Raw genomic sequence first — 140218 nt, forward strand, 5'->3', positions numbered from 1 at the left:
TAAAGATTAACATATATAATCCTCTTTCTTACCAACAATTAACTTAATTAGTTAGTCTAGCAAGTTATTTCACTTCAATAACACTAAGGCAACACATATTATTAACAACAATATATAATTTTAGCAAATCTATTCTTAGGCTTATTATAAGCAATGAACAATAAATTTGACCAAGCTTAACCCATAAGTTTTATATTGGCTTCATATCATCACTCAATGTATCTGGGCCTTGTTTACTTATTGAGCTAACTATAAATGACTTGTGGGCTTGTAAAAACATGGTGGGCTGGACCATTGTAAGCCAACCAAAAGTAAAACAAGGGCACATGAAACTGAAGCAATGCAGGGGTCGTCTGGTTCAGAGTCGAGTGACAGACGTGTGCTTACCTCAAATCTCGCTGGAACTTTCACTGTGGTGCGAAGAGGGTGGAATTAGATGGATCTTAACTTCATCTTCATCTGAAGAGATATTAACTATGCAATTTCTTTCAATTCCCTTCTCATTTTTCTATCTTAGTTGTAACTACTCAATTTCATTCAATTCCCTTGTCACATATTTAATTTGCAGGTTGGGAAGAACTTGGAACACTTGAAGATTCCTCTCACTCATATTCAATCAGCTACCCATGATTTCTCAAACGAATACAGAATTGCATATTTCTCAAATGGCTATGCTTTCTACAGAGCAGAACTCGAGCATTATGATAATGAGAATCCATCATCCAAGAGACACAACACTGTACTTATCAAACGCTACCCCCCTTCTGGAAATGAGTTGTTTGGAGAAAAAGAGTTTCTCACAGAAATAGAAATTCTTTCCGGTGGAGTTAAGCATCCCAACATAGTCAATCTTCTTGGATTTTGTTTTGAAGAGTCTGAGATAATCCTTGTCATTGACAATTTTTCTAATGGATTTCTTGGTCTGTATTTGGGAAACTTCAAAGACAAGCGTGTTTTGACTTGGGAGAAACGTTTGAAAATTTGCATTGATGTTGCACACGCATTAAGGTACATTCACTATGAGATGGAAGACCAAAAGACGATAATAAACCGTGATATAAGCTGCTTCAACATTGGATTGGACGACAATTTTGGGGCAAAGATTATTGACTTTTGGTGGTCCGTATTGCTGTCTCCGGATCAAGAAAACAAAGATCACCATCTCATCGGTGGTGTTGGGAGAACGTACTACAGAGATCCAGAATATGAGAAGACCCATAAATTAAAAAAAGAATCAGATGTTTATGGTTTTGGAGTAGTCTTGTTTGAGATTCTTTGTGGGAGGTTAGCCAATGACCCAATTTACCTTAAGGAGAGTGCGAGAGGGCTGGACCCTGTAGCAAGACGAAGCTTCAGCACAGGATCACTAGAAGAGTTGATAGATCCTATAATAAAGGAAGAAGTTGGTGAAAACGGTTTTGTTCTACATAGAGGACCCAACAAGGATTCTTTGCACACGTTTATTACAATTGCACAGCAATGTGTGGCGGAAACTCAAGACCAACGCCCAACAATGAAAGTCATAGTCAAGGAACTTGAAAAAGCATTATTCCTTCAAGTAAGTTACTGTTTTAAATTCAGTTTACAACGCCTAGAAGTAATATGTGTGATGGTTCCCTGTTATATAGAAAACAAAAATTAGAATGCTTTACGAGGTTGGGTTCAAATTTTATAAAATTCATTGTTAAAAATCCTTTCCACATTATAATGTCTAGCATGAACTTATCAAGTTTACTTTTTAGGCATTGTAGGAATTTATCAATCCTACCTTTTAGACTATCAAGTTTGGACTTTGCTAGAATTGCTTATACGAAAATATAACAATAAATAAAAATTCAATCCATAAGGGACATTTATCATCATATTAAAATTAAAATCATGTTGTTCAATGTTTGTGGTCAATGATATGACCCAATTATCAATTTACTCATCATTTATAGTTTTTCATAATATTTAGAAAAACATGATACCAATTTAGTTTTCTATTACCACTTTATTATAGTTATCAATGTATTTATTTTATTTGGTGTGTCATGTTTAACAGAACAACAACAAGGACAACCCCAAAATGTTACTTGAAGACATAAAACAGGCGACACAAAACTTTCATAATGACAATTGGATCGGGAGAGGAGGATTTGGTAAAGTTTATAAAGGAAATCTTCAAGATGGTGATGGATTTAAAACCATTGTTGCCAAGCGATTGGATACGAGGTTTGGTCAAGGGGAACAACAATTCTTGTGTGAGCTACAAATTCTTTTGGAATATAAGCACGAGAATGTGATTGGTCTTGTAGGCTACTGTGATGAAAATGATGAAAAAGTCATTGTTTATGAGTATGCGTCCAGAGGAAGTCTTGATAGGTATTTGAATGATTTTTCTCTTACATGGGTGAAGCGACTTAATATATGTATTGATGTTGCAAGGGCGTTAGATTTCCTACACGGAGGAGGTGGAAAACAAGCAAAGGTTATACACAGAGACATCAAATCTGATAACATATTACTAAACCATGATTGGAAAGCAAAACTTGCTGATTTTGGGCTTTCTTTAATAAGTCCATTAACTCATGAAACAGACTATGTCATCGATCATGCATGTGGCACACTAGGATACTTGGACCCGGGTTACAGAAAATCAGGATTCTTAACTATAGAATCTGATATTTATTCATTTGGTGTGGTATTATTTGAGATGTTGTGCGGGAGATCAACGTTTATAACCCACAAGCATGAGGGTCACTATCTATCATATTTCATTAGAAACAAATTTGATAAAGGAAAGCAAGATGAGGTAGTGTTCCAGCAAATAAGGGAACAGATGGAGCCAAAATCATTAATTACATTCCAAAAGATTGCCTACCGGTGCCTACATCATGAAAGAGAAGAACGACCGACAACAAAAGAAGTTTTAATGCAACTTAAGAAAGCATTGGCATTACAAGTAAGTTATCTCAATTATAGGGGTGAGCAAAATACCGAAATAACCGAACCGTAACGGAAATAACCGAGAAAACCAAACCAAAAAAAAAAATCGACGGTTCGGTTTTCGAATTTTTAATAACCGACAGTTTTCGGATAACTATTCTCAAAAACTAGAAAAATGGAACCGATAAGTTACAATAGTAGGCCTAGTCCATATATTTTTATCTTTAAGTTTAAGTGTTTAACCCATGCTAGTAGAAATTATTAATTTATTTTTGAATGTTAAGTATTTAATATAAAAACTAAATGATATTCGAAGTATTATAAAATAAAATGTCTTAATAAAAACTTTGAAGAAACATAAAAATAGATTAGAAGGTTAGGTTTATGTGAATAATATTAATTAAATATGTTAAATGTAATAACTTAAATGTAAACATATAAGAAAGATTCTTAAATTTTAAATTATACTTTTTATTTTTTGAATCTTACATAATTTTGTTTCAAAAACTGAAATAACCGAAAAAATGAACTGAACTGGTGAAGAAAACCGAAACTGAACGGTTTAAGAAACAGAAAAACCGACATCTCGGTTTTGGTTTTGCCCAAAAACCGAACCAAACGGAAGTGTGCACACCCCTGCAGTGCTCAATTATATGAAACAGGTTCCTTTAAATACATTAGTGTAAACCATAATTTTAACTCTTGTTTATTATAAAAGCTTATCAATGGTAAATTCTAATACTATTAATCTTTTAACGACAAAAACAACACACATTAAAAATTGTATTTGTCTGGATATTTTAGTTCATTGTTTTTGCATTTTATATATGTTTTAGTTTTTTATATCATTATGGTAAAATACTTGAATATTATGTCATATTTAAGTACTTATAAAACAACTGATGACCTAATCAATATGATATGAAGATGCATATATACCAGATGTATTAAATTTACCGAGTTTTATATATTATGTGAACCTTTTACATCGTAGGTACCACAAAATTCATTCATATTTATTTAGTTAATTAAGGTTACTAATAGAAAGTCATGGATAGAGGCTGCTAGATCGTATATATATATTTATGTATGTGTTGTTGCTCTTACATCTTATAAGATCTTACCTTCTCATTCATTTGTAACCTGTTGTTTTTACACTAACTTATACTTGATAACAGAACATGACATCAACAATGACCATGTTCGCTTCCTTACGAATCCCACTTGAAGATGTAGTACAGGCCACAAACAACTTTCATGAGGATTACATTATCCAACACGATGGAATTAGTACCACATATAAAGGACGACTCTTGTGGTCTGGAAAGGAGGTGAAGATTGCTGCACGGAGGTTTGATTGTAAGCATGCGGAAGGAGACCTCAAGTTCTTGAATGAAATTTCAGTGCTTTCTGATTTCAAGCATACAAATCTGGTCTCTATCATTGGGTTCTCTGACCAGAAGGATGAGAAGATCATCATTACCACGTATGAGGCCACTGGAAGTCTCGGGCAGCATATAAACAACCCGAACCTTACATGGAAGCAAAGATTGAGGATATGTGTAGGTCTGGCTCAGGCATTGAGTTACCTCCATTACGACGAGGGATGTGATTATGGTATCATACATTGTAACATCACTAGCGACACAATTCTATTGGACGAGAATGGGGAAGCCAAGTTATCTAGTTTTGAATTTTCCATCAAACAATCTGTAAACTATAAGGACCAGGTGTGCCCTTGTGAACACACTGGCACAATAGGGTGTGTGGACCCAGCAATTGAAAAGACGGGAGGTGTGACCCACAAGTCAGACATCTACTCATTCGGTGTTGTTTTATTTGAAACATTGTGCGGGAGGAAAGCATTAAGTCAGAACGAGGCTGAGATGTCTCTAGCTCAGTTGGCCAAGTATCATTATGAAAAAGGAACACTGCATGATATAATCCATCCTCATCTATTAAATCAAATATTGTCTCCGCAATCACTCCTCATATACTCAAAGGTAGCATATTCTTGCTTAAATGATGATCGAGCACACCGCCCAGATATGCACCATATTGTGGCTAAACTTGAGAAAGCATTGAAACTTCAGTTGCGTCGTGAAAATATTGTAAGACCCTTTTTCTATTTTATTATCTAATTTTGGCATTCATCATTCTTGGATGGTAATTGTCCAACTTGAAAGTAAGTCAAAATAGGATGGCAAAAGAATCCAACTTGAACGAAAAAACCAAAACATCTAGGATGGGTAGCATAGTTCTATGTTTTGTGGGTTTGGACATGTATGGTATTAGGTGATATCGTCCAATTACGTCATAGATTATGATATATGAATTTAAGAAATATAGTAAATAATATCTTTAAGTTACAAACTGAAAATTACTAAAAAATATAAATTTTGTTAGAAGTTTGTGTGAGTATTCAATACTTTAATTCGATATTTGGTGAGTTTATGATTGGATTTTAGGTAATGGGTGTCCTAACAGGTAATTTTTACCACATGACCATACGAGGTATACTCGATTTGTGCGGGTATACCTTGTAGCCGACGGGTAATGTATACATGTATGATACCAAATATTAGACACAATTTATGTTCGGTTATGAAATTGAGATTACCAAAACCGACCCTCTACCATTCATAGTGAATGAGATGGAGTAGTTGGGTTGACGCATTGGTTTTAAACTTTTTATGTATTGATCACCATGGTAATAATAATTTATACTTTAAAATTAACCTTTTTTTATGCTTAACTTTTTTGACTTGCAATCTATTTAAACATGTTATTTTTAATTACTTAATAGGGGAATTGGCATGTAATAATCCCACCTAGACCTTATTGGCCATTAATAATCCCACCTCGGAATATTCACCCCGCCAGTCCCACCTTTCACATATTTTTCCTACAATGGTCCCCCGTTAAAAAAAACTTAACGGAGTTAAGTTTTTTTCCAAATTACAAACATATTTTTAGGGCTTTTGATCAGAACGATGATACGAGTCCATTAATGTAAAACTTACTTCGAAATGGTGCTCCAAGTGATTTGATTTTGGTTAATTGGAAATTTAAACACCCGAATTGAAGCGCCGTTTTCATCGTTTTGAGCATGGTTACGAGGCAAGTTTTACATCAATGGACTCGTATCGTCGTTCTAATCAAAAGCCCTAAAAATCTGTTTGTAATTTGGAAAAAAGCTTAACTTCGTTAAGTTTTTTTAACGGGGGACCATTGTAGGAAAAATAGGTGAAAGGTGGGACTGGTGGAGGGAATATTCTGAGGTGGGATTATTAATGACCAATAAGGTCTAGGTGAGATTATTACAGGCCAATTTCCCTAATTTATTAATAGTTTACTTCGATAATTATTTTTTTTTTATTTTTTATAGCACTTCTATTATTATTAGAGTCACTAACAGGTGTGGTTAAATTTTAGTTTTAGTCTTCTATCTATACTCGGCTGTAACCTTTGAATGTTTCTGGTGTAATTTTTCTTTTGGTTATCATTTCTTTTTGTTTGAATTAGAAAAACAAAAAAAATATATTCAATGTTTTGGTGTTCTTAAAAAGCGCATGTTGCATATGGATGCCTGTTGTTGGAGAAAACCTAACACCAAGATTCTTAAATATCTAAGCAAATCACGGTTGGGTTTATGAAGAGCACCATTTTTTATTATTATTCGAGAGGAGACAAAAATATCCAGGTCAGTTGTTTAAGGGTGAGGGGATCTGGAGGGTACTCAGTGATGATGCATGGTGTTATTTACAATATGCATGGTGTTATTTACAAAGTGGGTAACTATAAAACACAGGATTCAGATCCTTTTTACATATCCTGCTATACATAATTTTAATTTGTGTTTGGGTGTTATTTACAAACTGGGTAACTATAAAAAGTTTATGGGTTAGGTAAAACGAGTTGGGCCATCTGCTAAGGCTCAGCTGTGATGTCTTGATAGAAAAATAGGGCACCGGAAACATAGGGGAAAAGGGAATCAGGGGTCGGCGCCAGACTCACAACAATTTAATCAAATAGTAGCACTGGGTTGCAACAATTTGCCTTGTATAATTGTAGTATTTCTAAACTGTCAATGGATTCAAATGTCCTCTTTAATATTTCTAAAAGGAACATAATTTCTTCTCTATTCATATTCAGTTTTGTAACTCTCTTTTTCCCTTTGTCACATATTTGCAGGAAACGAAGTTGGGGCACTTGAAGATTCGTCTTGGTGATATTAAATTAGCAACAAATAATTTCTCAGAGACACACACAATTGCATCTTGGGATGGCGAATGTACTTTGTACAGAGCAGAGCTCCACTGTTTTGATAAAGTAAATCCTTCATCTGAAAAGGGGAAGAATAAAGGAGATCATCCCAAGGGACACAACATTGTGGTTATAAAACGGTACCCTTCTAGAAGTGATTGCTATGGAGTAGAAGAGTTTTTTACAGAAATTGAGATGCTTTCGAGTGTTGAGCATCCGAACATAGTCACTTTAATTGGATTCTGTATTGAAGATTCTGAGATGATCCTTGTCACTGAGAATGTTTCTAATGGATACCTTGATGGTTATTTGAGAAACGACTATGATATGCGTATTTTGATATGGGAGAAGCGTCTGAAAATCTGCATTGAAGTTGCAAACGCATTGGAGCACCTTCACTTTGAGATGGAAGACCAAAAGATGATAATACACCGTGATATATGTCCCTACAACATTGGGTTGGACGAGAACTGGAGGGCAAAGATTGATGGGTTTGGAGACTGTGTATTCTTGCCTCCAAATCAAGAAGACGAAGCTGTCTATATCAACTCGCGTGGCAGATCGTCCTACATAGATCTAGAGTATGAGAAGACTGGTAAGTTAAAAAGAGAATCAGATGTATATAGTTTTGGAGTTGTATTGTTTGAAATTCTATGTGGGAGGACAGCCTTCGACCCAATTTACAAGAAGGAGAATGTGAGAGGGTTGGGCCCTGTGGCAAGACAAAGCTGCTACATGGGAACACTAGAGGACATGATAGATCCTATATTAAAGGATGAAATCGGTGAAAACAATTTCGTTCTAAGTAAAGGACCCAACAAGGATTCTTTGCACACATTTATGAATATTGCATATCAGTGTGTGGCAGAAACTCAAGACCAACGTCCAACAATGAAAGTCGTTGTCAAGGAACTTGAGAAAGCACTATCATTTCAAGTAAGTCAATTTTCCAAAACATTAACCTTTTAATACACATGCAAAATGCTTGTTAATAGTAGACTAAATTAATAAAGCACAAACTGATTTTAATATGTACTATAGTATTTGTAGTCAAATCATTACGTTTATATTGAAACAACACTAACTTTTAACTTTTAGTGTTCCAGTCCTAAGCCCATTCTTAACTATTGATGAAGTTATTAAAGTTTCTTTTTATTAATCAAACTTACTATTTTTCTTTAACTATTGGTGAAGTTATTAATGCCCTGACTTAGTATCCCCCTGGGGCTGCTATTCTCTAATCATGATTTTAATATTCATTTGGCTTTCTTATTGTCCCAGTTGAATTCTAAGGTTAAATCTGATTATGTGGAGGAGAAGAGTCATGCTTCCGTAATTGAGACACAAGTAGTTGAGCTTTCCAATGAATTGAACAGTATGAACATGACGGACAAATCTGAAAATTTTGAAATTCATAACAAGGAAAATATGTTACATGACCAAACGGATGTCCCAGCTGAACCTGATTGTTGTAAGTTTGCTATGTTTTAAATTTTTAAAATTGATTATCAATAGGAGTCTTAAGCTGGTGATATGTGGGTACAGGAAAGTCAGACTCTCAGGAAGGCTGCTACACGTTCCTGGCTAAATATGTCAGAAACAAGTGCACAGATATGAAAAGGAGGCTAAGTTGCAGGTTCTTTTGGTTGTTGTATTAGGGTGTCCGGAGTGGTAATCGGTAAAGGGTGGCATGCCGAATCAGTGAGGGGAGGAAGGAGAGAGAGAGGGGGTGTGTGGGTGGGGTCCATTCCATCTCTCAACCAATCACACTTTTCCCCTTTTTTTTTTAAGTTTAGCACTTTATCAAATGTCTAAATCATTGCCTAACACTTTTCACCAAAGTTTAAACACTTTTCACTGATTGACATGGCGCGCTCTGATTGGTCGGTTTTTTGATTTGCCACTCCAAAGTGTTTAACCACTCCCCACACCCTTAGGTGGGGTTGGTTGGACAGCGGTTCGCATTGAAACTAGTCATGTTTATATAGGTTAAGTTGAAACAGGCTGGGTGGATTGTGTTGGACTTTTTTGCATTTAAGTTTATTTGTTTGTATAAGTGAATGTCATGTTGATGCTTCTCTAGTTCTTTATGTACATGTTTATATTTATAATTAACTTTCATATAGTTTTTTTTTTTGAACAGGCAACAACTTCATATTTTTGTTGTAGGAATTTATTTGTGCAATTCAAACAACCCAGTTAATGAATTTCATGACCTCCCCGTTAATATTATCACCTGTTTTATTTGGGTCATGTGTAGTCGTACTGATGATTTCTTAGGAGGTACTGGTCATGACTTAAACTTGAGCATAATTATGTAGCAAATAAAGCTTCTTTTAATTTGAGGTTTTATCCTACTAAACGATTGATCTTTACTAAGTTGGGATCTTCTTTTGTGGTTTTGTTTTTAACCTAAATCCCATGCCTCCTTTTATATTATCCTTTTAGGATGATATATATGAAATGCATAGAAACTAATTTGTATAAATAATTAATTAATGTGTAGTATACAATTATAAAGTTAATTTGTTTTGGGTATAATGATTTTTTTTTTTGGTTTTATACATTAAAATACACACAATTGGATCTGACTTATCGTCTTGTTCTCTTGTTAGCTAATTTTTACATTTTACATTTTTTAACCCATAGCGAAAAAGAATTTGAAACACTCTTTTAGTCTTTAACTTTGTAAAATGAGTTGAAATTGCCACCTCATACGGAAATCTTCCTATTAAACTCAGTTAGCTCATCTACTCTTTAAGGTAGACAATAAGTCAAAACCGGTTTTGGTTTCAAACCGGTTCGAGTTCATTCAGTTGTGTGAACTGTCATATGGTAATAATACAATTTTTTTTTTACAGATTATATAATTATATCGTTTATATTATAAAAGTACGTGTAATACATGGGTGTATTATGGGCTCTTTACAGAATTTGCAAATTTCCCTTAAATAAAGTCTGAATAATATCCATATAGTGCAGGACCATTGCAATTCACACAACACTAGCAAAAATCAGGCTTAAGGTCTAGTAGAAAAAAAAATTTCCACTTAATCCGATTATTACAAGCCCTAAGGTTTATCACTCCCTGCTGCATTAAAATTGTCTTCCAGCCAGTTAAGTGTGACTTCTGTTGACTTTTTGGTCAACAATGACCAAAAAAGTCAACACTATTTTTCCCAGCTTCCAAAGAAACATAATTTTTAAGCCCAGGTATACTGTATAAAGTTTGGACTTTTGACTTCTCATGCTTCAAGTATTGTTGACTTTTGACTGCATGACTTCTAGTTGACTGTGGCCCACCTTTTAGAAGCTTTTGACCAAATCCAGACCATCAAAATCCAGTATGTTCTACATTAACTGCTATGATCAGGTGCTTCATCCCTTGTCAATATTTTACTTTCAGATAACTAATTAACATGCTCCTCCTTTTACCATATTTATAGCAAACTTTGACCCAATAACTCCCATAAACTTGACCACTGACCACAAGCATTTGACTTCTAATTTATTTTTACCCTTAACTTCAGTTGACCTGCAGAATAGGAATATGACCCACGATATTCAAGATACGTTCCTAATAACAATTTAATAAAATTTCAAGTCTTCCACAATAAACTGCTAATTTGACTTGTACCCGTTAACCCGTCATTCGTGACCCGCTAACCTGCCCGTGTGACCAATGAATAGACCGATTAGCCCAACGGTTCAAATTACAAATCAAGAATTTTTCTATGACTTAAAAGAACCTAGTTTGATCAAACTTGTATACAAAAATATGCAAATACAAAACTAGTGACAGTTTGATTGCTCCTGTGATGTAGGCTAGAAAATGTCAGATGTTGCTGCATTTGACTTCCCAGAGTTGACTTTTGACTTTTCAGCCGACTGTAAAGTTTCTGCATCAGTTGAAGCTTTAGCGAGCACTGAAACAAACATATAGATAGAAACAAATTAATTTGAAAATGGGTTTTCATGTTATGTTTTATTTTTAACTGTTTTAAGTGCTAATATCATCAACAAGATGATTATGGCCATTGTTGACTTTTTGTTGTATAACTTGATGTTTTGAGCATTTTTTCCATCTTGTATGCACCAAGATCCTCCTTTTCAATCAAAACTGAAACAGTTTCTTCAACGATGGATTCGGATGCACTATGAATACCCTACAAGTCCTCTGCACTATTTAGCGTTATCTGATTAACCTTTTAGAAATAGGTTGATTAACAAGTAATTTATAGGAACATATGGATAGTAAGAGTGGTCATATCATAATATATCCAGTTGACTAAATATGCATTTGGTTTTCATGAGCATTGGAACAACCTCTGCTCATTTAGCAAGAGCCAAAACAATATATTGCTAAGACACTCAAAACGTACACCTAATTAGTTATGTTATCAAAACAACTTCAAACATGGAAGCATATAGAGAATATTTGTTCTAAATCCAGTTGTCGTACCTCTACTGTTGTTAGTAAATAGCACATAATTAATCCTATTGATAACAAACACCCCTCTATATATAAATAGATACTAGTACTAGTTTAATAAATATTTGATGAAACATAAAAGCACAACTTTGGAGAAAAACTTGCGTTAGCAAGATAAAAGGTATGAATGTTAGTAAAGTTATTTTGAACTAATATATATTGAGAAAAACATGTTGCAGATTCTATAACATACTTAACGGCCACTGTTTTGTGCATGTTCTATGTTTGACACAAATCAGACAGATCCCGATGCTGCAACAAGTGACTGCACAAGTCGAAGACATTAAAAATACAAGAAAAGCAACTATACATACAGGAATATAGAAATCAAAGAATTCCTTCAAACCGGACTGAGCAGCGTATCCGAATGAAAAAAGTTGAGAGCATATCCAAAAGCAATATATAGAATACTTAGCCTACAAGCTTTTGGTTCTTACAGAACAGATTAGCTAACAACCAGTTAGGGTGCACAAAACACTATCTTGTACAGTCACTATCACATTGTCACTTCGGTTCCCCGGGAGTAAGCACTATCTTGCATACATAAACATCCCACACATTTTTTTTCATTGCGAATTATGTTTTAAGAGGCACCACACTATCGGTTCCACAGGGATAAGCACTAAAGCACAGATGAATTAATATAAGAAACTGCAAAAACTACTGTTCCAATGAAACATAGAGCTAGGAATCAATGGGTGGAGGTCAAAGGCAACAGCAGTTGGAATAGTCAAAATCAGATTGCTGCTAGCCAACATCTGATCTATATGGCAGGAAACCTTAATATTGATATGGTAAATTCAGGTTATAAGCAAAAGTGAAGTAGGAAATCAAATTGGGCTTATCATTTGATTCACAAAAGTCTGGGTTATTCTTTTGTTAGACAAAATGCAAGGCATTGTGTCACCTGCCAGGTTGGCAATCCGGATTATAGGATGTTAATCCACCTCAGTGATCCATGTGATGCATTATGCTGTGGCGATCTATGTGCTGTTAAAGCAAAAAGAGTCATCTATCAGTCGTCATCGGTGCCCGCCAACACGACCATCGCCACTAACCTCCATATAAACAAACATAGCATGCGAACCCGCTCTGACCCAACCTGTTTTGACCTGAATCCATTTGACACGTTTTTCTAAGAGCTGCCCATTCAGAGACGAACCCAATTTGATACTTTACACAACTATACCTAGGGATGTTCATTGGTTCGGATATCATTTTATTGGGTTTAGAAACTTTTTGGGGCCTAACTGATGAACTAGAAATGTGTCCAACCGAACCGAATTCAATTTCAACCGATCAAACCGGTTATTATTTGTTGTACTCGATTGGATAAGCAAGATTTGTGGAGCTGATAAACAAACCAGAAACCGAATAAACCGCATTATAAACCGCATTATAAAGCCCCTTATGTGTTAATATCAGAGACAGCATATATACTATGTTTACATACCATATGACTCCTATAACATGTCAGAATCGTTCCCATAAAAATAATTGTTCAAAAGTTGACCAAAACAACACAAAACAACAATCATTAGTGTCTAACAATTAAACAAATCTAGAACTTACATTAACCCATTCACTGAAGAGAAATACAAATACGAATTTTCTTTTGAGGCAAATTGGAAAATAATAATCCCACCATTGTGAAATTGGCCAATAATAATCTCACCATTGTGAAATTGGCCAATAATAATCCCAAGTCAGGAATTAGCCAATAATAATCCCACCTCGTCCATTTTTGTAAAAATAATACTCCAAATGCTGACGTGGCACTTTTGTCGTTTAGTGACTGTGGATTATTATTTTCCAAAAATGGACGAGGTGGGATTATTATTGGCTAATTCCTGACTTGGGATTATTATTGGCCAATTTCACAATGATGGGATTATTATTTTCCAATTTGCCTTCTTTTGATCTCAGATTTAAAGCAAACATTAATTAACACAAATTAAAATCAGTAGGATGGATCATCTAGCTAATATTCATCATCATCATCATCATCCTCCACATAGTATGCCTCCGGGTTAACCGGCTTGAACTTCTTTCCAACCATACTCACTCCGACAAACTCCTGTTGTTCATTATCATTATCCGCCTCAGCTTCATCCGATTCTCCCTTGTTACTCTGATCTCGTTCAACGATAGGGGTGAATGTGGGCGCTTTTGCTTCACCAGCAACTTTTCCGGTGACTTCATTTGCAGACATGATATTGTGCACTTCACCTGAACGCCCCGGTGCTTGACCAAAACTGGTTGAATTCAACCCACTGTCGCTAATTTGATTAGCTGACTTCATTATTGGACGGACATCTGCTTGTACCGGAGGCACCAAGCTCTGACTAGTTGCGGTTAACTGAGGATCGGAGTGTCCATTATGAATAGATGAGGCGGTCGGAGCTGTTGGCTCGGATACGTAGCTGACGTGCTTCGTGGGATCGATGCTGGGCGAGCGTTCGAATGTAGCCGAGGGAGCTGGAGAGTAGCCGCTGTAACTCATTTTTAGCTGGAGAGGAAGGTTTTCCGGTGATGTGGATTGTGATGAGTTTAGAGAAGTATGTGTGTGTATTCATGGGAGTAAAGCAACTATGAGAAGTCAAGGTCAACTTAACGTGAAGTCCTTTTGTATTATTATTATTATTATTATTATTATTATTATTATTATTATTATTATTATTATTTTATTATTAGTATACAAAAGGAATTTCAGGGAATAGTGTCAGGCAGGTGGCCTAACACTTCTTTATTGGACCAAATCAATTTTTAATTTAATTTTATTTCTAACTTAAAATTACGATTTCGTCCTTTGTTTAAAATTACGTTTTCACCCCTAATTCAAAATAAAATTATATTTTTGCCCTAACTAAAAATTTACGCTTTTACCCTCAGTTCAAAACCCATTTCTAAGTCTATTCCCAATTTAAATTTACGGTTTCGCCCTCCGACTAAAATTACGCTTTTGCCCTCCGTTCAAAATAAAAATATGTTTTTGCCCCTAGCTCAAAATTACGATTTTGCCCCCCACCTCAAATTTACGTTTTCGCCCACAGTTCAAAATAAAATTATGTTTTCCCCATAGCTCAAAATTATGATTTTACCTTAGGTTATACAAAAAGGAGTTGAGGGAATAGTGCCAGACAAATTGTCTGGCACTCCCCTGTTGGACCAACAAATTTTTAATTTAATTTTATTCATAGCTTAAAATTACGGTTTCGTTGTTTGTTTAAAATTACGTTTTCGCCCTTAATTCAAAATAAAATTATATTTTTGCCCTGGCTCAAAATTTACGATTTTGCCCTCTGTTCAAAAACTCATTTCTAATTCTATTCCCAGTTTAAATTTATGGTTTCGCCCCCCCGTCTAAAATTACGCTTTCGCCCCCGTTCAAATAAAAATATGTTTTTGCTCCTAACTCAAAATTACGATTTTGCCCCCAACTCAAATTTACGTTTTTGCCCACAGTTCAAAATAAAATTATGTTTTTCCCCATAGATCAAAATTATGATTTTGCCCTCAGTTTAAAATTATGATTTCGCCCCCAGTTCAAAATATTTTTACGATTTTGCCCACTGTTCAAAATTATGATTTCGCTCCCATTTCAAAAATTACGATTTGTCCCCAGTTAAAAATTATAATCTTGACATCGTTTTACTTTTTTTTTTTTTTTTGCAAAACTATAGTACTGTTTTATTTTGCTTGGTTGATTTAATGTAACTTTTATTGTGTCATGCAGTTGTCTAACACTCGCTCATTTGTCCTGACAAATTAATATTTTACCCCCAACTCAAAATTACAGACCTGTTATTGTTTTATTTTTTTAGCAAAACTATGGTACTGTGTTGTTTAATTGGTTATCTCGATATATTTTTTTAGATCGTGTTATATGTAGTATGTAAAAGTAACCTAAATACATTCATATATGTTATGAAACTAAGAAATATTTGATTTAACGCCCCGCAACACGGGCGGGCATAGGTGTAATTTTATTCGTCCAGACATGCCTGGTACATGTTCATTTGTTCTGAAAAATTACAACTTTGCTACCAGATTAAAATTATAGTTTTTCCATCGTTTTAGTTATTTTTTAGTAAAAGTATAGTAGTGTTTTTATTTTAATTGGTTGACTCGATATATTTTTTTTTTTTTGAGATCGTGTTATGAATGATATGTACAAGTAACTGAAACACATACAAACATGTTATGAGAGAGAAATTTTCGGCTTATTGCCCCGCAACGCAGGCGGGGCAAAAACTAGTTCTCTACATATACAAAACACAATGAGGGGAATAGTGCCAAGCAGCTGCCTGACACCCCCTCATTGGTTGTTACTTTTCTATTCGACTTTTAAACCTTAATCTTCGTTAATATGCGTGTTTAGCCCCTATGTTTTTAAAAAAGTTTCTTTTATTGGTTAGCTTTGTTTGTATGTGTGTTTAGTCCCTCTACTTTAACTTTACCAGTGTGCATGTTTAGTCCCTCTACTTTTATAATTTTTAGTAATTGATCTTCGCTTTTTGTATTCTCCTTTTAAACCTTTAACTTTGCTAATATACGTGTTTAGCCCCTGTGTTTTTTGAAGAAAAAAACTCTTTTTGTTGGTTAACTTTTTTTATATACGCGTTTAAACTATATGGCGGGGAATAGTGCCAGGCAGCTGCCTGGCATTTCACATTGGTCTACCCAAATTACGATTTTGCCTCATTCAAATTTATAGTTTTGCCATTGGTTTTGTTTTTTTTTCTCCTAGCCAAACTACGATTTTGCCACCAATGTAGAATTGCAATCATGCCATCTTTTTTTATGACAAAACTATAATAGTGTTTTGTTTGACTAGGTGTAATTTTTATTTGTGCCAGGTGACTGTCTGGCACACACTCATTTTTTCGAAAAATTACAATTTTGCCAACAGTTTAAAATTATAGTATTTCCATCGTTTTAGTTTTTTTAGCAAAAATATGGTAGTGTTTTGTTTTAATTTATTGACTCAATGTAAATTTTTTTAAGATCGTGTTATAAGTAGTATATACAAAAGTAAACGAAACATAGACGTACATATTATAATAGAGAATGTTCGGTTTAGTGCCCCGCAACACGGGCGGGGCAAAAACTAGTTTTCCTATATAATTTAACGCGTATTCTTTTTTATATTTGAACACTTGAAGTATTTATTACAACAAACTTCATAGTTCCTACATATTTATATAATCGTTTTATGATAAATAATAATAAGAGAAAGGGAAAAGATCAAATAGGAAATTTATTTTGCCTAGGAAGTGTAGGAAGCAATAGCATTAGGACATGTGGCAACACTTAAAACAAAGAAAAAGGGTATTTTAGTCAATCCAACCATTTCTTCTTCCTTTTCAAAACCCAATAACTTCAAAACCCACCATTTTCAAAACCCACCATCTTCAATCATTTCTTCACTTTCTATCTCAATAATCACTACATTATAGTGCGATTTTCGTCACCAATCAATGATTCAAACACCCGATCAACGTGTTCTTCAGCTTTTTTTGAAGAAAACCCGGTTTAATTTCATACAAAATCTCGTTTTTTTCCGGTGAATTTGAAGATAATCACTCGATCCGTTCGATTCGATTCGAGCTGATAAATGTTTCAATCATTCAAAATTCGTCAATTGTTGAAGAAATCACTTCGATCCATGTAAGAAATTCTTTAATTTCATTTTTTAGATCTGGGTTTTTGATTTAGTCATTGCGTTTTACGATCTTCGCGGGGGTCCGGGGGCAGCGTCCCTGGTAGCGGGGTCCAAAGGGCAGAGCCCCTGGCTGAGGTTGAGCTGTAATAAAAATGCATCAGAAAAATTAATTTTCTGTAAATCGCCTCTGGAAACTGCATTCGTAAATTGCATTGGTTCAGACAGTTCACAGCACAGTTCTGCATTGGCCATTGTGTTTTAGAAAAACACATTCTTGAAGTGTTTTTGGTGCATTGCTGATGCGGGCCCAAGTGTGGAGGAGCGGGCCATCTTGTATTTGGAGGTCCAAGATCGCGTGATAAAAGGGGCTTCACTAAAATGGCTCTAACTTGGGCTACAGGTGTCCGTTTTGGGCGTGCGACCAGGCGAAACAATCGTGAGTTTCGTGGACTTTTATTTGGTTCTAGCTTTTGGCCCAAGTGTGTTTTAAGGCCCGTTTTGAATTTACGTTGTTATTTATATGAATGTAATGGGAGGAAGATAATCAGTTTTGAAGTTTATGAAAAGTCATTTTTCTCTCCCAATTAACTGTGAGTGTTTTGAGTGTGAAACCCTCAATTTTCGGTATTCTACGAGAATCAACGAATTTTGGAAGAATTGTTCCTGGTATTCTGCGTGAATCAACAGGTCCGATTTCATATCCCATTTTCCAGTCTCCATCAGTTGGTATCAGAGCCGAATTCCTGGCTCAAAATGCCTCCGAGGAGAAACAACAACAGGCCTCTCGATGAAGTGTATGAACGGGAATTAGAGCAGTGACTTATGGCAAGAATGGATCAACGTTTGGATCAAGTGGTCAATCACGATTTTATTTTTTAAGTTTTCTCTTATTGTTGCTATAGCGATTTTCGATACTATAACGGAACGAACCGATACCGACCAAGTTTCCACCGCGTAGCGTAGAGAAATACAACTAGTATTAAACAATTAGTGTCACTGCTGGTTCAATTCAATCATATTTTAATTTAATTTAATGTAGTTTGTAAGTTAAAAAGGTTACAAGTCCTAACGCATTATTTACAACCATATAATTGATCAACTGAATAGGCAAAAGAAAAAGCATGGTATCTTTGAAAAAAAAACAGTGAAATCTCCTTTTTAGATCTCATTGTCGGATTTAAACCCAATCATTCATCATATACTTTTTCTCACTATCCACTTTCCTCTTTCACCATCTACCTAACATCCCATTGTCGGCAGGATTTGCGATGTTTCTTTCTCGGTCGCTATAGAAAGCAAGAAATGAGAAAGTTTTCTCATTTCAATTTCAATAATGAGAGTAGTGTAGTTGAAAATATAGTAAAAAGAGTGTACTACATACATGTAGAGGGAATGTATCTTTTGGTGTAGAAAAAAATAAAGTATGTGGTATTTATAATTTTTAAAAAAATAAAATCATTACTTTTAGATAGAAACGGTCATATGACAGTTACCTCTTCAACGGTTAAACACACACTATAAATTAAATATCTACTTCTCATCATCGTTGAAGTGTGTAATATCCATCAAAGTTACCAATATAAGTATGTGTCAAAGCCCCTAACAAGATAAAAATATACTTAACTTTGAAACCAATTCAGATTTTAATAAAGTTTTATCAAAATGTTCATAAAAACACAATTTAACAACGTGTATTTAGATTTTTCTAAAGAGTTAAAAAGAGCACAAATTATTAAAGAAAAATCAAATAAACTAACGAATAAAATATTACTAAAAAAATTAAAGAAAAACATTCACAATTGTTTTTTACGTAATTGCACACATGCCAATGGGCCATGATGTCCACCTCATGTCTGCGTTGCCACATTATTTCACGTGGGTGCTTTGGGACCAATAGGTCCTGGGTTTGATTTCTACAATGGGGTTTTCCCATGTTTATTCGGTTTCCTCTTGAATTTGTTTATAGGCATTATGCCTAGTGGAGATGAATATGATCGGGTGGTTCCGCTTGTGGCACAATAATACTCTAGTGGTCCGTGAGTGATCCAAATTTGTCATTCAAAAAAATAATATAATAACCTAAAGGAAAACAAAAACATCAACTATGAGTGATGATAATGAATTTTCAACCATCATGCACCGAAAACACGTATTGCATTTTAGGGTAGATGATATGGCTTCGGTGAGTTTGATCGGGGAGGTGGGTTGTCGCACGGGGTATGATTGTCGGTGGTGGATCGGTGAGTGGGGAGTAGGAGAGAAGGGGTGTGATCGGTGAGTATTTACCGAAGGTGAAGAAGAGTGATAGAGGAGAGAAGGGGTGTGGGTGGTGAGTATCAATCAATCAATTTTTTTTTTTAAATTGAGTGGGTGTTTGAACCATTGCCAGTAATTTAGTTCAAAATGGGGAGTAAAATGAGGACTTAACATGGCATGAAATTATTGGCTAGAAAATAACTCAAACACACCAAGTGATTCAACCATACCCTCTACCCTTAGTTTCAAGAAAAAAAGAGTGAATTGCAAGTTTTGTCCTTTATCTTTAGGCCATTTTGCAAGTTTTGTCCTTTATGTTTAAATTTGACGAGTTTTGTCCTTTATGTTTAAAAATCAAGCACGTTTTACCCTTTGGCCTTAAAAATCAAGCACGTTTTGTCCTTTATGTTTAAAAATCAAGCACGTTTTGTCCTTTATGTTTAAAAAATCAAGCACGTTTTGTCCTTAAAAATCAAGCACGTTTTGCCCCAAAGGGTAAAACGTGCTTGATTTTCAAACATAAAGGACAAAACTCGTCAAATTTAAACATAAAGGACAAAACTTGCAAAATGGCCTAAAAATAAAGGACAAAACTTGCAATTCACACAGAAAAAAATGAAATTATGTTTTTCAATGGAGGATTTAAATCTACCCAACCATCACTAACAATCATTCATTTTTTTTAAGTTTTATCGCATCTCACTCCTCTTCTATCTAAGGTTGTTTAGAATTTAGGACCAAATAGGGATGATGATGTGAAGGTTGGGTAGTGAGTGCAACAAGAAAATTACATACTCTTCACTTTTGAGCGAAAAGTTCGGGGTTGGTCGTCCTCTCCCGTCCACTAAAAGTTGCGCCCCTGCTAATAGGCGATGGGGCCCCATAATTTTTTTTTCATAGAGGCGGAAAATTTTAAGGACCATTTAGCTATCACTATATATATATATATATATATATACAAGTTCGGTCGGGTCTGGTTAGGTCATCTTCTCTTATGACGAAAACGTAAATTTTAATATGGAGAGTTGCAGTAGACTATTTTATCTTCATTCGCATACATCAATTAAAAACTATACCAGTAGTCTTTTTTATCTTCATTCGTACAGTAGAAACTCTATAAAATAATACACTTGGGAACACCAAAATTTATTAATTAAAAGAGTTATTAATTCATCGATAAATTAATAATTATTAATTTATATATTAATTAATATTTTATTAATATATAGTATAATACTTAGTTTACAAACACCTTTCAAGCTTCCACTTAATTATTGTATACAATGCATGTATATCAAATTAACGGCCCAATTTGAAAGAAACTTTCAATCTCGCACCTTATTATGCTTTTTGTGTTCAATGTATCACTTTATGGACATTAAAAATATTTTCTATATAAATACAAGATCAAAATAGGTTAACACAAACAAATCATACACACAACATGGCTTCCCATCTTAAAGATGTGAAAAAAACAACAATGACAGACGAGATTCGAAAAGCATTATGCAAACACAACAAGGATAGTCCAAGTCTCACTCAAAAGCAATTGCAAGAATGGGTTCATAGTAAATATGGGGAAATTGATTTCAACAAAAAACAAAAGACAATTGAGTCATTTTTCAAGGAACCTTCATAAATCATTCATGTAATATGCTATATATAAGGAATTATTAATTTTTATTTTATATGGGGTCTAAAGAAATTATCAAAAATGTATTATTTTATAATTTTAGCGAATTATTAATTTAGCACCCTATCCCTGAGTCGGGACCCGCAAAAAAAATATTATCTTAGAGAGTTTATTAAATAATCGAGTATTAATTTATCGAGTTTCTACTGTATACATCAATTAAAAACTATACCGACCATTGTACATGAAGTAAGAACGACTCTAATCTTGTAATTATAATATTAAAGATGGCATATTTAAGAAAAAAAATATCTCCATTAGCGTGTATCAATAAAATAAGTTTAATAACAAGTTTAACAACCATGTACATGAATTAAAAACGACTATAATCTCGTAGTTGTAATACTAAAGATGACATATTTAAGTTACTTTAACACTCTTAAAATATATTTTGAAAAGAAAAAAAAAATTAAAAAGAAGTTTCTAGTATTAATCAAATAAAGTAACGAATGTTAAGAACGAAAATGCAAGTTAAAGAAAAATATCTGTGCATATAGTAATAATGAATAGGAAGTAACTTAATATACAAAAAATAAAATACTATAAAAAGTTGAAATTAACTTAATATAAAAACCATTCATTTTTTTAGATTTATTTTCATTTTTATTTTCAATACATACATTTTCAATAAGGGGGAATATTAATTAATTTTGTTTATACGCATGTTTAGTCTATCTGCTTCGACTTTGGTATTCTATATGTTTAATTCCTTTACTTATATTCTTTTAAGTGATTGATTGTCGCTTTTTATATTTTATTTTTTAAATCTTCAACTTCGCTAATATAAGTGTTTAGCCCTTTTGTTTTTAGAAAAAAATTCTTTTTTATTGGTTAACTTTGTTTATATGCATGTAAAGCCCCTCTACTTTAACATTTGGTAGTGTACATGTTTAATCCTTCTGCTTTTATTCATTTTAGTATTTCATCTTTCAGCCTTTTTCCCTTTTCTACTGTAACGAATCAATCAACCTGGGGGATTAGTGACCGCTAACTATTGGTGGACAACCGCTACTACTCTTGAGCTTTAATAAAGTTGCTTTATAATTCCTAAACTTTATTACAACAAAAATTCTTTGACACGCTTGTTTTTATTTATGTCTAATTATTATTGAGATCGTGTTGTGAGTAGTATGTACAAGTAACCGAAAATATGCATGCATGTTATTAAACTGAAAAATATTGTGTTTAACGCCACGCAACGCGGGCGTTGCATAAACTAGTATAATAACAAATGATAAAAGGTCTTGTGAATAGTGATTTTTTTTGTCTTTATGGTTTTAAAGAAAGATCTTATAAATAGTTTTTTCATTGGTATATTGGAGATTTTCGCTTTTATGGTTTTTGATGAGTAGAGCCTCTAACAACCAAAGTTACGCCGCGTACCACAAGGATAAATTATCAAACTCCTGCAGTGTTGCATGGTGGGAAAACTTATTTTATTTTTTTAATCGGTGGGAAAAACCTTTCATGGTTTTCCAATTTAGCCGATAACGACCAAAGCCATGCGTCCTAACATGAGGAAAAACCGATCATACTCCTGTCGTGTAACGTGGGGAAAAACCTTGTATCGATATTTGCTTTTATGGTTTTCTAGGAGTCGAACCGATAACCACCAAAGTCATGTTATGCTATACGGGAAAAATGATCAAACTCCTGCTACATAGCGTGAGGAAAAACCTTTTTATTAATAAAATTAAAGTACCATGAATAGTATTTAAACTTTTGATATTATTGTAGTTTGTACATACAATATTTTTTAATAATATTTCATTTATTATTTAATTTGTATTTTCTAATAGCTTGCATTTGTTAACTTTAAAAAAAAATCTAAATACGCAGTTAAATTTAATTTTATTTTTACGTTTCGTGAACACGAATAGACTTAATATGCGGCCATGTTTTTCCGGCATAAATTTGAAATCATAGTTGAATACAAAATAAATATTTTTTGGTATCTAAGAGTCAGTAGCGTACCGGTATCGTGATAAACCTAACCCATTCCCAGAGAACAAAATTGATACCACTACGGTCTTATCGAACCAGTATTCGTTTTGTGATTTTTGATTTCCAATCCATAGAAATCCATGATGATATCCTTTTGGGCGTATTACGACTTTAGTTTTATTGCTATTGCAAGTATAGATACCATACCGACTCCTATCGAACTCCCGCCACATAACGCGTTATGCGACAAGTGGCGAAAAGTGTAAGAATGGGGCTTTATATCACAAGAGGGTGTAGTAGTAAGGGGTTATATAACCCCTTCAATTATACATACATATGTATGTATATATATGTGTGTGAGTGGGGGATAAAGGGCAACGGTCAAAAATTTGAAATCGCAAAACTCTCACGCCGCTATCAATATCACGGGAGTTGAAAAGAACCACCCCATAGCGCCGCTGTAGTGGTGTTGACGGCACTATGGGGGCGCTATATATCATTTTGGCGTTATACAACGGCCCGCTACAGATGGCCTGAGATTTCCGATGCATCATACTCCATTTTAGTACACATACCATAGCACTTTTTCTCATTTTCTAGTTTCTCCATCTTTCTTCTCGGTATTCTTCTTTTCAATTTTTAACATCTTCAACCTCCACTAAAATACAACTTCAAATTGCAACTGGTTCATGTATTTGGTGGATCTTATTTCACTTTTCTTTCCTTGCTTCAACTCAAGGGGTGCAAAACCAAAATTTTATGACCGGCAATCCAGATTTAAACGCGCCTATTCATATAAATAAATTATTTAAGTGAGGTCCGTCCCTGGTAACAGGTCGACCTTTTTTAAAAGTCCTTTTAAAAAATAAACATACCGTAATTATAATAAATCATTAAAAATCAGAATTATAAGAAAATAGAGAACATAAAATATAAAATCGTATTAAAATTAAATTCAGAAAATTGCAGGAAGGTGCACGACCCTTTCGTATTGTCATATTTATTTACCATTATTTCCACTGCTTTTTCATAGAGCATCTTTGCCTTTTCCCATCATCCTTTCCCCTCCAATTTCCTCTCACACCCATCCGACTCCCATTAGATCACTTACTTATACATCCGGCTGTTGCTTGCTTTGCTTTGCTGCTGCTACTATATATTATCTACATCTCTTTCACCACCGCTCGCTCGCTGCTACTCTTCATATCCGTTTCTACTCATCACCAGGTTCGACCTTTCAATCCATTTCAACAAAATGTCTTGAGGTGGTTTTGGTAAATCAACGAGACCAGAACCAGGGATTACTAACCCTGTTACAATATATACTTTTGAAATCATAAAGAGAATGACTTCAACTTTAATAGTGTTTTTTATTTTCTTAAAACAAATTGTTTCAAAAGATTTCATATATAGTCTGGTTGCTCATATGTATAAGTTACATTCTCTCATTCATTTGTATAAGTTGTAGTAACCCACTCACTGATTTTTCACTCTTTTTTTTTTTTAATTTATAAACAGAAACATGACAACAACAATCGCCAAGTTTGCTCACTTACAGATCCCACTTGAAGACGTAGTAAAGGCCACCAACAACTTTCATCATGATAACATCATCGGACGCGGTGGATTGGGACATGTATACAAAGGACAACTCCAGCGGTCCGGGGAGTTGATCAAGATATCTGCGCTGAGGTTAGATCGTAAGCACGGTGGAGGAGTCGTCGAGTTCTGGACAGAAGTTTCAATGCTTTCTGATCTCAAGCATCCAAATATAGTCTCTATTGTTGGATATTGTGATGAGAAAGATGAGAAAATCGTCGTAACCATGTATGAGGCCAAAAATGGAAGTCTCAAAGAGCATCTAAACAGCTCGAACCTCACATGGACACAGAGATTGAAGATATGTGTAGGCGTGGCTCGTGCGTTGAGTTACCTCCATTATGACGAGGGACGTGGCTATGGTGTTATACATCTTAACATCAACAACACAACAATTTTATTAGACGAGAACTGGGAACCCAAGTTATCTGGTTTTAAAGTTTCCATCAAACAATCACTTAATCGAATGGACCAGGTCGTTCTTTCTGAACCTATTGGCACAATAGGGTATATGGACCCTGAAATTGGAAAGACCAAAGGTGTGACCTGCAAGTCGGATATCTACGCATTCGGTGTTGTTTTATTCGAGATATTGTGTGGGAGGAGAGCATATATTAGGAGCGATGCTAATAGGTTACTAGCTCCATTGGTCATGCAACATTATGAAAACGAAACGTTGCCCGATATGATCCATCCCGATTTGAAGAATCAAATGTCTAGATACCAAATATCTGTAAGATCACTCAGAATATACTCAGAAACGGCATATTCTTGCCTTAAGGAAGAGCGAGCACATCGCCCACATATGCTCAATATTGTTAGCGGACTTGAGAAAGCATTGGAGAAAGCATTGAAGTTTCAACCACGACCTGAAAATTTTGTAAGATCCTTTTTAGCTTTTTCGTTTTTCTTTACGCCTTTAAGTTAATTTTCCTTTGTTGTTAATTTGTTTACTTCAAAGATTATCACTTTAAGAGGAAAAAAACTGATATTGCCGTATAATATTTGTTAATTTTTAACAATGTAATAGTGTTAATTATACTTTAAAAGGTTAAGTTATTCTACAAAGTCTCATAATTGTAAGAAGTGTAAGAAGTTTTTATAGAGTGAAAAGTGTCCAAGAACCTAAAACCTAAATGGCTAAACCTACTACACCACCACAAAAAACCTAAACATCCACCACCACCCAAAAACCTAAACACTCGCCACCACCCAAAACCTAACCCACCCCACTCCACCCCACCCCCAAAAAACCTAAAAAAACCTACCCCCCCCCCCCCCCCCCCCCGCAAAAAAAAAAAAAAAAAAGTGAATTGCAAGTTTTGTCCTTTATCTTTAGGCCATTTTGCAAGTTTTGTCCTTTATGTTTAAATTTGACGAGTTTTGTCCTTTATGTTTGAAAATCAAGCACGTTTTACCCTTTGGGGCAAAAGTGCTTGATTTTTAAGGACAAAACGTGCTTGATTTTTTAAACATAAAGGACAAAACGTGCTTGATTTTTATACATAAACGACAAAACGTGCTTGATTTTTAAGGCCCAAAGGGTAAAACGTGCTTGATTTTTAAACATAAAGGACAAAACTCGTCAAATTTAAACATAAAGGACAAAACATGCAAAATGGCCTAAAGATAAAGGACAAAACTTGCAATTCACTCAAAAAAAAATTGGGTGGGTGATTTGGGGGGGGGGGGTAGGTTTTTTGGTAGTAATGGGTGTTTAGGTTATTTTTATAGTGGGTTTATTTTTAATAGCCTTTGTACACTTCTTATTTTTAGAATCCTTTTTATTTGATCCTAATCCATACTTTAAAATCCATTGTAAGTTACAACTAAAATAAAATTAATTAAAGATTAAATTACAAGTTTTGTTCTTTATGTTTACATCAAAGTTCAGGCGCTGTCCTTTTGGCCAAAAGTTGACAGGCGTCGTCCTTTACCTTTCAAAATCTTGCACTTTTTGTCCTTTAGGCCAAACCCAGTTAGAATAGTTAGAATATTTGGTTAAATCTGGTCATGTACCTTGCACATGAGGGCATTGTTGCCATTTCATCTCTTCAGAGACTATTGTGTAAAAAACTAAAGTTTAGGGACTAGTTTGTAAAAAACTCTATTTATAATTAATCATTAAAACCTTTTTTTTTACTCTTATCCCTTTCTCCCTCAACCTCTTCTATCACCTACCAGCACCCTACCAACTAATCTGAAGACAACCAACCACCATCAACCATACAATCACCACCTACCACCACCGCCAATACCCTACCCACTAATCTGAAGACCATGTACCCGGGCTTTGCGACCCCATGTACATGGCGGCTGCTAGAAACCAGGATTGGTAAAGATCCGTCCCGGGTGGACCTCCGGGTAAGCGGGTCGGGCTGGCGATCTGTTCTGTGAAGCCTCCGATGCAATCTGGGCACGATAAAGATGAATCTTGGAGGTGGGTTTGGATGATAACGGAGCGGTTGCATCTGTAGCACCAGTATGATGATGTTGAAGATCCAACCGTTGACATCTATGATGATCCGAATTTGATTTCAATATATGGTTTCAATTCAAAGAAATTGTAAAAACCAAATCTTGATTGTTGAAATTGTTGAAATGATTGAAAAATTGGAGAAGAGGGGAAAAAGAATCTTCAATCAAGAAGATTGATGGGGATAATAATGGATGTGAAAGGCTATAATTAACTTTTATAAAACATATATAAACAAATAATTAAGTGTTTTAATTTATAAACTAGTCTCTAAACATAAGTTTTTTACATAATAGTCCCTGAAGAGATGAAATGACAACAATGCCCTCATGTGCAAGACACATGACCAGATTTAACCAAAAATTCTAACTAGGTTTGGCCTAAAGGAGAAAACGTGCAAGATTTTGAAAGGTAAAGGACATCGTCTGTCAACTTTTGCCCAAAAAGACAGCGCCTGAAATTTGATGTAAACATAAAGGACAAAAGTTGTAATTTACTCATTAATTAAAAGAATTGCTATATAGCAGTTGTTTATTAAATAAAAGTTGTTTTTATTGTATATATAAAATTATCTGTGATCTGTGATCCTGGGCGGCCTTTCCCTATAGGGGCGCCAGGTGGGGTCAGCCTATGTGGGACGTTCAAAATAATATTGTTAATATACTTTAAATTTCATTGTTGTTGGTTATACTAAATGAAAACTTTAATTAAAATTATCTCAAATATAAATTTCATTGTTGTTAGTTACACTAAGTGAAAACTTTAATTAAAATTATCTCAAAATCACTATATATCAGTTGTTTATTAAATGTTTGATATTTTCAAATCCTTGTATTGCTTCTTTGTGATAACTAGGATTGTGATCCGCCGCAATGCAGCGGAGATTCTTTAGTTATAACTAAGTCTATCTAGGACCCGTACGTTATGTTAAACCTGTCAAACAAGGAAAAATAGACGATGTAAAAACGTTCACCCACACACGCACGTTGCGTCGTGTTAACTTGCAAAATTTAGAACGAAACGTAAAAATGTTAAAACAAAGACGCACGTTGCGATGTGTTAAGTCACAAAATTTAGAACCAAGCATAAAGCGAAAAATTTGCAGAAAATGAAAACTATAAAGGATCAAAGTTGAAAGTAAAAAAAGTTATGAGGATATATTGCAAAAGATAATAAGTTTTGGGTTAAAAGTAACTAAAAAAAAACAAATAGTTTTGGGTTAAAAGTAATTTATGAAATAATTTTGGGTGAAAAGTAAAAAAAATCAATTTTTTTTTTTGGAAAACCCCCAAAGCCAACGTTACGACAACCATATGCATAACCATTTTTTCTTTGAAACCCCCCAAAGCACACCCCGCGTTGCGGCGGGGCGTAAAACGGTGTGTCAAATAGTACTAATGTCACACAAACGTCATCGACCACCAACACTGACTCGACCTAGGATATGCATGTTGCGAAGAACCTGTCAAACATGGAAAAATAGAGGGAAAAACGTTGAACCGCACATGCACGTTGCGTCGTATTAACTCGAAAAATTTAGAACTATACATAAAACGAAAATTTGCGAAAGATGAAAAGTATAAGTGACAAAAGTTGCGAAGTTAAATTGCAAATAATGAAAAGTTTTGGGTTAAAGTTAAAAAAACAAATTATGCAGTGTTAAAATTGAAAAAGGTAAAAACCTTTTGGTTAAAAGTAAAAAAATCAACTTTTTTTGAAAAACTCTTAAAGCACAATGTACAAGTGGTTATACACAAAAAAACAGGTTAAAATTAAAAAAAACAAAGAGTAAACTTCTGTTTTGCTCCCTGTGGTTTGGTCACTTTAACGCTTTTGCCCCAAACCTTTACAAATAGCCATTTTACTCCCTGATCTATGAAGCTCATCTCTATTTCACTCCCTGCTCTTAACGTCATCCAATTCCTCTGTTAAATCCTGGTCACATGCCCCTCACATGAGGGGCATTTTAGTCTTTCCCATTCTCTCTAAAAAAATATTTTATTATAATATATAATAAATTAATTATTTTCTATTATACTTAAATATGTATATACCAGATTTTTTTAGTATTTTATTTTTTTATGTTCATATCAATATCAGAAACTCCTCAAATCTCACCCTCTCTATCTTCAAACCACCCAACACCGTCACCAACCATCACTGGGCACCACATGCCGACCACCACCATCTCCAAAATTGAAGCCCTATTGGGTCACTCAAAAAGAAAGTCATCGTTCAAAAAAAAAAAAATTAACTGATCACCTCATTTTTTTCCTCCTATTTTCACTCCACCTTTCTTTTACTCAGCATTATCTAAGTGGGGGCAACAGACTAAATTGTTTTGGGCTCCAACTTATCATTCACGATTGATTATTGGCAACAATATCAATTATTTGGGCTCTAAAAAAATCAACTCACCATCATCTCGAAAATATACAGCCGTCAAGAAAGTCTTATCAAGAATGGTATCTTATCAAGAAAGTCTTACACAAAATCTTACCCAACATCAACCAAAATCCGCCGCCTCTTTGCCGGAGCCGCAACTCAACACTGTGGAGATGGCGGTTCAGATCTGCAAGTCAACTATGTGGAGATGGCCTCTTCGCCGGAGCCGACAGTTTAGATAGAGAGAGAGAGAGGGAACGTTGTGATGTGGGGATGCTGGCGGTTCAGATCTGCAATGGTGTTAGTGGGGGTTTAGAGAGAGAGATATTCAGAACTCTTATGGTGGTTATGGGGGTTTAGAGAAAGACATGGTTCAAATCTTCAAGCTTGCGACGGTGGTGGTGATGTTTGTTGGCGGTGGCGGTGCTTGCTGCCGGTGGTAGTGAGGTTTGTGGTGATCTCACTGGTCTGATTAATGGAGAGAGAACAGAGAGAGAAGAATGTGTTTGTATGTATGTTAACTTATTGTAATAATAAAATAAAATATCTTTTTAGAGAGGATAGGAAAAGACTAAAATGCCCCTCATGTGAGGGGCATGTGACTAGGATATAACAGAAGAATTAGATGGCGTTAGGGGCGGGGAGTGAAATAGAGATGAGCTTTATAGATCAGGGAGTAAAATGACTATTTTTAAAGGTTTGGGGCAAAACCGTTAACTCGACCAAACCACAGGGAGCAAAACGGAAGTTTACTCAAAAACAAATTATGTAGGGTTAAAATTGAAAAAGGTAAAAACCTTTTGGTTAAAAGTAAAAAAATCAACTTTTTTTTTTGAAAAACTCTCAAAGCATAATGTAAAAGTGATTATGCAAAAAAAAAAAAAAAAAAAAAAAAAAAAAAAAAACCTTGCAAACTTATATATGGAATATGGAATAATTATCAAGATGTCTTTGTTACCCGTATATATCACATATATCACAGCCATCTTACCACCGCCACCACTCACAAAATTATTTTTAACGAAAATAAGAAAATTGTACTTTTCTTCTATTAACTTTGACAACTACCCTTTCAGTAGATAGACTTTAGAGGGGGATGTTAAATGTAGACACGATGAAAAAAATCCGTAAGTTGCACCCATTCATAAAATAAAAAAAGGTTAAGTTGTTGGAATTTTCGTGTAACCTTTTGAAAATAATTTTTATCAATTTGTCAAACAAACTGAACGCAGCGGAAAAACATGTACACGAGGTTCGGTTCTAAACCGATTCCACCAGTGATCTCGATACAATCAAAATAGGTTAAAATAAAATAAAGAATCGTGACATCCAAGAAAGACACCTTGGTTCAACGAACGATCTCGCTAGATGACCGTTGACCACGAAATTTGATTTGTTCGTTTGAAACGATTTCAAACGAAACCTAAATCTAAAAAAAAAATAAAGTTCAAAACCTTACCTTATGCGTAATCAAAGAAACAAATGATTTGTTTGTATGAAAACAAATTAGAACTTCATGAATTGAATTGTTGCTCCTCTTCTTGTTCTTTTCGGCAGCCAATCCCAAAAACCTTTTTTTATGAACAGCAATAGTACGAAGTATATATCTCCATATATGCTTCACTTAGGAGTCATATATATTAACTAATAAGATTCCTTTTGTAAGCATACAAGCCATCTCATCTCTAATTCAAGTTCCATATATAATATATCATTGAGGGTTATATGGAGAAAATTATGGAAAGTCCCTTTTATTATTAAAAGATATACATATATTTAAATCAAGGATTAAGAATTGTAATCTAATCACAACTCCTTCATAACTATCTCATAATTAAACAATATCTCTTCTCATTATTATTAATTATCTAATAACTAACAATATGGATAGACAAATTTAATTATCTGATATTAATTATAATTAACAAATTAATTATAATATTAATCCGGCTCTCAGTAATTATTCTAAATAATTACCCGTTTCCTTTTATTACGCTTATTCTTTCGTGATCCGGTGGTTAACGATTAAAACACCGTTATATGTTCGTTGCCCAAAGTGTAACTCTTTGGGTCGTACCTTGACGGTAACGTTGAATCTTAAACGACAATTGAACATTATATCCAACAATCTCCCACTTGGTCGATTGGCCGATTAAGTTTCAATGTAGACAATAGTGGGTGCCTAGCTGCATCATATTGCCCCCAGCAAGGTATGACATATTTATGTCAACTAATTCTTTGCACTAATCAAACCTTTGGTTATGCAAATACTATAGCCCTGGTTATCGACTCATTTATCCCTCTGTATTGAACACTTGTTGAACATGAGACATGGATCGAATTCATTCTCATATATTATTCAACCATTTCTAATTTCGTTCCTGATTTGTAAGTGGTTTATCAAACTATTACTAGTTCGAGCGTGGCCACGCGTTTAACACCAGTTCAAATCAACGAAAGGCGCCAGAGTGTTCCTCTTCTAAGTATAGAAGCGCAGATCCCTTTGGCTACAAACAACTCCCACTAAACTTCAGATCATTCCCAAAACTATCCTTATTACTGCCAGTTACGTACAGCGTTAGATAGAATCAAAGAGCAACCATTCATTTAAGTTAGTTCTAGTATGTACCGCAGGTCTAAGGATACAATGATCGTACCTATTCAAAACGTCTTATGACTAAGATCCATGAAGATCATTTTGAAACGAGTTACGCCCAATATGATTCAACTAATCATATCAGTGAATATGGTTCTCAACAATTTGAGTATCCATGATATGGATTAACCATCTAATTCACAATAGTCTTTTACCAGATTGGTTCTCACGAATCTGATAGACTACGGACATTTTAGAATACAATATTCATAGATACTTAACGTACTAATATTTGAACACAGATATAATAGTTTAAAAGACATTCAACCATTAAATTCAAATAAACATAAAATACTGTTTACAGTTCAAAATGCACCAAATTACTAAATTACAAAATCAGACCCACTGTCTAGCATATCTAAGACCTATACAATCAGCATGCTTCTCGTGTCTCACTTGAGGTATAGGCTTAGTAAACGGGTCCGCTAGATTCTGATCAGTATCAATTTTCTCTACTACGATGTCTCCTCTTTCCAAAACTTCCCGTATGTAGTGGAATTTTCTGAGAATATGCTTCGTGCTGTGATGCGACCTTGGTTCCTTTGCCTGAGCAATTGCACCTGTATTGTCGCAAAATATCTCGATAGGCTTCTGTATGCTTGGTATAACTCCGAGATCAGCAATGAACTTTTTCATCCAAACAACCTCCTTAGCAGCTTCTGAAGCCGCTATATATTCTGATTCAGTGGTCGACTGGGCCACCACGCTTTGCTTAGAACTCTTCCAAGTTACAGCACCACCATTTAAAGTAAAAACATAGCCTGTCTGAGATCGTGAATCATCACGATCCGTTTGGAAGCTTGCGTCAGTGTAACACTTTACTCTCATCTCTTCTTCCAAACCGCCAAATATCAGAAACATATCCTTAGTTCTTTTTAAGTACTTAAGGATATTTTTCACAGCAATCCAGTGACTTTTACCAGGATTCTGTTGATATCTGCTAGTCAAGCTCAGAGCAAACGATACGTCCGGTCTAGTACATAACATGGCATACATGATGGAACCGATAGCAGAGGCATATGGAACCTTTTTCATATCCTCTTTATCTTTGTCCAATTTGGGACATTGATGACTATTTAGTACGGTTCCACTTGCCATTGGCAAGAGACCCTTCTTGGAATCTTGCATTGAAAAACGTCGAATGACCTTATCAATATATGTACTTTGACTAAGTCCAAGTAGCCGCTTAGATCTATCTCTATAAATCTTTATTCCTAGAATATAAGCAGCTTCTCCAAGATCCTTCATTGAGAAACATTTACCAAGCCAGGATTTAACGTCCTGCAGCATCGGAATATTGTTTCCAATGAGAAGTATGTCATCTACATACAGGATTAGAAAAGTAATAGAACTCCCACTTGCCTTCTTGTAAACACACGGCTCATCTTCATTTTTGATACAACCAAATTGTTTGATTTTCTGATCAAAACGAAGATTCCAGGTTCGAGATGCTTGTTTCAATCCATAAATGGATTTATTCAACTTGCAAACTTTCTTAGGATTCTTAGGATCTACAAAACCTTCAGGCTTCTCCATATAGACATCTTCCGTAAGATGTCCATTTAGGAACGCGGTTTTGACATCCATTTGCCATATCTCGTAGTCATAATACGCGGCTATGGCAAGTAGAATCCTAATAGATTTAAATATGGCTACTGGCGAGAAGGTTTCCTCATAATCAACTCCTTGAGTCTGAGTAAAACCTTTAGCAACCAACCGAGCCTTATAGGTTTGCACATTTCCATCCATGTATGTTTTCAACTTGAAAACCCATTTACTTCCTACAGCCCGACATTCGGGAGGAAGTTCAACCAAATCCCAGACTTGGTTGTCATACATGGATTGCATCTCGACGCCCATGGCTTCGAGCCATTTTTCAGATTCATTACCTGAAATCGCAGCTTTGTAGGTTGAGGGCTCTTCTTGATCAATTATCAAGACGTACCTATCAGGTGAATACCAATTAGGTTCATGACGATCCCTCGTACTTCTGCGGATTCCTAGTGTTACATCAGATTCCTGAATCCTATCAGGTTCAGGTCCAACAACATTTTGTTGAGAGGCAGATTCGACTATTGGTTGATCAATTTGTGGTTCTCGAATTTCCTCAAGATCCACAAGATTATCTCCAATTCCTCGCGCCATAAGCTCATCCTCTAGGAATGTTCCTCGACGCTTAGTGAAAACTCTATTTTCAGCAGGATTATAGAAATAATAACCAACCGGATATGCATATCCAATGAAAACAACTTTTTCACCGCGAGGATCAAGTTTGTCCGAAGACTCACTGGTAACATAAGCGTTACATCCCCATATACGAAGGTAAGAGACTTTAGGTGGTTTACCATGCCACATCTCATATGGTGTCTTTTCTACCTTTTTAGTAGGAGCAATATTCACAAGACGTGTAGCAGTTTCAAGAGCATAACTCCAAAAGGAATGTGGTAAGTTTGTACGACACATCATTGATCGAACCATATCTAATAAGATTCGATTTCTCCTCTCAGACACACCATTAAGTTGTGGTGTTCCAGGTGGAGTTAGTTGGGATATAATCCCACACTTCTTGAGATGTTCATCAAACTCTTGATTAATGTATTCACCACCTCGATCAGATCGAAGTGCCTTAATCGTTTTCCCTAGTTGATTTTGTACTTCATTTTGGAATTCTTTGAACTTTTCAAAGGTTTCATGTTTAAACTTCATAAGATAAACATATCCGTATCTACTATAATCATCAGTAAATGTAACGAAGTATCTTTCCCCGTTCCTTGACATAGTCCTGAATGGACCACATACATCAGTATGTATGAGTCCTAACAGGTCTTTGGCCCTTTCACTAGTTCCGGTAAAAGGGGCCTTAGTCATCTTGCCACTTAGACAACATTCGCAGAAATCATAAGTCTCCTGGCCCGTGGATTCTAGAATCCCTGCGGTTTGGAGCTTCCTCATGCGATTGCTGTTAATATGGCCAAGACGACAATGCCAACGATATGTTTGATTAAAGCTAGTTTTAACACGTTTAGAGGAAAGAGAGCATAGTATATTATTTGATCTGTTGTTAGAAGTATCTATTTCATAGACACCATTGTGAGGCTTAGCCTCAAAATAGAACATACCATTTAAAAATGCAGAAATGCTACCATTAACAATATCAAAAGCATAATTAAAACCTTGTTCTCTTAAAGCAGAAACAGAAATAATATTCTTAGTCAAACTAGGAACATAAAAAACATTGTCTAAAGTAATAAACAATCCAGAAGGTAATTCAAGAATAAATTCTCCAACTGCCTTCACAGCAACATTCTGCCCGTTCCCAACGTGCAACTCTAAGTCACCCTGCTTCAGCTTCCTAATCCTTTTTAGTCCCTGCAAATCATTACAAATGTGAAAACCACATCCAGTGTCAAACACCCAAGATTTGCTCGAAAAGGAAAATAGATCAATATCATGTATACCTGAGGATTCTCCTATCTGCAGCTTCTTAAGCTTCAACTCAGCCAGGTACTTGGGACAATTCCTCTTCCAATGCCCGATCTCATCACAGTGAAAACACTTGGCATCTTTATGAGGCTTTGCCTTCGGAGTGGCAACCTTTTTGCCTTTGCCCTTGTCTTGCTTACTCGCCTTGCCTTTTCCCTTGGATGACTTCTTCTTGGTAATTCTTCCTTCCCTGATCGCCAGCACTGGATTGCCCTTAGTTGGGATGTTTGTCTCAGGAGTTTTTAGCATCTGATGCAACTCTGGGATCGTTCTTTCCCACCCATTCATGTTATAGTTCAAAACGAACTGATGATATGAATTGGGTAGCGAGTTAAGGATCACATCCGTGGCTAACTCATTACTAAGGGGTGCGTTCAGACGCTCCAGTTGATCAACGAAAGACTTCATTTTCAGTACATGAGAACTGACCGAAGTACCTTCCTGCATGCGACATGTAATGAGAGATCTCATCACCTCAAAACGCTCATGACGAGCTTGCTGCTGAAACATGTTTTTCAGCTGCTCACTCATCTCATATGCCCCAAGTTTTCCATATTCTTCTGAAGTTCTGGAATCATCATAGCAAGCATAAGACATGTCACATCTTGGGAAACATCAACATCTTTTTCCCATGTCCTACGGGCTGCACCCGTATTAGCAGCAGGTGCTTCGGGAATTGGTCCTTCAAGGACATAAGCCTTTTTCTCCGCCCTGAGAACAATTTTCAGGTTGCGGTACCAATCCATGAAGTTAGAATTATCAAGTTTAGCATTTTCAAGGATGGACTTAAGCGAGAATTTGGTGTTATCAGAATTGTTTGTAGACATCTGTAGAATTTAGAAGAAAAATTTATTAGTAATTTCCATGCATTAACCTAATTCAATTTTGACCCAAGATATACAAAATTTTAGGAATTAGGATGAGATCCCATCTCCCCATAACTCAGTGAATGGACTTAGCACTCTTCACTGGCATAGATTGAAGGGTAGGTGACGATCACCAATTGTGTCAACTACACAATTCTCGGTTTGGGGTCGCATGACGAGTGTTGTCAAGCATTGGTACGTTAACCCCAACTACGCGCACTTTCACAACCATAGAAGACGAATGCAGGGTAAACACTAACATTCGCTCTCGTGTCGCAAAAGTGATATTTGTCCTCAAATAAGAACCGTAGCCCGGCCCATGTAAGCATGGAAATCGCGGAACTACCCCTAACCAAAACCGTAGGCCTGGATGCAGGGTAAACACTAGCACCAGGGGTTCGGATAGATCAGTTCGGGTGTTCTTAATTTAGGGTGGCGTAGAATATCGATTTTAATTTGGGTTATATTTTAAAATTACCAGTTCGGGTCGTTTTAAAATACTTGTACGGCCTATGGCATGAACATAGGCTATACAATTCCTTTGTAAAAATCAATTTTACGTTTTAATTTGTGACGATTTGAAACACCTTTCAATCACTCGACCGATTAATTTTAAATACCCTATTTAATCTAAGTTGGTCGTGTCGCAAATTTATTTTAATTAATAACTTTTATTAATTACGGTTTTCAAATTAACTTTTAATTTTTGTAAAACCAATTTTGATTTTTGTATTTTAAAATAAACTGTTTATTTTAATTACCTATCCAATACTTAATAAACCTTTTATTAAAATTGCCGTTTTAATGATCGTGTATTAATTATTAATTTTATGTACGTAACAAACATCTCATGGCAAAACGCATAATAAAATAAATAAATATGCAATTCCGGGTTCAGAATATGTTCGGTTCGTTCGAGCCCAAGAACATGAACCGAGCTCATTAAGTGTAGCACAAACCCTTTTGTGCTCCCACTTAATCTTGGATCAAATCCAAAAAAAAAACTTTAATAAAAAAAAATTTAATTTGCTTTAAATACTTTAAACGAAAAGTTAGAACAACCTTTTAATTTTATTTTCAAAATAAAGTTTTTTTTTTTTACGATTTACACTTCTTAATTTAAGTTTGATGATATTAAAATCATTATTTTAATATTCTATATTTTCTTTAATTTAACGCCCGTAGCTCCAAAAACTAATTTAGTACGCTTGTTAAAAAAATTTTCTATACCCGGATTTGCATAGTACAATCATTAAGCTAAACGAAATAGGTTAAGGCCAAAAATTATTTCAAAGAGGACTTTGACAAGCGTTATTTTTTGGCCTTAATAAAACTTGCCTATAACTATTATACATGACAGATTCCTATGCCAAATCTACTCGATTTTAAGCATGCAATTCTATAACTATTTTATAGATCTATAAACACTATAATAAAATTAGCCTACTTTGATTTGTAAGGTGGCTCTGATACCACTGTTGGAATTTTCGTGTAACCTTTTGAAAATAATTTTTATCAATTTGTCAAACAAACTGAACGCAGCGGAAAAACATGTACACGAGGTTCGGTTCTAAACCGATTCCACCAGTGATCTCGTTACAATCAAAATAGGTTAAAATAAAATAAAGAATCGTGACATCCAAGAAAGACACATTGGTTCAACGAACGATCTCGCTAGATGACCGTTGACCACGAAATTTGATTTGTTCGTTTGAAACGATTTCAAACGAAACCTAAATCTAAAAAAAAATAAAGTTCAAAACCTTATCTTATGCGTAATCAAAGAAACAAATGATTTGTTTGTATGAAAACAAATTAGAACTTCATGAATTGAATTGTTGCTCCTCTTCTTGTTCTTTTCGGCAGCCAATCCCAAAAACTTTTTTTTATGAACAGCAATAGTACGAAGTATATATCTCCATATATGCTTCACTTAAGAGTCATATATATTAACTAATAAGATTCCTTTTGTAAGCATACAAGCCATCTCATCTCTAATTCAAGTTCCATATATAATATATCATTGAGGGTTATATGGAGAAAATTATGGAAAGTCCCTTTTATTATTAAAAGATATACATATATTTAAATCAAGGATTAAGAATTGTAATCTAATCACAACTCCTTCATAACTATCTCATAATTAAACAATATCTCTTCTCATTATTATTAATTATCTAATAACTAACAATATGGATAGACAAATTTAATTATCTGATATTAATTATAATTAACAAATTAATTATAATATTAATCCGGCTCTCAGTAATTATTCTAAATAATTACCCGTTTCCTTTTATTACGCTTATTCTTTCGTGATCCGGTGGTTAACGATTAAAACACCGTTATATGTTCGTTGCCCAAAGTGTAACTCTTTGGGTCGTACCTTGACGGTAACGTTGAATCTTAAACGACAATTGAACATTATATCCAACATAAGTAACTAGAGAAACTAAAAGAATTTCACCATCCTCCCTTTAGAATTTTATACTCAATCAAAAAACCTCTCAACTCAATCCCAAATACCAAACTAAAGAAACACCATCCATGGAATCACTCAATTCATGACCTCAAATTTCTTGTTTTCATATAGCCTTCAAGATCCAAACTGGGGTTCTCTCATTACGCTTCTCATTTACATAGAGCCTTCAAGATCAATTTTATTAACCACAATTCGTTCTCATGTATCTAATAGGTATATATAATCCCATAATTTGTAATTCTCTTTTCCCTTTGTCACATGTTTGCAGGGAAATAACTTGGAACACTTGAAGATTGAGCTTGATGATATAAAGTTAGCCACCCATAATTTTTCAGACACATATAAAACTGGCTCTAGCAATTGCTATACTTTTTACACAGTAGAACTCGACCATTTTGATAAAGAAAACCCTTCCTCCATAGAAGGGATAAGTAAAAGTAAACTATTTAAGAGACACGGCGCAGTTGTTATAAAGCGCTTCCTTCCTAAAGTTGAGGACCACGAAGAAGAATTATTTTTCACAGAACTTGAAGTGCTTGCTAGTGTTAAGCATCACAACATAGTCACTCTAATAGGATTTTGTGTTGAAGGTTTTGAGAGGATACTTGTCACCGAGAAATTTTCTAACGGATTCCTTAGTGATTATTTAGGTAATGTAAAAAAAATGCATAATTTGACTTGGAAAAAACGTTTGAAAATCTGCATTGACGGTGCGCACGCACTGAATTACCTTCATTATGAGATGGATGATAAAAAAATGATGATACACAATAATATATATCCTTTTAGATTTGGGTTGGATGAGAATTGCAGGGCAAAGATCAAAGACTTTGAGTTTGCCGTATTCCTGCCTCCAAATCAAAAAGACGAAACTCTGTATAAAAGAACATATTTTAAGCCCAAGTATCATGTGGATCCAGAATATGAAAAGACCGGTAAGCTAAAAAGGGAGTCGGATGTGTATAGCTTTGGAGTAGTTATGTTTGAAATTCTATGCGGAAGAGTATCTTGGGACCAAATTTACCTTAAGCAGAGTGAGAAAGGGCTAGTTCATGTTGCAAGACAAAAGTTCTCCAATGGGACAGCAGAGGATATAATAGATCCTATACTAAAGGAAGAAACCCTTAAACGGACTCATAGTCCAATTAGAGGAGCAAACAAGGATTCTTTGTACACATTTTTAAAAGTGGCAAACCAGTGTGTGGCGGAGAGTCAAGACCAACGCCCAACAATGAATGTTGTTCTCAACGAACTTGAGCAAGCATTGGTCTTTCAAGTAAGTCAGGTATGTTTGTGTCTGTGTATAATCATAGGGTGCATATATTATCTTAATGCATAAGAAATAAGTATTATGCATATTCAATGATACAAATTCTTTTGGCTAAATTATTACATAGAAAAGGTCCTGCAAATATCCAAATAAGACACAACTAAAGAGAAGAACCCTGTCATTTAAACACAAAACCTTTCAAAGATTAAAGCCAACCTATGATAATGCTATTGAAACTTAAACTAGACTTCTTACAAAGACATCAAAGTTGATCCACAACTAAAACTGTATGTCCATAATTTTTGGTAAATTGAGTAAATTTCTACTTTATAAGAACCCAATCTCGAGGGCTTCCATTTAAAGAATTGGTTAGCGAGGCTGCCCCTTGGTTGAGGCTTATGCAAGGGCGTACCCGCCCAAAGCCGAGGGTGGGCGGGCGCACCCCTTGAAAAAAACAAATTTTTGTGTTATTTTTCGCCGGAAATATCGACCGCACCCCTTGAAATTTTCACCCGCACCCCTTGAAAATTTTCAACCACCTCACTTAGAAAAAAAATATTATAAAATTATAAAAAAATCAAACACTAATTATTATTTTATATATAAGTATATAACAACATTTATATAATTATTATGTAACCACTTATTAACTTAATTACTTAACATAATCAAAGCCCAATCTACAATCTATTTTTATTAACCAAGCCCAAACCTAACAAAAAGAAATTTGAACTAAATAAAATAACCAAAACCCATCCATCCATTCCAACTCCAACTCCCGCCTCACAAAAAACTCCAAACGACTTGACGCCACTGTTCACTGCCGGACGGCTTTTTTTGCTGGAAAAACCAAAATTCCGGCGAGACCGACCCATATTACGCCAGAATTCCGATATAGAACTAGTATGGTTTCTTTATTGATTTTTTTTGTTTTATGTGATAATTAGGAGAAAATATAGACGTATAAAGGTTTGATCTTCTTATGTTTTATTTTATATTTTTTCGGTTGTTCTAGACTTCTAGTTAAATGATTTTGCTGTTTTATTTATAGTTTTGTTTGTTTAAATGATTAGTTACAAGTAATCAACATTTAATACTAGGGTCTGAATGTTTGAAAATAAAATTGAAAATTATGGACTATGGTTGATCATGATTGTTTATTTTTTTAAGTGTTTAGTGTTATTTTATGAACTTATAGGGCGATTTATATGTGATAGTAACAATGAGTAATAATGTAATGAACTTATGGAGTGTTTAGAGTCTCTAGATGAAGTTTTGGATAGATTTCAAAAAATGAAAACCTGTAGGGCACAATTTTAAATACGTTTGTAATGACGTTGGACATGCTTTTGATGATTATATAAATTTTTGTTTAATGCTCTTTTGTCTTACATGACCCGACCCGCTATGAACCGATTTTTTATATAGCTAAGGGCCAAAAATCTTTAAAATTATTCCGCACCCTTAGCAAAAAATTCCTGGATCCACCACTGGGCTTATGGGACTTAGATGGGGACCTCCTTTGATGAAGGTCATGCCCTTGCTGATTGGCAGCCCCTTCGGGTAAATAATAATGTGTTTTTGTCACTTCCTCTCCTTTTTATTTGGATTCCAAATATTGCATGTTCCATAACATTATATGCATTGTTAAACACAAAAAAAACTAATCTTCGGTTCACATCCATATCCTAGATGAATTCTCATCGCCAATCATTTTCGTGTATAGAAGTTACAATGGAACGCCCACTTTCTTTGACATTCATTATTTTGTTACCAAATTTAACTGTTAATTTATTCTTAAATTTATTTGATGGTTTTTAAGGTATCATCTTTAGACACCAATTTCGTTGACATCTTTACATCTAATTATTTCATTGTTTTATAGTTTTTCTTAGCAAATAGCTTTCACAACCAATTTGTAGTTTATAAAAGATTTATAGTTTTGAGCATTAATTTTTTTTTTCTCAATTACTATTTCTTAAAGGAGGAGCAAGTACATGAGCCAAATAAGGACCAAGTTGTCGACGAACTTCAGATAGCAACTTTTCAAATTCGTGTAAGACCTTCCCTTTTTTTACTTCATCTTTTTTGTTAGTAAAGTTTTTATAAATGAAACTAAATTATAATTTGATAAAATAGAGATAACGAGTCATTGTAAAAACTAGTAAGGTGCAACCCGCGCTCAACCGCGGAGAAAACGTGAAAAAAGGTTTAAAGTATATAGTATATTTGGCACATGTTTTACATCAATATAAAACCATAAAACAATAAAACAATACGATGCCAAATAATATTTTCTTATAGGATCAAATACAAGGGACAAGATAAATAAAAAGTGTAAGAAGGATTCTATAATCTTAGATTTGGAGGGATGTGATTGTTTTAGAGAAAAGAAAATAATGAAAGGGCATAAAGGGAATCCTTCTCTCTCTACATGCAAAACACATGACAATTCCCCCATTAATTTAAAATGTTCAAAACTTTTCATACGATATTTGTTTTAAAAAAAAATTCACCATAATAACAACCAACGTTTTTTTATCTTTAAAATGAGTATGACCATTACTATATAAAAATAAAATAAAAAATTTCACTTTTACTAGTTTTCTTTGTATTGTGTTAAAGGTTATGGTCACTATGTCTTTCAACTGGGTTTTGGTTCTTACGTTTTTTACTATGGTTTCAATACATTGTATTATTATCAAAACTTATAACACAATGTTAATTTGGGTTATGTCCATTGCATTTTAATCAGATTCTATAAGAGAATGTATGACACAATTAAGATGATGTTATATTTAAGTTTTCTATACATTGTGTTATAGCTTTTGGTCGTTGTGTTTAAATTGCTATCCATTATGTTTTAATCCGTTGTCATTATGTTTTTATTTTGTTGTTCATTGTGTTTTAATATGTTGTTCATTGTATTTTACGTTATGTCCATTGTGTTTAGTCTGCTGTCCATTGTGTCTTTTATTTGTTGTTATCGATTGTGTTATTGGTCTACTTTCTATTGTGTTTTCAGTTTGATACTCATTGTGTTTTATGTTATGTCAATTGTGTAATACACAACTGGGTTTTCTCATTGTGTTTCACGTTATGTCCATTGTGTAATACGCAACTGGGTTTTCAATTTTTTTTTAAAGTATAACAATAGGGTACTCATATTAAAGATAAAAAGACACTCGATTATATGGTATAATTTAAAAAAAAAATAAATAAATGACGTATAAAAAAGTTACGGACGTTTCAAAAATGTGCATAATCTTTGTATTCTCTTTGACCAGATTACCCTTCCCACTTGATTCCTTCTTAGACACTTGTCACTCTATAGTGACTTTTTACACTTCTTATTTTTCAACCTCTTTGCACTATAACTCAACACATATAAACATATGTAAATAACAGTTAAAGTGAAAGTTACAAGACATATAGATACACACATGTGTGTGTGTAAGGGAATGTTCATTGGGGAACACCTAAAAAGTGGGGAACCGAGGAAACATGCATTTAACATGTTAAAAATTCAATTTAACATGTTAAAGATCAATTTTTTTAACTTTTTCTTACAAAGCTATTGCATATAAATACATGTAAAAGTCTTTTAAAAACTAAAAGAATAAAAAAAACTTAAAAAAGGTAAAAAAAATTACAAAAATGATTTTTTATTTGAAATAACTATTTCGCATCTTTATATGCAAAAGCTTTAAAAAAAATTTTAAAAAAAATAATATTTAGTATTTTAAATTGATTTTCAAAATATATTTAACATGTTAAATACACTGAGTTCCTCACTTTTTTAGTATTCTCCACTGAACCCCACACTATATATGTATATATTATAATATAACTAAATAAAATTTAAAATATATATGATACGTATATAATCCAACTTCGTTATAGACACATGTATTAGACAGGGTTGTATAATAGAAATTATATAATTGTGTAATTTGTAGATAACTGATTTGTCTTTTTTAAATATAACAAAAATAAATAAATCATTAAAATAAATGGATCAAATATACACATTTGTAAGTCCAAAACTTGGATCAAACAATGATATCACATACACACCAAGGATGGGCGGAATCCAAACTTGGTGAGATTCAAGAAAAATGAAAAACAAGAACACAAGAACACCGAATCACCTTCAATACTTGCACAAGTTCTATTACTATCAAATAGCAAAATGTCTGGTACAAGTATCCTAAGCCACCCAAATCGCCTCTCTCTGTTTCTCTAATCTAGGGTTTCTCTCTGTGAAGTGTTCTTCCTAGTTATGACAATAAAACTAGTTTATATACCCTAGACAAGCCCACTACCCTATGTGGGCTCCCCATGGGCCTACCTGGCCCACATGGCCTTAGGCATGGCCCAAATGACCTATACATGGTCCAAACCTGATATAAACTAACCCGTTAAAGCCCAGTTCGCAACCATAGCCCGTTGCGTATATTTGATGCGTTAGTCTCACATTTCTAGAGCCTAACAATCTCCCCCTAGATTGATGCATCAAATTGTCTTCATATTATTGAATTCAGCTATGTCTTCAATGGAGTTTATGGTTGTCACTATGCTATAGGTATTGTGGAAGTGCTTGACTTCTGAACTCTCAGCACTTGCACTTTGTCTTTTTCTTCTTCTCTTGCGGTTAGCTTCATATCATGATCACGATCAGCATTGCTTGAAACATCTTTGTCAAAAAGAATGCGAGAGGAGGATTCTTAACAGCTCTTTTCTTCCTCAATCTTTCTCTTTCAAGAAGGTTCACATGTACTTCTTCAAAAGTACTATCATTGTCAGATGATGACTCGTATCTGGTTCTTCTGACTCACGTACATCTAGTTGGTGTGATGTTTCATGCTTTGTTAGCAACTAACAACATCTCATTCATCATCAACCCCCTGTTTCTTGATTGAAATCAAGTTCTGCAAATGCTAAGAAATTCACAAGCAAACATTTCTATGCAACAGAGGAAAGTACCATATGAACTCTTAGTACATCCAGCTACTTGTACTCGGATTTCACAATTCGGATTTCTTTCAACTTTTAATGATCAGTCAAATATTCAAGAACGGTTAAGAATTTTTAATAAAACAAATAAAACACTCTATTTTTTTTTTATTTTTGGTTTTAAGGAAAAACAAGACACTACTTTTGAATTTTTGACTTTTCTATTTTTTTTTATAAATGAGAACATAAACAGGAACGATGAAACTAACTCAAACAGTTACAATGTACAATTACAATTGCACTGGGATCAAAATCATTCTTAGGCAGACTAAGGGACATTTTTCAGTGCGAACTTATTCAGACTGGTCTATGCGATTGCCAATATGTTTGTCCTCTTAAACTTAACACTCTTCAATTTTCAACCTCGTGATACGTTTAAGGTAATATTATACAATAATACCTGTGTGCCCATTTCATGATATACCTCTGCGATCAAGGTAAGCACAACGATTCATCATAGCAGGTGAGTATACTGAGATCATCATTTTGATTTACAACGTCAGACTATTGGAATCTATAGAAAGAGGTTGGATTCCTTGTCCGACCATCCTATCCTCAAAGACAGCCTTCTAGCTCTTACCCTTCTGCCTTTCGAATACCCCTTCCTACTTCTTCATCCTAGCTCTCCATTTTGTTGAGGCAATTCTTACTTGTTCATCGGCAACTGATCTAGCTCCTGAAATATATAACATTCTTGATCCTTCCTTTTACTAGTCTTCTCGGCTGGAATCAAAAAAGATTCTCCGCTCTGCTCCTACTCCTTCTTCTCCTTTAGGATAGGGAACAGTCCAGTACTTTCATACAGTAGAGTGACCAATATTTGTTTCCAACGAGGGTTAGGCAAATACCTTTTTGGTACGAATTTAGCTATTTAGCTAAATGGAATTCCCTCAAATTGAGTTTATCTTCCTTGAAGGATTTTGGTCTCTTTGGCTCTTTTAAGATATCCTGACTGTGCCTAATCTGGATGCAACAGAAGGACAACTAAGATATCCCCGGATGACTCAACAACATAAAGACCCGAAGCATCACATGTTGGTTATCAATCAAGGCAGGATTTAAGACCATAAAATCATACGCCGATGATATGTTACCCACATGGTGCATAGTTCGTTATGTTTATATCACTTGGTATCTTTTATCTATTTGAGCGTTAAGCCTACCGACATATCACAATAGATCTTAGTCTTTTCAGCTATAACACATTACATGTGTTAATCAAGCCCTTTAGCACGAACATTTATTTCATTTCCCATTGATGCAATAAAATCTTTTTGGATTTTTGTTTTTCAAATGTTTTTGTCTTTTTGACTTTTTCTCATTTTCTCCCCCTAAAACAATGCATATGTACATATATTACCCTCCCCCCTAAATTTGTGCATCACACTTTATGCGCAAATTTACCTAATAATGAAAACGTATGTACAATGTCATAAATGAGAAAAAGAAAATATTTTTTGTTGTTTTTGCTTAACAATTCTGTTACATCCCTTATCTTCTTCAAAGGAAACATATCATCTGTAAAGAAATAGAACTTTTTTCCAACAGTGAGATGTTATCCGTTATATCCCTGGAACAACCGCTATCAACATTCCAGAGATTGTTAATAGTTCCTCCTTGGTTATTCCTGAATAAATAAGGAGATTAGTAAGACAATGGTACCCAGGCCATCGTGAGCCTGGGTATTCCTGAAGCATCAAAATAACACATTTCCTTTAAACACATGTCCCCTTTTGTTTCATGGATTGGTGTTGCATTTGGGTTTCCAAATTTGTTTTGGCTTAACAAACGTGTTTGTTGCCTTCGATTGAGCAACTTTAGTTGTTTCAGGTTTATTAGTTTTAGAAATAGATTTTTTTTCCTGAATTGCCTTGCGTTTGTTTTTAGCAGCATTCCAATCCTCATCAGATGGTTTAACCTTGGTATTCACATTCTTCATTGTCTTAGGTGATGATACCTTCATTGGCTTGGAATGGTAGTTATCCTTTGGTGTAACCCTCTGATTTTGAGCATAAAAGGGTATATAAGGACAATGTGTACAGTTCTGAGAAATGTGACCAGGAATGCCGCAGTTGAAGCATGTTTGTCTCTTCATGTAGAATGCATTCTGATCAGCTTGTGTAGCTCTTACAGGCCCTAAAGAACGAACTGATCCTTTATGTGCTTGATTTTCTTACACATTTCTTTCAAATGAAGATGAATTTGGATGCCTATACTTGTCGTTTGTAGAGGCCTTTTGTTGTGGAGATTTCTTTTGATTCTTCTTGTATTGCTTAGACTGCATGTCTTGTTCTGAAATCTCATCTATATTTCCAAAAGCTTTGTTAGCACAATTAAATGCATATTTCTCACATTTGTCATTATTGACAGGCTTAACAAAAACATTTTTCATATCATGAGCCTTTTAAGGATGATTTCTGCCTTTAAATGATCTTGGAGAATGTGATTATCTTTGATGTTTAGACTTCTCCTTTTCTCGTTTCTGATCTGCTCATTTCGGCTCCTTTTGCTTGCTTTGATCCTTTTCATAACAAACAGAGGTTTCAAACTTTTCAGATTGTGTACTTGGAGCCTCTACATATCAGTCTTCACTGCATCTTTCATGTCACCAGCTTTGACAGAATCGAAGAGTTCTGGTTTATCAGATGAAACACCAAAAACATTAGCTGGCTCATTTAAGAGTCATCAGCACAAGATGGTTCATCATCTTCTTCTGTCCAATCCGCAATTGTCACTTCTTCTGCACATGAAGTAGGAACATTTGTATTGTTCACATAATCAGACAAGAAAACATTCTCAACCACATTAGTTTCAAAGGATATTCTGAGGCATCAGAAGATGTAACAGTCTCCTCTGGTAAAACCTCTTGATCATCATCAAAATTTGAAACCATAGAATCTAAAATATCAGTCTGAGCAACTTTTTCAGAAAAACTATCAGAAAGACCCTTTGTTTCAGTAAGCATAGATTGAACAAAGTTCCAAACATAAAGATTATGTACAACACATAAAGATTCATTCGAATCTATAGTAGCATTCAAATGCGGTTTGTCATCCACTTCGGACTGAATTTCAACTATCACTGAATCTGCACATGAACTGGAACAGTTAGAATCATTCATAGAATCACAATTTGATAAATTCTCTTTATTACCCCCTTTTGATCTCAGAACCGGTTCACTTTTAGATTTTGATCTATTGATCAATCAACTGATTCATTTGAAAACTTTTGAACTGATTCCATGGTTTTAACAAAATCTATGGGCTTTTTAGATTCAGTTAATTTGGCATGTTTTGGTTTGAAAGGTTCCCAAGAAACATAATCACTTTGTTAACCATACATCATAATTTTTTCGTTTTCTAGATCTTGCTCAGTAGTGGGCATTCTAGAATAGTTATGATTATATGGAGTTGGAACCTGTTTGTAACCCAAACCCTTCCCTTTGTTCTCTATATATGCCAGTTGCACATTACACAGATTACGAACGGTGTCGTTGGAAGTATCAAACTTCTTTATGTTTAACTCATTCTGTTGATACTTACCAGTTAAAAGTTCTAGCTCTACTCTCACAGAATCAAGTTCCATATTAAGCTTGTTTCTTATAGTCATGGACCCAGCATTGCTTTTGATTAAGATCCTTGTGGAGCTGTGCTATATAATTCTTTTGTGCTTCAACCTTTTCATAGAGTAACTTATTGTTCTCTCGAAGGCTGATGCACTTTGACATGGCATTGTTGTAATCATTGATTAAATTAAAGCTGTGTGCTCTCATTTGTGCAAGTTTATTTCTGCAATGATCTGACATAAAAGAGAGTTTACCATTTAAGAGAGCGATTTAGGTTCATCGGTCTGTGCCATCATTCCGTTTGAGTTCATCATTTATTTTAAAATTACCAAATAATTAGATGTAGAGTGAATTGCAAGTTTTGTCCTTTATCTTTAGGCCATTTTGTCCTTTATGTTTAAATTTGACGAGTTTTGTCCTTTATCTTTAAAAATCAAGCACGTTTTACCCTTTGGGCCATAAAAATCAAGCACGTTTTGTCCTTTATGTTTAAAAATCAAACACGTTTTGTCCTTTATGTTTAAAAAATCAAGCACGTTTTGTCCATAAAAATCAAGCACGTTTTGCCCCAAAGGGTAAAACGTGCTTGATTTTTAAACATAAAGGACAAAACTCGTCAAATTTAAACATAAAGGACAAAACTTGCAAAATGGCCTAAAGATAAAGGACAAAACTTGCAATTCACTCTTAGATGTATTTTAAAATAATGTGAACAATTCTAAAATTAGGTCGATTCGAAAACTCACTTCGGAACAGTCTTCTCGAAACAGTAGTTCAATTCGAAACCCTCAGCAGCAATTCGAAACAGTGTCAATCCGAAATGTCTTATCCAAAACAGTGTCAGTTTGAAATGCAATCCGAAATGTTTATCCGAAACAGTAGCAATTCAAAACAGAGTATCCGAAACTATCCGAAAAGTTGTCACTCGGAAAACTATTCGAAATGGTGTGTTCGAAATGCTGAATTCGAAACAGTGGACCCGAAATGATTCGAAACCTGCAAAACAAAATATGCCAGTAACAAACTTCCGAATTATCAGGGATTTGAAATCTCATAAACTTGGTAACTGAAATCCCGAAAAATCGTGTAACAAATTTTTCGAGATCTTTCAAGCAATCTTTTCGAATTCTTCGAAGATTATCCAAAAACAACAGCAGACACAGACAATCTTTAAGCCACTCTATCCGAAAACTCTCCTCTATTATCTGAAACTTAACAAATAATTATCCGAATTAAGCAAAGATGATCCGAAATGATGAATCTTCACAGCAGACTTTGAACACCGTATTTGGAACACTAGCAGACTCTTAGCACAACAACCCAGCAACTTCCTCCGAAAACAACCAGAATCAGTGTGATATCAATCTGAGCCTTGAAACAGATTCAACAGGCTCTGATACCAATTGTAAGTCCCAAAACTTGGATCAAACAATGATATCACATACACACCAAGGATTGGCAGAATCCAAACTTGGTGAGATTCAAGAAAAATGAAAAACAAGAACACAAGAACACCGAATCACCTTTAATACTTGCACGCGTTCTATTACTATCAAATAGCAAAATGTTTGGTACAAGTATCCTAAACCACCCAAATCGCCTCTCTTTGTGTCTCTAATCTAGGGTTTCTCTTTGTGAAGTATTATTCATAGTTATGATAATAAAACTAGTTTATATACCCTAGACAAGCCCACTTCCCTACATAGGCTCCGCATAGGCCTTCCTAGCGCACATGGCCTTAGCCAAGGCCTAAGTGACCTATACAAGGTCCAAACCTAATATAAACTAACCCGTTAAAGCCCAGTTCGCAACCATACCATGTTGCGTATATTTGATGCATCAGTCTCACACTTCTAAAGCCTAACAACATTGCTTGTTCCTTAGGTCATGTGTATTGGGGTATTATAGGGGGATTGATAACATACTTAACACCACCCCTGAGGTGTTGTAGGGGCATGAAGAGGTAGGGGCATTTCTAGTATAATGTCCAATAGAGTGAAAACAAAGCGGAAAGTAATGATTGAAAGGGCATTAAGGGGCCTTAACCATTACACATTTTAAAGGCGCGTTATGATGCTTATGTGGTGAGGAAATGCCCCTAGGGGACATTCGGACCATGAGTAATGGGCCTTATAAGGGTGTGAAGTGGCTTGATAATGCCCCAACACCACCCCCATGGCTTTATATGAGCATGAAGAGGAAGAGACTTTTCTAGTATAATGCCCACTAAGAATAACAAAATTGGAAAGTATAGAATTAGGCATTAAGGGGGGTTAACCATTAGACATTTTTAAGGAGCATTATAATGTTGATGTGGCGGAAAATGCCCCTTAGGGAACAATAACCATTACGTCTGGCCTAACCATTACGGATGGTCTTGGTAGATTACATACCCCTTTCATAAAATTACCATGAGCATTAATACATCACTAATAAACAAAAACCAAGTCTAAATTTTCTGTTGAACATGTATACACACTACTTCAAATTTAGAAACTAAACACACATCTATACACCAACTGAATCGGTCCCAACGATAAGCACGAGAACTCTTAAGCCGATTTCCAAAAGGTTAGAATCGGAACTCCCAAGCTGGTTCCATACGCTAAGCACCTCTTGAAACATCTCATGGATTAACCCTTTTTTTAAGCACAAAACCATTCATATATTAAAAGTTGTTAAAGCACCGGATCGATGACGAACATCAACATTGCACTTGATTCATGACATGAAGAACAATCATAAACAAAACAAGAAAGAAAGATGTAGAAGATGAATCTCTTTATTAATGAATCAGTCATCACATATTACAAACCGAATACATCATCTACAAGTTGGTTTAGATCACAAAGATCTAAACCAAGCTTTCTCTCACTAACACATAGTCACGCTCTCTCTAGAAATGTGCACACACTATTGAGGAATTTCTTAGGGTTTGTGAGAGGTTGCACAAAGCTGATCACCCAGATCCATTCTCACTGAGATGAATAGATTGTGATGGATGCCTAATTCTAACCTATACCCCCCATAAATATAGGCTAGGGCATAACTCTAAGTCCTGACAATGCATATCCACAAATTCGGACAATGCAGTACATAACTTTATCCGAATTTGTCAACACATAAGTTCAGACCCTTTAGACTCACTTCCATCCGAATTTAATCAATAATGTTGACATATCTTGACTTTGGACTTTGACCAGAACTGATAATGCATAGTTACTCGACAAGAGGTGCACTTACAGACTCCCCCTTAACTGTTGCTATCAGTTCTGTCTGGCATCGATAATCTTCAGTCACCGGAAACTGCACTTACAGACTCCCCCTTGACTGATGATGTTATGCCTGCTTTCTATTTTGGCTGAGACTTGATCTTTCTTGCAGAGCACAACGATCTTCAACCCTTCTAATTAAGGACTTGCTGATGATCACTTAAATGGCCGCTTTGTGAAAACTGAAGCATCTAACATCAAACACTGTAGATCCTCCCCCTCAAACTACTCCCGAATCAAGTTAACGTGAATCAGCCTACAACCAAATATAAGAATATCGCTCAAAACCATAATCTTCAAACCTAACCGGGAGCAGAAAGAGACATTGGATTTCCAATCCCCAATGATGAACACTTCAACTTCCGCAAAGATATGAAGTTCAACTCAGCTCGATAAGTTAATAACAAACTGAACCTTGTAAAAGTACGTCCACCATCTTTATCAAAATTTGCAACCCTTCATGTATGATCTCATCTCGTCACGAATCTTCATGAATCAACTCCTATTTTCACGAATCCACTGAATCCCCGATGGCTTTCATCTCTGATCTTCCCCTTATCAAGAAGCACCACATTATTTCGAGAACAGACTAGCAACCATCTCGGAAGAGGGACCAAGAAACTAATCACATCTACTCTAACAAGCAACTAATAAGGCTGAATCCTTTGTCATCCGATAGCTTAGGCTTTTGAGCGAGACTACGATATGAAGGGATATCCTTTTTCCCGCTCATTAGGCCCCCTTCTCCTCACCCTCTTCGGTCTTTAACTAGTCGTCAATCGAGAATCCAACTTCATCACGTCCATTGTTGATTAACAACACAAACACATGTGATAAAACTCCATCATACACGAGCCTTTTACGCACAGTATTTAGATTTACGAAGACAATAGGAGATTTTTACTTCCCCTATTTCTTCGTAAACTGTCAACGTTCAAGCCACGTCACCTTCGTATCTTCAAATGCCCGAAAACAGTCCCAAATTGTCTGAAACCTCTAGAACGGACCAAATCCGTACACCGAGAATCTAGAAGCCGAATATAACTCTAAAATTCTGAATATAACCCATAAATTCGGACTTTACAAGTAAAAATCAACAAATTCGGATTCGAAACATAAGTTCTGATAAAACCCTCAACAAATTCGGACAATGGAGGTAAGTACGGACAAAAGATTCATTAAATCATGACACTTTCACAAATTCTGACAAATATTCTCCTAAATTCAGACAGATGAAAAAGGAACTCTCTAATTCGGAAAATGAAAAACAAGTTCTGACAACTCTAAATTCACTCAGGGGCTGTTTGTTTACCTCTTAATGAGGCTTTTAATGGTTCAGACCCTCTTACTGGTGCAGTACTTAATGGTTTAGACCGTTTGTTTTGTGAGCAGATGTCTGAATGGTTCAAGCATTTGCCTCTGAATGTTTAAGTATTATACTGGTTCTTAATGGTTCAAACCTCTTACTGGTTGAGCACTTAACCATTCAGAAGTTGCCAAACAGCCCCTTAAATTCAGACACAAGTGAATATAAATTCTGGAACTTTAAATTCACTTCTAAATACGGACAATCCACAAACTTTAAGTCCTGATAACCTAAATTCGAACAAAAGAACAAGGAGGATAAGTTCTAATCCCCTTTTAAATTCAGACAGGAGGCAAAAGAATAAGTTCTGATAAACTTTACTGACAATTTTAAGTATTGACCAATACTTATAAATTCGGACAAAGTAGAGATAAGTTCTGACAAACTGATTCACTAAATTTTTTGAAATCTATGAATTACAAAGTCTGACTACTTCTAAATACGGACATAATTACAAGAAAGTTATAAGTGCGGACATAACTCTTGATTCTAAGTACGGACATAAACACCCAATAGTCAGATCTCTTTATAAGTTCGGACAATTGATGAAAATAAGTGCTGACACCTTCACAAACTAATGTGCGGACAACAAATCAAATGTTTAAATGCGAACAAGCCCTAAAAACTCTTAAGTGCGCACAGATCAATCCTTGATTCAACAAATACAGACAACAAACCTTTTGATCTTAAGTGCGGACAGTTGAATTTAATCTAGTAAGTGCGGACTTAAAGAGTATAAGAGCGGATATAAGCTTAAGGGTTAACTGCAGACTCAATAGTGTTTTAATGCGGACAATATGAGTCACAACTATGTGCAGACTGGATGAATATTATCACAACTGCGGACAAGGATTCATAACATATATGTGCGGACAAGAAAGAATAAATAAGTTCGAACAAGGTTTTAGATCACAAGCGCGGATGAATGACAACCTTCAAACACATTCTTTAAGTGCGGACAGATATTAAATCACAAGCACGGACAAGACTTTAATTCACAAGTGCGGACACCTATCCAAGTTTTAAGTGCGGACAGATCAAGTAAATTACAAATACTGACAAGTGTGACTACGCATTAAGTCATCATAAGTAACAAATACAGACAGTAATGCTTTTAACACAAAGTTAAATACAGACACTACCTTTTTTGGATCAAAACACATATATGAAACAAATTGGAAAAGAAGAAAACATCTCAGACGACAAACAACTTCAAAATCTTCAAGTTTTCTGTAGAATCTTCACGTCTCCATGATGTTTGGGGGAAACAAACATCAAATCAAGAGCAATGGTGATTCATAAGGCGGTTAGACCATTCTGAAACGGTAACCACGCTCTGGTACCACTGTTAAAGCACCGGATCGATGACGAACATCAACATTGCACTTGATTCATGACATAAAGAAGAATCATAAACAAAACAAGATAGAAAGATGTAGAAGATGAATCTCTTTATTAATGAATCAGTCATCACAGATTACAAACCGAAAGAGTATACATCATCTACAAGCTGGTTTAGATCACAGAGATCTAAACCGAGCTTTCTCTCACTTAGACATAGTCACGCTCTCTCTAGAAATGTGCACACACTATTGAGGAATTTCTTATGGTTTGTGAGAGGTTGCACAAAGCTGATCACCCAGATCCATTCTCACTGAGATGAATAGATTGTGATGGATGCCCAATTCTAACCTATACCCCCATAAATATAGGCTAGGGCAAAACCCTAAGTCCTGATAATGCATATCCACAAATTCCTGGTCACAATTCAAAGATCTGTGTAAAAATCCTTCTCCGGTGACTTCGAAGATCAGTCTTCGAAACCCTAGCCGCCCATCAATGATCTACCTTCAAAAAAGCCTTCTCCGGTGCCGTCGCAAGTCACCAGAACCCACCTTTCCGGCCACTCGTCGGATGTCTACTGGAGAGGAAGATATTTTAGGGATGGGGACGACGGTTGGCGTGTGTGCAACTATACATCTTTTTACATTAATTTTTACACACGATCTCGGTTTTAATATTTATAAAAAATGCTTTATACCTTAACATTAAAACACACACAAAAGGACAAGTGTATCCTGTCATATATGTAGCAAAGTATTGGTAAGAGCCAGATATCAATCCATGGAACACGTGTGGAGTAGAGTACTAAATCTTTGTCATTTATTTACCAGTAAAAGGATATGTGAATGGGTGTTTAACTAAAATTATCTAAAACTGTATTTAAGACATATTAGACTCCAAATATGAAAAATATATATTATCTTGTTTCACAAACAACCTAAACATGTTATCTATATCAGATATGTCACAAAAGCACTTGATCAACTTTCCAATTGCAAAACAGTTAGTCATCTGCTAGGTGTTTTCTAACATTTTCCGAAAGTTAACGCGATAAACACACGTTAACCACCTAAAATCATTCTTTAGCGAGCTATTGATATATATATTCATGTGAACCTTTAAAGATAGATTAGTCATCCGCTAGGAGTTTTCTAACCTCACTTTTCAAAGAAAGCAATACCGATGGTCACAATACAGCCACGACGATAAGCATTTAAGTAGATCATATAACAAAATATTTCATCTTACAAGTCTTGAACACAAATCTACCAAGATAGCAATTTCAACCAAAGCTACTAACACAAAGATCATAAACCGCGTCAAGAACATGTAACAACACGATATAATTCATTAGAACCCTTACGTGTAAGAAAGTAGTCTCAATTAAAATCCGATTTATCTTAGATAAAACAAATACCCCTCTCGAGTCTCATGGTGTAAACAAGTTTACAAACAAGTGATTAATCAAGGAATTGTTAACAATCTTCAGTAACCACATATTCATTATCCAAGACAACCAAACATAATCAAGAACTCAACATCAATGAAACATTCATCATGTAATCAAGAAGATTCAAACATGAAAAAGTACTAAAGATTCATACAAATAAGATTACAACATAAAGATCATTCATAAAACAAGTTCATTACTATTATTACATAATACTACATAAACATAAAGTAACATCAGCTCAATACTTGAATAATGATCAGAAATACATGTTAAGAACACGGAATCGAACCATAAACAAGTAAGGAATTGAGGGGTTGGATCGGTTAAGCTTCCATTCAATCTTGAGGCTTGAGATTGGTCTGATTAGGAGCGCTTCAAACCTCTAAAATCGCCCAAAAAACTTGGAGAAAAATCCAACATTTTAACCAGTAGCGAATGCTGCTATTTATAGGGAATTTTCTGATCCGTACGGCCGTGCAGTTGGCCGCACGGTCATGCACTAACACTTGTTGGGTGACGTCATTTTCCATTCAGGGTCAGACAAGTGGACTAGTGGACAAGTTGGTCTCGGTCATCAGATCCGCACGGTCGTGCATCTGTTCGCACGGTCGTGCATTCCGAGAAATCATCGGCACACTCACTTACACTGGCAGTGCTTCCGGGGTCGGAGACCATGCACGGTCGTGCATGTGGACGCACGGTCGTGCGTCATCTGGCTGTTCTCCGTAATCTTGCCAATTTATCAGAATTGTCTTTAAGTTGCCCCGTTTTAACCAGATTTGTCTTTTGCACTTTGTTTAAGACCTGAAAATAGAAAAGTACCCGATTTAGTACCTAAACGTCACAGTTTCGGTCAAAAACGCTTAAAACGGAAGTAAATTATGGGATAAAAACATGTATAATTTAACGTATATGAAACATCCCCACACTTGAACTTTGTTTGTCCTCAAGCAAACTTGAAATAAAGCAAGGAAACAAATCTAAATATTTACAAAGTTACTAATTTATTTGGTGGTCAAATTGGTTTTCCAAAAAGTCATCATCAAAGATTTTAAACCAAACAAGCTTATGTTACTATAAAAAGATAGGCAAATAAGCAATGATTTCACATTCGATTGACTTAGCATGTGAATCTTTACATTTCTCACAATGTTCACACACACTCGGTTATATTTCTGAATCATACAGGTAATGTGTATGTAAAACACTCGATGCCAAGTCAATTAATCATGAAATATCATAAGCTTATCAAAAGATCTAATCTCCACCAACTAACATGTGTAAAACATAAATCTAGAGGTCTTTGATGGTTGTAATGATAGGCTATGGTTAAGGGTATGGAATGGGTATTTGAAAGTGGCTAAAGAGGTTAAAACTCGGTGCTTATTTTTATAGGCTTCTGAATGTTGCTAAGCTACGTGTGTATGTGTTCAGAGTTTATGTTTTTTTTTTATTTTTACACTTCCACTCTCTATTTTCTTCTTTCTAATATTTTCCATGATCTCAATAAAGAGTTTAACAGTCGGGTTTTTTTCATAAAATAATTACAAACAAACTAGTTAGATAATAGCTTTGACCGAGTTTTAACACAAAAGTTTAAAAATAAAAAGGCTAAATTTGAAAAATACGGAAAATAGGCTCAACATGGCGAACTAATGGATAATGTTGGGAGTGGGATATAAACAAAGAAAAAGGCTAACACAAGAGGGTATCCTAAGTGCCTCTATCATATTTATGCAATTTTCATATGTTCATGATTTTTTGAAAAGTATACTAATGAATTGTTCTAAATTGCATAAAACATCTGGCTCACTCATTTTCCGTAAAAACAAAGAAGCATTGTCAAGAAAGCAGTATAAGCTCAAAAATATGCTCACGTAAACGGAAGGAATGGGTATGAATATAAAGATAAACATGCTAATATTTCTTTTGTTTTTCACGCTTTTATTTATCTATTTCAAAATCAGTATAACTTGTCGGTTTAACTTTGCTGTGGCTGATAACCGTACTAGTGTTGATGTTGGTGTTGCTGGTGCTCGTGCCCTGGTGGCGGGCCTAGTACATGCTGTGCCCCATGAATCTCTTCTTCATGCTCCATTTGGATGTCTTCGTCCTGTGGTGGTAGTGGATCCCATATTTCTCCATTAAGGCCCCTCAGTCTCGGGCCATTGTCCGTATCCACTACTAAACCCATTGCTTTCAAAGACCTAATGTCCACATCCCCTCCTGCATGAACTAACGTAAGACCATCGACTACCTCATCTGTCATGGTCCCTAGGGTATAGGCTAGTTGAGTCACGTATTCGCCTCCGTGGATCTCGCTGCTGGTGGTCCTCCCCGCGTTGTTCAAGAAAAACTCTGCCATTCTTGCGGCAAGGTTCACATGCACTCCATTAACTATTGAATATAAGAAAAGTACATCTGGAGTGGGCAGTTTCCAGAACTGTCCATGCATCCACAGATCGTGTGGCTCATAACGTGATGAATGGCCCTTAGAAGCGGGTCTCGTAGCCTTGATGCTTTTGCTTTCCTAGCATCATATGGTGGCCCGTCTGCCACCTGTGCCCAAAAGTCGGCCCTTTGTTGGTCACTGCTAAACTTATATATGTTGGTAAAAAGCTCAGTATTGATTTCTTCATCAGTGTAAATTCCCATCTTTCTCCCGAGTTTAGTAATGGACCATTTGTGTATGTTTGAAATCTGGGTTATCGCTTCTTGGCTTGTCATAAGTATACGAAGCGAAAAACTCTAGTGTGAGCTCAAGGTACACGAGTTGTCGAATGTTCAACAACCTAGACATTGGCTATGAGATCATGTTGGATAGTCTTTCTTCTTGGTTTAGGTATGTCATGACAGCCCAACTTAGTCTTCTTGGTTCCCCGATTGGTCCCCTTCGGTTCCATAAGACTTCCATTTTGTTAATAGATGGACGGTCCTTTGATTTGTTTTGGTCGAATTTGAGAAATCGGTGGTTCATCTGCATACAGGAATACAGTAAAATAAGAGCAAAATCAAATAATTTAAGTGCTTCCACCGGAATAGTGTTTTTACGATGTTCTGTTGTCGTTTCAGCACACGCACGGTCGTGTAGTTCACGTGCGTTGCTGTGCGGTTTCGAGATCGATGATTGGTCAGTGTTGGAAATTGACCTTGCATTACTGTGCAGATTGTTGCACTGCCATGCGTCTCGGAATCGTGCTTCTGAATCACTGATTTGGCAATGTTTTCGAATCGGCACTGCCATGCCAGTCAAGTGCATGGCCGCGCACGACAGTAAACTTTGAAAAATCAGTCCCATTCACTGATTTCGACTTTTCTAACACAAATTTCAACATTTATTCAGTGAATGGACATCAAATCAGTGTTTAGAACAAATGATTAGTACCAAACATTCAAGAACAAGGGTTTATTTGAGTTTATGAAGAAAACCCCCAAATTTTCTTGAATGAAAACCCTAAATCTAAACTAGAAACTAGATTAAAACTGAAAAACAAGTAGGAAACATACCTTGAATGAAGATTAGAGTCAATTCTTTGCAAAGAAATTGGTTAGTTTTAAGAGTGGGCGACCAAGAACGTCCGTGCGGCTGCTAGGGTATCGAGAATATGAGAGTTTTTACCTTAAAGTCCCTTTTATACCCTCAGATTTACTGTTGCTAAAATCTCGCACACGGTCGTGCGAATCAGGTGATGCACACCGGTTTGTAACATGGTGCCACTGTGCACGGTAGTGCAGTTGGTTCACATGTGAGTGCGTGTTCGACGAATACCTTGTGCACTGTCGTTTTGGTCTGGTACGATTTCGTAGTGCACGGCTGTGCGGCCAAGTGTACGGTCGTGCGGTATCTATGCTTTCTACAGACAGAACTAACAGTAAGCTTTTAATTCCGTATTTTCACCGAAATTTTCCATTTTTGCAAGGTTTTGTATGTTCTAACTGTAAACCAACTTCCAAACTTCAAAAGACATGGATCAAACTTGTTTGTACCTACTATAAACAGAAAAGGTTAACGAACTAAGAAATAAAAGTGAAAAAGTTAATATGTACAAAAATACCCTTAGCGTGTGAAAACACGCTCGCTACATTTGTATGCGAGTCGATAGCTAGAATCATCTTTCCCACACTTGTTTTAAGTGTGCGGGACGTGGAGTTCGAGTATTTCCTCCACCGAGTCAACCGGTCCGTTGATGTAAATGTTTAATCTATGACCGTTGACTTTGAAAGTCTCCCCGTTCAAGTTTTCGATGATAACGGATTCGTACGGAAATACTTCTTTAACCATGTACGGACCCATCCATCAGGATCTTAGCTTCCCGGGGAATAAACGCAGTCGTGAGGAATATAACAAGACAAGATATCCTACTCGGAAATCTTTGTGTTTTCTCAATCTCTTGTAATGAAACATCTTGACTCGTTCTTTATACCAGCTAGAACTCTCATAGGCATGGTTTCTTAGCTCCTCAAGCTCGTGGATTTGCAGAAATCGGTCTTCACCTCCGCTTTCCAAATCCATGTTTGCCGTTTTCAAGGCCCAGAATGCCTTATGTTCTATCTCGACCGGTAGATGACAGGCTTTTCCTTAAACTAACCTAAAGGGAGTGGTCCCTATAGGTGTCTTAAATGTTGTTCGAAAAGCCCACAGAGCGTCATCTAACTTTTTTGACCAATCCTTCGGTTCCGACTAACGGACCGTTCAAGGATTCTTTTTAAACCCCGATTTGTGACCTCCACTTGCCCGCTTGTTTGAGGATGGTATGGTGTAGCCAACCTATGATGAACACCATAATGAGGTAGGGCTCGTTTTAGCTGCGCATTACAAAAATGTGTTCCTCGGTCACTGATTAGTGCTTTAGGAGCACCAAATCGGTCAAACAAACTTTTCAAAAACCTCACAACCACCCTGGCATCATTTGTGGGCAAAGCTTGCACCTCGGCCCATTTTGATACATAGTCTATTGCCGCAAGGATGTACTTGTTACCGCGTGAGGCTAGAAATGGACCAATGAAGTCGATACCCCATATATCGAAAACTTCACAGACCTGCATTGGATGCTGAGGCATTTCATTGCGTGCGGAGATATTCGTTGCCCAGTGGCAACCGTCGCACGCTCTAACCCATTTATGTGCATCACGAAAGATAGTGGGCCAATAAAACCCAGAGTCTAACACTTTCTTCGCTGTGTAATTTGCTCCATGATGACCTCCGGTGGGCCCCTCGTGATAGTGGCGCAAAATGCTGGCTGCCTCCTCTCCAAATACACATCTACGGATCACCTGATCGGCTCCGACTCTAAACAAGAATGGTTCGTCCCATATATAATATTTTAAGTCCGCAAAGAACTTCCTCTTTTGTTGATACGACAATCCTTTGATATGGATTCCGCATGCGAGGTAGTTTGCGAAGTTGGCGAACCAAGGTGACTCGTCATTCACCTCGACACTCAAAAGGAATTCGTGGGGGAAATTGTCATTTGTTGGTTCCTCTAGTGAATTCTCAGAATTACCATGCTCGAGTCTTAAGAGATGGTTGGCAATAACGTTCAGAGCACCCTTTTTGTCTTTGATCTCAATGTCAAATTCCTGTAGTAATAAGATCCACCTGATAAGACGCGGTTTTGCATCCTGTTTGCTAAAAAGGTACTTGATAGCTGCGTGATCCGTGTACACAATTGTTTTGGACAACACAAGGTATGACCTGAATTTGGCAACATCATAAACTATAGCCAAAAGCTCTTTCTCTGTAGTAGTGTAATGCTCCTGAGCATCATGTAGAGTTTTGCTGGCATAATAGATAGGATGAAAATGCTTCTCCTTTCGCTTTCCTAAGACCGCTCCTATTGCGAATCACTTGCGTCGCACGTTATCTCAAATGGAAACGCCCAGTCTGGTACAACCAAAATAGGGGCTTTAATGAGCTTTTGTTTCAACTGATTGAACGCTTTCATGCACTTGTCTGCAAACACAAATGGAGCGTCTTTTTCTAACAAACGGGTCATCGGTCTTGCAATTTTTGAGAAATCTTTTATGAATCGCCTATAGAATCCGGCATGACCCAGGAAACTTCTAATCGCTCTGACCGAGGTAGGGGCCAGAAGTTTAGAAATGATATCCATCTTTGTTGGATCAACTTCCAACCCGGCTTCAGAGATTTTGTGCCCAAGAACTAGCCCTTCCTTCACCATGAAGTGGCACTTTTCCCAATTAAGCACAAGATTAGTTTCCTCACATCTTATCAACATTCTTTTCAGATTTCCAAGACATTAATGGAAAGAACTCCCGAAAATAGAAAAAATCATCCATGAATACTTCCATGGAGTCTTCAATCATATCATGGAAAATGGCTACCATGCAGCGCTGAAATGTGGCTAGTGCATTACATAGCCCAAAAGGCATACGCCGGTAGGTGAATGTACCAAAGGGATATGTGAAAGTAGTCTTCTCGTGGTCCTTGGGAGAAATAGGATTTTGAAAATAACCTGAAAACCCATCCAAAAAACAGAAAAATGACTTCCCTGATAGAGGTTCCAACATCTGATCAATGAATGGAAGCGGGAAGTGGTCCTTTCGGGTGGCATCGTTGAGCTTGCGGTAATCGATGCAAATTCGCCATCCGGTGACGGTATTAGTCGGAATAAGTTCATTCTTATCGTTCGGGACTACCGTTATACCACCTTTCTTGGGTACTACTTGCACTGGACTCACCCAAATTGAATCAGATATAGGATAAATCAGCGCTGCATCTAACAACCTAATTACTTCTTTCTTCACCACGTCTTGCATATTCGGATTCAAACGCCTTTGGTGCTGTGCATTAGGCTTGTAATCATCCTCCAACAGAATCTTATGAGTACGAAAAGAAGGATTAATGCATTTGATATCCATAATCTTCCACACCATGGCTTTCTTATGAAACTTTAAAACCTCGAGAAGCTGTCTCTTTTCCTCGTTTGTTAAAGATGCTGAAATATTGACTGGCAAGCGACACTTCTTGTCTAGAAATGCATACTCGAGATGCGGTGGGAGTTCTTTCAACTCCAATGACGGTGGATCTTCAAACCAAGGTTTTGATTTCTCTTCAACTTCACAGTCAATTTCCACAAATTGATTCGGACTTTGGGAACCATCATCACCGATTTGACAAACCGGTTGCTTAACTTTGTGGCCCTCCTGCGTAATGTCATCTAGGTTCCCACACAACACATATTTGTTCGTGTCAATTTCCTCAATCGTGTCTTGAAAATGAGAGCTTACACAAGTGACGACAATGTCAACATAGTAAAGCATGTCATCGTGACTTTGTGGATGCTGCATTGATTTTCTAATATCAAAAGTCACGTGCTCGTCATTTACTTGTAGTGTGATTTGGCCAGCTACCACATCAACAATCGTCCTCGCAGTATTGAGGAACGGGCGTCCAAGTATTAATGACACTTTTGAGTCTTCGTCCATGTTAAGAATAACAAAATCTACGGGAAACACAAATTTGTCGATTTTAACAAGCATATTTTCTACAAATCCACGCGGATACTTGATTGAACGATCTGCAAGTCGAATGCTCATTCTAGTGGGTGAAGGTTCACCCAAATATAACTTAGCAAAAACCTTATAAGGCATAAGGTTTATGCTCGCTCTTAAGTCAGCCAATGTGTGACTGACAGACATGCTGCCAATGAGGCAGGGAAGAGTAAAACTACCCGGATCTCCCATCTTTTTAGGTAAACGATTTTGGAAAAGAGCTGAACAGTTCTCATTCATCAACACATAAGACAAGCTTTCGAGTTTCTGCTTGTTTGTGAGGATGTCTTTCAAGAAATTCGCGTATTTAGGCATTTGAGCCAACACCGCAACAAATGGTATGTTTATATGTAATTGTTTAAACATTTCAAGAAACTTACCATGTTGTTTATCATTCTTCTGCTTCTTCAATCTGCTCGGATATGGAACTGGAGGATTATATTCTACAACTGGCTCCTGGAGCTGTGCTGTACTTGTTGGGACTCGCCTAGCGTTCACCTCGTATGAAGCGTCAGTATGGACCATCTCAGTGATCGGTGGTGAGTCTGATTTGTCAGGTCCTGTGGTTTTACCACTTCTCGTCATCACGGCATTAACATGCCCTCTCGGGTTTGGTTCCGTGTTACCCGGAAGACCACCCTGGGGTCTTTCAGACAACATCTTGGCCAACTTGATTCTCAATGGTTTGTATTGAAGCCTTCTGACTCTGCATTTCCCCTTCCTGCGCCATGAAACGTTTCTCATGCTACTAGTATCGTTTCTCAGATATTTGATTGGCATTATTGGAGTTGTTTAATAGCTGCGCCATCATCTCCTCTAATTTTGAATTACTATGAGAGGCTTGTGGCTGGGAAGTGCTTCCTGAGCCATGATTTTGGTAACGTGGTTGAAAGGATTGCCCTTGAGACTGAAAAGATTGTCCCTAAGACTGTTGTGGCGCGGGAGCGCGTTGAGCATATCCGAGTGGGTTTTGGTTAGTAGAATTAGATTTCCACCCAAAATTTGGGTGATTTCTCCAGCCCGGATTGTACGTGTTGTTGTAGGGGTTATTTTGGGGCCTAATTTGATTGCCCAGATAGTCCACCTCTTCGTGGCCTGTAAACATAACACCCTGCTCACAAGTACCTGGCTCGTGTGACACTCCACACTGCTCACATGATGATTCTACCTGCGAAACGTTCTGAGCTTGATCGAACCATGCTGCCAAAGCTCTAATCTGCGCAGTAGGAGCCGTGTATGTATCCGCAGCATGCACTCCAGGAATATATGATGCTTTATTTCGCACTGCACTGTTACGAGAACTCGACTTCAAAGTAGCTTTCTCTATAATTACGTAGGCTACAGTTGGTGTCTTAGTCCCAAGATCGGATCCTGCATATACGTCTATACACTCTTGTGAGTCGTAGTTGAGTCCTTGGTAGAAGTTCAGCACAAGTTGCCTTTTGGACAACCCATGATGTGGGACATCGATCCGAAGATCTTTGAACCTCTCCCAAGCTGTGTGTAGAGATTCTCCCTCGTCCTGCTTGAATGTCATTATACGGTTCTTTAGCTTAGCTGTCTTTTCCGGAGGGAAGTATTTCTGCATGAAAAGATCTGCCATCTCGTTACAAGTCATGATGGACCCTGCTGGAAGTGACAAAAGCCAAGATCGGGCTTTGTCTCGCAAAGAAAATGGAAAGAGCCGCAAACGGATTACGTCTTCAGAAACATCTCGAATTTTGAAAGTCGAGCACTCCTCGAGAAATGAAGCGATGTACCGACCCGGATCCTCGTGATCCTTTCCATCGAACTGCACATTATTTGTAACATGTTAATAATACTAGATTTTATTTCAAAACTCGGTGTTACTATTGTAGGTCGGGCGATGCTCGGTAGCAAGCCCTCTCCTCCTGGACGGCCGATCTCATTCAAAGGTTGGTCGTCTTCCGCCATGATGCTTCCTCTATCGTTTCCTGAACTCTCATTGTCTGAAAGTATCAATGGTTCGTCGATTGCTACAGCAATTCTTTGTGCAACGACAAGTGATCTTTCGCGAAGCCTCCTACTTCTCCTTAGAATTGGTTCTGGTTCGTCGGCCGGCTCAGCAACAGCGGGCACGGGGGTTGAGGACATCAACCTACAAATAAAAGGAAAGCATTATACAGAAAAAATATGCAATAATATTATGTTTTATCCATATATATATATTATACTTATCTATTTATTTATTTATTTATTTATATCCGTTTTTGTTTTGAGTAAAAGAAATAAATAAATAAACAAACGGTTCGATTCCGAACACGTAAATAAAAAAATGAACAAATAAACATAAGTAAATGAACGAATAAGCATAAATAAATATATAGACAATCAGTTCGATTCCGAACACGTAATTAAATAAATACATAAATAAATAAGTGGTTCGATCCCGAACACACATGTACATAATAAATAAATAAAAAAATGAATAAACGGTTCGATTCCAAACAGGAGCATAAATATAAATATAAACATGAATGAAATGGATGAATTAAATGAAATGAAAAGATAAACGGTTCGAATCCGAACACGTAAACAAATAACTTAATGAGCATAAAATAAATAATCGGTTCGATTCCGAACACGTGCATAATTAATTGAATAAATAATAATAAATAAATAGTTCGGAGAGACGCGACCAAAAAATTTGGTGCGTTTCCGAACACTTACTGAATTAAATAAATAAATGAAAGAAAGAAATGTTAGTCGAACAATTAAATATTAACAAGTGAGTAAATAACAAAACAAATTAATACAAAAACGTACAAGTATTCAAAGTATCTACACTGGTAAAAGAATGACTGGGATCGTTCCAAAAACTCGCCATGTTCCCCAGCAACAGCGCCAAAAACTTGGTGAGTGCGCAACTATACATCTTTTTACATTGATTTTTACACACGATCTCGGTTTTAATATTTATAAAAAATGGTTTATACCGTAACATTAAAACACACACAAAGGACAAGTGTATCCTGTCATATATGTAGCAAAATATTGGTAAGAGCCAGGTATCGATCCATGGAACATGGGCAGAGTAGAGTACTAAATCTTTGTCATTTATTTAGCAGTAAAAGGATATGTGAATGGGTGTAAACTAAAATGATCTAAAACTGTATTTAAAACATATTAGACTCCAAATATGAAAAATATATATTATCTTGTTCCACAAACAACCTAAACATGTTATCTATATCAAATATGTCACAAAAGCACTTGATCAACTTTCCAATTGCAAAACAGTTAGTAATCCGCTAGGAGTTTTCTAACATGATGATTCTTCAGAAAGTTAACGCGATAAACACACGTTAACCATCTAAAATCATTCTTTAGCGAGCTATTGGTATATATTCATGTGAACCTTTAAAGATAGATTAGTCATCCGCTAGGAGTTTTCTAACCTCACTTATCAAAGAAAGCAATACTGATGGTCACAATACAGCCGTGAGGATAAGCATTTAAGTAGATCATATAACAAAATATTTCATCTTACAAGTCTTGAACACAAATCTACCAAGATAGCAATTTCAACCAAAACTACTAAAAAAGATCATAAACCGTGTCAAGAACATGTAACAAGACCATATAATTCGTTATTACCCTTACGTGTAAGAAAGTATTCTCAATCAAAATCCGATTTATCTTAGATAAAGCCAATACCCCTCTCAAGTCTCATGGTGTAAACAAGTTTACAAACAAGTGATTAATCAAGTAATTGTTAACAATCTTCACTAACCACATATTCATTATCCAAGACAACCAAACATAATCAAGATTTCCACATCAATGAAACATTCATCATATAATCATGAAGATTCAAACAAGAAAAAGTACTAAAGATTCATACAAATAAGACTACAACATAAAGATCATTCATAAAACAAGTTCATTACTATTATTACATAACACTACATAAACATAAACTAACATCAGCTCAATACTTGAATAATGAACAGAAATATATGTTTAAGAACAAGGAATCGAACCAAAAACAAGTAAGGAATTGAGGGGTTGGATCGGTTAAGCTTCCATTCAATCTTGAGGCTTGAAATCGGTCTGATCAGGAGAGCATCGAACCTCTGAAATCACCCAGAAACTTGGAGAAAAACCCAACATTTTAACCAGTAACGAATGTTGCTATTTACAGGACATTTTCTGATCTGCACATCCGTGCAGTTGGCTGCACGGTCGTGCACTGACACTTGTCGGGTGATGTCAGTTTCCATTCAGGGTCAGACAAGTGGACGAGTGGATAAGTTGATCTCGGTCATCAGATCCGCACGGTCGTGCATCTGGCCGCATGGTCGTGCGTTCCGAGAAATCATCGGCACACTCACTTGCACTGGCAGTGCTTCCGGGGTCGGAGACCATGCACGGTCGTGCATGTGGACGACCGGTCGTGCGTCATCTGGCAGTGCACCAGAATCATGCCAATTTCATTAGACTTGTCTTTAAATTGCCCCGTTTTCACCAGATTTGTCTTTTGCACTTTGTTTAAGACCTGAAAATAGAAAATTACCTAATTTGGTACCTAAACGTCGCAGTTTCGGTCAAAAACGCTTAAAACGGAAATAAATTATGGGATAAAAACATGTATAATTTAACGTATATCAAACATCCCCACACTTGAACTTTTCTTGTCCTCAAGCAAACTTAAAATAAAGCAAGGAAACAAATCCAAATATTTACAAAGTTACTAATTTATTTGGTGGTCAAATTGGTTTTCCAAAAAGTCATCATCAAAGATTTTAAACCAAACATGCTTATGACACTATAAAAAGATAGCCAAATAAGCAATGATTTCACATTCGATTGACTTAGCATGTGAATCTTTACATTTCTCACAATATTCACACACACTCGGTTGTATTTTTGAATCATACATGTAATGTGTATGTAAAACACTCGATGCCAAGTCAATGAATCATGCAATATCATAAGCTTGTCAAAAGATCTAATCTCCACCAACTAACATGTGAAAAACATAAATCAAGAAGTCTTTGATTGTTGTAATGATAGGCTATGGTTAAGGGTATGGAATGCGTATTTGAAAGTGGCTAAAAGGGTTAAAACTCGGCGCTTATTCATATAGGCTTTTGAACGTTGCTAAGCTACTTGTGTATGTGTTCAGAGTTTATGTTTTTTTACAGTTTTTTCATGATCTCAATACAGAGTTTAACAGTCGGTTTTTTTTTTCATAAAATAATTACAAACAAACTAGTTAGATAATAACTTTGACCGAGTTTTAACACAAAGGTTTAAAAATAAAAAGGCTAAATTTGGTTAAGTAGGCTAAATAATTGGGTAAAATTTGAAAAATACGGAAAATAGGCTCAACATGGCGAACTAATAGATAATGTTGGGTGCGGGATATAAACAAAGAAAAAGGCTTACACAAGAGGGTATCGTAAGTGCCTCTATCATATTTATGCAATTTTCATATTTCATGATTTTGGAAAGTATACTAATGGCAATTTCTAAATTGCATAAAACATCTGGCTCACTCATTTTCTGCAAAAACAAAGAAGCATTGTCAGGAAAGCAGTATAAATTCAAAAATATGCTCACGTTAACGGAAGGAATGGGTATGAATATAAAGATAAACATGCTAATCTTTATTTTGTTTGTCACGCTTTTAGTTATCTATTTCAAAATCAGTATAACTTATCAGTTTTGATCGAATCTGGTGCTTTCTAAAGAACACAACTGGCCGTTTTTTGTATTTTTCAAAATAAATATATACAAAAACGAGGACAATCAAGGACAAACAAAGTTAAACCTTTAACCCCTCCCCACACTTGAACTTCACATTGTCCCCAATGTGAAACACGTATTAGTTAAGCGATTATGAAGAGCTAAACTAATAATGTGAAAAGGGATAAAGGTACTCCCTCAGAGTTGTAGTAGACTTGTATGATATAGTTTTTGAATCCATGTCTTCTCAACTCTGTGTGTGTTCCTTACAAACCTACTAAGTGCGTCACTAAATAAAACAACAAACAATACTATTGATCAAAATGTTAGATAACTAAAACCAAATCCATTATTTAAAAAAACACAAACATACTACTAAAATGGTTTAAAAAACAGACAGAAAGTTTTAAAAACCCAAAATAAAATAAACTACTAAGATAAAACTAAGATAAAACACCAGTGTCTCTGAATGGTGCGCTCCACCTCCTCCTAATTCTCCTCGTCATCATCGTCGTGGCGGTGTGCTTCAGATGAACCTGCCCCGTGATCGCCTGGGTTCCCGAACAGGAACTGTGGAGGATCTCCGAAGTAGTTCGGATAGGCGTTTTGTAGCCCTCCGAAGATGTAGGAAAAACCTGCGTGCATCTCTTCTCTCATAGTGTTTTGAGTTACCTGCATCTGTTGGAACTGCTGGTAGAACTCTGGATATGAAGGGATACCAGGAGGCTAATGAAAACAATATCAGCAAATCATGTTTCAAAACATCAGAAACATTGGGTATGTTTTCTGATGACGTCATTAGAAAGAACTTTTTGACTTTCAAAAAAGGGGAAGAATATCAGCTTCCACAAGGCATATTACTGGACCACTTGTTAAAAATGGGTCCCACAAGAGGAAAAAGGTAACACATGGCCATAAGTATTCTCCAATCACATTCATTCTCAAATCAAAAGAATGTTTGAGAAATTGAGGAATAACGTTGAGAAGACATATTAAAACCCACGATTCACGGATAATCTCCTTTAATTCACCTTGATATCCACGATCGAACGGTTACTTTTGAACCAACCTTACATCCCACGATCTAATGGTTATAAAGGTAATTAATAATGATTAACCGTCATTACACCCCACGATCTATGTCCCCTCAACTCCCATAAACACTAACCACCTCATGATCACTGCTAAACCTCCAACTATAAATAGCCAATTTTAGCAAGCTTCACTTCACTCACCTTCATCCTCACAAGCTTAAACCCTAAAAACCCTCATTTTCAAAAGCCAAAAATTCTCTCATAGAATCCCTTACTTTCAAAATCACGAATGGCCGAAGTAAACCTGAATATCCCAATTGTTGAACATGATGTTCCTTTCACTCAAGAGAATCAGTTCTTAGCAATGAAAGAAAACAATTTGCTAATGAATACCGAACACTAATAGTATGAAGAAAAATGTCAAATTTTAGTCGAGTTTCCGATGACATGTCCAATCTCTTAGGCTATGTCTAAACAAGAGAAGTACCAGAGAAGATTCTGCAACAGTTTGTCAGACCCTTCAATGAAAATGGAGCAGAGCAAGTCACTACACACTTATGGGGGAATGTCTCTGTAACAATAACTCCAACAAGAATAAGGCAATCACTTAAACTCCCTGTTTTTGATGAATACATTGAAGCCCTCAACAAGGAGGATCTGATAAACTTCTTTCTGAAGTTGGGCTACAAAAGAAAAATCACCAAGATTGGTGATTTCAGAAGAAATGAACTGCCAGCCTTCTGGCAGGTCATGATGGAGACACTAAACAAATGTCTCACCTCAAAGATTGGTGCTGCTGATCAGATTAATCAATCAATTCTCTTATTCATGTATAGACTCATTACTGGGTACAACATTGACTATGGAACTGAGATCTTTAATCTGATGATGAGATCAATTCTCACTAGAAATGGCAGAATCTCTTCACATCTTCCTTATCCAAGATTTTTATCAATCTTTGCTGCTAAAATATTTGAAGAAAGAAACATGGAGCAACCTGCTTTGGAAACAATTTGGAGATCACCAACCATGAAGCCTTAATGTGCAACCCAGTGGTGGACTTCATACAAAGAGTACCAGCTCTACTAGAAAGTATGATGAGTCTGATTGAGGCAGACTAACCATACAGGATGCAGCATGAAGAAATCCTGAGTAGATCCAAGTTACATGAAGTTTCTGATAATGTTGAAGTATACAACTGCTCTTCCTCTCCAGATGAAGAAGGTCAAAAGTCAAATCCATCAAAAACAGATGAAGCAGAAGGAGACTTGAATTTGCAGCTCAGAATCTCACCAGAAGCTGTAGAAGCAAATGTCCAAAGCCATCAGAATCCAGAAGCAGAGTTCCACCATGAAGCAGAATCCCATATAGCTAGAACAGGTCCACCCGAAAACACCACTTAAATATTTGATCCTTCTGTAGATAAAACAACAACAGAGTCCAACTCTGAAAAATCTATTTCTTCTACATATAGAATGTCATATAGAAATACTAGTGTAAATGAGGAAGTTACAAGTTCCATTTGTCTTAACTCTGAATTAGAAAATGAGGAGGAAGTTGAGACTGCAACAGATGGAGGTCAAGAAACTGACCAAAGAAATCTGGAAAAGGAAAATCTGTTTTTCCCGAGAATCATTCACTGAAATGATTCAAGGACATAAGGAAACCTAGGATTAGAATTTGTTTCACATGCTTGGTGGAGGAGCTTTTCGTAAATCCATAGATCCACCAGAAACCTCTACAACAGTAGCAGATGTGTCTGCTGCTGGTAAGTTAGCAGGAACATCTGTTGTTGCCAATGTCCAAGAAACACCAATAATATCATCTGAACAGATCAGAAATAAAGACTCTGTAAGAATCAGTGGAGCTCATCAAAAGGCAGATAGAAACAAACATTGAGACCATGAAGATTCTACAACAACAGCCATGCAAGTCATCAGAAACCAGCAATCTTGTTGCAGACTTTCAGAAAGTATTTGCAGAAATGGAAAAGATCAAGTCTTAGCTTAAGAATGTTGTGGAGTCAAGGCAATCATCTAGTTCTGACAAGGTTTTAGAGGAAATCAACATTTTAAGGGCCAGCAACAATAGCATAACAGATGCCCTTGAAAAGTTGATCAAAGATTGGGCTGCACTAAAGGAGCACAACAATGCAGAATTTGCCAGAGTGCAAGAGGAAGAAACCAGAAATGCTCAGCTGATGGGAGATGTTCAATCTCTCATGAAACGGATGCACTATAATGTTGCCATATTGGCACAAGTAGACATCCGTGAGCTTACAAATCCCATTCCCAAAGAAGCCTCTCAACTGGAAGTCCCAAGGATCGTCAGACAACAACCAAGTGCCACACCTGCAAGCCAAACAGGAACATCAACAATGGGTCCCCCTCCTGTAGTATCAAAAGAAGATATGATGAAAAGGTTTGAATCTACACCCAAAGTTATTTCTGATAAATATTGCTATCCCTTAGACAAGATCAAGACAAACTACATCAGGGGTTACAATCTTTAGTCAAAACCTAACCTTGCATGAAAACAGAAAATGGTCAAATTCAGCAACATCTTCTTCCAAAAGGCCAAATATAGTACAGAAGAAAACTCCTGAAGAAGACACAGTCCTTGTTCAAGAAATTGACAAGGATGTGATGCCATTTCCTGAACAAAATCTTAAGGAGTACTACTGGTCTGCAGAAGACAAATTGGACAGACCACTGAATCCAATAAGCAGAGACTAGATGTTGGAAAGGCTTGAGAGGGGTAGGAAAAGCATTCACAAGACTCTTGATAATCCGATGGTAAGAGTTCTTAAGGTAGATGCTGATATTACCTCAGACGGTGCTGGAGGACATTATGAACAGAATAAATACACCCTCCTAAGGAAAGATGGCACTGAAGAAAGATTAACTGATGGAGATCTAGCAGATAAGCTACATCCAATGGATATTCTTTTTCTGAAGAAAATTTATGATGAAGACAAAGGAAACACCAAAGTTATCAGAAGAGCACTCAACAACATTTCAAAAGCAGCAATCAAGCTGTTTCAAAGGATAGCTCTTTCTGATTTTGCTTTATTCATCAATTATGATTATGTTCATCAGAAGAAGGTCCATATTCCTCCACCAGATACATCCATCCCCAAAGAGCTGGAAAAGGAAGCTAGAACTGGAGTAATCCTTGAACAAGTAGGACTCTCTGTTGTGTTCAGAGATATTGAAGGAAACAAAGCCCTTTTCAGAACCAATGATATCTGCAAGTACTCTAATCAGACACTGAAATACATCAAAGAATGTATGAACAAGAAGCATATACAACTTCAAGCTAAGGGGAAACATAAAGAGTTGCTGAGAAAGGAGATTGAAGAAATCATTGTTGAATGGATAAATGCTAGAGGCTGGTACAAAGAAATGTACGATGTCTGCCACAAATTCATTCATTACAAGAAAAAGCTGAAGAAAGATGATCTCCACAAACCTGCCAAATTGTTTTAAAAACAATTAAATTTCATATTATTTCCTTTTGTAATATGTTTGTGAACAAAGGTTTTGTACTTTGCAACTTTGATTCCATTGTTGGGAATTTTGTTTGAATTATGTTCACTTGTTATAAGATAGTTTATTTTTCTTACAATACTTAGGGGGAAACTGTTAGGAAACTTTTGTGTAAGTATTGAAGAAAAAGATGATCAACCTAATCATATACCGAAAGATACAGTCAAGAAAGATCAATAAAAAGGTGCCTATAAGATAATAGGACAAGAAGAAAAGAAAGACAAATCTTCAACAAATATCAGGAAGTGGTCAAAACAAATAAGACAATCAGAAAAGACCATTCTGATAAAGTCTGATGATAAATCTTATCATCAGAATCTGGTAACTCTGATCATTAGAATTTCTGATGATCAATCTCATCAGAATTTTGGTCATCATTTCTGAAGAACCAACTTGTCTTAAAGATAAGGCGCTGACACAATTTGGAAAGTAGCAAGTTGACATCAACGGATTCAATGAATATGCCAAAAAGCTACTTTGTGCAGAGAAAGTGCATGAATAAACAAACGTTTATTCATGATCCACACTCTCTATAAATAGAGATGTCAACCCCGAAGGTTAAATGAGTTGAGCTAAGCATTTAATACACACACCACAAACTCCATTGTCCTTCACACATAATTCTTTAAGCATTCATTTGTAACAGCCAATAACTTTGTTTACCAAAGTGATCAATATACTTGAAAATTCTGTAAGTTGTTGTTTCTTGAAAGTTTGATTTCTAGTTCCGCACAATATTTTCCTATTTGTTGAAATCTATTTGCCATACTTAGTTTTTGAGCATCTTATATGGGATCAACACACTTCCCTTTCACCTTCAACCTCATCTTCATTTTCACCTTCTCCTCTCTCAACTGCCATTTCCTTGGCGTTTTCATCAACAATTTTTACATGTTCTCTAACAATGTCAGACATTGTGAGTATTTAATGTGTACGAAGAGGCTGTTTAGATGTTCAATCATTGACTGTTTTAATAATGTCCTCATTTTATTGTAACAGTCTTCTAATTCTTTGTATGCCCCCATCCAAGTTCTCAGCCATTTCCTGTTAAATAAAAAAAAGTAATTTATTAAGTATGGCGTTTTGTGTTTTTTGTTAAACTTATTATTCGAAAAACATACCTCCTTAGCTTCATTGTTTTGTTGTTCTTCACCAGCACCATGGTCTTCATACTATGTTAGTACTCTGACTAGAGCATGGTTCCCTGATGCAGAAACTTCAAACATCCTATTCTGGCTTTCTACATTTTCATCCACATCCCTTTGAATGAAAGCCTCTTCATTCTCATCATTGATTTGCATGGCGTTTTGCACTTCAGGGTCGTCTTCATTCTCATCATTGATTTGCATGGCGTTTTGTACTTCAGGGTCGAGTTCAGCATAATCATAATGATCATCATTATCAAAACCATCATCATCATCAACCTCATCATGATCATTATCAGCTTGCTCATCAACATTGTCAAAATCATCTTCATCTTCATTCTCAACATCATCACCATCAGCATCTTTTTCATCAACACCCTGCATTTTGTCTGTTGTCTTGAGTGTGGCCTCCTTAGCCTTCTTAACAATTTTCTTTTTAACTTCTTTGCCATCATGGCGTTTTGGCTCTCCACCATATTTCCTTTTAACCAGTACACTCTTAAACATGTCAAGAGTTTTCGTTGTAACCCACTTAATCGGGTATCCTTCTTTTTGTTCCAACCTTTTTCTATTGCAAGCATCATTCACCAAGGCAAGCTATAACACAAGACATTTTTAATTTTTAAATTGTTATTTTCTGCAAACTATTATATATGGAAATTGTTTTCTTACCGCAAGTATCAAGGGCCTTGTGAAATGCTTTTTTGGAGACCATGTGGTTTTGGCGTGTTGCAAGCATTGGATGAGATAACCACACCGGTTCAGTTGGTTTGTTTGAACATTTTGTTTAATGTTGTGAAAGAACTTTTGGTTGACGACCGCATTATCACTTGCATGCACAATTATATTGAAGAATGCTACATGGAAATTTAGGCAGAAGTTTCTCCCGAAGCTATCCATCTCAAGCAAGATGTTATCAAAGTAAAGCTTCACACTTGGTCTGTTAATCCAGGCAGTCCCTTTGAACTGTGCTCTCCACTTAGCCACTACTTGGTCATTACTTGTTGACCTTTTCCCCTTAATGGCCACATCTCCGTTCGGTATACTCGTTAAAGAGTTTATCAATTCTTCATTGATATGTATTGTATAGTTGCCAACATTTAGATTGTTTGTTCTTTCATTATAATTTTCAACCAACCCGTACCCAAGCATTGTGGGTATGCTGTCTATTTTCATCCTGAGGGCAGCACCAAACCCCATGTCGTGTACTTCCTGTCTTTGATTTAGATTTAGATTTATAAACCAAGCAGTCAAATTTGAGATTTTACTCTTGATAAAACTCTAGCCCCACTGAACTGATAAAATGGTTCTTCCTCAACCTCAACATCCTGGCTTAAGGCCTTCCTCTTATTGGCGTTTTGGTTCTTGCCGGTGTGCACATTTATTCTTACTCTCAACCCCTCTTCGCCTATAAAGCATGATTAATTTCCATGGGGTTTTAGTTTTCATAGCGTTCAATAAGACAACTGATACATGTCGTTTAATAACACACACAAATGATATATGTTGTTCAATAAGACAATCATAGATGATACATGGCGTTTAATAATACAAATGATATATGTAAAATGTCTTTCTCATACAGTCAAACAATATTATACAAACGATACATGTATTAGCGTTTAGTAACAAACTATCAAAGTATATTACATGATATATGGAGTTTTACAAACAAACATCATAAAAAGTAACCATCTGTACCATGTTTTGTTGTTGTCTTCTTTCGTTGCATGGTGGTTCTTTGGCGTTTTGGAGCAGGTGACCCTTCCTCTTCCACACCCATAGAAACTGCACATTTATTGATAAAATAAAACGCCAAAAACATCAGAAAACTAGCATAATGTAAATCAAAGTTAAGTCACTCTGTTTTTTGACTCTGGATCTTGTTTGATCTTTAGAAGCATAATATTTGTGGTTTCGCGTTTTCTAGGGTTTTTTCATTTTTCGTTGGAGTTGGGGAGGTTTCTCTGCGAAGTATTTATGTTTCGATCCCATTTGATGGGTTTTATAGATGCACATTTACCTTTTTGCCCTTAATGAAGCGGGTCCACTTTAGAAAGTTGATGTTATTTACGAAAACGCAACTGTGCCAATCTAACCCATAGATTGTTTTGATCCAACGGACGAGGGGCGTTCTCACTATTTTCACACTTATAGGTGTTTTCTCTAAATCATGCCCCCCATATATATATATATATATATATATATATATATATATATATATATATATATATATATATATATATAGGGAGCCGCTAGAATGAGAACCACCCCGAGTTGTAAGAACCGCGAGAACCACACCATTCGGGTCGCCGTTTACCATGATTTTTTTTACAACTAGATGTGTAAATTATAAACACATCCGTAAAAAAAAAATTTAAACGCCCCCCCCCCCCCCCGAGGGGGTAGTTTTTTACACCACAAGTTTGGTGAAAAAAAAAAGAAAAAGGAAAAAAAAATAAAAACACCAAACTTGTGGTGTAAAAAACTACCCCCTCGGGGGGGGGGGGGGCGTTTAATTTTTTTTTACGGATGTGTTTTTACACATCTAGTTGTAAAAAAAAATCGTGGTAAACGGCGACCCGGATGGTGTGGTTCTCGCGGTTCTTACAACTCGGGGTGGTTCTCATTCTAGCAGCCCCCTATATATATATATATATATATATATATATATATATATATATATATATATATATATATATATATATATATATATATATGTAGGGGATGGATCATGAGAAAACTAGTTTAAATGAGAAAACTAAAAGACTAACTAAAAAAGCCTAAAAAACATACCAATTTTTTTTTTTTTTTTGCAATTTTTAATAAAAAATCGCTATTTTTTATGAATGAAAAAAAATTTTCAAAAAAAAAAATTGTACTGCACATGTGCACTAATACGGAAAGCCTAAACCACTTCACCCACCCCCCAAAAACCTAAATTCACCCTCCCACCAAAAGCCTAAACCCCCACCCCCCACCCCCACCCCCAAAAAACCTAAACCCCCCACTCCCTCCCCCCTCTCGAAAACATAAAACTAAACCCTAAACATAAAACTGAAAAAAAACCTAACCTCCCCCCCCCCCCCCCCCCACACCCAAAAACCTAATCCTAAACCTCCAGAAAACCTAACCCTAAAAGCTAAACTAGACTCAAAAAGCTAATTTTAAGCATGTAATGCACATGTGTAGTACACATATAATGCACATGTGCAGTATAAGTTTTTTTTTTTTTGAAATTTTTTTATATATAAAAAATAGCGATTTTTTTTATAAAAATTTGCAAAAAAAAATGGTATGTTTTTTAGCTTTTTTTAGGCTTTTTTAGTTAGTTTTCTAGTTTTCTGATTTATATGTAGTTTTCTCATGATCCTCTCCCTATATATATATATATATATATATATATATATATATATATATATATATATATATATATATATATATATAGTTATAGTTATTAACCATGGAACATTGCGTTCTATATATGGCGAACAAATTGAAAGCCAGATAATATAATAAATAAAAACTTAGGGAAAATTTTTATAATAAGTAACATGTTTGGTAACTTTTTATATCACATTTGATCTTTTATCTGTTTGATTTATTAATAGGAAGATGAAGAAATATGAAACTACAACTTTACTTTGGTTGTACAATTTGCATTGATGTTCGTTGAAAAATTTTATTAATTATGTGGTTGGCTACTTGTACACAAAAAGTTTGAATTTACTTTTTTTAAGGTAAATTTCATTCACACCGACCTCCTAAAAGAAATAAGGGACAACAAAAACACGCTGAGGTAAAATACATCAAAAACTATACAATCTCAAATTTACGCCGATCATTCCCATTAGATAGACTTAAACTTCGACCTATGTTTGACTAAAAAAAAGCCAAGGCTTTTGATCTCATCGATAATCTGCTCCACTTAGACTTCCTTGTTCGAAAACCGTTTCTTCTTACTTGCTTTTCATATACACCAACATGCAACAACCATACCAAATATATATACATATATACACACATCAATAGGGGTGCGTGGAAAGTTTTAGTTATTAGTACTTTATAATTATATCAACAATTTATACTTTTAATAGCTAATTTTTTTTCTTTCATGTTATTGCTTAAAGGAGGAGCAGACAACCCAAGTTATTGCTAAACCTGAGAAAGCGTTGGAACTTGGATCAATGCATGGAATTCTAGTAAGACCTCGTGCTTTTCCTTTGATCATTCTCTTATATTAATTGAACTTATCCATATTAACACACAAGTTGGTTATAAATATATTTGAAAGATATAAAATGTTACATAATTTATTAAGGATATCGATGAAATCATAGAAGTTTATATATATGATCTATAGTAAAGTTAAGTGACGCAAAAGAATATATAATTAATAGATTGTGTGTATATGTCTAGGTTACACACAGTAAAAATCTGGCTCGTATAACCCTTTTAATCTTTTATACCACATGTATATGAAGTCCAGGAATCCATTTTTTAATCATTTAAACAATTTGTTGTTGCCCATTCATATCACCGGTTAATAATATTAAACGGGTTCTAGGATAAAACATTTTGGGTTAGACCATCACCAATGCAAGATTTTAAATGCACTTACAAACATATCTAGTTAACTGTCACATCAGATTTAAATAAATGCACAAAAACATATTTTCTCTCCAATCCTACAAACATCATTACCAATACTTACATATCCACTTCATCGCTACTTTTATATTTATTTTTAAGAATCAAATTCTTTTTTATCATTACTCCGCTCTTTTATTTTCATATTAATATATATTGAAAATTATAAAAAGAAAACATTAAACTTTAATTAAAATATATGTATATTAAATTTTGTATTAGTTATTTTATCTAAGGTAGAATTAATAAATTTATGTTTTTATATAAAAAAATTACATTTTTTTTTTTTGTTATTTTACCTAATTACTACATTTAAATTTAAAATGGAAAATAAATATAGTGTAAAAGTTAGTAAAGCTTATAGTATACAACTTATTAGTGTATCTCAAAATAAATTAAAACAAGCAAAAGAAAAAATAGATATAAAACTTACATTTGGCCCCATCATCTCACCAAATACACCATTCTTCACCAAGTGCATTCCCCTCAAATGCAAACCCCTCCAATGCATTCTCCCTCAAATGCTAGATCCACATAAGTCAAATGCAAGTTAAATGCTTTGCACTAGCCATGGTCTTATAAAGTTTTACCTCTCGTGTTGGTGACTTAGCTCGAGTTTGCCTCGATATTCCACTGCATTCACAACCGAAACTCATCACCTTAGCCTCCATTTACCGCCAACAGTATCCACCAATCATAAACTCTGCCGTTTCTCTTGTTTCTACCCACCAAAACACACGAAAATGTAGAGCTTAAAATTAGTTTTACCCATTTTTCGTATTTTTAACTTAAGTTTTCTAACAATAGCATGGCCTAAGGCAATACAAACTCTTTACGTACTCAAGGGTCGGTGATTGTACCTTGAACTCCCACATTGGTTTTGAAGATGTATTTTCTATAATAACCATGTTATCTCGGTCCATTGGTCCACTGTTAATATTTAATTGATTGCCGCTGTTAATATTCAATTGACCATTAAACTCCCACATAAATCCTTCACATTTGTACACAGAGGCAATAATAATAAAACTATTTAAAACAAAAATTATTGAATTGAACCATTGAACAGATTACCACATTTTGTTACGTCCAAAAGGTCAAAACTCAAAACGATGAAAGTATATCAGATGACAAAAACGTCCCACATTCTACGCGGCTTAATTTTTTTCTCTAGGTTTACTTTCATGAAAGCGTTTTTCTGTTTGAGTTTAAACTCAAAATAATAACGCATATAAAGCTGCATTTTAATTGGGTACAAAATAGATTAAGCTCTTTGAAAGTTTTTAGGCTGCAAGCTTTCTGTTTATTTTCGAAAATGATTTTTTTAACTTTTAACTCAAATATGCATGGAATTATTTTAAGAAATTGGTCGCGATAGATAGTGCTTTCCAAAAAGTCAAAACTTGAAGGATGAACATATAGCAGATGAGATGAAATCCGTAAAAAGAGGTGAACAATCAAATGTGATAAATGTAGGAACTAGGGTCACTTTTTATTAAAATATATTACAAAATAAATAATAAATAATAACGAGACTCTTGTTATTTGTGGGAAAATCGACTAGTACAATACCGGTTACAAAAACTAAATAAACGAATATAAAAATACAACTAAATTGTACCAATCTTGATTCGAGGCCAATGTCTTTGAAAACTTCAACCGCACTTACGAGATCAAAACTCCGCTGCAAGACAAGCAAAATTGTTGACGATTTTGGTTGAGGCACGTGTTCAACACGCTTCCCTTAAAACAGATTTCGCGCCTCCTCTCAGACGGTTCTGTCTCCCAGGATACAACAACCGGAACAGTATGTGTACTGCCGGAGATGACTCTCATGCCCGAGATAGCACCGGGTATAATTTGGTGTTCATACAATTAGGAAAATATGAAGTTGAGAAAAGAATAATTTAGAGAGTGCTCCTCTCTAAATTTCCATGGAATAAAAGACGAATTTGTTGTGTCTATTTTTCTTCTTCTTCCTCAAATGAATAAACCAAATTCATTTTATAATGAGATGCATAGACTCATTCAACCCTCTTAATGATTGTCATAAACATGATCATTAATCTTGTAATTAACAGGATAATTAATCTTGTAATAAAAAAGGATTGAGACTCTACATAAATGGACTTTAGTGGTTCTGTCAAAACTGTCATTTCTCTTAATGACTAGAATTAAACGAGTTGAAACAACTAGTTTGACCAAGTCTAACCAGCTGTTTTGTTTCCGCTGCAAACCTGCGTGCACGCCTGAACAGAGTTGCTAGTCCATGCACACGCTATATGGACCTTACTCCACGCCATATGGAGCCGCGCATCACACGGATGCCACTACGCATACCAGGACGCCACCTGGTCATGCGCCATCCATACTCGCGCGCCACACGAATGTCACTACACATACCAGGACGCCACCTGGTCATGCGCCATGCCATAGCATCCGCCTATGCCACCCAAAGGTGCGTCATCTGCGTATCCGCCATGTATCTGACCACCCGCTCATGGGCAAAAATATAATGGCGGTATGCGAAGTTTAAAGCACACCACATTAGGCTAATAGCCCATGTCACGCGCGCATGTGTGCAGGTGCGATGCACCCGTGTTTGCCTTTCAAGGAGTGCTCCTCCTTATATACCACTTTAAGTTTTGTCATTTCACCTATGTGGGACAAGATGACAAATCTCAATCCATTTTTCTCATCTTTGTTTGTTCCAAACATACAACTTCAAGCTTCGATATCTCATTCATCTTAGCTCTATTTGGACATAGTTTGAACACAAACCCATAAATAATTATTTATACAACTCATATATAAAAATTATTGATGTCCAAAATATTTAGTGAAAAACTCATTTTCACTAAATTTCCAACAATCCCCCAGATAAATGGAGATCGATTAAAACACACAAAATTCTCCGATAAAACCTCGACAGTCGAGTATTGCAGGATAGGTAGGTTTTGCCTTTGAACCTTCCTTTGTGAAGCATACTTAGTCTACTAGGGTTTTGTAGACGCGATGTCCTTGAACAACCCCCCATTTGTGTAAATGACAATATACATTCACACAATAATTTCCCTAGCCGGGCCATCCCCTCATTATCGTGTCCTATTATGGTCCTGGAACACTAGCCTGGTTCTGCGAGAGCTCTAGGATTGCGCACCCCACAATGCCATTCGAAGCGACCCTACTTCTCTCTCACATTGGTGATTCCTTCGAATCATTAAAAGCATTATGGCTTACTATGATTTCCACAAATCAATTAGCCATATATTATGCTTAGCCTCACAAAAATGTCACTGAATATTATAGGAATGGACTAGGACGTATTTAAACACCCTGATGTGCGTGAAGTGTGTTATGTTTTTTTAATATATATATTAAGCCCTTTTTACGCTTTTTAGCCAAGTTTAAATTTATAAAACACGATATTTACTAACACTAAACACACATATGGGCAAGTGCACCCATCGTGGACGTAGTATAGTGTTGGTAAGATACCGAGGTCGTCCAAGGACACAAGAGCTTTTAATACCGGTTTATCCTCAACGTCTAATCAAATCAAAATGTTAGAAAAAGATTTTTAAACTAAGAAAATAAAACTAACTAAATGCTGAAAAATAAAATAAAAATAAAAACAGATAGACAAGATGAATCACTTGGATCCGACTCGTGTATTAGTATAACCTTTGATTATTTTCGCACTTTTGCACTTGTTTAAGAGATTATCTTAGTTATTGTAGTAGGCCCCTTTTTTGAAGGCGACGTTACCCTCAACCCAGTAGTTTGAGTCAGCAAGGATACAATCCTAAAGGGTCGGATTATTGAAAGATAATGAATTAAGTTATTAATGCAAATATGGTAGGCCCCTCTTTTGGAGGTGACATTACCTTCGACTAAGTAGTCTGAGTCAGCAAGGATACAGTCCTAAATAGCCGGGTTATAGTATTAATAGTAGTTAACTTATGAGGGGATCAAAGAGTTTGGACCCCCGCCATCCAATACCTTTGGGTATTGAAGGAGGTCCTACTAAATTTGACCCAGGTCCCTTGCAAGATCTCTAAACGCTGAACAAGGGCAAGACCCTTACCAAACCGTTTCCTTAACCCCCGACCAGGTAGCCAACATACCTTCATATAGACCGTGGAGATATGAATGGTGAAAATCTTTTATTTTATATAAACAGTAAAATAATGTCAAGACACCACGGACAAACGATCAGGAAAAGTCACCTTCAACATAAGCAACTAGTTATTAAAGTCATTAATACAAAACCAAATAAAAAGTGCAAAAGATTAAAAATAAAAAGTATTATACTAAACACTTGTCTTCACCAAGTGATGTAAGAGACTTAGGTAAACATGGCCTTGATTGTCAAGAACTCTTACGATCAATCTTGGATCCCGAGACGACTCACACACTCTATGATGGACAATGGATGATGGTGGTGGATGATGGTGTCGTGATGGTGGTGGATGAAGTGTGAGAGAGGTGGTGCCAAGGGATGAGTTGCAATGAGCCAAAGCACTCCTATTTATAGGCTGAACTAAGGGCTGGGCACGGCCCCGTGTCCACTGGGCACGACCCCGTGCCCGTTTGACACTATCTCTCCTCATTAATTGTAATTCGCAATTACAATTAATGCGCCTGCAGTACTTTGGGCACGCCCCCGTGTTCACTGGGCACGGCCCCGTGGTGAGCAATAGAAGCTTCTATAGGTTTGTCTTTTCTGCTGCTTCTTGGGCACGGCCCCGTGCTCGCTGAACACGGGGCGTGTTCAGTCCTCTGCCTTCTCTGTTTTGCTTGGGAGGATGCTGTCGAGGGATCGGGCAATCCACTTTTGTTCCTTTTCTTGTATTTATGTTAGATTTAGCCGCCTTTTTGCTTCTTTTGTTAATTAGAGCTCATTTAATCCTGAAAATACAAAAGGAAGACAAAAACACACTTTTTCCAACATTAGTACTTAAAAAGGGTTAGTTTTATGCCTCATTTGATGTAATTTATATGTTGCGTTTTACACACATCAAATACCCCCACACTTGAATTTTTGCTTGTCCTCAAGCAAAACTCTTTAATGTGGCTTACACTCCCAAATGGAATGGGTAGAAGAGAAGGTTTTGGGTTTGTCATAGAGTGTCGGGATTTTCCAAGATTGTTTAGGTTTTATTTTTACTTATTTACAATCATATTCGTCATGATTTATTAAAAACTTTTCATAAGGTAAATTATTTATTAAGGCATAACATACCTTTCTAAAATTCCATTTATATACAAGTTCACATACCTCATGGGAGAAATCACTCACACTCTGCCGAAGGTGCATTTTTAGTGAATCACTCGAGAGCGGCATGGAACTTATTCCTACCATAAGCTTGCCAAGCAATCAATCCTCCTCCTTTATAACTTTATACCTTTGTAAATATCAAGAGGACTTTTTGGGTGAAGGGTTAGGCTTGGGTTAAAGGTGGGTGGTTGGGTTAGTGGTTAGTAGAAAAGGGCGAAAGTCGTAAAAAGCATCGGTTTTCGTAAAACATTTTGTTTTTGTGACCTTTTTTTTAAATGAATTATTTCTTCAAACAAGTTTTTGTTTGAGGAGCTTTGTTTGTTTATTTCTAACTTCATTGTAGATATATTTTTTTTAGTCACACGAAAACCGAGCTTGTTACTTAAAATAAAGGGTAAAAAATAAAAAAAAGGTTTTTTTGGTGGGTAAAAAGGGTTTTGGGTTAAGAAATGAAAAGGTTTAGGCTCAAAGGGGTTAACTAGGTGGAATTTTTGGGTAGGTGAAAAGAAAAATAAAAATAATGGTGTTGAAAGAAAAAGGGTTAGTCCTAATGCCTCCATCATTTACTTACTTGGGTTTAAGTTGGTAAGGACCGGGAATGAATTGTCGTGGCAAGTTCTAGAGTCGTAAGAACCAAGCGGCTATTCACACAAGAAACGAAAAATGAGCATTTAGCGTAAAGATGTATATTTATATGCTCAATAAAGGCTCAAAAACTCACTTTTGTGGGAATGGGTTTTTATGTGATCGAGTATATATAATCGAATTTTAACTAAGCTTGTCATGCCGTTTCATAATTTTCTTATGTTGGTTCTTTTTATCACGACGCTATCGGTTGTAAACTTATAAAAATATAACCTTGTTAGTCTTAGAATTCCCAACTTAAACTTAGACAAAATAAATAAAAAATTTTTGAAAAAAATTTGGGGTGATTAGCGGTTCCAATAGAGTTTTGTGTAAGGCTTGTTATTAGGACTTGCAAAATTCAAGGTTTTAGCATCCCCCCACACTTAAATTACACATTGTCCTCAATGTGTTCCAAAAATAAGTTTTTTGGTTGATTAAAATGTATAAAAGTGGGTTAAAAACAAGATTTTATGTTACTGGGTAGCTAAACACGGGGTGGTGTTGGCTGAGCACGGCCCTGTGTCCAGACTGCCAGTACCAAAAGTAAACAGAAGGCTGGGTACGTGGGCATGTTCAATGAGCACGGCCCCGTGTCCAGGTACCTGAACTGGGCATTTCTGCAGATTTTTGGGCACGGGGGCGTGTTGGGTTGAACACGACCCCGTGCTGAACTTGCTGTAATGAAGAAAAATTGTCGAGAGGCTCTGTTTTTGTGCATGGGGTGTTGGTTCAAGCTTCCCTTAGTATCCTTCACCATCCCGAGTGTGTTTTATTCCTGCAAATTAAAACTAAACTAGAAAGCATAAAAGTTAAACTAATCTAAAACTAAGGATAGTTCCGCGGAATGCCTCCGTGGTGCGACGTTTATAAGGGTCCTTGGCTAGACCCTCCTTATCGGGTGGTTCTGGCTCATTTTCAATTAGGGGGTCATTGTTGCCAAAAGGATATTTCATTGAACGCTCAAGATCTATGCTCCTTTTGAATGCCCCTAATTGAAGAGGTAGATTATTAAACTTCCGGTTTTTCAAAGCTTCGTGAGTTTTTACAAAAGGTCTTCCCAACACTAGAGGAGTGTCATCGAGGATGACAAAGTCGGTTGGAATAACCATTTGATTTGTTTGAACCAAGACGTCCTCAACTACACTGATTGATTTTATTACTCTCCGATTAGATAGAAAAATGGGTATTTGAAGTGGAGCAAAATCACTAGTACTTAATTTTTCGAAAATGTAATTAGGCATTATGTTAACACAAAGATCTTTATCAATTGTGACGTTACTAATAAATGAATTTTCAAAAAAACATGGAACCGGTGTAATGTTTATTTCAAAAGGGTCTTCTTTTATTAGCGAAGTTTGATCATTAGTTAACTTAACACTTACCATTTCTCCAATTTTAGCGTTAGTGTTTAGCTCCTTTAAAAACTTAGCATGAGTTGACACTAAACAATGGTTTTCAAAAGAAGGTGACAAGAGATTATTTTTTTCAAAATTAGACTCTTCTTGGATTTTTAACGTTATCGGTCTCACCTCTTTCGTTGTTTAACTCATGTGTCGGTTTTTCACTTGATTGCTCTTCCATTTTTAATTCCTCAATTATCGTTTCTTCCTTTTTTAATTCTTCTCTCACGCGGGACTCCTCTTCCCTTGCGCGAGATTCTTTTATGCATCTTTCGATAAATTTAAGGTTTTCTATTATCCTATCGGCTATGTCGGTGATAGAGTAAGGATCGGGATCCTCAAAGCTTGAATCCGGTTGTTCGATCCTTGGTTCCTCATAGTACCCATATGAAGTAGATGGTTCACACCATTGTCCTTCATTGTAAGCATATGATGGATAAGGGTCGTAATTTTGTTCTTCATAGTACTCATATGAGGTAGTTTGTTCACACCATGGTTCCTCATAATAAGTATATGAAGGTGGTGGCTCATATCTTGACTCCTCAAAGTATGAGTATGAAGGTTCATACCTTGGTTCATCAAAATATGAGTATGCGAGGCTAGGTTCATACCTTTGGTCTTCATAGGATGTGTATGAAGTTGATGGCTCGTACCTGGGATCCTCATAATAGTTGTATGAAGTGGATGGTTGAAATAAGTTACAACATTGTACCGAGTGCGGGTTACCACAATTAGTGCAATATTCTCTCATATAATCATCCTCCTCATAGGTGTAGTTGTAGCCTCCTGAGTATTGATCCATAAGAATCACTCAGCAGACCACAACTGAGTCTCGGGACCAGAAAACAGAAACAAAGACGGAAACAGAAGCTGGACACGGCCCCGTGTTCAGTGGACACGGCCCCGTGTTCAGGGTCTGTATCTGGGCGTTTTAATAAAAGTTACTGGTCTCGTTGAGCACGGGGGCGTGTTCAGTGAGCACGGCCCCGTGTTCAAACTCTGTATCTGGGTATCTAACTAAAAATATGCAGCACGGGGGCGTGTTCAGTGAGCACGGCCCCGTGTTCAGGCTACTGTAAATGCAAACTAAACTAAAATGCAGAAAAATGTGCGCGCGTTTTGAAAAGGTTTTAAAAACCTGATTAGGCCGTCGATTTTAAGCTTTCTTAAAATCCTTGTGTCCCCGGCAACGGTGCCAAAAACTTGATGTGCGTGAAGGGTGTTATGTTTTTTTAATATATATATTAAGCCCTTTTTACACTTTTTAGCCAAGTTTTAAATTTATAAAACACGATATTTACTAACACTAAACACACATATGGGCAAGTGCACCCATTGTGGACGTAGTATAGTGTTGGTAAGATACCGAGGTCGTCCAAGGACACAAGAGCTTTTAATACCGGTTTATCCTCAACGTCTAATCAAATCAAAATGTTAGAAAAGATTTTTAAACTAAGAAAATAAAACTAACTAAATGCTGAAAAATAAAATAAAAATAAAAACAGATAGACAAGATGAATTACTTGGATCCGACTCGTGTATTACTATAACCTTTGATTATTTTCGCACTTTTGCACTTGTTTAAGAGATTATCTTAGTTATTGTAGTAGGCCCCTCTTTTGAAGGCGACGTTACCCTCAACCCAGTAGTTTGAGTCAGCAAGGATACAATCCTAAAGGGTCGGATTATTGAAAGATAATGAATTAAGTTATTAATGCAAATTATGGTAGGCCCCTCTTTTGGAGGTGACATTACCCTCGACTAAGTAGTCTGAGTCAGCAGGGATACAGTCCTAAATAGCAGGGTTATAGTATTAATAGTAGTTAACTTTTGAGGGGATCAAAGAGTTTGGACCCCCGCCATCCAATACCTTTGGGTATTGAAGGAGGTCCTACTAAATTTGACTCAGGTCTCTTGCAGGACCTCTAAACGCTAAACAAGGGCAAGACCCTTACCAAACCGTTCGCGTAACCCCCGACCTCCCCGGTCTTGAAAACCGGTATAGTGTACTATCGAGGGTTCGAATCCCTCTCTCTCCTTTTTTGCTTGTTGAATAGATTTGTTTCTTTATTGGATTGGTTTTGACCGGACGTTTTCATTATCATAAAGAAAGGGAAGTGGCTCGGCTATCCCGCCTAGCCAAGCCAGAAAAATGGATTAAATATAAATGAGTTGAAAAAAGATTCTTTTTTTTTATGACATGATCCTATATGTATGAGGGAACCGAAGTGACTCCTATTTCAAGTCTTTGATCTCCTGTCTCAATTAACTGCCTTAATAAACTGTCTCAATTAAGAGGGGTCATGGAAAGAACAGGTTCAAAATCACGATCAATTCCTTTTTCAAATCCTGCTGCAGCTGCACGAGCTCTTCCTGCGTGCCACAAATGTCCTACGAAGAAGAACAATATGGACCGATGGACTTACCAGCCTTGACCGTTACAAAGGCCGATGCTATGGACTTGAGCCTGTTCCTGGAGAAGACAATCAATTTATTGCTTATGTAGCGTACCCATTAGACCTTTTTGAAGAAGGTTTTGTTACTAACATGTTTACTTCCATTGTAGGTAATGTATTTGGGTTCAAAGCCCTGCGTGCTCTACGTCTGGAAGATCTGCGAATCCCGACTGCGTATGTTAAAACTTTCGACGGTCCGCCTCACGGTATCCAAGTTGAAAGAGATAAATTGAACAAGTATGGTCGTCCCCTGTTGGGATGTACTATTAAACCGAAATTGGGGTTATCCGCTAAAAACTACGGTAGAGCTTGTTATGAATGTCTTCGTGGTGGCCTTGATTTTACTAAAGATGATGAGAACGTGAACTCCCAACCATTATGCGTTGGAGAGACCGTTTCTTATTTTGTGCCGAAGCTGGTAGCCAACATACCTCTATATAGACCGTGGAGATATGAATGGTGAAAATCTTTTATTTTATATAGACAGTAAAATAATGCCAAGACACCACGGACAGACGATAAGGAAAAGTCACCTTCAACATAAGCAACTTGTTATTAAAGTCATTAATACAAAACCAAATAAAAAGTGCAAAAGATTAAAAATAAAAAGTATTATACTAAACACTTGTCTTCACCAAGTGATGTAAGAGACTTAGGCAAACATGGCCTTGATTGTCAAGGACTCTTACGATCAATCTTGGATCCCGAGACGACTCACACACTCTATGATGGACAATGGATGATGGTGGTGGATGATGGTGTTGTGATGGTGGTGGGTGGTGGATGAAGTGTGAGAGAGGTGGTGCCAAGGGATGAGTTGCAATGAGCCAAAGCACTCCTATTTATAGACTGAACAGAGGGCTGGGCACGGCCCCGTGCCCGTCTGACACTATCTCTCCTCATTTATTGTAATTCGCAATTACAATTAATGCGCCTGCAGTACTTTGGGCACGTCCCCGTGTTCACTGGGCACGGCCCCGTGGTGAGCAATAGAAGCTTCTATAGGTTTGTCTTTTCTGCTGCTTCTTAGGCACGGGGCGTGTTCAGTCCTCTGCCTTCTCTGTTTTGCTTGGGAGGATGCTGTCGAGGGATCGGGCAATCCACTTTTGTTCCTTTTCCTGTATTTATGTTAGATTTAGCCGCCTTTTTTGCTTCTTTTGTTAATTAGAGCTCATTTAATCCTGAAAATACAAAAGGAAGACAAAAACACACTTTTTCCAACATTAGTACTTAAAAAGGGTTAGTTTTATGCCTCATATGATGTAATTTATATGTTGCATTTTACACACATCACACCCTTTTATAGTTTTGGGGGGATATATGAACATATACACTAGCTTATATATAAACATATATATTAGCTATGCCCCCACAGTGACTACCCTTCGGTTCATGATTAAGTTGTCCTATTGAACCTAGATCTTGGGATCTCCAGTCAACTAGGTTAGGTTTCCCTCATGTCCCTTTTCCATGGGCTTTAGTCTCATTCCACAACCTGACCTCTTATCAACCCACTGGTTGTTGGATCTAAAATTATCTTTGACTTCGCTAAGTCACCAATGATAATTTAAATTGCGATCAGTTGTTCTAACGTGTTCTTGACTCGCTCCACTTTTGCCTTTTAGTCGATTCATAAGACTTATAGCTCGTGATCTCAACCTGGATCTAGTTATGTACCTTGTCTTAGAATGACATGAAACTCAATTCATGGCTAGACACGTTTTCACCATGCCTTTGGTGTGTCAAGACTGAACTCTTACTAGATTTTGAATCTAACCAATTGGCATTCGAGTCCAATCTACTCGATTTACTCCATATAACCATTGTGTACTCCACTTGGTCATGCGTTTGCAATATATGCAAGTCACCCCCACATTTAAGTGTAATTGGATAGCATCCAAATGGGGTGATGAAAGGTTCTCCCTTTCATTTTGAGTTTGAGAAAACTTCCTAACTACCATTTCCACATTCAAATGAAAGTTACCCCCACATTTAAGTGTAATTGGATAGCATCCAAATGGGGTGATGAAAGGTTCTCCATTTCATTTCACGTTTGAGAAAAACTTCTCAACTACCATTTCTTCATACCATAAAGGGTTTGTCTCTTAAATGGTGCTCATCCCCCCACATTGCTTGCACTTTGAATAAGTTTAAGTAATCCTTTTGGACTAAAATGAAGTTATATTTATAGTTTTGTTTTAGCACAAAATTCATTCTTATCTCATCACATATTTTGAATGTTTAAAGTTAATTTAATCTCCGTCGAGCATATAAATTAACAAGTATTTGTCTAGCATTCTTTAGAACACAATACTCTAGCATGTGAACAGAAGATGCATCATTCTGATTCTTCACAGCCTTAAGAGATAACGCACTATCTCTTCCGAACATTCGTTTCTTAGTTTAGACACAATAATGAAATTTTATTTCACCGTTCCAAAACCATCTGTTTTAGGAAGGCCTCAAAACCATAGTTAACTTCATCCATTTGGATCATAACTCGTTTGCCTTTTATCTCCAAGGCTTCACCATTGACTTACTAAGGACTTAAACATAAGTCTTAATCCAAGTCACTTTGATGAAAGTTCTTTGTATAAAATCACTCGAGTCTTGAGATATAGTCAATTAGATTGACTCTCAACAACAAGGCATTCACGTATGCCTATAGTGATATATACATTTACATTGTTGTTTCATTAATACCATGTATTGGGATACTCTCCCAAATTGAGGACCAACCCTCCACATAGTTTAAACAACATTGATGGTGGTAGAAGCATCTACAAGTCCATCACTATTGTAAATTTCACTTAATAAATTTGCTAAATTTATTAAAATCATTTACAATAATAACATATATTTCTTTCATATGTTATATTCTTTGAAAACTTACATGTGCATTTCCATGTTGATGCTCTCAACATTAGATGACATATCTTGTTTTCGTGCATTTCATCTCAAACCATGTACCACGTTTCTCACGAACTCGTTATACATTTGATGTTTGATTTGTAACTTATTACATAAGTCATGATCACAACCCACTCGTTGTGTCCGTGTAAATTAGTTTTTACACTTTGTATCAAAATGTGTATCCTTTTGACAACTTATTAGTAGTCCAAAATAACGGATACACCAATGATATCTAAACATCAAATCCCAAAGTGTTATTATTTTCAACACACTTTAGAACGAAATAAACGCAATTACATCGTTCTTTCATGTTTTGAGGTACTCCCTCAATGGAACACGGAACACGTATAACTTGTTTCGTCTTGAAACTCTAAACTTGAATAATCACAAGTTGTCCAAATATAAAGTTGTTTACAATTAACTACTCGCAAGTAGTTGAGCAACTTATTATATTTATAACAACATCGTGTTGTTTTTCACAAAATAGTCTTTCCAAGACTATTATATGGTTCAAGACGTTATACTTCTCGTGGAAGTAACGAATCACTTGTAAATCGCAAAGACATGTTTTATTCGTTCAAAACATTTCTCGTTTTTGCAAGTGTTTTAAAAATAAACTATATTTTTTTATGTTTTGATTCCAAATCAATACAATAAACCTTATAATAGTTTATTTAATAAAACAGTTTGAAACTCGCTCATTTGAAAAAATAAAACGAATACACATCGTTTTAATAGTTGGTTTATCATATTCAAACCATTTCTAACCGCTGTCAGATAATAACGATTACCAATCGTTCAAATGAGTGGTTTGTATGATAACCAATTCTAATATGCTAATTAGAATTTAAATGTTTAACATACATTCAAAATATTCGGTTTTATAAAGTAAACCGCTTCTAACGCGCTCGTTAGAAATAAAACGAATACAATTATTCACTTTTGGTTTATTTAAATGAACGTTTTCTAACACGCTCGTTAGAAATAAAACGAATATAATTATTCACTTTTGGTTTATTTAAATGAACGTTTTCTAACACGCTCGTTAGAAATGAACACAAATATTTTCTAACACGCTCGTTAGAAAATATATAAAACGATTACAAATCATCTTAAATAGTTTATCATAGTTAACCCGGTTCTAACCCGCTCGTTAGAAATTAACGATTGCAAATCGTTAAAATAGTTGGTTATAAGATAAACTAATTCTAATACGCCTATTAGAAAATTAAACGATTATTTATTTCCATAAGCCGTTTTTGGTTTATATAAAATAAAAGTTTTCTAACCCGTTTGTTAGAAATAAACAATTGACAAAGTCGTTAAATCGTTTCTAACACGCTCGTTAGAAAATAAACAACTATCAAACTCTTTAAATCGTTTCTAACACGCTCGTTAGAAATAATCGATTACAAAATTTGTTTCGAAGTTTATAAAAAATATAAACTATTTCTAATACTCTCATTAGAAATAAACAAATAAAAATCGTTTAAGCGTATGTGGAAAAAATCCGTTTCTAACTCACTCCTTAGAAATTTAATAGTTTAGATGAAACTGTTACAAGGTTTATAATCCAAAATAATTTTCTCCAACACGCTCGTCGGTAATTATTTGAAATAATAATCTTTTCTATCATGCTCATTAGAAAATCTAAACGTATATTTTCTAGTACGCTTGTTAGAAAATCTAATCGTCTTTTAACAAGTTAGTTTTACACAATCATCGTATCTAACACGCTCATTAGATATAAACGATGATATTGAAACTTATTATTCTACAAAATTCTAACACGCTCGTTAGAGATATAAAAAGTTTTAATCTTGTTATTCTTTCAACATCAACATTTTTAACGCGCTCGTTAGAAAATATTAAAACTTGTTATTTTATAAAATAACTATTTTCTAATATGCTCATTAGAAAATATACATATTTCAAGACTTTTAAAACCAACATTAATATATCAATTATGGTTTCTAAAAGCTTATTATTAAGAAATTAAACGTTACAAAACATTTGTAAGAGGTTACAAAATAAAATTTTCTAATACGCTCATTAGAAAATTTAGTATTTCAAAAACCTATTGAAATACATATTATTTTGTATATGTTCAGTTTTATCTAAACACGAACAAAAACCATGAACTCCAAAACTTGAATCAAAACGTTCGTTTTTGTAACACGGTATTCGGATTAAAGATTGTACTCCAATCATAAAATTTTAATCCGACTTGTTTGTACTAAACAAATATTTCCCAAAAATTTATAAGATTTTAACAAAATCTCAATTAAAATTTTAACTTTCGTGAACCTAAGTCCTCATAGGGAAGGAATTTAAGATTGTAGCAACAATCTTCACGAAAGTCTGTTTTAAGATTGTAGGAACTAGATTCACTTTTTATTAAAATATATTACAAATAAATAATAAATAATAACGAGACCCTAGTTGTTTGCCTTTCAAGGAGTGCTCCTCCTTATATACCACTTTAAGTTTTGTCATTACACCTATGTGGGACAAGGTGACAAATCTCAATCCATTTTTCTCATCTTTGTTTGTTCCAAACATACAACTTCAAGCTTCAATATCTCATTCATCTTAGCTCTATTTGGACATAGTTTGAACACAAACCTACAAATAATTATTTATACAACTCATATATAAATATTATTGATGTCCAAAATATTTAGTGAAAAACTCATTTTCACTAAATTTCCAACAATAAATGATCAGATGCAATAAACGATTAGGTGATTGTTCTGGTGGTTCAGTCGATAAACCTTTGAAGGGCTGAGCCATTTCGGTTGCCGTCAAAGATGAGAGAACGTCTATCAAAATCAAAATAGGGTATAAACAAATCATTTAATGGAAAGATGTAGAATGGTCGCTGAGTCACAATTCATTAAAGTTGAGTGTGTGTGTATATATATATATATATGGGAAGGTTCAAATGAAAACCACTAGTTATTGTGAAAACTCGAAAACTAATTAAAAAAGCCAAAAAAACATACTAATTTTTTTTTTGCATAATAATTTTCGCTACTTTTAGTATATAAAAAAATTTCAAAAAAAAAAAAAAACTTTTTTTGTAGTGCGCATGTGTAATACTACACATGTGTAATACAATTTTTTTTTTGAAATTTTTTTTATATACAAAAACCTGGGATTTTTTATAAAAAAATTGAAAAAAAAAATTTTGGTGTGTTTTTTAGGCTTTTTTTAGTTAGTTTTCGAGTTTTCACAATAAAAGTGGTTTTCATTTGAACCATCCCCTATATATATATATGATATGTTTTGTTTTCGTTGGGTAAATATATGATATTTGTTTGGAAGTGTATATATATACACGAAATTAATCCAATGTTTCAAGCTTAATGGCCAGACATGGAGGGGAGGGTGTCACACCCCAACCGATGGTGGAAACATCAGGGCGGGACGAACAAATCGCTCACAACATCATAACGTTACTTGTGTCAATATAGATTAATCAAAATTTCATAATAAGAGCTGGATTATCATACAAACCAAAACATAGTCAAAATTGTATCATACATCATCAAAACCAAACATTGTTCAAGATATTGTTTTTCTAAGGTGTGCATCTAAAGTCACCCTAGCTTGATTCTGCAACGTCCAAACTATCAACCTGCAACATGTATTAATATAAAATCGACAAAATTGTTGGTGAGTATACAAGTTTAATACATAGCATACATAGTTTCTAGTTTAACTGCTCGTATCCAACATGAAAAACATATAACAAGTTTCAACATGCTAAGCTAACGTAATCCATGTGATAGCCCAAGTTTCGAACGCGTTAACTGTGCCTTTCCTACATCATCGCAACGAAGAGGAGGTAAAAGAATCAAACTTAACAATACCCCAAGTCTCGTGGGCGGTGCGTTACCCCTATAGCTGCTATAATTGTTAAGGCGGTACTAAACACAAGATTCAAACCTTAACATAGCATAAAAGTCTCACAAGTATCACAAGTATCATGTTTTCATGTTAAGATGGATAGAGTATGATTATAAACAAGTTTCAAGTGTCGTGTGTTTAAATATAGAATACATGTTGCATCCCAAAGTGTTTAAAGTAAAAAGGGATCGAGTATACTCACTGTGCGTACTTAGTAACTAAACACAGTCTGGTTGGATTGAAGGGAGTGCAGGATCAGCCTGCGTATGGGAACAGGGCATAAGTCCTCTAAGTGCTGACACTGTTGAATACAGAGCGTCGAATGGGGTGAAAAGTGAGTTAAGTGTTCAACAGACTATCCGAGCGGATGGCTTCCATCCGGATGGATGGTCATCCAGACGGATGGTCATTCGGACGGATGGCCATTCTGAAGGATGGCCATTCGAATGGATGGCCATTCAAACGGATGGTCACTCGACCAGTCTGTGGCTGTTTGCGAACTGTTAAAGGTTTCGAAGTTTCATTAAAAATGTGCACCAAAAGTAACAACGATTATCTTCAGGGTTAGACCATCGAGACGGATGGTCATTAGAACGGATAGTCATCCGAACGGATGGCCATTCAGTCGAATGGTCTGTGGTTGAAGTTTTTGTGAATCGTTCTAAGTAAAAGTTTTGAGTTAACGGTAACGGCGTGACGACGTGTCAAATAACAGAATACACCAAATCCAGTTTATTCGACCGGATGGGCCCAGCCCATTCAGACAGACGCGCTGTTCTTGATGAAGATTCATGTTTGACCCGTTAGTCGGTTCGTCTCTTTGGTGGAAATCAGTCTTCAAGCCGACTTTCGACTAAGGAACGAGTCGAGAGCCTGACATAGTCCTGATTCCCCAATGTTGTGCAAAACTAAAAAGAAGTTCAGAAATAAGTTGTAAAACATGAAACTCCGTTGGATCTGAGTCAAAACATGTGAAAACCTTTTAGATTTGTATAAAAAATGTGAAAATCCATTAGATCTTAGATCAATCTCGATTGAATGATGCTTCACAACAGTTTTCCTAATCAAAACGAGTGAAGACCAACTTCGAGGGGTCTAAAATCATTGTTTTTTTTTATAAAAAGTTAAGGTGTGTGTGTGATTTGATGAAAGAAGAATGGAGTAGAAGTCGAATCGAGGTGAAATATAGAAAGATTGAGGGAGAAATGCTTACAAAAGCCTTGAATCGCCGTCTAGAGCTTGAGAGCGGATGAGCAGAGGTGAAAGGTGAGAATGAAGGCTCAAGTCCACTATTTATAGGTGAAAGCGACAGGTTCAGTCATTCGGATGGCTAGGTTCGGATGGCCATGTCCGGATGGCTCTATCCGGATGGGTAAGTCCCATCCGGGCGGATGGCACATTCGGACCGTGGGTTGTGTTTTTGTTAGATTTTCCAACTTTGATTCGTTCGCGAGTGAGATTAAGTGTTGCATTGCGTTGCATATTATTGTGAGTAACCATTATTTATAATATCATTACCTCTAAACATATGATTCGCATAATCTAGAGTAAATCGTGCTTTGAATTCGAGTTAAATTAGTTTCTCGTTCATTAAGCATCAAAGCATAACAAAGAGTCAAGAATCTAGGATAATCATACCGTTCCCATATAAGAAGCATCACATAGAGTAATAGCTTGCACATAGTTTAACACAAAGAGTTAAGAATCTAGGATAACATATCGTTCTCATATAAGAAGCATCACATAGAGTAATAGTTTCCACATAGTTTAACACAATTAAGATTAAAACAGTCTCATTTTCATTATTATCAGTTGTCTCGAGTCACAGAAGATTTGATGGTAAGATACACGAGAGTAAAAGCATTAACAGATAGGAAGAACTGAAGACTTGCTATCAATAAGTTTGTATCAAAACACAGGGCGTTACAGTCTCCCCTGCTTTAGGAGATTTCGTCCCCGAAATCTAAGAGGAAGACTGAACAAAGAGCTGTGGATACTTGGTTTTCATTTTACTCTCGAGTTCCCAAGTGAATTCGGAGCCGCGCTTTCCTTCCCATCGAACCTTGACTATGGAAATTTTGCTGCGCCTTAGCCGCTTAGTACCTCGGTCCATGATTTCGACCGGTTTTTCCACAAAATGAAGAGTCTCGTTTATTTGCATGTCTTTGATGGGAACTTGAAGTTCCTCATCTGCTAAGCACTTCCTGAGATTTGAGACATGGAACTTCGGATGTACATTGCTAAGTTCCTGAGGTAAATCGAGTCGGTAAGCCACCTTGCCAATCCTTTCGAGTATCTTGAAGGGACCCACATAGCGAGGGGCAAGCTTTCCCTTTTTACCAAAACATATCACTCCTTTCTAGGGGAATACTTTGAGTAGAACGTGGTCTCCAACATTGAATTCCAGAGGTTTACGCCTTTTGTCAGCATAGTTCTTTTGTCTGCTTCTAGCCTTGAGTGAGTTGTCGTGGATTTGAAGGATCTTATCCATCGTCTCTTGGATGAGCTCAGGGCCAGTAAGTTGCTTGTCACCAATCTCATGCCAACTGATGGGAGATCGGCACTTGCGACTGTATAAAGCTTCGAAAGGAGCCATCTGAATACTGGAATGGTAGCTGTTGTTGTACGAGAACTCGATCAATGGTAAATGTACATCCCAGTTACCACCAAAGTCGATGACACAAGAACAAAGCATATCCTCTAGGGTTTGGATAGTACATTCTGTCTGTCCATCCGTTTGAGGATGAAAGGCCGTACTAAGATTCAACTGAGAACCCATAGCGGACTGGAAGGTTTGCCAAAGACGTGAAGTGAAGCGACCATCGCGGTCAGAGATGATGTCAATGGGTATGCCATGACGACATATGATTTCGTCAGTATAAACTCGAGCAAGTTTCTCCGCTTTGAAATCTTCACGAATAGGAAGTAAGTGAGTTGTCTTGGTCAAACGGTCGATGATTACCCATATACTATCGTGACCAGAAGGTATACGAGGAAGTTTGGTTATGAAGTCCATAGAAATGCTATCCCATTTCCAAATAGGGATCTCGGGTTGCTTGAGGAGGCCTGAAGGACATTGATGCTCAGCTTTTACCTTTAAGCAAGTGAGACATTTCGAAACGTAAGCGTCTATGTCCTTTTTCATACTAGGCCACCAATAGGACGTACGCAAGTCATCGTACATCTTATCAGCACCAGGATGAATAGAGTATCGGGATTTGTAAGCCTCATTCATGATGAGCTCACAAAGGTTGTCGTGATCTGGTACCCAGATGCTATTGAGATAGTATTGAAGTCCATCAGACTTTGTCGTAAGTTGGTCTATAGAAGCACCTCGTATTTCGACGATTAAACTACCTTCGTTTGCTGACGAGTATTGAGCTTCACGGATACAAGCATGAAGATCGCTAGTGATATGAAAACAGCGGATGCTACTAGCATGAGTCTTACGATTAAGAGCATCGGCCACGACATTCGCTTTGCCAGGGTGGTAGCGAATTTCGCAGTCATAGTTGTTAAGCAACTCCACCCAACGTCGCTGACACATATTTAGTTCCTTTTGGTTAAAGATGTGTTGCAGGCTCTTATGGTCAGTGAAAACCACAAACTTAGTACCATATAGGTAGTTTCGCCAAATCTTTAACGCAAAAATAACTGCGCCCAGCTCGAGGTCGTTGGTAGTATAGTTTTTCTCATGTATTTTGAGTTATCGAGAGGCATAAGTGATGACCTTGTCTCGCTGCATGAGAACACATCCAAGACCACGGTTCGAGTCATCGCAATATACCACGAAATCATCATTCCCATCAGGGAGAGCAAGTACAGGAGCATTGCAAAGTAAGTCCTTTAGGGTTTGATAGATTCCTCTTACTCAGGACCCCAAGCAAAAGGTTTCTCTTTCGGAGTTAACGAAGTGAGAGGAAAAACGATCTTTGAAAAGTTCGAGATAAATCGACGGTAGTAACCCGCCAATCCTAAGAAGGAACGAATTTCAGACGCATATTTAGGTGTGACCCAATTCTTCACTGCTTCGATTTTGGAAGGGTCAACATGGATCCCTTGTTTGCTAACAACGTTCCCAAGAAATTGTACTTCCTTGATCCAAAATTCGCACTTAGAAAACTTTGCGTATAAGCGTTCACCACGTAAAAGTTCTAGTATGAGGTGTAAATGTCGTTCATGATCAGCTTGGGTTTTGGAATAAATGAGAATATCATCAATAAAAACGATTACAAAACGATCCAGGTAAGGTTTACAAACACGATTCATTAGATCCATAAACACGGCGGGTGCGTTGGTCAAGCCAAAAGGCATAACCACGAACTCGTAGTGTCCATAGCGAGTGCGAAATGCGGTCTTGGGAATATCTTCTACGAGAACACGAAGTTGATGATAACCAGATCGATGGTCGACTTTAGAGAAACAAGTTGCGCCTTGCAGTTGGTCAAAAAAGATCGTCGATGCAAGGGAAAGGATAACGATTCTTGATAGTGAGTTTGTTAAGCTCACGGTAGTCGATGCACATGCAAAACGAACCATCTTTCTTTTTGACGAAAAGTACGGGAGCACCCCAAGGTGAGGTACTTGGGCGTATAAAACCTTTATCGAGGAGTTCTTGGAGTTGACTAGATAACTCTTGCATCTCGAAGGGTGCAAGTCGGTAAGGAGCCTTGGCAACAGGAGTTGCACCAGGTATGAGATCAATACGAAAATCAACATATCGAGGTGGAGGAAAACCAGGAAGATCCTCAGGAAAGACATTAGGGAAATCACACACTACTGGAACATCACTTACGCTTTTTCCCTTGCCCTGTTCTTCCACTATGTGGGCTAAATAGGCAAAGTACTGTTTACGTAAGCATTTATTCGCTTGAGTGCATGACATCAATTTCAGTCCTCTAGAAGGTCGGTCTCCATAGACGTGCAAAGTATCACCAGATGGGAGAGGTAAACGAACGTACTTCTCGTGGCAAGCAATTTCAGCATGGTTCTTGCGCAACCAATCCATGCCTACTATGATGTCGAAGCTACCCAGTTGCATGGGTATGAGGTCGATAGTGAAAACGTGATCGTTAAGAGTAAGGAGAGAATCGCGGAGGATAGAGTCGACTAAAATAGACTTACCATCGGCAATCTCGACTGAGAATGACTTAGGTAATTTAGAGCGTGCACGGTTTAACAAGGATTCAAATTCAACAGACACAAAGCTTTTGTCCGCACCAGTATCAATAGGATCGAAGAGTAAAGATGACGTCATTGTCATTCTGAGCTTGCTTGGCGTTGATGTTGAATGCGCGTCCTCACGGGGCTTGCTGCTGCGGCTGCTCTTGATTCAACTGAGGGCATTGAGGACGGAGATGAGTGGTATCACCACATTTGTAGCAGGCTTGCACGTTGTTTACTGGTTTGGGTTCTAGGGAGCTTGCTGAACCTGGTTGATCTAGCGGCAGTGAGAAGCTGTGTGACCATAGCGGTTGCATGAAGTACAGTGGCGATAAGTTGAGTTTGTAGGGTGATGATAGTGACAAGTGTCGCACTTGGGATGAATCCCAGTGTATGTCTTCCTTGTGTTCTCAGGAGAAGCAGGGTTTGGATACGTAGCAGGGTTTATCACATTGCAGCCAGAGTTTTGAGACTTTCGTTTCTTACCCCGACCACCACTAGATTGCTGGGTGATTTGATTAACTGATTTAGAGGGGGCAGGTGTAACAAACTGTTTATCACGAACACGGTTGTTGTTCAGACTAGCAGCAGGTTGTATAGGCCAGATTGTCATCACCAACTTGTTTCAGATGCCAAAACTCATCCTCGAGCTTTTGTTGTTCATGAGGAGGACAGAATTCGAGCATCATCAGTTCTCTAACCTTAGCCCATGGTAAAGCATAAGATTCCTCGTTGGAGCGGATGTTTCTCTCATTGGTCCACCACTCTAAAGCTCTACCTTGGAAAACACCAGTAACACTCCTAGTCTTGAGATGTTTAGGGCGTTCACTGTTGATGAAAGTAACTTCAATGTTGTCAAATCATTCCATCATTGCAGTCACCCCATCGCTGCCCGTGAAAGGCTTAGGGTTGCGGGAGACAAAGTGTTTGTAGTTGAAGCTCACAGGCTTAGGTTGGACCACTTTCGAGTCAACAGAGGAGGGAGGAGTGTTTGAACCCTGAATTTCAGTGACAATCTTGGGAACAACTCGTGTGATCTGATCGGCCATGAAGGACATCATTTTCTTCTGGGAGTTAGCCTTTGACTTCTTGTGAGAGTTGGAAAATCGGCTCGATGACATCTAAAGATTCAAACGAAGAATAGTTGAGACTCGATCATAATGTTTTTGTTAAATTGATTTGTACGATAGCGTACATCACACAGCACATAAATGTTTCAAATTGTTTCACATAGCATCACAAGTTTCCACATTGTATCACATAGGATAACATAAGCATCATAAATTTAATTGGTTCACGAGAGGTTATTATTATTGTTTTAGATTGCAAGAAACGTGCGAATTGTGTAACAGTTTTGAAATGAACGAGGTATCAAGTATAAAATTGCATATAAATTGAGATAACATAAAAGAGAGGCTCATAAAACATTGGATTGTTTCGGGTAGAGAAAGTCGACTATTCCAAGGTGAATCAAAGCCCTTTTCGAATTAAGGAAACGTGCTTTGGCCTAATAGAAAAATACTCTCATCGATAATCGACTAACGATATTTGTCCTTCCAGTTACTACACGCCCTTAATCAATTGGGGAATTCAAAACCTTGGCGAGATTGAAAATTGAAGCGTGGGACTAGTTATCAAGATGCGAGTTTCACCTATAACTTGGTAACATTGTAACCTAATATAGTTGGTACTTATCAAAAGATAAGACCCACTAGAATATGAAATGGAAATTTCCCTTCAAGGTTTGGATGTCACTCCTAACTTGAGGGTAAATTTTGTGCAAAATACAAGTATAGCTGAATGAAAGTCGTCATCAAAGGTGGGAATCACCCCTATTTTGATGAGTCGTTTCAATTGTGTTATAAGAGTGTCTTCAAAGCATCCATGTGTGTATTGTGTTAGCCTTAGGAAAGGCATGTATATTAAGAGACCAAAGAGAATAGAAGGAAACAAATAAGAGAGAATGCAAGTAGTTTTAAAGAACACATAGCGAGAACGTTCCTAAACAATAGACTAGGTAAAAGCATTCCTACTTTTCCTAATTCCCTATAGTTATGGCTCTGATACCAATCTGTCACACCCCAACCGATGGCGGAAACATCGGGGCGGGATGAACAAATCGCTCACAGCATCATAACGCTACCTGTGTCAATATAGATTAATCAAAATTTCATAATAAGAGCTGGATTATCATACAAACCAAAACATAGTCAAAATTGTATCATACATCATCAAAACCAAACATTGTTCAAGATATTGTTTTTCTAAGGTGTGTATCTAAAGTCACCCTAGCTTGATGCTGCGACGTCCAAACTATCAACCTGCAAAATGTATTAAAATAAAATCAACAAAATTGTTGGCGAGTATACAAGTTTAATACATAGCATACATAGTCTCAAGTTTAACTACTCTTATCCAACATGAAAAACATATAACAAGTTTCAACATGCTAAGCTAACGTAATCCATGTGATAGCCCAAGTTTCCAACGCGTTAACTGTGCCTTTCCTACATCGTCGCAACGAAGAGGAGGTAAAAGAATCAAACTTAACAATACCCCAAGTCTCGTGGGCGGTGCGTTACCCATGTAGCTGCTATAATTATTAAGGCGGTACTAAACACAAGATTCAAATGTTCACATAGCATAAAAGTCACACAAGTATCACAAGTATCATGTTAAGATGGATAGAGTATGATTATAACCAAATTTCAAGTGTTGTGTGTTTAAATATAGATTACATGTTGCATCCTAAAGTGTTTAAAGCAAAAAAGGGATCAAGTATACTCACTGTGCGTGCTTAGTAACTAAACACAGTCTGGTTGGATTGAAGGGATTGCGGGATCACCCTGCGTATGGGAACAGAGCATAAGTCCTCTAAGTGCTGACACGGTTGAATACGGAGCGTCGAATGGGGTGAAAAGCAAGTTAAGCGTTCAACAGACTATCCGAGCGGATGGGTTCCATCCAGACGGATGGTCATTCGTACGGATAACCATTCTGAAGGATGGCCATTCGGACAGATGGCCATTCAACTAGTCTATGGTTGTTTACGAACTGTTAAAGTTTTCGAAGTTTGATTAAAAATGTGGCAACAAAAGTAACAACGATTATCATTAGGGTCAGATCATCCGGACGGATGGCCATCCGAACGGATGGCCATTCGGTCGAATGGTCTGTGGTCGAAGTTTTTGTAAAACGTTCTAAGTAAAAGTTTTGAGTTAACGGTAACAGCGTGACAACATGTCAAACAACGGAATACACCAAATCCAGTTCATTCGGGCGAATGGGCCCAACCCATTCGGACAGATGCGTTGTTCTTGATGAAGATTCATCTTTTACCCGTTAGTCGGTCCGTCTCTTTGGTGGAAATCAGTCTTCAAGCCGACTTTCGGCTAAGGAACGAGTCGAGAGCCTGACATAGTCCTGATTCCCCAATGTTGTGTAAAACTAAAAAGATGTTCATAAATAAGTTGTAAAACGTGAAACTCCGGTGGATCAGAGTCAAAACATGTGAAAACCTTTTAGATTTGTATAAAAAATGTGAAAATCCATTGGATCTTAGATCAATCTCGATTGAATGATGCTTCACAACAGTTTGCCTAAACAAAACGAGTGAAGACCATCTTCGAGGGGTCTAAAATCAGTGTTTTCGATAAAAAGTTAAGGTGTGTGTGTGATTTGATGAAAGAAGAATGGAGTAGAAGTGGAATTGAGGTGAAATATAGAAAGATTGAGGGAGAAATGCTTACAAAAGCCTTGAATCTCCGTCTAGAGCTTGAGAGCGGATAAGGAGAGGTGAAAGGTGAGAATGAAGGCTCAAGTCCACTATTTATAAGTGACAGCGACAGGTTTAGTCGTTCGGATGGCTACGTTCGGATGGCCATGTCCGGATGGCTCCATCCGGATGGGTAAGTCCCATCCGGGTGGATGGCCCATTCGGACCGTGAGTTGTGTTTTTGCTAGATTTTCCAACTTTGATTCGTTCGCGAGTGAGGTTAAGTGTTGCGTTGCGTATTATTGTGAGTAACCATTATTTATAATATCATTACCTCTAAACATATGATTCGCATAATCTAGAGTAAATTGTGCTTCGAATTCGAGTTAAATTAGTTTCTCGTTCATTAGGCATCAAAGCATAACAAAGAGTCAAGAATCTAGGATAATCATCTCGTTCCCAAATAAGAAGCATCACATAGAGTAATAGCTTGCACATAGTTTAACACAAAGAGTCAAGAATCTAGGATAACATATCGTTCTCACATAAGAAGCATCACATAGAGTAATAGTTTCCACATAGTTTAACACAATTAAGATTAAAACAGTCTCATTTTCATTATGTTCAGTCGTCTCGAGTCACAGAAGATTTGATGGTAAGATACACGAGAGTAAAAGCATCAACGGATAGGAAGAACGGGAAGACTTGCTATCAACAAGTTAGTATCAAAACGCAGGGCGTTACAAGGGGGGCTCCAAATGGGATTTAAGGCACTTTTTTTATTGATTTGATTGGGTTATATATTATATAATATTAAACTGAATTAAAAAAAACATCAACAAGGCCCCCGTCTGCCATCCCCACCAAGCCCTTGCCCCACTCCCCTCATGGAGTCCACCTGTTGTAGTGTTTGCGCCCTTCTTGCAGCTGTTGTGATACCATTGGCACCCCCTATGGAGCCCCATAACACACAGAAGAGGTGTCTCTCTTCAAACATCCCAAGTCAACCATGAAAACAAAAAAAAATGTATATTAAACTAACCTGTAAGTTTTCTTATTCTTATTAACTTGTTTTACTAACATGCTTGTTCTTATTCGTTATCAACTAATTATTTATAACATCATCTAAATTTTTCGTTTGATTTATGAATCATTCAGTTATTCAAGTGCTACAATAGATACTTCCTCAACTTCCTTTTTTTAACGACGACTTTCTTGTATTAGGCTACCGCACTGCCCAAATTGGAGAGCCCGTTGCTCCACTCCGGCCAGACTATGTTGTCTTAACCGGGGCCACGCTGGCTTCAGAGTTTGGCTTGGGTGTTCCCCCGGGAAACCATAACGCCGGCTTACACTTGACAGACTCTCTCTATTATTGCGTAATCCACCAAAGTGACACAAGTGGGGATTGAACTTAGGTCTCCATTTGAAAACCCAAGCCTCTCTACCACTAGAGCACGAGTGGTGGATCCTCATCTTCCCTTTTACTACATATTATTTAATTTCATTTAAATTAAGTATAGATTAAGATATATAATTCTCATTTCTTACATACAATTAACTCAATTAGTTGGTCTAGCAACCTATTTCACTTTAATAACACTAACACAATACATATTATTAACAACAATTTACAATTTTAGCAAATCAATTATTAGGCCTATTCAAGCAATGAACAATTAATTTAATTAAGCTAACATAGAGGATATAGATTCGTTTCTTACAAAAAAATCTAGCAAACTTCCTTAAATTAATTTGGTTTAACTAACTATAAAGCTAACATAGAGGATATAGATTCGTTTCTTACAAAAAAAAATCTAGCAAACTATCCTTAAATTAATTTGGTTTAACTAATTATCACATTATATATTTGGGCCTTATTCACATCCTAACCATAAATGGCTTGTGGGCTTGGGAAATACATTGGGTTGGCCCTTAGTAAGCCCACCTTGATGTCATAAAGAATAATTAGGGCACATGAAAAGTAAGGGGGGAAGAAACAGGGTGGGACAAATTTTATTTTCAGTTGTTTGCAGCTGTTTGCAACTTTCACACAATTTCCTTCTTATTCTTGATTCTTCTACCTGTAACTCTCTTTTCAAACTTGAATCAGGTAAACAACTTGGAACACTTGAAGATTCCTCTCACTCATATTCTATCAGTTACCAATGATTTTTCAAATACATACAGAATTAAAACTCTCAGTGACGTTCAGTTCTACCGAGCAGAATTGGAGCATTATGATAAAAAAAATCATTCATCAAAGAGACAAAACACTGTAATTATAAAACGCTATCCTTCTTATATACGTCACCAGTACTCGTACTCTGGAGAAAAACAGTTTCTTACAGAAATTGAAATTCTTACGGGTGGAGTTAAGCATCCCAACATAGTCACTCTGCTTGGATTTTGTGTTGAAGATTCTGAGATGATCCTTGTCATTGACAATTTTTCCAATGGATTTCTTGGTGAGTATTTGGAAAACCTCAAAGACAAATGGGTTTTGACTTGGGAAAAACGTTTGAAAATCTGCATTGATGTTGCACATGGCTTACATTATATTCACTCTCAGATGGAAGACCAAAAGATGATAATAAATCGTGATATATATGGCTACAACATTGGATTGGACGAGAACTTGGGGGCAAAAATTGTTTACTTTGGCAACTCCGTATTCTTGCCTCCAAATCAAGAAGACAAAGCTCTATATCTCAACAAGGACCGTATTGGCAGAACGTGCCACATAGATCCACAATATGAGAAGACTGGTAAGTTAAAAAGAGAATCAGATGTTTACGGTTTCGGAGTAGTCTTGTTTGAAATTCTATGTGGGAGATTAGCCTATGACCCAATTTACCTTAAGGAGAGTGACAAAGGGCTAGCCCCTGTGGCAAGACAAAGCTTCAGGACAGGAACACTAGAAGAGATGATAGATCCTATAATAAAGGAAGAAACTGCTCAAAACACTTTTGTTCTAAATAGAGGACCCAACAAGGATTCTTTGCACACATTTATTTCAATTGCACGCCAATGTGTTGTGGAAACTCAAGACCAACGCCCAACAGTGAAAGTCGTGGTCAACGAACTTAAGAAAGCATTATTCTTTCAAGTAAGTCATCGTTCTAACTTCATATTATGGTTTCCTAGAAGTAAAATAGTTTGATGATTCACTATAATATCAAAAACAAATGTAGATTTCTTGATGACGTTAGATTCAATTTATTAAAGCACCTAGCGTTCAACCTTATAGACATTGTAGGGATTCCCAATCCTACCTTTTATACTATCAATTTAGGACTTTAGGACTTAGCTAAATTTCTTATATGGAATTATCAAAATAATATTAATCTAAACCTTTTTCTTTAGAAAACATAGTAATGTGCTTATTTACTTCATAAGGGAAAAACATAGTAGTAGAGAAGGAGTTGGCCAAATTTGGTATTATTATCAACCAAATCTTTTTCCAAGGCTGGGGAGGGAGAAAAGGTTAAGGTATGGATTGATGGATGGTTACCGAGGGGCCCTTTATGTGACCATTTCCGTAGCATCTTTCGATTGGCCAACGAGAAGATAAAAAGACGCTGATTAAAGATTGCTATAGATATGTTGACTCAAATGTTATTTGGGATTGGGGCAAGAAGAAACTACCCAAATCCTCAGAAGAAATGTTAGAGCTGGTTGACCTCCACAACATTCTACAACAGCAAACAATTACAAAGGAAGCTGAAATTTGGGTTTCGAAGGGTGACGGTGAAGAAGAATTCTCTATGAAGAAAGTTAGGGAACAAATGGCCATTAATAGTGTCACCCTCAACAGCAAAGTGTATTTTTTTTCTAGAACAATTGGGCAACCAAAAGTTATGTGTTTATGTGGTTTGGAGCTAGTAAATCTGGGAAATATCCTGTCTTTGCTGTGGTTTGGAGCTGGCAAATGCAGATCATATTCTTGCAACCTTCCCTATTGCTTAATCCATTTGGTGTGGTGGCAAGTTTGCGCTTGGATCAAGGTTCCTATTCCTACGAGTTTCAATACGGCCGCGGAGGCGTTGAACTTTGTCGCCCTTCTTAATGTTGGAAAGCTGAAGAAACATATTATAAATATTGCTTTATTATTGACATGTTGGAGGTTGTGGATCAATCGGAATGATTTCTGTTGCAAAATGGTGGATGACATTAAGGAGAACTCCTTTTGGTGGATGCAAAATAGAGCCAAAAGGCAGAATTTGGCTTGGGGGAAGTTTAGAATATTTTATGGTGTTGATTTGTAATTTCATGTTCTGTTCTTGTTTTCTTTTTGCTGCATTTCTTGTGATATTTTCCTGGGCTGTATTGGGCCTCCTTAGGTTCTTGCTAAGGTTTGTCCCTTGTTTCGTTTTTAATGGAATTGCTTTTCGTTGTTAAAAAAGGGAATCATAAAGGACATTTATCATCATATTAAAGTCATATTGTTTGGTGTTTAGGTCTAATATCACCAAATTATCATTGTCTCCTCATTATATACTTTTCCATAATATTTAAAAACAATATTACAAATTTAGTATTATTATCACTGATTTATAGTTATCAATATGTGTATTTTTATTTGGTGTGTCATGTTTGACAGAAAATCAACAAGGACAACCCCAAAATGTTACTTGAAGACATAAAACAGGCGACACAAAACTTCAATAATGACAATTGCATCGGGCGAGGAGGATTCGGGAGAGTCTATAAAGGAAACCTTCAAGATGGTGATGGATTTAAAACTATTGTTGCAAAACGGTTGGATTCAAGGTTTGGTCAAGGGGAACAACAATTCTTGAGTGAGCTCCAAATTCTTTTAGACTTTAAGCATGAGAGTGTCATTGGTCTTGTGGGCTTCTGTGATGAAAATGATGAAAAAATTATTATCTATGAGTATGCGTCCAAAGGAAGTCTTGATAGATATTTAAATGATGCTTCTCTTACATGGGGGAAACGACTTGATATATGCATAGATGTTGCAATAGCGTTGGATTTCCTCCATGGAGGAGTTGGAAAACAAGCGAAGGTGATACATAGGGACATTAAAACAGCTAACATTCTACTAAACGATGATTGGAAAGCGAAACTTGCTGATTTTGGGCTTTCCTTAGTAAGTCCATTAGTTAAAGAGACGGACTATGTTATTGATCATGTGTGTGGAACAACTGGATACTTGGACCCACTTTATAGAAAATCAGGGTTCCTAACCATAGAGTCTGATATTTATTCATTTGGTGTTGTTTTATTTGAGATTTTGTGTGGGAGATCGACATTTGAAATCCAAAAACATGAGGGCCACTATCTACCAGAGTTCATTGAAAAAAGTTTTAAAGAAGGAAAGCATGGTGAGGTAGTGTTCGAACAAATAAGGGAACAGATCGTGCCTAAATCATTAATTACATTTCAAGAGGTTGCCTACAAATGCCTACATCTTGATAGAGAAAAACGACCGACAACAAAAAAAGTTTTGATGCAACTTAAGAAAGCTTTGGTATTTCAAGTAAGTTATCCCAGTTTTATGAAAGCAAGGTTCCATTAACTGCACTAATACAAATTATGACTTTAACTTGTGTTCATCAAAAGGTTATTAATGGTATTTTTATAGATTAATCTTTTAACGACAAGAACAAACACACACACATGTGTGTGTATATTAGAAACTGTATTTATTCCAAATGTTTTAGTTTATTTTTTACGTTTTTATTATTAATATCATTATGGTAAATTACTTGAATTTTGTAATTTTTTTTTTGTTATATTTGAATATCTATAAAATAATTGATAAGCGGATAAAAAAGTATGCTATTGCTTATGTACGTGTGTATTAAACTTAAGAGTTTAATATATTGTGTGTACTATTAGTCGTGACTACCTTTAAATCATTTATATTTATTCAATTTTTAAGCTTATTTAATTAAGTGGAATAGAAAGTCAGGGACTGAGGTTGCTAGATCTTATATATTTATGTGTGTGTGGTTGCTCATATATCTTATTAGATCTTACCTTCTCTTTCATTTGTAACCGATTGTTTTAACACTCCCTTCTGCTTGATAAACAGAACATGGCATCAACAATGAACCAGTTTGCTCACTTACAAATCCCACTTGAAGATGTGGCAAAGGCCACCAACAACTTTCATCATGATAACATCATCGAACATGGTGGAGTTGGTATTGCATATAAAGGACGACTCTTGTGGTCTGGGAGGTTGATGGAGATCGCTGCACGGAGATTTGATTGTAAGCATGGGGATGGAGACCTCGAGTTCTTGGCAGAAATTTCAGCGCTTTCTGATCTCAAGCATAAAAATCTAGTATCTATTATTGGGTTTTGTGATGAGATAAATGAAAAGATCATTGTAACCACGTATGAGGCCAATGGAAGTCTAGGGCAGTATTTAAACAGCCTAAACCTCACATGGAAGCAAAGATTGAGGATATGTCTAGGTGTGGCTCGTGCGTTGAGTTACTTACATTATGACAAGGGACGTGATTATGCTATTCTACATTGTAACATCAATAGCAACACTATTTTGTTGGACGATAACTGGGAAGCCAAGTTATCCGGTTTTGAATTTTCCATCAAACAATCAGTAAACGATAAGGATCAGGTGTGCCCTTGTGAACACACTGGCACATTGGGGTGTGTGGACCCAGCAATTGAAAAGATGGGAGGTGTGACCCACAAGTCAGACATCTACTCATTCGGTGTTTTTTTATTCGAAACATTGTGCGGGAGGAAAGCAGTAATTCAGAACGAGGCTGATAGGTCTCTAGCTCAGATGGCCAAGTATGGTTATGAAAATGGTCCATTGCATGATATAATCGATCTTCATCTTTTAAATCAAATATTGTCTCCGCAATCACTCCTCATATACTCGAAGGTAGCATATTCTTGTTTAAAAGAGGATCGAGCAGACCGCCCAAATATGCACTATATTATGGCTAAACTTGAGAAAGCACTGGAACTTCAATTGCGTGGTGAAAATATTGTAAGACTTTTTTTCCTATTTTAGTATCTTTTTTTTTTTGGTGTACATCATTCATGCATACTAATTTTCGTTTTGAATCTGTATTTTTATATTTTATTCTACTCAAAAGTACGTGAAAATAGGATGGTAAAAGAAATCTAAATGAATGAAAAAAAACCCAAAACATCCAGGATGGGTAACACACTTTTATTTTTTGTAGGTTTAGGACATGTATGGTATTAGGTGACACTGTCCAATTAACCTCATCAGACTATGATATATAATTTTAAGAAATATAGTAAATAACATCTTTCAGTTGTTACAAACTTGAAATTTCTAAAAAAACATAAAATTGTTAGAATTTTGTGTGAGTTTTTGATACTTTAAGTCGGGTTTTGGTGAGTTAATGATTGGATTTTGGGTAATGGGTGTCCCAACGGGTATTTTCTTTACCACATATGACCATACGAGGTATACACGATACGTGCGGATATACCTTGTACGTAGCCGATAAATAATGAATATGTGTGCGAATATGTGTACGATACTAAATATTAGAAACAATTTATAACCGGGTATGAAATTGAGATTACCAAAATCCGACACTTTACCATTCATAGTGAATGAGATGGAGTGGTTGGGTTGACGCGTTGTTTATTCACTTTTTGTATGTAATTATCACCATGGTAATAATAATTTATACTTTGAACATTAACTTTTTTTATGTTTAGCTATTTTTGACTTACAACCTCTTTAGACATGTTATTTGTTAACTGCTTAATTTGTTAAGAGTTTACTTACGTAATTATAATCTTTTATTTTTATAGCACTTCTATTATTATTAGAGTAAACTACCAGGTGTGACTAAATTTTAATTTTGGTCTTTTACATTTATATATATACTTGGTCGTAACCCACTGAATGTTTGTTTCTAGTATTATTATTTTTTTGGTTTTGATTTCACAATTTGTTTGAAAATAGAAAAAACAAAAAAAGAAATTATTTTTTTGGTTTTGATTTCACCCTTTGTTTGATTTCACCCTTTGTTGGTGGGGGGATCAGGTTGTACTGTCCGCAGTGATGGTGTAGAGTGGGGGTCCTGCAAATTTATCATCACAGCTATTATATGCAATGAAAATTTTAATTCAATTAAACTTTACTAAAACACAGGATTTGGATTCCGTTTAGATTATCAAATTATGTGTTTGGGCCTTATGTACAAACTGGGTAACTATACAAGTTTTATGGGCTTGGGGAAACGAGTTGGGCTGGACAATCTATGAAGGCCCAACTGTGTATCTTAAATGGAAAATTAGGGCACACAATATATAGGGGAAAAAGGAATGAGTGGTTGGCACCATATTCGTTTTTTGTTGAGGTTTCAAACAACATATATGAATTAGTATATGTCGATCAGAAGGCAAGGCTCAGGTCTGCTACAATTTAATCAGTTGGCAGTGAGGTGGAGATGGGTTGCTATATTCTGTACAGAGTGGAACCCATTTGCCTTGTATAATTGTAGATCGATTCAATGTAATCTATGGTTTTTCTAAAGTTTTAACAACGCATTTTTTTTCTCAATGTATGTCAGTTTTGTAACTCTCTTTCTCCCTTTGTCACATATTTGCAGGAAAACAAGTTGGGACACTTGAAGATTCATCTGAGTGATATTAAATCAGCAACACATAATTTCTCAGAGACATACACAATTGCATCTTGGAATGACAATTATACTTTGTACAGAGCGGAACTCCACTTTTTTGATAAAGAAAATCTTTCATGCCATAAGGGGAAGTATGAAGGAGAACATCTGAAGGGACAGAGCACTGTAGTATTAAAAAGGTACCCTTCTGGACATGCCTTGTATGGAGAAGAAGAGTTTTTTACAGAAATTGAAATGCTTACCCGTGTTAAGCATCCCAACATTGTAAATCTACTTGGATTCTGTGTTGAGGATTCCGAGATGGTCCTTGTCATTGAGAATATCTCTAACGGATATCTTGTTGATTATTTGGGAAACGTCAACCACATGCGTATTTTAACTTGGGAAAAACGTTTGAAAATTTGCATTGATGTTGCACATGCGTTGAATTACCTTCACTATGAGATGGAAGACCAAAAGATAATAATAAACCGTCAGATAAATAGCTACAGCATTGGGTTGGACGAGAACTGGGGGGCAAAGATTGTTGACTTTTGGTTCTCCGTATTCCTGCCTCCAAATCAAGAAGACGAAGCTCTCTATATCAATTGGCGTGGCAGACCTGGCTACATAGATTCAGAGCATGAGAAGACTTATAAGTTAAAAAGAGAATCAGATGTTTACGGTTTTGGAGTTGTATTGTTTGAAATTCTATGTGGGATGAGAGCCAATGACCCAATTTACAAGAAGGAGAATGTGAGAGGGTTGGGCCCTGTGGCAAGACAAAGCTTCTGCATGGGAACACTAGAGGACATGATAGATACTATATTAAAGGATGAAATCGGTGAAAACAATTTCGTTCTAAGTAGAGGACCCAACAAGGATTCTTTGCACACATTTATGAAAATTGCATATCAGTGTGTGGCAGAAACTCAAGACCAACGTCCAACAATGAAAGTTGTTGTCAAGGAACTGGAGAAAGCACTATCATTGCAAGTAAGTCAATTTTCCAAAACATTAACCTTTTTATACACATGCAAAATGCTTGTTAATACTATACTAAATTGATAAAGCACAAACTGATTTTCATATGTACTATAGTATTTGTACTCAAATCATTACGTTTATATTGAAACAACACTAACTTTTAACTTTTAGTGTTCCGGTCCTAAGCCCATTCTTAACTATTAATGAAGTTATTAAAGTTTCTTTTTTTTAATCAAACTTACTATTTTCTTTAATTATTGATGAAGTTATTAATGCCCTGACGTAGTATCCCCCGGGGGCTGCTATTTTCTAATCACGATTTTAATATTCATCTAGCTTTCTCATTGTCCCAGTTGAATTCAGAGGTTAAATCTGATTATGTGGAGGAGAAGAGTCATGCTTCCATAATTGAGACACAAGTAGTTGAGCTTTCTAGTGAATTGAACAATATGAACATGACTAGAAAATCTGAAATTCCTGAAATTCATAACAAGGAAAAGATGTTACATGACCAATCCGACGACCCAGCAAAACCTGACTGTTGTAAGTTTGCTGTGTTTTGAATTTTTTAAATGATTTATCGAGTGGAGTCTTAAGCCAGTGATATGTGGGTACAGGAAAGTCAGACTCGGAAGGCTGCTACACCTTCTTGGCCAAATATGTCAGAAACAAATGCACAAATATGAAATGGAGGCTAAGTTGCAGGTGATTTTGGTTGTTGCATTTGGTGGGGTCGGCGAGATAACGGTTTGAATTCAAATTGGCAATATCTTTGTGGATTTTATGTTGGTACATCTAGCTTTATTTGGGTTGTGTGCTCTGGTATGTTGTACCGTTGCATATTTGAGTTGGACTTTGTTTGGATATTTAATTGAGTAGTGGGTTTGGGGGGTGCCTCAATTGCACCCGACTGATTCCCTTATCCACCGCCTGATTGTTCTGTCCAGTCGTCGACGACCGATCATTGGCTTTGATATTAGTTATCCAAGCCTGCCTGTTGTATCCGAAAGGTGAGTGATGGTTCCTTACCAGGGCCGGTTTTGGGCATGTGCGAGAGGTGCCAACGCACAGGGCCCAAAATATCTAGAGGCCCAAAATTGTTTAAGATATATAAATATATATATAATTAGTGTAGAAAAGCATAAACAAATTCTCCTTGTAGTTCAGTGGATACCGCTGCCTTCTATTGAATCTGCCATCCCGGGTTCGAATCCCATAGTGGTCACTTTTCTATTCTTATTTTCTTTATCTAATGTTATGTTTTTCTTGGGCCTCAAGGGCTTATTATAAAACAAGGGGAAAGGCCTCATATAGTTGGATTTAAATTTGGGCCTTAATAAATTTGTAAACCTCTTCAATTTTTTTCCTTCTCATTTAACCATTTACATAATAAACTTTACATGTTTTCTTGTTTAAATTTGTAGCTTTCTAATTTCTCATTTAACCATCTACAATATAAATTAAGAAGAACTCAATATCTATTGTTTATTTTGCTACACTATTTTTGTTTTGTTTATCTTACAATAATTATCATCATATTGTGGTTTTTTATATATAATTAATTAGTTTATATTATAGGAAAGGGGCCCAAAGTTTTTGTCTCGCACGGGGCCCAAAATTTTTTTATCATTTTCGGAGACGGCCCTGTTCCTTACACCCCTTTGACTCCGTCCCGATTAGGGTTTTGTGGTGATCTTTGGTTCGTTATTGGCTGCTACATGGTTTCTGCTGATTTTTACTTTAACTCTTGAAAGAGATTTACTAATTTTTGTTTGTGTGTTGTTTTTTTTTTTTTTTTTCTTTTGTAATTCCGCCTTCTTTTACGGTTCCTGCTAGGGTTTGTCGCTGAAATTTATGTTTTCCAGCGGTGTGTTTGTTTCTTTTATGACTAGACAATTGGTCTTACTTTGTTTCCTAAAAGCTGGATATGGTGGTTGCATGCCTTTGGGGATGTTTTACGTCGATGTGGTTTCTGTGGTTATACCTGTCATAGACGATGGTCTTTTGTTATCATTAGAGACTATGTACATCTTTTTTTAATGTAAAAACATGTTAGTTGTAAACAGTTTTTGGTAAATGAACGTTGTTGGAACTTTGTGTGTCATTGAAGATGAAATCTTGATCATTGGAGACAATGGTGATGGTGGTGCGTGTCATTGGGCGTGGCATCCATTGATGCAACCATGTCTAGCTTGTGAGTCTTGATATCTTTTAGTTGTTGTACATTGTGCGTGCATCAAGTGTTAGTTGGTTGCTTCTAGATGCATTTGTATATTATTGATTAGCAATATGTTTGTGAGGTTTTTAGTTATACATGTGGCTTTCGTTGGCTTGAAGCCGGAGATGGTGCGTTCCATCCTTTGGGGTTGTTTACGGCGATGTGGTTTGTGTCGTTATCCCTTTCGATGACGATGATCTTTTGTTATCATCGGAATCTATGTTCATCAGTTTTTTTAACAGTGTATAAACAGGTTTTTGGTAAACTATTTGTGGGTAAAGCAGTTTCTTTGTAACTATGTGTCTATGAAGATAAACTCTCGATCATCTGAGACAATGGCAATGATGGTGCATGTCATCGGGGATGGCATCCTTTGATGAAACTATGGTTGGCTTCTGAGTAAGTTTTAATTCATGTTTGTGTTGTTTGTGGTTGTGACTTGTGCATGTGGCTTTGGTTGTGTTTTAAGCTTTGGAAAGTTGTACCTTTGCATATTTGTGTTGTACTATGTTTGGGTATTTACTATTTAGGTTGTTTTTGGTCTTTGGGGTGCATCCATGTTGAGGTTTTGAGTATTGGAGTTTGTTACAAACATTTTGCTAATAGATAATATATAAATATGTAAATTACCAATGATTTGAGTTTTTGTTTTGGGCTGGGTTGGTATTTGGACTTTTATTAGGCAATGATGTAAGAAATCTGGTTTTGCAAAACTGTGATGGCTAAACTGAGGCAACCGATTATAACCAGATTGTTGAGCCAAGGGAATAAATCAACTTCTTAAGCATGCGTTTTTAGGTTATGTTTTTATATATGTTTTCTTGTTATGCTTTGTTATTTATACTCAGGTTAAAAACGTGTTTGCCAATGACGAATCTATTGTTATTATGGTCATTGTGACCAACAGTGGCGGAAGCAGAACGATTAGTTAGGAGGTCATCATAAGCTTATATTCTATACTGGTTTAAATTAGGGGGTCCATCTCTAATTTTTTTCTTCAAAAACTCAAAATTTATAAATAAAAATTCAAAAAGTTCCGGTGACCGGAGGGTCAACGGACCCTCTTGACCCCCCTCTGGTTCCGCCCCTGGTGACCAACAGCGCATCAAAAAACTTGCAGTTGCAACATTTTTTTCGAGCCTTTCTTTGCCGACTTTATAATAAGTTTCAATTCTTATTTATTGTTGTTGTTGTTTAGTTGAAGATTACCATAACTGATTTATACATTTTGGGATTTAGAATGTCTACAACTAAAGATGAAACGAGCGTATTGGAGAGGCTAACGAGGATTGTTGAAGCATTGTGAATTTAGACCGTCAAATATATGAAAAATTAAATGAGCCAACCAAACATGGTAACAAAATTCGTGAAAAAACAGGGGGAGTTACAAGTCGCTATCGACGCACTTTACGCGCGATATGTAAGATTAAATATATTACGTATTAATATTTAATCTATAGCCATCTTAATCATTTACATTATTTACATTATAGAGATCAAAATATATAATAACCTATTATTTAATTAGTTGGTAATTGTTGATGGACCATATTACCCTTAGTAACTAATTAGGTTTCCTTCTGGGTGCTTATATAAGGAGAGTTATGTGGAGGTTTAGGGGTTACTCAGTTACACAATTACACCACCCCATTAGCCATAACATCATCACGAAACCTCCTCTCCTAACCGATACCCTTTTCGGTTTCTAAGTTCCCATCATCAGTCAGCACCCTAAGGAGGAACCAGATCAAGATGACAGGCATGTCGAATTCTCTCACAGGATTCTCCTCTGCACTATCTGCTGTGACAGGTATGATTTATATTGTTTTCCTTCATGCACAAACAGAACTGAACCAACATGTGGTATCAGAGCATATGTTGATTAGTCAGTTCTGTTTTCGTATCCATAATTCTGGGATTGAAACTTGGAAAACGGATTATTTTCTTTATATTTTCAAAACCGTCACAGCCGGTTTCGAGTCATGAAGATCGACTCGAAATCATGATTTTCGGAAAAAGATTAATGATATGTTCATTCGGAATTAACTTGTTTATGTTTAACCGAAATCTGTTTAGAAAAAAACTAATAAAATTCAGGTTTCGGGTTCCAGAATTTATGTTTTATGTTTTAGGGTTCATCATGTTCTTGAGAAAATTCGAAGTATTCTGTTATGATTTGGAATATGATTTGGATTATTAAGTGTTTTTCCTGGTTTTGATCTATTTTTGTCCTCTAAATTTTTAGAAAACTGTTAAAAAGATAAGCAGATTACAATTTCGAAATATGTTGATAAAATTAGATCAGCTTATAACAGGAAAGAATATCTCTTAATCCCTTAGATTTCGAATTTTCGGTTATGATATCACAATTAACAGCTGTTGACGAGGTTGCTACTCGAGACCATGAGGTTGCTACTCGAGACCATGAGGTTGCTACTCGAGACCATGAGGTTGCTACTCGAGACCATGAGGTTGCTACTCGAGATCATAAGGTCATTACTCGAGACCATGAGGTTGCTACTCGAGAGCAAAAGGTCTACGACTCGCAACCATAACGTCATTAGTCGAGACCGTGGTTGCGACTCGCAACCATAACGTCATTTTCGGGGCCCCGCCCCGAACGCCGGGCGGGGGCACGCTGTCCCCCGCACCCCCCAGCGAACTCACTGCGGAGTTCGATCCGCGCTAACGGGTAGTTTGCTATTAAATGAATGGTTTTGTAATTTACTTAGTTAATTAATCAGAATCAGATAATGTAATGTTTTACAAAACCAGAATAGCTTAACTTGAATGAGTTTTTGATATATCATTTCTGGCCAAAGCTGACTTGATACATCTACTTATCATTCAAGTATTACGAAAGCTATGCTAAGTGTGCATCATAAGCATGAATGTTTTAATATCTGGCCAAAGCTGATTTAATTCTTTCATAGATGGCATACTTAGCAAGTGCATAACTAAAGTGATTGTTTCAATTTCTGGCCAAAGCTGATTTGTTACAACCACTTTGCACATATGCTTAAATGATTACACTTCTGGCCAAAGCTGTTTTGTCTTCATTTAAGTAGAATTTTTAGTTAAGTCTATTATTTTGATGTTAGTAATAGACATTATCACAGCTTCATTATGTGAAATGGTCATTATTTTGCCTGCCTTAGTTTAACGTGCCCATAGATCACATTAGGATTTCTTCCTTAGTATCATAACTTGCTCATTTTGTTTCCACTATCAGCACCCAACTGCGGGATTCCACCTTTGACTGGTGATAACTTTGCTGCATGGAAGGATGCTCTCATGCTTACTCTCGGATTGCTTGATTTTGATTATGCTCTAAGAGAGAAAAAGCCAGCGGACCTTACCACTCAAAGTACTGCTGCTGAGCAGTTAACTCATGAAAAGTGGACTAGGTGTAACCGCATGTCTCTCATGTTTATGAAGCAATCCATAAGCAATGCAATCAGGGGAGCTATTCCTGATTCTGAAGATGCTAAAACCTACTTGGAACATGTGGAGGCTCAGTTCAAAGGGACGTCTAAGGCGCACGCTAGTACTCTTATTCTTAAGCTGGTGACAACTAAGTATGATGGGAGGAGCGGCATTCGCGAGCACATCATGATGATGAATGACATGGCCAATAAGCTGAAGGGGCTGGAAATGGAAATCAGTGATGGTTTTCTTGTTCATTTCATCATTACTTCGCTTCCTTCATCCTTTGAAGCATTTAAGATCAACTACAACACTCAGAAGGAAAAATGGACGATGAGTGAGCTGGTCGCCATGTGCGTACAGGAGGAAGAGCGCATGAGGATGGATCGCACTACTCAGAACGGCTTCATAGTAGGCTTTGAAATGATCAAGCTTCGGCCGTAGCTCGCGCCATTTATGTTGGCACGCGTTTAAGTTGTGCCGGTCGTGTCCGACGTTATGTCGGTAGCTTGCAAAGGTTTCCGGCCAATATCGCGTTTAACCGGGTTGTCGCCCCTTCATTGTGTCAACGACACTCATGACGAGAGCTAGCTCTTCTTCGTGTGTTCAAGAGGCCATCGATCAAGTGGGTTGGGTAAGCGGGTTCGATCAAGTGGGTTTTGGTTGGGGTAGCGGTGGACAGCCAACAAGATTGTATGGGTTGGGGTAGCCGGTGGAGTTGGGGTTATATTTATAGTGATGTTGATTGTTGGGTTGGGGTGACCGCTTGGCTTGGCCAAACGGTTACATTTTAAATTTTAAATGCCCCGCTATGACATGGCCAACAAGCGAATAGGAGTTGGCCACATAGGATCGCTAGCCCGCCTCACGCCCGGCTTTAAACTGCCCTTGGGCCACGCCCCAACCCAAGCCCACCCGGGGTGGTGGCTTAGGCGTTTTCAGCCAACCCACGCCCCAATCCAAACCCCATACCCCACAGTCTAAACTCTCGCCTCTTGAGCCACGCCCCAACCTAAGCCCACTCAAGATGATGGCTTGGATGTTTTTAGCCAACCCACGTCCCAACCCAAGCTCCATACACCACAGTCTAACAACTCTTATCATCGATATGTGAACCATTCAATTCAAACGTATTATTAAACGAAACATTAATTAGAAGATGGTGTTAGCCTACCAAAACACACGTGAAAAGTCAAACAAAAAAAGACACTACAACTTTCAATGTGGTTTTTGAAGGATTCCCCATTGGAGCCTCTTTTGGCAGTGTTTTTTTATTTTTTTTTCAAAATCAATTAACATCTGTTTAGGATTAGACATGTCATCGAGTTCTTCAAGCTTCAAGAAATCGTTCTCAATCAGACAAATCGAGTACTTTAGTTTCATTAATTCTCTTTACTCTTAATGTAAATTATCCGTTTTAAGCGTATGTTCGGAAATTGTTTAACTATATGTTATGTTTTATTTTGTTTTTTTTTTTTTTTTTGTAGCTATTCAAGGTATGTTTATGATTTTGCAGCTAATAACACAACGAACATGAACAATATGATGAACATAAAGAACATGAAGAAAACACAAGGAATTGTAATATTATGGTTACGTATATGTAACTAGAGTAAATTACAAAAATCTTTTTTTATGTTTGTACCGGATTGCAAAGTATGTCTTTTACCTTTAAAATTGACAGAAATCGTACTTAATGTTTACAAAATCTTACACGTTACGTCCTTACACGAAGAATACGTGAGTTTACATATATTGAAATCGATAATTTACTATATGCAAATACATTAAGTTACAAATATGTAACTCAATATTATTAGTTTCAAAGGGTGTACCAATTCACACACCCATTTGTCTATTAACACACCAAAAATGTGTTTTTTGTCCTATATGCACACCCTGCAGTGTCGAGTTGTGGCTAAAGCTCAGCGTTTTGGTCCGGTTAACCAGACAAAGACTGACGGATGTCTGATGGGTCTTTAACCAGACAAAAGACTGACACCCGATCAGTTTTTTGTCTGGTTGACAGGACCAAAACACGGTCAAAGCTCGACGTTTTGGTCCGGTCAACAGACCCGTCAGACACTCGTTAGTCTTTGTCTGGTTAACCGGACCAAAACGCCGCGCTTTATCCACAGCTCGACACTGTCGGGTGTGCATATAGGACAAAAAAACACTTTTTTGAGTGTAACTATCTACACACTTGGTGTGTAGATAGTTTGGGCCGTTCCAAAATGCAAACACACTAGAGTTGCATATATGTAAACATGTAGAAGCTGCACATATGTAAACAATCACACACAATATGTAATTATAAAAATGTTTAACGTAACTATTGAAATAAAGGTAATTAAAGATATAATTTGATGTATTGATACATGGCCTAAACACAATGTATAATTTTGTGAAGTTAATTCTACAATACAAAAGACTAAAAGACAAAGTTTAGACTATTTTGTCAAACTTGATAGAAGAAAGGCCAACCCTTTTGACATATTTACTTAAATATCTTAAATGTGTCATGTTAAGATTATACTAACTTAAAGAGTTTGTAAGTTAAAGTTAACTAGTTAAATTTCCGTCCGCGCGTTGCGGCGGGGACCTAATGACTGCAAAACGCGTGTCAGTAACGGCAAACAGATACCGAATATCAAAATATAAATAAAAAAGTCGTGAAAAGGATAGTCAATCCGTCCTAAAAAAAACGATTTTAAATAACCTAATATATAATAATGGGACCCACACGTCCTAAACGTTGAAAATTCGGTTGTTTTCAGTTTAGTTATTACGGTGCTAACACGTTAAAATATGGATGAGCTCGGTACCTGTAACGGCACTGAAAGTGCCCGATCCGGAGAATCATCGAAATTAGGTACCAGCACCGAAAATGTTCGGTACAATACGGTATGGTATTTGAAGGTAAAAATCAATAAATATAGGTATGGTGCTAGACCGGTGTCGAACCGAAAGTAACGATTCTGAAAACGCCAAAAGGTGGGTACCAAATTGGTACCGAAAATGATTTGGTATAGTAAATTTGGTACCGATACGATCCCGGTTTGATTACAGGATTTGATACGATTTGCTCATAAATAATCTAAATATCCAAGTTAATTTTACATGCTACAATTCATTTATTATGTAAAAAGACAAAAAAAAAAAAATAAAGCAAAATAAGTTGTTGTGTATATAAAATCTCATTCAAACGAAATACAGTTTCCTTACTGTGTGTATGAAAGTCAGTGGCGGACTTAGTGTACAAATAGGGGTAGCACGGGCTACCCCTCAACCCCATCTCCGTAGTGTAAAAATACTCCTTAACTCCATTTCCGTAGTGTAAAAATACCTCTCAACTCCGTTTCTATTATATAAAGGATACCTTTGATCCTAAAAAAAAAAAATTAGGATACCCCTAACTTTTTGGGCTAGTTCCGCCACTGATGAAAGTAATTTAAACTGTGCAATTACTTGCATTGGTACGTTGTTACAGGATTTGTTGAGCTCGGTACCAACCGGTACCGAAAATACCTTTACCGAAACCCCAAAAATGGGTACTGGTACCGAATATACCTGGTACAATACGACTTGATACGGTCGGTACTGGTACGGCACCGGTAATTGTGGGTAAAACCCGATGAATACCGGTGCCGAACGGATACCGAAAATACACCCAGTTTGGTAAATTTGATACCGGTACCAGTGCCCGATACTTTTCATTCAATACTCTTTTTATTATTTATTTATTTTTACTCTTCATTTCATTGAGAAATTAATACATAGGAGAATGCTTTTGACACAAACAAAAAATATGGGTTGTGCTTTGGGTTAAACGATTTAACCAATTAATCAATCAAGTGTAGGGCCGTCTTCGAAAATTCTCAAAAATTCAGAGGATTAGGAAAAGTAGCAAAATGTACAACTCATTCAACAATGGGTCCGGTTTGGGTCTGGGCGGTTGTTCACTCAACCCCTCCCTAGAGGCGTGACCAAATACATAACCCATCAAACCATCAAATTCAACACGTTTAATATAAGGGGTGAGTTTGGTGTACCGAAAGTACCGTTACCGAAAATCGTCAAGTATGGATACCGATACCAGTGCCAAAAAGTTCTATACGTTACCGGTATTTGTTAGTAAAATTCAGTGGTACGGTACCGAAAACGCTAAAAATAGGTATTGAATTGGTACCAAAAAGATTTTGATACGAAAAAATTGATAACGGTATCGATACGGTACCAGTTCGGTACCGATTCCAAATCCCAAATACTCTTCTCTATTTTAACGTAACAGGGTGTAGTGTAGCCTTACGATGCGGACAAATGCATCAATTGTTTTTTACTGTAACTTTTTATCTAAATCAATTTATTTATTTTGTAAAAAAAAAAAAGTTGAATGAATCGTAAAAAGACAAATTATCTAAATCAATTTATTTATTTTGTAAAAAAAATTTGAATGAATCGTAAAAAGACAAATTATCTAAATCAATTTATTTATTTTGTAAAAAAAAAAAAAAAAGTTGAATGAATCGTAAAAAGACAAAAAGTCGGCTATTATATCTATACTACTTTATATTTATTTCACCAAATTGATCGGAAGAACTCAAAGAGAAACAACTCTTTTCTTATGATATTATATTTTTTTTAACGGCTAACGAATCCTCTAAATAGGTTAGGTTACTGACGGAATTCACCACGTCGGGATACACTTGTCTCCGAAACGAGAAAAACTCTCACTTAGGGCCGAAGCCCATAAACACTCACCCAAAAGTATGACAGTACGGTGAAATAAACCTACTAACGAGGAGGGTAGAAATCGAACTTGGATCCAAACCACCTTTAAACTCGATCACCACGTGGCAAAAAGTACCTTTAAACTCATGATATTATATTAACCCAACTCTTCTATATTCAACGTTTCCACTTCAACACAACACTCATCATCCCAAACACAAACACCCTCAAGAAAAAAAACACAACATCATGGAGGAGAGAGACATCGATGATCTACCCAAAAACGAAGCAAACTACACATCACTCACACCACTTTGGTTCTTGAAACGAGCTGCTCTGGTTCATCCTAACCGTAGATCAGTGGTCCACGGGTCTGTTCAGTACACGTGGCAGCAGACGTACCGTCGATGCTGCCGCTTAGCCTCCGCTCTTTCCAATCACTCCGTTGGGTTCGGTTCAACGGTAACGATTTCTATTTTAAATTTGTTGTTACTTCATGCGTTTGATTATGAAGTTTTGAGTTTTTATTTATTATTATAAGTTATTTCTAAAGTTGGATATTATGTGATTACTGATAGATTTTGGTAATTAATAAGGTTTAGTTGAAAAAAGTCAAAAAGATTGTTTTGTTTTTTGATGATTTTGGGATTATTATTGGAATAATTTTGGTGGTGGGAATTTGATGATCAAATAAATGATTGAAGGTTGAAGGTAGAATTAGGTGGTGTTTGGAGGTTATTTTTATTAGGGGTGAGTAAAAGGGAAAACCCGACCCGACCATTACCCGACCGATCAAACATAAAATACAGAACCGATTCACTACCCTAAATATAGGGTCGGTTCCGATCCATAGGTCCAAGTCAGGTTTCACCATGAAAAGAACCGAGAACCAACCCGAACCGACCTTATTTTATATGAAAAATAAGGTTTAGTTGAAAAAAGTCAAAAAGATTGTTTTGTTTTTGGATGATTTTGGGATTATTATTGGAATAATTTTGGTGGTGGGAATTTGATGATCAAATAATTGATTGAAGGTTGAAGGTAGAATTAGGTGGTGTTTGGAGGTTATTTTTATTAGGGGTGAGTAAAAGGGAAAACCCGACCCGACCGTTACTCGACCTGAGAACCGATCAAACATAAAATACAGAACCGATTCACTACCCTAAATATAGGGTCGGTACCGGTCCATAGGTCGAAGTCGGGTTTCACCATGAAAAGAACCGAGAACCAACCCGACCCGACCCTATTTTATATGAAAAATTGGAACCGATCTAAATACCTAGGTACTTGGGTTCGGGTCGGGTTAGGTATATTTTCGGTTCGGTTCTCGGTTATTTTCGGTCCGGACCTAAACTTGCTCACCCCTAATTTTTATTTATTTAATCTTCTTATAATTTTTTTTTTTTGATGAAATTTGTCATAACTCTTAGCCGATATATGTTTATAGAATAAGATTTAAATTAATATTGTATAGATAGATGTGATCTCTTGTAATTATAAGGAATTATGTTTCCTTGTTTAGAGATAGGGCAACTTTGTATTCTCCCTATTTAAAGGGCTGTTTTCCTATGGATGAGATCATCAAGAATTCTAAACGATAAACACTTTTAATAACAAAAAGGAATTGTTACTTGATGTGTTTTAATGGTAAAAGTTGTCAAAGGTGGATATGAATGTAGGGGTGCAAACGAGCCGAGCTACACACGAGCTACTCGAGCTCAGCTCGAAAAAAAGCTCGAACGAGCCGAGCTTAAACGAGCTCGAACTCGAGCCCGAGCCTAAAAAAAGCTCATGTAGTAAACGAGCCCGAGCTTCGCTTATCGAGCTTGAGCCAGCTCACGAGCCTAAACGAGCTTTCTCTTTATATATTTTTTATTAATATACTAATATAATAATTACCATTTATATAAATATAAAAAAAACTAAATTATATGTATAATAATAATTATAATTAATATAAATTAATTAATAAATGCTAAACGAGTCGAGCCCGAGCCGAGCTCGAGCTTGAAAAATTACCTTCGAGCCGAGCTCGAGCTTTAGAAATAAAGCTTGAATCGAGTCGAGCTCGAGCTTTCATATGTTAAACGAGCTTAAGCTCGAGCCTGATCGAGCTCGGGCTCGACTCGACTCGTTTGCACCACTATATGAATGTCGATGATGCTAAAAGGGGTAAAAGGGTGTTGGAATGTTTAAGTTCTGATTTTGGTAAATACTAAGGTTTATGGTAAAAAGTCAAAGTAATTGTTCTGTTTTGAGGATTTTGATTTTGGGTAATATAGGGTGTATTTGGGTGTGGGGTGATTATTATTGGAATAATTTTGATGGTTGGAATTAGATGATCAAATAATTGATTAAGAATTAGGTGGTGTTTGGGGTTATATTGATTTATTCAGATTTTATATAATTTAATTTGTTCTCAGTAATTTTTTCTTGATAAATCTGTAGGTTGTAAACACAAGTTGGTGAATAACAAAAAGAAATGGCAAATTGGATTTAAATAATCCCAACTCACTGTTATTGGCCAATAATAATCCCAACTCATTTAATCACCAATAATAATCCGAACTATTCACTTTTGTTTGTAAAATACTCCCAGTTAAAAAAACACTAACCAGGTTAAAAAATTGCTGATGTGGCAGGTGACGTGGCATGTCACATCAGCAAATTTGCTGACATGGCAATTGACGTGGCATTTTTGATGACGTGGCAGCTGACGTGGCTGTCTACGTGGCATTTTTGATGACGTGGCAACTGATGTGGCAGGTGACGTGGCATGCCACCTCAGCAATTTTTTAACCTAGTTAGTGTTTTTTTAACTGGGAGTATTTTACAAACAAAAGTGAATAGTTCGGATTATTATTGGTGATTAAATGAGTTGGGATTATTATTGGCCAATAACAATGAGTTGGGATTATTTAAATCCAATTTGCCAAAAGAAATTATGAACTTGAAAGAATTTAATAAAAAATTCGATCACACAAGGGAAGAAAATAGTGCTTAAAAATGTTTGTAAAATATGCCAAGGGATGTTATAGAGCTCCCCAACCTGAATTTTACTGTAAAATTTTTACATCTTTCTTTTTGAAGATTTTTTTAAAGTTAAGGGGACGTATAAACTAAGTAGTTAATTCGGTAAAATATCGGTCAAGGACCGATATTTGAGATATCGGTTATTGCGGTGGGATATTGGTAATTTTAATATCATGCTAAATTTATATATATATATAAAAATTTAACACTAACAATTCAGTATACTCTCATACCATTAACAAATTAACCTTTTATAACTTGCAAAGCACTAACAATTGTAGCAAGTAGGAACTCACTAAGACTTAAAACACACAACTAACAATTAAGACTTAAAACACTAATAGCAACAATAAGAAGAAAGGCGAATGGTAGAAGTAAGAAGAAATGTACTGATATCGGGAAATCGGTGATATATCAGTCAAATATCGGTCCAATATCGTTCAAATATCGGTCAATATCACCGATATTATCGGCACCGATATTCTGACTAATATTTTGTACCGATATCTCGGCAGGGGACTGATAACCGATATATCACTGATATACGGGTGATATATCAGGATATTAACTACATAGCGTATAAATAGCGCCATTGTATATTGTTTCTTTAAGCCATGGTAGTGACGACGCTTGAGATTTCCGACCGCGGGGTCGAAAACGTATATACCTAAAAAAAATTATAAAATCGGGGGGCCGAAAACATATATACCTAAAAAATTATATACGAAAACTACATAACGGACACTACGAGTGAAAAGTTAGGGGGGGCGGGCGCCCCTCCCGCCCCCACTCTGCTGCGCCAATGAGCCATAGGGACGGTCGGAGTCAGAAAGAAGTGGTTTAGTGATTATGTTAACTTTAAAAATACTTAATTAAGACCTCTGAATTATGGAAAAAAAACATGTAAATCTACTATGGTTTGGAATACTAAGCACCACCAGGTTTACCTAGAACTCAAATAGCAGCTAAAATTTATAGTTTACTAAAATAAGCATGATGTTATTGTTGGGATAATAATGGAAGTTCAGCTACTCTTTTTAGCATAAAGCTACTGTGCTTTGGGCATTAACTGTTATTCCTCATAATAGAAAACTTTCTGATTTCAAAAAAAAAATTCAAAGTTCACAGTTCTTTGACAGTAAATTTTACATGCACATACTTTCTGGTTCATCCTAACCGTAGATCAGTGGTCCACGGGTCTGTTCAGTACACGTGGCAGCAGACGTACCGTCGATGCTGCCGCTTAGCCTCCGCTCTTTCCAATCACTCCGTTGGGTTCGGTTCAACGGTAATGATTTCTATTTTAAATTTGTTGTTACTTCATGCGTTTGATTATGAAGTTTTGAGTTTTTATTTATTATTATAAGTTTTCTAAAGTTGGATATTATGTGATTACTGATAGATTTTGGTAATTAATAAGGTTTAGTTGAAAAAAGTCAAAAAGATTGTTTTGTTTTTTGATGATTTTGGGATTATTATTGGAATAATTTTGGTGGTGGGAATTTGATGATCAAATAATTGATTGAAGGTTGAAGGTAGAATTAGGTGGTGTTTGGAGGTTATTTTTATTAGGGGTGAGTAAAAGGGAAAACCCGACCCGACCATTACCCGACCCGAGAACCGATCAAACATAAAATACAGAACCGATTCACTACCCTAAATATAGGGTCGGGGTCCGGTCCATAGGTCCAAGTCGGGTTTCACCATGAAAAGAACCGAGAACCAACCTGACCCGACCCTATTTTATATGAAAAATTGGAACCGATCTAAATACCTAGGTACTTGGGTTCGGGTCGGGTTGGGTATATTTTCGGTTCGGTTCTCGGTTATTTTCGGTCCGGACCTAAACTTGCTCACCCCTAATTTTTATTTATTTAATCTTCTTATAATTTTTTCTTTTGATGAAATTTGTCATATAACTCTTAGCCGATATATGTTTATAGAATAAGATTTAAATTAATATTGTATAGATAGATAGATGTGATCTCTTGTAATTATAAGGGATTATGTTTCCTTGTTTAGAGATAGGGCAACTTTGTATTCTCCCTATTTAAAGGGCTGTTTTCCTATGGATGAGATCATCAAGAATTCTAAACGATAAACACTTTTAATAACAAAAAGGAATTGTTACTTGATGTGTTTTAATGGTAAAAGTTGTCAAAGGTGGATATGAATGTAGGGGTGCAAACGAGCCGAGCTACACACGAGCTACTCGAGCTCGGTTTGAAAAAAAGCTCGAACGAGCCGAGCTTAAATGAGCTCGAGCCCGAGCCTAAAAAAAGCTCATTTAGTAAACAAGCCCAAGCTGCGCTTATCGAGCTTGAGCCAGCTCGCGAGCCTAAACAAGCTTTCTGTTTATATATTTTTTATTAATATATTAATATAATAATTACCATTTATATAAATATAAAAAAAACTAAATTATATGTATAATAATAATTATAATTAATATAAATTAATTAATAAATACTAAACGAGTCGAGCCCAAGCTTGAAAAATTACCTTCGAGCCGAGCTCGAGGTTTCATATGTTAAACGAGCTTAAGCTCGAGCCTGATCGAGCTCGGGCTCGGCTTGACTCGACTCGTCTGCACCACTATATGAATGTTGATGATGCTAAAGGGGGTAAAAGGGTGTTGGAATGTTTAAGTTCTGATTTTGGTAAATACTAAGGTTTATGGTAAAAAAGTCAAAGTAATTGTTCTGTTTTGAGGATTTTGATTTTGGGTAATTTGTTTGACCTAGGGTGTATTTGGGTGTGGGGTGATTATTATTGGAATAATTTTGATGGTTGGAATTAGATGATCAAATAATTGATTAAGAATTAGGTGGTGTTTGGGGGTTATATTGATTTATTCGGTTTTTATATAATTTAATTTATTCTCAATATTTTTTTCTTGATAAATCTGTAGGTTGTCAACACAAAAAGAAATTATGAACTTGAAAGAATCTAATAAAAATTCGATCACACAAGGGAAGAAAATAGTGTCTAAAAATGTTTGTAAAATATGCCAAGGGATGTTATAGAGCTCCCCAACCCGAATTTACATCTTTCTTTTTGAAGTTTTTTTAAAGTTAAGGGGACGTATAAAAAGCACCATTGTATATTGTTTCTTTAAGCCATAGCAGTGGCGAAGCTTGAGATTTCTGACGCGGGGTCGAAAACGTATATACCTAAAAAAAATTACAAAATCGGGGGGCCGAAAACATATATACCTAAAAAATTCTATACGAAAACTACATACCGGACGCTACGAGCGAACAGTTCCGGGGGTCGGGCGCCCCTCCCCGCCCCCACTATGCTGCGCCAATGAGCCATAGGGACGGTCGGAGTCAGAAAGAAGTGGTTTAGTGATTATGTTAACTTTAAAAATACTTAAGACCTCTGAATTATGGAAAAAACATGTAAATCTACTATGGTTTGGAATGCTAAGCAGCACCAGGCAGGGACGGGGGGTCGGGGTCCCCGAACCCCAATGTTTTTTAAAAAATTAGTAGATTCGGTATATTAAATTTTATAAGGACCTCATAAATACAATTAGGTGGACGCCATAGAAAGAAAAAGAAATCTGGTGTAGTGGTAAACCATCCTCTTTACCAACAATAGGTCATGGGTTCAATTCTTTTATAGCTCGTTGTGTCTGTATTTTTCTTAAATCTAATTCAAACCTTGCTCTGACCCGACCCGAAAATTTTAACGATTTGTTGTGAAAATTTTGAACACCGAAAAAAGTGACCGCTATTGCTTTCTCTTCATCCGTTTTTTTCTTGTGGTTTCTTTTTTTAGCCGGTTTGGATGAGGAACCACCAACATCTTGCGGTTGAGTTTCGGGCACGGAATCGGGTTGGGAAAGGTTAACTGGAATAGATGAATCCTTGTATGGAAAGTTCGTGTATACACGGTTTCCTATATATGACGCGATTCCGGCTAGATTGGGACACGGTGAGTATACTAAGCTGTGTGGCGGTTGTTGTAGATGGCCGCGTGTAAGGGGTATTTGGGTCGGGTTTGGTGGTGGACGGTTTTGTGGCGGGCTAGGGTTCGGGTTTTCTTGGTATCCAAAGGGGTTGTTTGGGTCATATCCACAGTTAAAAGGATGCATTGTAGAGGATTAAGTGGGTTGATTTTATAAAAAATATAGAGATATGATAAAAGAAGTAGAGAAGTGGTAAAAAATGGGTGGGTATTTATATAGTGTAAAAAGGAAATATTTTTTTAAATAAAGTAGCTGTTTGGCAACGGCTACATCAAACCAGCCAATCATAGCCACTATGCTGCGCCAATGAGCCATAGGGACGGTCGGAGTAAGAAAGAAGTGGTTTAGTGATTATGTTAACTTTAAAAATACTTAATTAAGACCTCTGAATTATGGAAAAAAAAACATGTAAATCTACTATGGTTTGGAATACTAAGCACCACCAGGTTTACCTAGAACTCAAATAGCAGCTAAAATTTATAGTTTACTAAAATAAGCATGATGTTATTGTTGGGATAATAATGGAAGTTCAGCTACTCTTTTTATCATAAAGCTACTGTGCTTTGGGCATTAACTGTTATTCCTCATAATAGAAAACTTTCTGATTTCAAAAAAAATTTCAAAGTTCACAGTTCTTTGACAGGAAATTTTACATGCACATATTTTCTTGCAAAACTCTTGCAGTTTTTGAGTTTACTTCTTTAGGGGGGACGGTATGCATGCGGGGAGTTTATCGGGGAGTCGAGTTCACCGATCGGTGAATGGATGCCGGGGTTAAATCGGGGAGCAGGGAGGAGGAGAGAAGTGGTGTGGGCGGTGAGTATTCACCGACTCGGTGAAGAAGAGGGAGAGGTGGGAGAGAGAGGGTGAATGGTGGGCCCCAACTAGGGGTGTAAACGAGCCGGGCCGAGCCCGAGCTCGACCAGGCTCGAGCTCGGCTCGTTAGGTTTTTATGAAGCTTGAGCTCGAGCTTGGCTCGGTTCGAGCCTACTTCTTTGAGCTCGAGCTCGGCTCGCGAGTAAAACCCAAAGCTCGAGTTCGGCTCGACTCGGCTCGAACAATTTGGAGAACAACCTTAAACGAGCTAAAAGTTTGGCTCGAGCTCACTTCAACATCGCTTAAACGAGCCAAAGCTCGGCTCGAGCTCGGCTCATCAATGTTATCATCATTATTAATATATTATATATAAAAAAATTAAAATTTTGTATGGGCTCGTTTAGGCTCGCGAGCCTAAACAAGCTTTGTATTTCAGGCTCGAGCTCGGGCTCGATAACAAAACGAGCTCTATTTCAGGCTCGGGCTCGTTAAGGCTCGGCTCGTTCGAGCTTTTAACCGAGCCGATCACGAGTAGCTCTCGAGCCTCTGGGCTTGTTTACACCCCTAGCCCCAACCCCTTTCAACCAATCACATTTTTTTTAAAAATTCTTTACCGCTCTCCATGTGTTTGACCATTGCCAGTGATTGAATGTAAAATGGGGAGTGGAGTGGGGACTTGACATGGCATGATATTATTGGCTAGAAAATAACTTAAACACTCACCAGTGATTGACCACTCCCTCCACCCTTAGTGTGTTTGGATACAAAATTTAACAAGTTCATTGACATGAGATCCAGAGTAATCTTGGTTTCAACTTTCTCTAATTTTTTTTTATTTCTGCACGGTAATGAGAAATTGTAAACATACAATTAGCTAAAACAATTAGGTTATAAGCTTGGTTAGCAGTCAGGAAGCACTATGGGTATGAGTTTGATCACACCGTGGAACGTCAACGGGAATTGATCTTGAAACCAGTCTTCTAATATGCATTAAACTCTCTTTTAAACAAACTAAATGTTATTTCTTAGAAAGATGAAACCAAGCTACTTACTGCAAACAGTTTTATCACATTAGCCTTGTTATTTCCTTTATTGATTTTATGACATCGAAGGTTGAGTTAGGGCGTGATGTTGGAAAAATGTAACACCGACGAGTTTTTAATGCTTTATCTGTTCGAAAATGCAACGTTTGACTTGGCACATTGTTTGGTATAAGTCGTTGACTAACGATGAAACACCTAAAATCAACGGCGCAGCATAGTGGGTGCGGGAGGGGACGGCCGACCTCCCGAACTTTTCGCTCAGTAGTGGAGAGCATGGGCGAAGGATAGTGGGGGCGGGAGGGGGCGGCCGACCCCCCGAACTTTTCGCTCAGTAGTGGAGAATATGTAGTTTTCGTATAGAAATTTTTGGTTATATACGTTTTCAACCCCTCGTTTTATAGAATTTTTGGGTATATACGTTTTCGACCCCCGGTCAGAAATCTCAAGCTTCGCCACTGGTGGAGAGTATGTAGTTTTCGTATAGAAATTTTTGGGTGTATACGTTTTTGACCCCCCGGTTTTATAGAAATTTTTGGGTATATATGTTTTCGACCCCCCGGTCGGAAATCTCAAGCGTCGCCACTGCCTAAAATACACAACAACAACAATACAAAACTAGAACACTCGTGAACTTCAATCAACGTCACCACTGATATCTTGTAACGACTGCTAATATGACCCGTTTGACTTTTAAGGTCAATTGAATTAGTTTTCATCTTCAAGAGATGCGTTTTTCTTAAATTTCTAAGGATAGTTTACAACTGCTTTCTTATATATGAAAGTCAAAATTTACAAATGGTTTTCAAACCGTCAGGTGGCGGTGATTGCACCAAACACCCCAGCGATGTACGAAGCCCATTTCGGAATTCCAATGAGCGGAGCAGTCCTAAACGCAGTCAACATCCGTCTAAACGCTTCAACTATCGGCTTCCTTCTAGAACACTCATCATCCGCAGTCATAATGGTTGACCAAGAATTCTTCAAACTTGCCGAAGAAGCTTTAAAGATTCTAAAAGACAAAATCAAAACCAACTTCAAACCTCCACTTCTAGTTGTTATCAAAGACGAAAGCGTCGAATGTAATCCAAACAATCTCCAATACGCTCTAGCAAAAGGTGCGGTTGAGTACGAGAAGTTTCTAGAATCCGGTGACCCTGAGTTCGTATGGAAACCGCCGCAAGATGAGTGGCATAGTATTGCGTTAGGTTATACTTCGGGTACGACGTCTAGCCCTAAAGGGGTGGTGTTGCATCACCGTGGTGCTTATCTGGCGGCTACTAGTAATGTTGTCGTGTGGGGTATACCTGAAGGAGCTGTGTACTTATGGACGTTGCCGATGTTTCATTGCAACGGTTGGTGTTTCGCGTGGACTCTTGCCGCTATTTGTGGGACCAACATATGCCTTCGACAGGTACTTCTTTTCTTTACGTATGAGCGGTTCAGGTTACAGGTTCGGTCGAACAAATTACTCGTTGTATGAGTCAAAATGGTAGGGGTAAGGTCGGGTCGATCTGAAAGCATGATTTTGTCTATTTAAAGAAATGTTAATCCTTTAACTATATTAACAGTCGGTATAATTACAAGAGTAAAATGTCATTTTCGTCACTGAGGTTTGGCAAATTTTGCGACTTTCGTCGAAAGGTTTGTTTTTCCGCATCTAGATCCAAAAGATTTGAATCTCGCCATTTTCATCCGGCTCGTTAACTCCATCCATTTTTCTCTCCGTTAAGTCAGAGATATTTTCGTCTTTTTTGCTAACTTAAAGGGCAATTCAGTCGTTTTCACTTTATGTAAAAAAAGACCGAATACTTCTAAAAAGACCGAATTGCCCTTTAAGTTAACAAAAAGACGGAAATACCCTTAACTTAACGGAGAAAAATGGATGGAGTTAACGAGCCGGATGAAAATGGCAAGATTTCAAACCTTTTGGATCCAGATGCGGAAAAAGAAACCTTTGGACGAAAGTCGCAAGACTGGCCAAACCTCAGGGGACAAAAATGTCATCTTACTCAATCTAAAAACAGAGCTCAAAAGCACCCCAAAATAGCTTTTTAAAACATAAAACCTTGTAAATACATTGCAATGATTTTGACCCGAACCCATTTTAAACCACCACATGGCCCGCGTATTTCGAGGTGTATGCTACAAAGTTGGTATACCATGACTTCTTGTTGATGTTTTATGCAGGTAACGGCTAAAGGTGTTTACTCGGCTATAGCCAATCAAGGCGCCACCCATTTTTGTGCCGCCCCCGTAGTCCTCAACACCATAGTAAACGCCCCACCCGAAGACACCATCCTCCCGCTCCCCCGCCTGGTCCACGTCATGACCGCCGGAGCCGCCCCACCGCCATCCGTCCTCTTCAAAATGTCCCAAAACGGGTTCCGCGTGACCCACACGTACGGCCTCTCAGAAACTTACGGCCCGTCAACTATATGCGCATGGAAGCCCGAGTGGGACCACCTCCCTCCCGAAACCCAAGCCAAACTAAACGCGCGCCAAGGCGTCCCCTACACCGCACTCGAACACCTAGACGTTGTAGACACCCAAACCATGAAACCGGTCCCCGCCAACGGGACCACCGTTGGTGAAATCGTGTTTCGTGGAAACATGGTCATGAAAGGCTACTTAAAGAACCCGAAAGCTAACGCTGAAGCTTTTGCGAACGGGTGGTTCCACTCGGGTGACTTAGCGGTTAAACACCCAGACGGTTATATCGAAATTAAAGACCGGTCAAAGGATATTATAATATCGGGTGGTGAAAATATCAGCAGTGTAGAAGTCGAAAATACGATGTATCAACATCCGTTAATATCTGAAGTGTCGGTGGTCGCAAGGCCTGATAGTCGATGGGGTGAATCGCCGTGTGCTTTTGTGACGTTAAAGAACCCGGTAGAGAAACGAGATGAGGGTAATGTCGCTGAGGATATAATGAAGTTCTGTCGCGAGAAGATGCCGGCTTATTGGGTCCCGAAATCGGTTGTGTTCGGGCCGTTGCCGAAAACGGCTACTGGAAAGGTTCAGAAACACTTGCTAAGGGCTAAAGCAAAGGAAATGGGTCCTGTTAAGATTAGTAAGTTATAAACTTGATTTAGGGAGATGAATAAAAAGGGTTATGTTGGATGTTACATTGAAGGGATTTTTAATGAACTTGTATGAAATTGTTGTATTGTTTTTGTTTTATGGGTTTGTGATATATATTAATATGATGCTGTATTGTATCATGTTTGTGAATATTTATATCTTTAACCTAGGGGTGAGCATAATCTGGGCCGGACCCAAAATACCCGATAACCGACCCGAAAAATTACCTACACCGAACCGTACAACGTAGGTACAAGGATCGGTTCCTAACTTTCACAATACGTCGGGTTCGGGTCGGGTCGGGTCGGTCCAAAAACCCGAAAAAAACCCGAGTATACAACTGGACCGAAATTAGGTGCAACACCAACACATAATATGAGTTGCTCAAGGATGAAATTATCGCAAATTCTTTTTCTTAGGATGGATCATGGATGGCATATATACTTTTCAGGAGGACACATAATAACTTTAGACCATGGGTATGGTGGGGCTTGGGTTAGGCATTTGGTGACATGTGTAACTTGAATATTCCCAACCCAAACCCAAGTTTTCAAGGGGTATGGTTGGGGCTTGGGTTGGGCGTGGCTGGGCGGGTGGCTATGCAACATCAACAATTATTTTTAATATATATTTATATTTATGATTATACAAAAAATAAACATACATATTTTTTTTTAAAAAAAAATACATAAACATACATAATAATTATCAAAATAAAAGACAGTCATTCTTCGTCGTCTTCGTCGGTTTCGAACCCAGGAATCGTTGAAACGTGTTCCACCAAATCAGCTCGAAGGTTCTGATGTATATCCCTTGACTTTATTAAAAATTCATTTGCCGCTTTATCTTCGTTTGTTACGTTACCTGGTTGGGGGTCATCGTCATCATAGTAGGTAACGACCGCTCTACCTTCATCCTCCAAAATCATGTTGTGAAGAATGATACATGTGTATATCACGTTTCCAATCTGATCCTTGTCCCATAGTCGACAAGGAATTGCCAATATTCGCCACCTTTTCTTCAAAACACCGAATGCTCGCTCGACGTCTTTACGTGCAGCCATCTGGACCCTGTTAAACTTTAATCTCTTTGGATCTGTGGTACCGTGTTTTGTGAACGATTTTACAAAAACCCCCCACTCTGGGTAAATCCCATCAACTAGGTAGTACCCGTACACGTACTCAACCCCGTTTACAAAGAAACTTCCTTTGGGTCCTATACCATTTACCCGATCATTGAAAATAGGCGAGTGGTTTATGATGGTAATATCATTATGTGAACCTGGCATACCGAAGAACGCATGCCATATCCAAAGATCTTGGGACGCAACCGCTTCAAGCATGATGGCTGGCACCCCGTGAAATCCACTAGTGTGAGCACCTTGCCATTGGGTAGGACAAAGTTCCCAGGGCCATTTCATACAATCTAAACTACCTATCATCCCGGGTAGCCCATGATAATCAGCGTGATGTTCCAATATTTGTTGCATGTCACTGAAGGAGGGTTTTCTCAAATATCTTTTCTTATAAAGTTCTAGAATACACGAACAAAAGTTGTGAAGAGTTTCTCTAGCTACACGTGCAGACATTTTTAAATAGTCATCCATAATGTCCGAACTATTGCCGTACGCTAACTGCCTAAGTGCGGCCGTGACCTTTTGCCACGTACTAAATCCTAATTGCCCGGTTACATCGGGTTTTTGTTGGAAATAATCATATTTCTCCTCAAGATCTCTCGATATTCTTAAAAATAAGTTTTTACTCATACGAAAACGACGCCTAAACATTTTTTCATCATACTTAGGTTCCGCTGAGAAGTAATCGCTTACCAACAAATCGTTAGCGGTGTGCCGTTCACGAGCGATGTACCTCCTCCTCCGTTTAGGTTGTTGAGTCTCTTCCTCATCGTCTTCGTCTTCCACGATAGCTTTCACCACCGCCGCGATCGTTTGTAGAAATATTTCCGCACCATCGTCAGATGACGATGATTCACTATAACTTGAAGAACTCATGGTAATATTGTGTTTTATGTGTTTGATATTGTGTGAGAAAAAATGTTAAATGTGGTAAGTATATATAAAGGAAAAAAGATTTTTTTTTAAAGCTAGCCCCCAACGGCTAGCTAGCCAACGGCTACTTTGAATGGGCCACTCAGCAACCACCATGTCACCTTGCTCCCCCGCCCCACGCCCGGCTTGAAACCCAAGCCCCAAGGCCCACGCCCCAAACCCAAGCCCACCCGGGGTGGTGACTTAGGCGTTTTACCCCAACCCACGCCAAAACTCCCGCCCCATACCCCACGGCCTTATATGATTTTTGTTGATGCCTATAAAATCAGCATAATTGGAATAGGAATTGAAATACTCTGTTTTACTTATTACTATTATTAAGAGTCAGGTCGAGTATTTTGCTCCGGACAAATATACCCGAGTGTTAAATAACCGGAACCGACCCCATGCTTTAGGGTATTAAATCAGGTATGATTATACAACAATCTCGGTTCTCAGGTCGGGTCGGGTAGTTCTTGGGTCAGGTAGTTCTCGGGTCAGGTCGGGTAATTAAAAATGCTCACCCCTACTTTAACCTGGCTTTTTTGCAATAGATTAAAAATATTTTGTAAATCACTAGCAACATTTCTGGCTAGAATATATATTTCAATGGTTTTTCGAGATGAGAAAGCACGAGGTCTCCGCTCTTGGAGCGTGGATTGGTTTTTTAGAAGCCCTAGAATTTTATTGCAAC

General features: G+C 36.6%; 3 protein-coding genes across 9 annotated transcripts; 2 read left to right on the forward strand and 1 right to left on the reverse strand.

Moving 5' to 3' along the window:
• Positions 1–13209: 13209 nt before the first annotated feature.
• Positions 13210–14321, reverse strand: LOC110891492. Its single transcript, XM_035980396.1, has 2 exons — positions 13607–14321; positions 13210–13305 (listed from the first exon to the last, which is right to left on the reverse strand). Exon 1 carries the CDS (start codon positions 14187–14189, stop codon positions 13668–13670), a length of 522 nt encoding a protein of 173 aa, XP_035836289.1. The 5' UTR covers positions 14190–14321; the 3' UTR covers positions 13210–13305; positions 13607–13667.
• Positions 14322–24329: 10008 nt separating this feature from the next.
• On the forward strand, positions 24330–117213 carry LOC110889018. Of its 5 annotated transcripts, none has more exons than XM_035980397.1 (11): positions 24330–24471; positions 24763–25723; positions 39460–40476; positions 42446–42517; positions 79562–79633; positions 107662–108657; positions 110152–111051; positions 111610–112542; positions 114152–115159; positions 115504–115693; positions 115768–117213. In XM_035980397.1, coding segments are annotated over exons 2-11 (6147 nt in total). In that variant the 5' UTR covers positions 24330–24471; positions 24763–24766; the 3' UTR covers positions 115770–117213. The 5 variants fall into 5 exon arrangements, with proteins under 5 accessions (XP_035836290.1, XP_035836291.1, XP_035836293.1 ...); XM_035980398.1 differs by having other exon boundaries at positions 39460–40467; XM_035980400.1 differs by lacking the exon at positions 110152–111051.
• Positions 117214–125699: 8486 nt separating this feature from the next.
• Positions 125700–137627, forward strand: LOC110891490 (acetate/butyrate--CoA ligase AAE7, peroxisomal). Of its 3 annotated transcripts, none has more exons than XM_022139192.2 (4): positions 125701–125864; positions 129724–129846; positions 135208–135804; positions 136581–137627. In XM_022139192.2, the coding sequence occupies exons 1-4, from the start codon at positions 125775–125777 to the stop codon at positions 137475–137477; spliced, it is 1707 nt and encodes a 568-aa protein (XP_021994884.1). In that variant the 5' UTR covers positions 125701–125774; the 3' UTR covers positions 137478–137627. The 3 variants fall into 3 exon arrangements, with proteins under 3 accessions (XP_021994885.1, XP_021994884.1, XP_035836295.1); XM_035980402.1 differs by having other exon boundaries at positions 125764–125987; positions 129698–129846; XM_022139193.2 differs by lacking the exon at positions 129724–129846 and having other exon boundaries at positions 125700–125987.
• Positions 137628–140218: the final 2591 nt, after the last annotated feature.

Source organism: Helianthus annuus, chromosome 11, assembly GCF_002127325.2.
Source record: "Helianthus annuus cultivar XRQ/B chromosome 11, HanXRQr2.0-SUNRISE, whole genome shotgun sequence".
NCBI classification, from domain to species: domain Eukaryota; kingdom Viridiplantae; phylum Streptophyta; class Magnoliopsida; order Asterales; family Asteraceae; genus Helianthus; species Helianthus annuus.

Excerpts from the sequence above, each read along its gene's own strand:
- LOC110891492 (XM_035980396.1), bottom strand. The coding sequence starts at position 14,189 with ATGAGTTACAGCGGCTACTCTCCAGCTCCCTCGGCTACATTCGAACGC.
- LOC110889018 (XM_035980397.1), top strand. The coding sequence starts at position 24,767 with ATGACAACAACAATCGCCAAGTTTGCTCACTTACAGATCCCACTTGAA. Across the intron at positions 25,724-39,459 it reads AACCACGACCTGAAAATTTT|GGAAATAACTTGGAACACTT; the intron begins GTAAGATCCTTT and ends ACATGTTTGCAG. Across the intron at positions 42,518-79,561 it reads TAGCAACTTTTCAAATTCGT|GAGGAGCAGACAACCCAAGT; the intron begins GTAAGACCTTCC and ends TATTGCTTAAAG.
- LOC110891490 (XM_022139193.2), top strand. The coding sequence starts at position 125,775 with ATGGAGGAGAGAGACATCGATGATCTACCCAAAAACGAAGCAAACTAC. Across the intron at positions 125,988-135,207 it reads CCGTTGGGTTCGGTTCAACG|GTGGCGGTGATTGCACCAAA; the intron begins GTAACGATTTCT and ends TCAAACCGTCAG. Across the intron at positions 135,805-136,580 it reads CCAACATATGCCTTCGACAG|GTAACGGCTAAAGGTGTTTA; the intron begins GTACTTCTTTTC and ends TGTTTTATGCAG.